General features: G+C 38.6%; 6 protein-coding genes across 6 annotated transcripts; 2 read left to right on the top strand and 4 right to left on the bottom strand.

Annotated features, from left to right (window-relative positions):
• Positions 1–23,239: 23,239 nt before the first annotated feature.
• anos1a (anosmin 1a) lies at positions 23,240–55,664 on the bottom strand. Its single transcript, XM_062414897.1, has 14 exons — positions 55,467–55,664; positions 49,780–49,827; positions 37,454–37,519; positions 37,032–37,254; positions 34,201–34,385; positions 32,498–32,627; positions 31,560–31,765; positions 31,122–31,248; positions 28,727–28,834; positions 27,686–27,774; positions 26,330–26,501; positions 25,536–25,759; positions 24,363–24,504; positions 23,240–23,292 (listed from the first exon to the last, which is right to left on the bottom strand). Exons 1-14 carry the CDS (start codon positions 55,662–55,664, stop codon positions 23,240–23,242), a joined length of 1,971 nt encoding a protein of 656 aa, XP_062270881.1.
• A 23,689-nt stretch (positions 55,665–79,353) lies between these two features.
• On the top strand, positions 79,354–92,790 carry dhrsx (dehydrogenase/reductase (SDR family) X-linked). Its single transcript, XM_062414786.1, has 7 exons — positions 79,354–79,472; positions 86,744–86,851; positions 87,659–87,727; positions 90,309–90,410; positions 90,503–90,710; positions 90,874–91,081; positions 92,569–92,790. Exons 1-7 carry the CDS (start codon positions 79,373–79,375, stop codon positions 92,740–92,742), a joined length of 969 nt encoding a protein of 322 aa, XP_062270770.1. The 5' UTR covers positions 79,354–79,372; the 3' UTR covers positions 92,743–92,790.
• On the top strand, positions 82,477–86,443 carry LOC133976564 (E3 SUMO-protein ligase ZBED1-like). The gene has a single exon (XM_062414785.1). The coding sequence runs from the start codon at positions 82,743–82,745 to the stop codon at positions 84,783–84,785; it is 2,043 nt and encodes a 680-aa protein (XP_062270769.1). The 5' UTR covers positions 82,477–82,742; the 3' UTR covers positions 84,786–86,443.
• Positions 92,791–99,847: 7,057 nt separating the features above from the next.
• LOC133976632 (ankyrin repeat domain-containing protein SOWAHC-like) lies at positions 99,848–101,696 on the bottom strand. The gene has a single exon (XM_062414896.1). It carries the CDS (start codon positions 101,694–101,696, stop codon positions 99,852–99,854), a length of 1,845 nt encoding a protein of 614 aa, XP_062270880.1. The 3' UTR covers positions 99,848–99,851.
• A 4,165-nt stretch (positions 101,697–105,861) lies between these two features.
• Positions 105,862–111,935, bottom strand: cep70 (centrosomal protein 70). The gene is made up of 12 exons (XM_062414627.1): positions 111,845–111,935; positions 110,621–110,801; positions 110,334–110,509; positions 109,731–109,790; positions 109,085–109,163; positions 108,934–109,001; positions 108,766–108,843; positions 107,828–107,894; positions 107,275–107,427; positions 106,957–107,109; positions 106,482–106,875; positions 105,862–105,899 (listed from the first exon to the last, which is right to left on the bottom strand). The coding sequence occupies exons 1-11, from the start codon at positions 111,910–111,912 to the stop codon at positions 106,657–106,659; spliced, it is 1,302 nt and encodes a 433-aa protein (XP_062270611.1). The 5' UTR covers positions 111,913–111,935; the 3' UTR covers positions 105,862–105,899; positions 106,482–106,656.
• Positions 111,936–124,907: 12,972 nt separating this feature from the next.
• LOC133976393 (double-stranded RNA-specific editase 1-like) lies at positions 124,908–141,886 on the bottom strand. The gene is made up of 9 exons (XM_062414594.1): positions 141,859–141,886; positions 135,213–136,147; positions 132,143–132,257; positions 130,655–130,823; positions 129,738–129,892; positions 128,934–129,102; positions 127,610–127,791; positions 126,254–126,432; positions 124,908–125,084 (listed from the first exon to the last, which is right to left on the bottom strand). Exons 1-9 carry the CDS (start codon positions 141,884–141,886, stop codon positions 124,908–124,910), a joined length of 2,109 nt encoding a protein of 702 aa, XP_062270578.1.
• Between the last annotated feature and the right edge of the window lie 2,293 nt (positions 141,887–144,179).

The raw sequence follows: 144,179 nt of genomic DNA, 5'->3' as shown, positions 1-144,179 counted from the left end.
TTCTGGTAATATCCAGCTATGTTTTTAGCAAGTTAGCATTTAACTTAGCAAGCATTGAATGTATAAACAGCTCAATGCTCTCTCTGATAATTTGCACTACTTTATGCCATCTTGCATTTACTTTTGTCACGGTCCTTGTAATCTAGAAGGGAAAGGTTTTATAAAAGTGGAACTCCTTGGTCAACCATTAGGCCACTTGTCAGTTTCACCGAATCATGTCTGCCCTAATTTGCATAAAGTTCGAATTTCTTTTTAACCTTTGACTGCTCACCTTTTTTGTGGCGCTGGTGTTCTAAAGACACTCTTTAAACTTTGTAAGGATAATTTCTGCTGTTTAAAAATGTCGTCCTGTAGCGTCCTGTACTGGAACTGGTACATTTACTATTTACTGGTAGTAAATATCTAATGTTTTTGATGTCAAATCTTCCATGAGTCATTGACTTGAACCGAGTTTGGTTTCAGTCCTTTTCTTCCCCATCACTGTCTCAACTAACCAAAGACACTAATCTAAGCTCGCCATGACCCCTTGGCTCGGGATTGAGGGCTCACCCTTACTCGTAGACTCACTTTTTCTTTTGAGCCGAGATGTTGAGGGTTTATGGGAAACATTGAGAGTTTATGGGAAACAATAAAAGGACCATCCTGCCATCCTCTAAACATTTGAAGTGAGACACACGAAATGTTGGAAAAGGCTGTTAACAAGGGTGAATTTTTTGTTATTGACGTGGTTAATAACAATAATAACTATGGGACTTTTAAATGATGTTTTCTTACCTCTGGAACCAAACCACAGAAGTTCCAGTCTCTCTTCAGCTCGGAGATCACATGATCTCAACTGATCAATCAAAACAGTCCAGCGGTTCCTCACCTTAAACTACCACAAGGTGGTGCAAATACAACAACCTTAAAAGCTACAGGAATAATGTCATGACGAATGAGATGCATGAATTTGTTGTTTTTTGCTCAGTAGTGAAGTTTGAACCACAGCAGATGGTGGATGGCTTTGATTTCCCTCACAGCTACATATATCAAACACTCTATAAAAGCCGAATGGAATTATGAGACAGCATTCCAGTTGAGATTGTGAAGTCGTATATCGCCGGGCGGGTCTGTGTGAAGTCATACTGATGTATATTTCATGAGAAGCTCTTGTTTTCAGGGTGATATCAGAGGCCCATTTGTGGTTTTCTAGCCCCTTCTCCACTGCTGAACTGAGAACACAACACTCTCGCTCACTCTCTCTCTCAAACACAAACACACAAACACACACACACACACACACAAACACACACACATACATTCTCCAGGTCAGATCCATGAAAGGCATCCGCAGCCTGCAACAGTTTGGGAGAGCTCTCGTGTACCAGGCTCTGACAGCAGAATTAGGGCAAACTGTGCATGTGACAGCAGGGAGATGCAGATGCATGTGCACTTAAGTCAATACAGCACTGCAGTAACACAAAAACAAAACAAAAAATACACCAGGCTTGATCAAAACTGCGAACCCTCTGGGTTTTCTGTCATGCAGAGAGAAACAGTTTGAATTCTGTCTACAAAGAAACTCCACTGAAAAGCAAAGATGTAATAAGACTGAAAATAGATTTTATTTTTACTCGGAAATAAAGTTGATCTTTCCAATAGTTTGTTATCTGTGATCCTGCCTGTGGTGTGATTATTTGCATTTAATTCTCTTTTGTATCTGTGTGTATTTGCCGATTGCCGAGCTCACGGGAGACAGCCGGCATTAGATAGATGTTCCACACTGGCATCCTTACTGGCTCCTCATGTTGATTTCATTTGGTTGTCGGAAGGATGGAGTTCAGCGGCTGCAGCCAATTTCCACAATCTAGCCTCCAGCTTTACAGTTAAAGTGGTAATCCTTTAACACATCACTTCCTCTGCAGCCAGGGGCCATTTTCAACTGTATGACATCAGCTGGTTCGAGGTCGACAAAGTGAAATTCTCGAGTGCTATCACAGATGTGTTATTTAGGAAGAAATGACATCATTATACTGAAGCCTGGCTGTTGTTATTCATATAAGATATCTGAAAATGACTAGTATTTTCAAAAGTACTGGTAGTAAATATCTAATGTATATCTAATGCATTTAATGTTCTTCACAGTCAAATCTTCCATGTGTCATTGACTTGGATAGAGTTTAGCCTTTTTCTACTCCATCACTATGTTTGGTGCTGATAATGTAAAGGGGCAGAAGGGTGCTAAATAATGGCGAAAAAAAAGAAAGTTGTAATCACTAGTCACAAGGTTACACATCTTGCCTCAACACAGAACAGTTATTGTGGTTATTACATGGATGCTGGAAAATATTTCCAGCATCGTAATAACCGTTTAGCAGCATCAACTGTTTGTTCAAACACAATGACCTCCCTGTCAAACGGACTCAAATAATGAACCGCTATGTTTTCTCTCAGAGGCAAACACAGCAGAAAATGATGTTCACATAGTACTGAATTGTACCAGCAAATATGTTATCCGAGAAATTGCTGATTGAATTATATTTTCTCTCAAAAATAATGAGAAAATGTTTTTAATTCACATATTTTGGCAAGGTGAAAAAGTTACAAAAATATTGCTACTGAATTTTTTTTCCCACCAGAATGTCTGACGTTGAGGAAAAATGTCTTTCTATGGTTTTGTCTAGGCAGAGGACAGCCCTTGGTTGAATGGAATATATTCTACGTATTTCCTGGTCTATATTTTTAATCTGGGGCAATATCTTTCCATCACTCACAATTTAAAAAAAAAAAAAATTTCGTAAATACTGACTCTTTATGCAGCCCCTCAGTTCAGCCTCTGTCTGAAACAGGCTGTTATAGCCCCTCTCTCTGTAAGACCCCCCTCCCCCACCTAATGAGCCCACTCTGTTCTGATTTGTCAGGTCTTGGACTTCCCACCAGGCTGAGGAGGCTATGTCATCTAACCATGTGACAGACTATAAATGAAGGATTTCGCTACTTTTTCTCGTTCTTTACTTGTTATGTCAACATCTTGAGTCATATTAGAGCTGGACTCTGGAGGTCAATAAAAAAACATTACTAGTAGTTAACATAAAATCACAAAAGCCTAATATGTATGTGTATACGCATATGTATATGTATATATGCCGCATTCCATTTACCTCGGAAGTTGGAAGTCGGAGCTGGGAATGACATCACAACCAAGTTTGTGTCATTCCAGTTAACAAAGTCAAAAAAACATTTCTAGCCAGGTTGGCTAATGATAGCAGTACCAGTTGAGACATTTCACTGTATTTTGCACATACAAATAGCATAGCAACATGTCCATAGATAGTAGTTGGACAGTGCTGTGTGTACAACTGATTTAATGAGACACAAATATGATAAAAGTGTTAATAAACAGAATATTACTACAACTTTCACACTGTTGATGCACAGGGCGGCCATCTTGGATTTTGAGGTCGGGTCTGGTGGGGTACGTCCAACTTTCCAAGTTGGAGATCCGACTTCAGGGGGCGTTCCATTTGAGATTTCTGACTCATGTATGTATGTATGTATGTATACATTTTTTTTATTTTTTTTTATTTTATTGACAGCTCTGCAAAAGTCTGAATTACATTTAATACCAACATTTTTCACATTCTTGTTTCCTATGATATGTGCACACGATATATGGTAAAAGATTTAGCTTGTGACTTTCTATATTTTTCTTATTGTCAATGAAATGTGCAGAGCCAAATGATGTGTGTATTCAAAGCATGGTTATATTGTTGCTCTGTGCTGTAACCATGTTTTGTTGTCCAAAAACTGTTAAAAACACAGAAAAGAGCCACACTGCTGCTGTGAGTGACATGTTCTATTATCCGTGAAGACAGTGGTTACTATAACTTGTTTAGAAATGACTCCAAAAAAGAAAAAAATAGCAATAAGATCCTTGGTTCCATTTCCAGAGCTGGACCAGCTTGTTGTGCTACATATCACAACTTCTACTTAAAATTCTCAAAGAACTTCAGTAATCAACATCAAACCATTTTTTTATTTCCTTTAAGATTCACAGTCCACACTCTCTGATTACTGGCTCTCCCACCTCAAAGCCCTTATCTGATGTACGATCAATCTCATGCCTGACTGATGTGTCATTTTTTTCAAATTGGCCTTAAAATCACTCAATCAAGACAGACCTGTCGATCTCAGCGTTCACTCCCCCACCAGCAGTACGCAGCAGTAACACACGTGGAAATGGATGCTGAGCGCAAGAATTCCTTCAGCTGTGCTCGGTGAGACACGCTGACTCTGTACCCTGAAGAAGAGCCCCCCCCCCCCTCTCTCAAAACGTGTGGGTTTGTGTGTTCATGTGTATGAGTAAAACACAGCCTGAGGAGGAGGTCAGAACATATTAACACCTAATGGTGGAAAAAACAACTTCATCATTTCACTTGAGCGGTGAGACTGTGCAGCTGCAGTATCGTAGCTTCACTTCACTCCATGTACACTGTAAATAATTCATGATGCACCCAAAACATGATTATGACACCATAAATGTAATCTTGTTAAAACCCCTTCTTTTCTTTTTTTCTAAGCATGGATGCCATTAAGCTTTCACCACCTCAGACAGCAGTGGCTTCAGGTCATTGGGCTCATACACAACAAATAGGAGGCTGTGAATGAATTTATGACACATCTGTTGTGCTTTAAAATGTAATGATATGAGGTATCTGCCCAAACACCTCTACCGTATACTGTGCACAGCCCTGACTCTGCTCATAAATGTACACACACACACACACACACACACACACTCAATCCCATGTTGTGATCTTGGAGACTGTTTAGTGAGTGCGGAGTGTTAAATCGGGAGGTTATGAGCTGAAATGTCCTTAAACATTAAAACTAAGACTGAAGTTGGTGTAGTTACTGAAGCAGTGTAGTTTTATGTCATTAACACCGCACCGAGAGCAGGAAAGCATCTAGCATCATCTTTGCTTACTACTCTTGAATTCACATATCATTTATTTCCCAGTAATTCTGGGGGGGGGAGAATAACATCTGGATAATACAGTGTTCATTTTACACTCGTACTTGATTAATTCTAACTAATTGCAAGAGTAACACCTGTATTTCATGCACAGCAGATCAGCTGGATATGCAAAAGGAATACAAAAAATTCAATAATATATGAAATCCTAGTTGGGATTCAATCATAGCCTGTATATAAAAAGGGTTAGGGTTAGTATTAGGGTTAGGGTTAGGGTTAGGGTTAGGGTTACTGTGCAACATGTTATGTGCATTAGAGAATGGCCATATCTGTGCTGTGGGAATGTAGGCCTGAGGGAACATAGGGCCAAATTTGGTGAAAAATCCTTGAGGGAACATATGGGTGAGATAACATAGGGCTGAGAGAACATGGGGCCTAATTTAATGGGAGGAATATTTTCTTAGAAATTAGCGAACGTAGCGCTGTGGGAACAATGACCCCCAGTCGTCAGGTGGCATTTATTAACAAAAATAAGTTGAACCTGGTAGGAGCATTTTTTGGTTTAGCAATATTAGAAGCTCACTGGAGGCCCAATATAGAGTGTGTCCGGACCCATACAGCCAAAGACATCCTACATTCCTCCACCCATCTGCTGCATTTGTTCGTCAGCTACCTCGCTGTATCGTTCACCGAAGGAAATGTCACAAAACAAGAGGAACTCATGGAGGTGTCTGGGTGAAGATCGGGAAAAAAGTGAACGCTTTCTTCTTTCATGCACAACATAAGGTGCAGAGATCTTCACCTTGCTCTGCCATCATGAGACCTGAGATACTCCTGTCATCTGTTCATTGTCTCTGACCATGATATGGTGCCAGATTACTCTGCTCCAGTGAGATTGATAGTAACAGCAACGGGTCATTTGCTTTAAGGTAAAAGACAATGCTGGTCTGTTTCTAATGAGACGTTTAAAATGACTTTTTCACCTCCTGTGATTTCGATTTTTCTATTTTTGAACAAAGACATGGATTGGTGTTAGTGAGTCAACTGTTTCTGGTGAGCTGTGTCCACCAAACTGGTTCTTTATTAGCATGCATGTTTTTCTAAACACATGCCACCTTATATAGTCCTGCCAAAACCCCTGATTACTATTTCCATTACATAAATTCTCTCACTGCAAATCAGTTTGCTGAGGCCTAACAAATAAATCCCACCAGAACCTCCATTTCTGCTGCTACTGAGCTTCTTTTTAGCCCACATGAATTCATTTCCCTTCATTCCTCCTGCTCAGCTTACTTGGACTCTGTACCCACCTGCTCAAACATAGACATCTATAACTTTAATCCCTTCCCAGCGGTTTGACAATTCAACCTGTTCTCTTAGGCAGGACCTGCTGGAAATCACTTCTCAGTTTTTTATTTGAAATATTTAAAAACTGGTTATTTTCCAAACAGCAGCCGGGGTTAAATATTTCTCTGAGAGTTCTGTCCACAATCCCCAGATCTCTCTCATAGTATGCTCTCTCAGAAGCATCCACGGATATCTATTAGAGGTTCTAGAAGTTTGTCAATGAAAAAGTTGAAACCCTTAAATCACTGAAAAGCGTCCACAGTACTGACACAGCTCTGTTAAAAGGTGACATTGATGTGTTACTCTGTAGACTCTGGGGAAAATGCCATCCTGGTTTTACTACATCTTAGTGCTGCCTTCATGACATCCTTTTATCATGGGTCAAACACTGGGTTGGTATTACAGGTATAGTACTAAACTGGTTTAAATCCTATCTTAAACCATCATCATAAACCGTCAATCTTTAATGACCCAGATGATTAAATCTGGGTCTTGGACCAGAGCACCCAGAACCAGGGGCAATATTTTTTGGGTTGTTCACATACATAGAATTGAATATAATTTATTTCCCTGTATGACTAATGAATCACAAGTAAGCATGTTATAGTAACTGAGTAGCTATTTTGGGCAACCTTAGAAGCCTAATTTATAACATCTCCCAATCAGTCCTCTAGTAACTCATCATTATATTCTTTATAATCCTCCAAAGTACTTCTTAAAGGCCATTCCTTATTTGTTCCTTTCTCATTCCTAACTACACACACTTATGGTCAATTATTACAAAAACTGAATTTCAATATCTCCTGGATGTTCATTAAATAGGTCAGAGCTGGTCAGACTTCATAGTGTAGTAGTCAGTAGCAGTCCAGATACCTGTATGTGGAATGAAGTGGAACAGTATGTGGTTAACAGGAGGAGGGCCCACATGCACACAGGGAAGACAGGTAATTGAAATATAATGGTTAAAAGTAAAAATCAACAGGGGTACAAATCCAAAGGGGCGCAGCAGAGGAATCATCAACAAGGAAACAGTTTCAGCATCAGTTGGCAGCATTGACAGTCTGGCAGAGAATGGATAACAGAGGATGGCTGTGTGAGCTACTGGGGCTCGTGATGTAATGAACAGCAGGTGAGGATAATTGGGGAGTGGCAGCAGGTGGGAATGGAAACCAGGCAGGAACATCCAGTGGTGGAAAGGCAGAGAATGGAAAACTAAGTGAGTGTATGGCTGAAGGCAGGGACAGAAGAAGAAGACTATGAAGAACATTCAGTTATAACAGACAAATATCTCTGTTTTTAGTTTAATTATGACACGGTAAACATTAAAAGAAAATATTACACATTACATTGAGTTAACTTCATTTCTATGTTTGATTTCTTCTCAATTATTCATTGTGGACGAACAGATTTCAGCCCATACTTATTGCTTATTCCCTATTAGTCAGTTTCTTCTTTTTTTCCCCCCGTTTTTTCTTCTTGTTCATTCAGTTGCATGTTTGAGCTTCATCGTGCAGAATGCTGCATGTTTTCACATTCATCTGCCAAAGGAGGAAAGTTAAATATCAGTTTCACTAACAAAGGCTACGCCAACTAAAATATGAGTTTAAAGATTTATTGCAACAATAGGAGGGGATGAGGGGATGGGGGGATGAGGGTTGAAGGGATGTGGGTGTAGGGTAAGGGATGAAGGAAGATCAGAATCAGGGTCCCGGTTGGATGGATGGAGGTGTGGGTTGCTGTAGCGATCTCGTGGTGGGTATAGGGAAGGAACTAGTGTGGGGTGAGATTATGGGTGGGGGGAGCCGTCTCTTCTTCGTGCCCTGGATGTGGTTTCTGAAGTCAAATAAAAGAGAGAGAATATGAGAAAGGGTTTGGGAAGGAGGGATGTGAAAACTGAGATAAAGGGGAGAGGAGCAGATAAGGTGTGACTTAAGTACTTACTGAGGTGAAATAAGGGAGGTATCAGGTGTAGTCTTTGTTACCCAACTAAATTATAAAACTTCATTTTTACCCAACTGTACATATGAGTTGGATTTGTGACATCACAATTGTGTACCGGGCCAATCATGGTTGACAATTTACACAATGAAAATGGACTTTACGTTGAAGTAGGTACCAAAAATATTAAGACTTTTCAATGTGAGCCTTTTCAAACATTTTTACTTGGTAATTTGTGGTGGAAGATGATAATTTCAGTAGTAGTATTTCTGTGGATCAATGAGGTTTTAATCAATTTTGAGAGAATATATTAGAGGGTTATGGCAGTAAATTCTCAATAAAACACCATATCAACTAGTTTGGCATGATCTTACATTATAACTTTTTATATTAAATAAAGGTAATGGAATACAATTGTTCTAAATATTACATTTACTCTGGGGAATCATGGAGATCAGGAACCATTTACATTTTTTAAATGAAGTAATTATTAGTATAAGACCACTTAAATACACTGTAGGTGATACAATATGTAATATGTATCATTCTTTTGTGGTTACACCATTTGACATTTTCAGGAGCATTCAGTCTTACTCTTGGTAAAAAATGGTGCAAATGTAATTTCAAATGATATAAAACCAACAAAAATACTAAATGTACATTTTAACAAACCTGATGCTGCTTTTAAAACCAGTTTTTAACATATTTTTGTATTGTTCATCTTGCCAACCCTTACTGTATTTGTCACTGACCCTTACCTGCATGCATTTGTATTTTGTAAACATACATTTTTTTACTCAATAAAACTAAAGGTTACATTCAGTCTTTTCAATTTTAAATAATTAGAATGGTTGATTTACTGTCATACTGTCGTATAGGATCGATAAACATTAAATTGCCCAACTGTGTAAATGAGACCATCAGTCCGATGCGTGGAGGTCAGTTAAGGTTTTTCCGATAACAACCACAGCTGATCATTAAGCACTGAGGACGTGTCATTCATATATCAATAAACACTATACCTGCCTGCACTGCTGACATATGCTGTTGGCAGCGTGTCACAAATATCAATAGCTCATAATCATCCTCCATCAGCTGCGTGCAGGAGAGCCGGTGAGCTTTTTAATCATTGACTAAGAGACAACAATAACATGGTTTGGCATATTTGGCTTTTTTTTTTTTTTAGATTTGATGGAAATGATATCAGTCATGATGAGAGCTGATGAAATGTGTACAGCGGTGATGCGAGCCAGCTCAGACTCTCTAATCCCACCAATGCGGCGCGGCTAAGGCTAAATGAAGCGGACAGTTTGTAATTCTCAGGCCTACAGGAAAACACAGCATTAGCATTTTTGGGAGAGGGAACTTGGGAAATGAGGGCGGCTGTTTCTTCCCTCCTGACAGCTCTGATGCATTTGATACTGTGTGTTTTGTCAGTGAGGAGACGTGTGTGCAAATAAGTGTAGATACAGGGAGTCAGCTCAGTGTGACAGCTTACTGATTTATCTACATGAGGCGAATTGATTTAGTAGAGTGTTAGCTTAATTATTCATTATGTTATAAAAGTGTGAAAGTCGCGTTCACCTATTTTTCACACATTACAGGCACACATAATTCAATCAAAGCATTTCAAAGCTTCGGTCGGTGTCAGTACATTTACTCAGCGCTGCACCCCATATTATAACCACACACAATAGGTTACATGCAAAACATATGGTGGAATAATTCATAAAATATGATCCACTGTCAGAGTTTAATGCTGCCAGTGTGCAGGGGAAGCAATGTCTGTAATCATTGTCATTTTAATTCAGGCTGTAATTCATCCATCTGTCCATTTTCTGGAGCCACTTATCCACTTTAGGGGTTGCAGGAGACTGGAGGTGAGCCCAGCATGCATTGAGCCAGAGAGACAGTGTGCACCCTGGACACTTTGCCCGGTGTGTCGGTGCAAAAATAAAGAGGAGAGAGAGAGAGAGAGAGAGAGAGGAATCCACAGGGTTAGGTTTCATCGGTTGGGCTAGAATGACTACTTTGTTGCAATAGATGTGAATTATTAACAGTGTCTCTCATTCATGCTTTATGGCCAAGTCCAAACCTTCATGAGTACATTCTCAGAGGTTTTACCAGGGGACATGCCCCGTCCCAACATTACTCAAATGCTGTTGCTTTTGTTTCCTTGATTGCGAGACGTCTCTGACTTACGAAGTGGAAACAGGAGTCCACTCCCACACATATCCAGTGGGTCAGTGAACTTATGAGGTTTATACACCTGGAGAAAATAAGATATACGCTGGGTGGCTCTGGAGATACATTTATAAAGCATGGCAGCCATTTCTGACATATATGAAAACATTAAAACTGTTTGTTCTGTCATAACTCAAATCAAATCATAATATATTTATGGACAGCTATGACTAGCACTTCATATATCTTACCATGTATTATATGTTTTAAATGTGTATGTATGTAACTATTAATTACTGCTTTGTCTGAAGTGTGTTTTTCTCTAGTTTCTTATTTATTTGCTTATTATAAAATTTGACATTTGCACTGTTCGTGTGTTTCTGATTCTCTGAGGTGTGAGTGGTGGGTGGATTAATATTTTATTTTTATTAAATTAAATTAAATTAAAATAAAAAAAACAGGAGAAAGAAGAGATGAAATAGATAAAAGAGGAGAGATTTTACACAATCTTACATAAGATAACTTTTAACTTTTTTTTTTTTTTTTTTTTAATTTTCCCAGTTTAGTATCTTTTATATATGCACTATTTTTTTGAGCCATTGCTACGAAATTTCGTTCAGATGTGCACTGTATAGTGTATAATCTGAATGACTAATAAAATCTATTTTATCTTATCATATATTGCATATTGCACATTGTTGAATATTGCACATATTCCTATGTAACCATGGACACGTTAAGGCAACCTTTAAAAATTCCTAAAACATGAGCAATAATAAATAATATATAGTAAGTGATAGATATTTGCTTCTCAAATAGAAGTATATAATGTCTGCAGATTGTTTAGGAGTGTTATGGATGAAGGGATGAATGAGAGTTTAAAACCATGACTTTAGTATCTGCTGGCTCTGAAGTGTTTTCCTGATGGTAACAGTTCATATTCATGATGGAGGATGTGTGTTACGTCATGGAGGATTCTGCATGCCTGATTTATTAATTTTGCATCGTAGATTAATTGAAGAGAGATTACTTTTACTTTGAACAAAGATACTTTAGGTTACACATCAGCAAAACAATGATGTGTTACAGTTCAGTACAATTCTTGCTCAGAAATTAATTCACTTTTTCCTCTGAGACACCTGCTAGGGTTTATAGAAACAATAGTAAATGTGCTGTAATGACTATATGAGATATGTATGTACAGTAATTACAATTTATGATAGGCATAAACTGCTGCTAGGGACCCAAAATGTGTTGCGTCCCCTGTGTTCATGATTAACCTGATCGTATGTGGAAGAAGAGGCCAGAAATAATTGTTGCATTTGGCAGCTTGAATCTGTACTTTTCCATTCCGTTTCCATCACCGTCGCTGCTGAAGTGAGCAGTTTTTTTTCAGTCTGGATTCAGTCGCTGTGTTTTACAAACAAGAACGCCGCCGCCGCCGCCGCTGTTGCTTCTCCCGTACGGCGCAGCACTTTGGAACATTTTCAAAGGTTCAGCAACTGCAGCTGAAATCAGCCCTGAGAAGGATCGATTTCAGCGTGAGTGTCCTATGTGAGGCCTCTTCCTTCTTTCTTAGTGCTGGATAGTGAATGTGTGGATCCCGGAGGACCGTGGAGCCGTGTTGGATCAGCCACAGAACACAAATCAGCATTAGGAAAACTGCCAGACAGCACTTCTTCAAAGACCCAATCGTTCTGATCTTGGGGGGATTACTGCACACAAGTGTGGTGTGCTGTTTTGATCTGTGTGTGTGTGTGTGTGTGTGTGTGTGTGTGTGTATGTGTGTGATTGCACTCCTCTTTGTATCTGCTCCACACCCCCCCCCCCCCCCCCCCCCCAACTATTTTTCACAGTCCATCTGCTTAACACTTCAGCCAGTGTGGAGGAAGCAGCTGATGAGGAGGATGGTAAATGAAGAATTGAGTGTCACAATTTATCTAACTTAGCGACTCATCGGAGCTTTGGATCCGTGTGTGCAACGATGGCGGGCTGGAGAGCCAACAAGGGCATGAAAAAAGAGAAAAAACCATGAATGTAATGCAACAAAATGTGTAATAAGCTTTTTAAGATTCTAGAATTTCTTTCAGTTGGAGGGTTAAAAAGGTTTATTATATAACCTGTAACCCTGCAGACACAAATGATGCCGTGGAATCAATAACCATCATCTAATGAATAGGCTGCAACAACACTAGGCTGCATTTCTTTGAGTAGGAATGCCCAGATCAATGGATCCAAGGTTGTTATCAGCGCTGTGGCTCACTCTGCTGGCCAAGGACTTACACAATGACCGACGGCTGCTTGGACCGAGGAATGCACAGCTCTCGGTCTTTGTTGTTCCAGCTCTTGAACAAAAGCCCCCCCCCCCCCCGGGATGACATGCAAATGAAGGATAGAGGTTCGTCTCTACACCTCCTGGGCTCTCTGGGTATTCCAGCGCACTGATGTATTGACGCAATGCACACTGACAGAGGTCGACATTCATTCGCAGTGTGTTACCTTGAATCCAAACAGTGCTGCTGCCAATGCCTCTGGTTTCTATTAAGCATCAGTGTATGCTTCATTATTAAGTCAGTGTATGCACTGTAAGAGGATGAGTCATTTCTGTATCTTAACTTCTGATCTCAGTCTCTTGTCGCCGCTGACGGCTAAGTTAATGAACTCAGACAGTGGGTTTCTAAACAACAGGAGGGACAAACTGGAAGTTGTCTTTTTTATTTTATTTATTTCTAGTTTGTAACTGGGAGTGGTTGATTATCTCTTTGTGCACAGGATTTAACAAAGGTTTAAAAAAAACAGCATCTCATAGAAGTGCACGCTAAGATCATTTGAAAGGGACATAATATGCTTTTTTGTGGTATTCTGTTATGTATGTACTGTTATGATGTTGGATATCTACAGTATGTTAAAAATATGTAGAAATGCTCTCTGCAGGTCAAACAGTCAGGGCTTCAACCTGCTCTGAACGCTTAGTTTGCAACATTTTTTTCTACCTTGCTGACCAGCTGACATCAGCTCCTTACACATGCCCATATATGGCCGTCCATTCTTTAGCCGCGGTTACTAAGATTATTATAGACGTTTTCCAGTTCGTTACTTTTTTTTCTCATATTTTGGATCAGATTCTAGATCTACAGGTGGATTTGAAAAGTTGACATTTCAAGTAAAGAATGAGAAAGTAGTCAAATCCTGCTACTGTAGTTTGTTTCATGGTTTTTGTCGATGTAACCTCCGGAGGAGCTGGAAGTCAGCTGATCGCAGCCTTAAAACACCATTGCAGATAATGCCAGTGACAGCTGGAAGATCACTTGGTTATTCAGTCAGATGCTTCAGTTTATTTAGAAATGACACCTTAGCTTGATAGTAAATGTCTTTCTTACCACCTAAACTGTATCTATTAATACTTATAAGCCAATACAACCAAACATCCTTTCTTTAGCATGCTTTAAACAACCAATGGAAGCATGGGGTCAAGTTGACACCTGACTGACTTAATCAACTGGACTGATTTTGTAAGAAACTACTACTAATATTATACATAGTCCAATCCATCTATGTTTTGTTCCAGTAGCCCATTTCTCATCAGGTTGCCATGGTTCCCCAACACTTGAAGCACACCTTGTTGACCCAGGCCACGTCCAAGCTGGTGTGACTCTTGAGTTTGGAGTTTCACTCATCCTGAAGTAGGCCAGCATCATTAAGAACCTTGCCTAAGGGTCCACACTGGATATGTGGTACCCCACGCTGATCAGGTATTGAACCCCCAATCTCCTGTGCCAATAGTCAGCTATTGAGCTGCTGCTTTTGTTTGTTTGGTTGTTTTTCAGATATAAGTAGTGAGATGTACTACTCACTACTTAGAGAAAAAAGGAACATTTCAGCAGGTGTCCAGTCTACACAATCCACACCACGCTGACTAAAATCACAAAATCACCATTTTTCAAGAAGGCTTCATCAGTACAGGAAGAAAACATTTCCTCACTTTATTGTTTCATTGGTGTTATTCTCTGTATAAGGTATGATGGTGTATCAGCAGAATTAAAGTATGCAATACAACTTGGCAGCTTTTTTGAAAATGACAGTAACCAGAACAATGGGCCAGTCTGGAGTATATCAACACTAATTAGGAAATGTGGGTTCACCCAACCCACGTGGTTCAGCACAGCAGCAACGAAAGTGTCTGTCTGTCATTCCTCCTCTCCATACTGATTGTGAAATGATCCCTTTTTACTGTGACATCAATGTAAGAGATGGCGGACAAAATCCAGAGCTCTCTTTCTGTGTAAAAACTACTGAGGTTTCAGTAGACTGTGTTAGACAAACCAATTTTCTGTCTTTGTCCTGGTAGACACATGGAGGTGTATTGCCGATGTTTTGTCCTGGCAGCAAATCCATAAATCCCTCCACCATGACCCAGGAGAGGAACAAAATCTGCCCCTCCGAAAAAGATTGAAACTTTGGAAAATATCAATTTAAATTGTCTATGATTACAACAACAAATAACTCTTTAAATAGATACATTTGGTATGTGTCTATTGGATTAAGACAGACTTAAAAATATCTAAACCTATCCATTATACCTACTTCATCTTCACAGCTGACAGACATGATATGTACATGCATTTGGACATATTATTGGTGATTAGTAACTGGGATCTTCGGGTGTTTCAACTTTAAGACCCTCTCGCCCAGGTGACCTGACCTGGTCCGTGTCCAGGAGGCATTTGTCCATGACTATTCCCCCTGCCTCTGAAGCTCTGCCTACGGCTGTTCTTTTCTGTGTTCCAGTGATGCCCGGGAGGCTGCAGAATTTGCACCTATCCTCAACTTCAATGGGCATGCACTCTGCACTCCCACTCCCCGCCTATGGCACTCTTCCACCAGTAACAAATATTTCCCTCTTTTCCTCTCACCGGCTTTCTCCATCTGCTCCTCCCAAGGCAAGTTAAGCTCCGGCGTGACCACCAGCTTAGATGTTTTGAAGATAGGCACGTTGTCTGGCCGACGAGAGGACCACCCTCATCGTCAGTCATGTGTTTCTTCAAGGAGGCCTGGGCTTTAATTTGGGGCTTTGGATGTTCTCCTACTCTCACAAAAGTATTTCTGCATCTCAGTGGCCAGAGACACTTCATCTGGTAGATGTTGCTGTAGATGGACTCAGCAATTACCTTTAGCACTTGGTCATGGTGTCAGCAATTGCGACCCTTCCCCCAAGTGGTTTAGGACAGCAGCTGAGGATTCGCTCAAGTGTTCCCTCTTCTTTGGCACAAGGGACATGTTGGTGTCTCCACAGAGGAGGTAAGCTGTGCTGTGCAGAACATCGCACACACACTGAATGAGAAATTTGATGCGGAAGGGTTCAGTCTGCCACAAGTCAGACCATGAAATTCCATTTTGTCCAAAGTCCCTGTTGCTGCCTCCCCATCATCTGGCAGACACATAACAGTTGTGTGTATTATTACTATCTGAACCAAGGAATGCCTGATGAACCAGAGGGACAAAAAAATACATACATTAAACAGGTTAAACTTGCTGATTTTGAGCTTATTGTAGAGTTCCCTTAAAACCACCAACACTTACAATCATTTTCCCATCTGTCCTGTAGAGCCATTTGGAGACAATAATACAGAATATAAAGGGATCTTAAAGGGTTTTAATGTAGAGTAAAAGAGATCTACATCTTTCTGAATAGTTCACCTAGCTGTTCACAAAGCACTGTAGTTATATTACGGAGCTTGTCCGATTGAGACAGTAAAAATATGGTTATTATGCCATAATGCTGCTTCTATAATCATACACTTCTTATGCGAGTCTCAATATGTAGGGTAAATCACAGGCTCGGCTGCACTGTTGTCTGGCAAACACACACACACACACACACACACAACAAATCATGTATATAGTCATTTATACAGTGTGTTTAAAGTATAGTGCAGGTCTTGCTGATTTTCCTGGTGTGTTACCTCAGTGTGTGCAGAGACAGAGGGACCGGCAGATAAACAGGATGGGAGAGAGGACTTCACAGGGCGGGGCGCATTCCATCAAATTAAATTGGAAACAACATTTCCATGCCAAGGTCTTCTTACTCATTAAGAGCCAAGAATTCATTATCAAATCTCTTTGTCCTCTATGTCCTTGTAAACTGTTCACACCACTACTAAGTAAGTAAACAGACACAGAACATTAGTAGCAAAAGCATCGCCTGCCTGTCATATAATCAATAAAATCATGATGTGTGGAGGGGCTAAAATAGTCCTCGGAGCATTACAAGTGCTAGAGCACCAGTTTGGATATTGTTATCATTAATTATGGTTGTCCACATGATCACAAAGCAGTAAATAAACGTCTGAGAGAGAAAAGGGAGAGATGCTTGCAGCGTGAGTGTCTCCAACAGATGTGTACGATCAGATTAAAGTGCAGAGTCATAATCAAAAGAATGCATTTCTAACAAACATATAGACATAAAACATTTCCCACTCGGCACCCATGCCGGCCCGGGCGCAGCGTGGTGCCAACTCATTCCAATTCCTTCAAATGCATGTTTCACACGGCTCATTTCAAGGAGAAAATAACACACTGCCCTTTGATGTTTAACACATCAAGACTGCAATTTTTTTTTCTTCCTGAATGAGTCCTCTCGTCCAAGGCCAAGTTCTCGGAGTGTTTAAGGAGGGGAGGGGGGGGGGGGGGGGGGGGGGGCACTTCTGAACACTGTGAGCTCACACCATACATGAGATTGTGTGCAATATCCCACACCCAGTGGGATCTGCTGCCTCTCTGGAGCAAAATCATGTAAGGTTGCAAGAAAATTAAATGCACATTTTCTCATGTAGGTGACCCGGAACGTTACAGCAAACAATTTGGAACACCCACAAATATCTCAGATGTTGTTGTGGAATTCATATCGAGCTGCCACATTCTTTGAGGTCAATAACATGCTGTTGTCCTTTAGGAATGACTTTAGAGAGGACTTAGTAACACTTGTTTTCGGTTAGGTTCTGGTATCTTTTTAGGGGTGTGTTATTCTACGTATCGTAATCTATAAATCCAGATATATGGATTTTTTTAATTAAAAATCGAAATACATTTTTTTTTTTTTTTCACAAGTATGTATGTCTGTATGCACCTGTATGTATGTCTTCAGCCAGCTTCACCCATCAAAAGCTTCCATTTAAGTTAAAGTTGATTGTTAGGGTTAGGGACTGTCAGAAAAGGGGTTGGGGGATGGGAGAGATTTATTTTTTTTATTTTTCTCTTTTCTCATTTTTTGGTTGTGGTGAATTTCACTGTCAAAATGCAAATTAGTGACTGTTATATTATCATATGCAAGAATTATGATAACCTCAGTAAGGATTTTTTTCTCCTAATTTTTTTCATTTCTCTATAGGCATGAAAAAAAAATTGAACTTCATTTTTTCTTTCACCAAGTGATATACTATTACATTATAATAACTTAAATTAACTGATTTACAACCAAAAACATTACTGCTGGTTTAGTGGTGATGACGTACTAGTGTCCACTGTGGTGGCTGAAGTATAACTTTGCCATCAAAATCCTTTCATATTGAAGTAATTGAAGTAACTTCCTTATGAAGTAATTTGCTGAAAATGATTCACTGTCAAAGTTCTAACAGCATTTTCAGGAAACTCTCAATCCTACATGTCCCAGAATGCAACTTCATTATCGGGCCAGAATACTGCATCAGAATTCCTTGTTGGACAGCTTTGGGAAACTCCCTCTCACTGCACCCTTGTGATGTCATATGAGTGGGGCTGTGTAGTGGCATTTCCAAACTTTCCACACCCACATCATGTTGTACATTCTTCACACAACTGTCTGCCAGTTTACATGTGAACAATCAAACAGTATGAATGCCTTGTAGGAGAAAGTGTCCGAGCCATTATTCAGCCTCATATTGAAATGTGTCCCTCTGAGCCATTCATAACTATAAATACTTGATTTCTGATATGATCATGTCATATGAACTAGTTCTGATTGAGTATATACCAGCATTTAACCCCTCCCTGCCTGATAAATGCCTTCCTCCCTCAAACCCCACAACTCCAGTATGTCACTCAGACTTTCAGTTTATTGGCATCTCAAACCCAAGCTGATGACATCATCAGGGTTATTTCCTCAGACTTGACAAAGCTCCTCCAGAGACACAGAGGACATTAAAAAACTGCCCTAACGGTCTGAGCAGTACTAAAAACATCATCTTTTACATGTTAACTGTGTTCTCACTGTAATCCACAGTATTTTTCCTGTTCTGCGGTCCTCTTCTCTCAGTCCCTCCTCCGCCTTGGTAAACATATTTAGAGTGGTCGGGTAAAAACCTTGAAATGGTCATAAATCCTCGGTAAAGATGTTTTTTTTACGCTTGAGGCTCAGCTATTCTTTATCTAAATGGACTCCTCGCAGAGTGTGTCTGCTTGCTACAGAACCTCCATTCTCTGTCATGTTGCAGGCAAGTGTTTCAGATGATAGTCCATCATGCAGATACACTACATCTGAGCTTCATTAACATATGCAGAGCATTAGGAGGCCCAAACATAGCTGCTCTTTGACAGGATGATATGTGGATCTGAGAACTTGAATTCTTCATGTGTATAGGAGTAACAGAAAGTGTTTCGTGTAGGAAGTGTGTTAACGTATTAACTACCTGTGCACTCACACACACACACACACACACACACTACACACACACACACACACACACACAAACACACACACACACACACACACATTTACATACAAATATTTACACACAAAACAATGGAAAAACAATCAGAATGTGTATGTACGTGGAAACGAGGCGTGATCATTGCTGAGCATTGACTTTCCCCAGCTGTGTGTGTGTGACTGTGTGTGTGTGTGTGTGTGTGTGTGTGTGTGTGTGTGTGTGTGTGTGTGTGTGTGTGTGTGTGTGACTGTGGGTGACTCTGTGTGTGTGTATGTGTATGTGTGTGTGTGTGTGTGTGTGTGTGTGTGTGTGTGTGTGTGTGTGTGTGTGTGTGTGTGTGTGTGTGTGTGTACATGCATGTGAGTGTTTCTGAATGTGTGCATTTGTGCATGTGTGCATGTGTGCATGTGTGCATGTGTGCATGTGTGCATGTGTGCATGTGTGTGTGTGTGTGTGTGTGTGTGACTCTGTGTGTGTGTGTGTGTGTGTGTGTGTGTGTGTGTGTGCACTGTACACATCCCTATTACCACACACTGTATCCCCCCCGGGGGTTCTTCAGACCTTTTGTTTGCACACCAACTCAAGTATAATGGAGGTAGAATTAAAGTGCAGATCTTTGTTTTCTCATGGCTTTACTTCTCCCCACAGGAATACAGCCTCTGTTACAACATCATTATAAATTCTCTGAATGGGCAAAGGTCACCGCTGCAAAAAAAAAACAAAAAAAAACGCTGATGAGGGAGAGGAAAGAAAAAAAGATCAGATAAAAAAGTGGATTAAAACTGGCACATGTGCAAAGTAGGCTGTACACATATTGACATGGAATTCATCTTTAGTTAAAAAAAACATCTTTGTACAGGGTCTCTAGTGGTTTACAAAAGGCTGAGTACACACACACACAGTACAGATGTTCTATGTTAACAGTCAACACTCATCCAGACACAAATATAGCACAACTAATAAATACAGACAAACATTATATACAGCATTTACAAAGTACTGAGGAACTACATGTCATTTACAACACAATACATCTTATCAGGGAATCAGTTGCAGGAAATAATATTCAGGTTTTTTACAATACACTCAAGGTACCACTCAATGACACTGACAACACTATGAACACTTGGGCATTTGCATGCAATGCTATGAAAAGGAGTTGGTAATGATACAGCAGGGGATGAGGGCTGGGTATTAAACCTGCATTTTGACAGCATAGTGAATGGTGTCAGCAGCAAGGGGGAACTGAAGAGGACTTAAAGTTTATTTGTTTGATCAGACTTTGGATACTTTCCAACATGCTGCTCTTCTGGCCAATCAGTGATCAAGAGTTGAATTACCAGCTGAACAAAGCAGCTGGTAATCAGACCCAGAGGCAGCTATCACGGCTTGAGGCTGAAGCCAAAGCAGAAGTACCATAAAGTGCCACTAGACAGCCACTAGATGCTCCACATGACTCCCATTCAAAAAGCCTCAACTTTTTTTCTAGCTGTCAACAATCAGCAAGTTGTTATGATCTTAATCTCTAAATTCAGGCCCCCTGATAACTGTGCTGGTGGTCATATGGGAAATTATTGCTCTATTAATAAGATTAAATGATTTTTATAGTAGCTTTGATGATTGCTGTGTGGGCGTTGATTGACAGCTGTGATTGACAGCTGCTGCTCTCCCTGGCTCTGTGGCTCGCACTGATTACTGTTGCAATATTTCATTAAGTTTAATGTGGCTTATGATACCAGCTCTGTTGTCACAATTTAGCTAAAGTATTAGCTAAAGTACTAGTGTTTTTGATATGAAAGGTCCTGGCTCCAAATGCAAAATATAGATGATTATTGATCATTTTAAGGACCTAAAGGCCAGGAGGAAAAAAAAGTCCAGTTTGAGCATCAGTTGTACAGTAATGTGTTTAAGCACCTTACTTTGAATTTAACTAAATGATGTCCTTTTTTATCAGCACGTTTCAATCCACATTGTTTCTGTGGTGTTGTATGTTAAATGACTGGCTGTTGGTGTGTTACTCCATTATCAAGGACAGATTATAAACCAGGGTGGGAGCACACTTGGGGGTTGTTCTTGCAATAGAACTTTGCATATTCATTATTATTTATGTGCTTTCATGGTGATCAAACATTCTATCGAAGAATTCTCTCAGGGATCAAGGATGTCCAAACTACTACATAAAGAACCATGTGGCAGCAGGTTTTCAATCCAACCAATCAGGAGCACACCAGGATTGACTCATATAATCAATTGATCTTAGTCTTCAGACAGCTGATTGGTCCAATCATGTGTGCTCTTGATTGGTTGGAACAAAAACCTGCAGGCACACAGCTCTTTATGCAACAGTTTGGATGTGCATGCTATTGATGAAGTTTCTATTGCTGGTACCTATCACTGTCATTCTATTGGCCAGGCCTTTTATACTACTTTTCAAAATCTTTTTTACTACTGGTCTGTTTTCACAGCAAGAACTTTTCCAGGGGCCACGAACCAAAAAATCTCTGTACTGAAGGTTGTACTCTCTAATAGCCTGAGATCTATCAGGGTGGAGTTTGCAGTGTTGAACGTCACTGATTACTAATTAGTCAAACGCAGACCTCAGGCTGCTGCAGAGAGCACAACTAAACACAGGGGTGAAAGGAAGCGATTAATCATAGTTCAACAGATGCTTTTAGTTCCTGTGGCTCTTTAACTTCTGGCACTACTTTTTAAAAAATGGAAACAAGGAGGTCACAATCTTCGCTCTATGGACATTTTGCAATTGGTTGTTCCAAAAGTAAGAACTGAATTGGGAAAGAAAGCTTTTAGGTTTTCAGCACCTGATGCTTAGAAGAATTTACAATCTGAACTTACACTTAAAAACCTCGTACCCTTGACTGAATTTAAAGCACTGGTGAAAACTCTGGAGTCCAGACTGTCTGTGTGCAAGTGTTTTTATATGAGGAAGTTTTAATGTAGATCATTTGTGTTGCTGCTGTCTTGGCCAGGTCTCAATGGGACTAACCTGATTAAACAAAGGCTAAATAGTTCAATAAAAAAAACTCAGAAAGGTTCATAGTCTTTTGGCCTTGCCTTGTAGTCTGTATTGTACTCACATGGTGCACATTCCTAAATTAAGAAATATTGAAGTCAAGTCTTAATCTTAATGGGAGTATTCATTGCAGCAAGCATTGGAGTCCTTTGTTGACTTTGTGGTGATTAAGCACAAAGGGTGAAGCAGGGGCCTAGTGGAGCCCAACAACATTAATCTGGCCATGTTGGTTCCTTCTTTCTATGTTTTCTTTCTGTAGTGGCTTTTGGAAAACACCTGCTCTGCTCCACAGGCTTAGGTACGGTCAGTAATGAAAGCTCCAACAGAAGTTTTTTAAAGTCAACTTAGAACCTATGTGGATATTGTCTTCATACCAGTATCCACATTTAGATTTTGTATTGACACCATTGATAAAAAAAAAAAAAACAATCTCAACAATACCCAGCCCTACAGTTAATGACATTGGTATAGCTACTGTATCTATATGCTATTATGATGCACACCCACATATTACAAACAAGTAATGAGATTAATCTCTCAGCTGGAAGGAAAGGGGGAAGTACCACTTCTTTAACACAACTTGCATGACACCATACTGCTGTTTCAGAGTGATTCTCTATGTTGTTGGTCTATCATATTTAAAACATCTGAAAAATTACTGTAAATCAATGAGACCATGATAGATGATTGGCAGCCTCTGTCTCACAGTATTGGTATTATTATTCACTGTTTTCCAGTTGACATTATAGATACCGCTGACTGTACCATGGCTGCTTTTACGAAAAAAAGGGTGGAAAAATGACATAAAGCCGTCCAGCAGTTACCGTGCCAACTCTATCCTGGTGGCTCACCATGTAAAAACAAATGTACAAGCCAGTAGAGGCTGCCAGTATTGTCAGTCATGTTCTCACCGATATTAAATTCTACAGCCTGTGTTGCATTAACAGTAACAGTCTGGCCCACTGTGGGGTGTTGCAGGGAGAGATTTAAATGGCTGCCAGTTGTGATGAAGAATTCGCCTTGATCATGAAGCTGGTGAGGCTTCATTGTCATCTTAAGTTGGGGATACTTGGCTCATGCAGGCTGATTGGCTGTCTGGGCTCAGTGCCTCTCAATGATGGGCTGTTCGTGGTGATACTTCCTCAGCTTGCTTCCTGAATTAGAGAAGACAAGACAATTATGAGCACAAACTTTCTATCTGTTTAAAACAAATTTATTCAGATCTTCCAACATGTTTCATTTTAAAAATCAAAGTACTTCTATTTGAAAGTAGGGAAGACATTTTGAAGGGAAGATGGACTTTTTTTTTTTCATCATTTCAGAGCCAGCTTTCACATCTTGTGTCTGCATGAAGATTAAAGGCTCTGACCAACCACACAGGTGTTTTCAATCATCCTGGCTGATTAGCTCTCAGCTCAGGGTGAAGCTGAAATAGGGTGCATCCCAATAGCTCCATTTGAAGTCTTGATCACTTGAGTGCACATTCACAATAGTAGGCAAGTGTGTCCCATGTCTGAAATATGCCAACACACACTTGATGCACATTTCTCCTAAAACCACTTTACAGAGGTATTCCAAGTCACAATTCACCAGAATACATAGTGCAACTCAAGTCCAGTTGTTAGCAGTATACCAATAGTTTGGTTTTGGAACCGAAAATGATCAATAGATGTTGAGGTTAATGACATGTTGGAATTGATGCATGATTATGCCATGTACAGTAGCCTATTTGCATGAGTGACAATATGACATTAGGGTCCGTGACACATAAGAGTTGGCAAGATGAGCAATTCAAACATATCTTAAAAAAAATTGTTTTAAAAGCAGCATCAGGTTTGTTAAAATGTACATTTTGTATATTTGTTGCTTTTATGTTATTTGAAATGACATTTGTACCATTTTTTTATTTTTTTTACCAAAAGTAAAACTGAATACTCCTGAAAATGTCAAATGGTGTAACCACTTGTCCAACCAATCTAAAGCACACGATTTGACCAATCAACTGTCTGAAGACTGAGATCAGTTGATTAAATGTGCTCCTTATTGGTTGGAATGAAAACCTGTAGCCACATGAAACTTTATGGAATAGTTTGGACATCCCTGCCTTAAGAGGGTGCAAATTTGTCCTGGGAATTTAGGTGAAAACATTGAGAATTGTTGTAATGCTTGAACAAGGCTGTGTGGTAATTTTGAAGGGGAAAAAATGTCAGGAGTCAGTGCTTACTGTGCTTCAGGCTACGTTGGTATCCAGGAGTCTGGAATGATCTGCTGGTTGCAGGACCTTCACCTTCTGCTGTGATGGCCTGGACCTCCAGCCTGTAGAGACTGGCAGGGTGCAGACCTGACACCACCAGAACATTACCATCCTGCAAGAGGGCAAAAACACAGTGAAGAAGAGGAGGAGGAGCAGGAGGAGGAGGAGGCACAAGACACTGTTTGAGATGCTCAAGGTGTGTGAAATTGTTGGGAGGCTTCAGATTAAACAGGTTCGGAAGGTGTTTGACAGCCCAGTGAACCCTGAGATTTGACTGCAGGGAAATTTCAAATCTGAATCTGCATTAAAACTCACAGAAACACTGCAGAAGAGAACTTTACCACAAACAGAATAAAAGATTATTTTTTAACTTTACTTCTATTTATTTAGTGTGGTAACTTAACCCTGTAATGCAGGTGAATCATATTAGATACATGAGTTTTAGAGACCTCTAAATCAGAGAGTGATCATATGTTTCCCCCTGAAAAACCTGATGTATATAATTAGATACATATAGTACACAGCTAAACCAATACAATGTTCAATCAATACATTTTTTGTAGCTTATTTTATGGTGAATTCCTGTTGAAAATGTGTGTATCAAATTAGATACAGCAGGTATAGAAGCTCATTCATCAGTAAATCTGTCAATTTTCATTTTATTGCATTTCATGCATTATGAAACATTTTGAAGGTAGTGATATGAGCTCCATGCAGAACCTTAAAAAATGTTGTATTCAATATGTTTTTGTGTGTTTTAAAAAATCATGCTATGAAAAGTAAATGGAAAAAAATTCCCAGTGTTTCAAATATGATACAAAACAAAACTAATTGATGCAAAGTCTTATTTATTAATTGTTTTGAATTACTTGTCAGAAGGCCCAATAAACTCCAATTTCAAAGAATTAGAATTTTCTGGCAATTATTTGATGGTTCAAACTTTACAGCTACAACTTGTACTTGTACTTATACTTGTAAATGACACAGTTCCTTCCTTCTTTTAAACTATTAGGAAGTGATACTGTAAACTCCCCAATGTGCTCAATGATAGCTGTAATCCCATTTCACTAGTGAAGTAATACCACCTCAGTAAAGGAAGCCAGAATGAACTGGTTTAAACTGTCTATTAGCTGCAGTACTGACCGGAGGTAAGATCTGGGACTGGGAGATGAGGCTGTGAGGCAGCTTGTTGTTGTTGTGGCGGGTGGTGGAGATGACCTCCGCCCAGGTCACCTGATAGCCGGTGAGCTGCTGGTACAGAGGGGACGAGGACAAATCCCAGCTAAAGATGGCTGTCACATTGCCTCCTCTGACCTCAAATGATGCTGTCAGGTTGGCTGCCTTCACCAGGACCTTCTGCTGGGTCACTTCTGGAAACACACAGGGAAAAACAGCCAGGGGGGGGTTAAATAAAGACAGGTGGTTGGATGTTTAACAAGGCCTATGACATCGTCCCAGTCTGCATGGAGGCTCATAACAGGCCTGAGGGATGAGCAAACTGCCAAAAGGAGAATGAAACAAGACTAAACATGCTGCTAGTTTCTCAAACACTTTTGAATATTTTCTGCTTTTTTTTCTCCCTTAAAATTTGGAAGTTTCAACCAAAGAAGGCCTGCTGTTAATTTCACTGTTTTTCACATTTTCATTTGCAATACATACATTTAACATATTATACAGCATTTGTGGTTGTTATCTAGTTTGTCTTGTATTCAGGTTTATTTTTTCAACTCATTCTAATATTTAAAGACATTAGTTATGATTCCCTAACATTTTTATAAGTGACCTGTTTTAAGACACATTCCTGATATCTCCAATTTGAAATCATCACCAGGAGGCTGACTTGTAACTTCTTCCAAGTTATGAACTCAGCGTTAAACCAGTCCAGGGGAAGCTGCAGTAAAATATGCTCATGTGCTTCATATTCACTCAAGTCTCACCACTTTCTCCAGTGCAGGTGATGGGTTTGGGACTCTTGGCCTGGATGGCAGCGCAGGACGGAGTGAAGAAGCTGGTGCTTTCTGCCAGAGGACGACTCTTCTTACTGACCGGCTGCAGAACGACTTTATACTTACAAGAGAAGAGCAAACCCTGCAGGCTGACGAAGCTCTCCTGCAATCACACAGAGAGGGACAGAGTGTGATCAAACTATTTCTTCTTTCCACATGCAACTTATTAAAGAATATGCCTTCAGCTAAAACAATAAAAAGAAACATTATTAAACACATTTTTGATTAGTCAGATATCACAGTGAACCTGGCATGTGCAGGTCCTCATATTCTTGAATAAAATATGTTTAGAAAAAAATCATTTCCTTTCATATTGCATCAATTTGTCAATTCCTCACCAAGTAAATACTAAGTTTGCCTCACAACCTAGATACAGTATTTCAATATGAAAAACAACATGGAAACACTGACTGATATTCCCTGTCTTAACCCTTCAACAATATTTACTCTGTCCAATCAGGATGTCTCTTCACTGTCCCTGTTATGTAAAAGTACTTCTTCCCAGCCAGCATGTCCATGTGGGCTCCATCTAAGTGGGATCAGAATGGACATTAGCTTGGGCCCATTTAGCCAGCCCAAATGGACTTCACATGTGGGGCCCATATAATTTGCCCTCTTTATGCCCATGCCCGCTAAACCCACTTACATCCCTTTTGGGGCTCATACAATCAGCCCATGTGGGCTTCACATGTGGGGCCCATGTTACTGAAACAATGTGGGACCAGCAAAATTTGCCCAGTTCAAGCCCATGCCCACTCAGTACCCACTCAGTACCCACGTAGCCCACATTTAACCCATGTTGGACCCACATGGGCATGCTGGCTGGGTTATAGAGAATTTGGCATTGTGCACTTATTATTTCTCTATTGGGCCATGACAAAAAATATACAAATCATTATATAGAATAAAAAGAACTGAGAAAATGAGGATTTTAATCGTGCAAACTTGTAAAGCAATAGTAGATAGTTATTTGGATTGTATTTGATGAACTAGAAGATATAAATGATATGACTGTTACACAATACCCAGTTTAATAAAAAATATTTTGCAGCTGCAGTGCTCCAGCTTTTACCAACATAGCCAGAATGCTGTGAAGAAATTCGCTATTTCCCCACAAATCTGGACAAAATCAACAGTCAGCGGGATCTGAGATATCACACATTGCACATGAAGACAGGAAAAATCTAACAAATGCATGTTATTCCAGTAAGAGTGCTGGAAGTAAATCCTTTTTTAGCTCATGTTAATGTGCAGCTTAAGAATGTTTGGTTTGCTTCAGCAGGCTACCTGTGTGATTGTCTTCTCTGCAGGTCTGGTCTGGTTGTGTCCACAGTACTCTGGTCCCCACTGGATTCTGTAGAATTCAACTGAAGGATCTGAAAATTTAAAAAAAAAAAAAAAAAAAGCAACTTTGCTCAATGTGCTGCAGAGGCAGTTCTACATACACTCATACATCATTGATTTACCTGAAGCCTTATGGGAAATACTCTCCTATCTAAACGCTGCAACATGTGCACAGAGGGTGTTCAGATACAATTATGTGACTTACATATGTACCTGCATTTTTTCTATGTTTTGAAAGTTCAACTCCTGTTGGAGCTGAACTTTGCTAAATGTTCAGGTCTACGTGTTGAAACTTGGAAGATGTGTGTCTACAGTACACCACAACAGTCCTCTTTAAGTAGGTTTGCAGAGACATTTATATGTATCTGTGGAGAAGCATATCCCCAGCTTTACCCAGAGTCAGATGAGAAGTTCTGTATTTACTACACCCAGACTGAGACAGTTTCAGGGCGTGTTGGTCCATCGAAAGAGCAACATCCTCCAGTAAAACTAAGCCGACTGTGTGTTTAGACAGAACACAAGGCACATTTTTAGCAGTGTGTACAAAGTCAATAAAAAGATATATGCACTGGACACACAGCGATAGCATCAGTCTTTTCTGGTACTGGGAAAGATTGCAAAAGTACACTTCCACACATTTCCCAAAATATTTAATGAGCTCAAGCATACAGTTGTTCTGTCTGAATTTAAATGTGCTGCTTTTGTCTTGGCCAGAAACTAAAAAAGAAGATGGATCATTTCCCTTTCTTTTTTGAACTTTAAGTAAACCTGTGTCCATTTTTATAAACTCATTTTATGCAGTCAAACACTTTCCGACCCACAGAAAGGTAAAAATCATGGATTCTTGGCTTCAAATATTCAGCCCAGTGTAAACATGACTCTGCTCAATGTTATGACATATTCTGTAATTCACTGAAAAGACAAACAACCACAGCATGTCAGACTGAGTGTCTAACTTCTTGGTTCTGTCAGTACTGTACATACCTGTGCTGCTCTGCCAGTAAACATGAACGTGAAGCTGTCCATCCTGGTAGAATGGCGTCCCCACATCCAGTATGTCACCTGAAGGGATTCGTGGTGCAGGACTGGAGGCTTTAAAAAAAAGACCATGTCTTAAAGTTAGAAAGGAAGTGGCCTAATAGTTTAAGGGAATATATTCAGCATATTTCTGGTCCTTTATACAGATTCTCATATGTCAGTTTCTCAAATACATATATCCAATCTAAAATATGAGATTGGACAACATGAGCAGCAACACATGGAAAAACCAACAGAAGCTTGTCAGCAAGGTAGAAAAAAACACATTGCAAACCAAGTGTTTAGAAGGAGGTTGAAGCCATGGATTTTGACTTGCAAAGCAACATTTCTACATGGCTCATGTCCATATTGGTGTAACCAGTATTTTTTCATAATGATCTGGTCATATTCAGGAAAATAAATGTGAACTATAATGTGGAATAAATGTAATCCACTTTTGCAATGCAACACTATGTTTTCGAACTAATTTTACATAATTTCTCACAACTTATTTAGAAAAAAATGTTGTTTTAAGATATATGCTGCTCATTATTTACAAAAGCTTTGAAACTTAAATGTAGAAAACACTCTTAAATATTTTTTTTCATTTGTTTTTTTTTTTGATGAAGTAATTATTTACACTTAAATACACTGTAGGTGGATAAAATATGTAATATGTATCATTCTTTTTTGGTTACACCATTTGACATTTTCAGGAGCATTCAGTCTCACTTTTGGTTAAATGGTGCAAATGTCTTTTCAAATGACATAAAACCAACAAAAATACTAAATGTACATTTTAACAAACCTGATGCTGCTTTTAAAACTATTTTTTACATATTTTTGAATTGCTCATTTTGCCAACCCTTATTTGTCACTGACCCATATATGTATACTCTGACCATGACATGTGACATCCTGACATGATATAAATAACAGAAAACCACAAAAAGCAGAATATGTCCCCTTTAAAGGAAATAGTATAGTCAGCAGTGATATGGAGTATTAAAAATAAGGTGTGGATATTTAAAATGAGAACATGATCAGCAGGAAAACAAGAAACTCAATCATCATCTCTCACTGAGTGTCTATTGAGGGTTTTTAGCTTCAATCTTTGCTGTGTAAAAATGCATGTACACTGTTAGGTCCTGTCTTTCTCTCTCAAAGCTCACGCTCCACTGGCCTCGGTCTGTCAGGCTGCTGACTTGTACATCACATTCACGTAACACAGTTAATTATGAGTTTCCAACTAGTAAATAGCATTCACGTCAACATCCTGGATGACTGGGAAACCAAATAAATATGGATGCTTCACATCAGCCAAAGACCGTCATTGGATGTAATTAAATCCAAATGTAATGGATATGATGTTAGAATTTTAAGTGCTTTCATCTTTACACGACCAACTCTGTAATCATACAACTGCTCGGATGACTTGAACGCTTGCAAGCGATATTTCTCTACCCTGACGTCCATGTCATATGACGTGAATGCTAAATTAACCTGCGATGGCCTTTGGGTTTATGAAAAGTGTTCATCTGGGCAGTGATGGAAAGTCACCTAATACAAAAGGCTATTTGGCCCCAGTAGAGGTACTATATGGAAGGTCACAGAGTACAATTTGCAATTTGAAGACAATGAACATCAACAGGAACCAGGCATATCTATACAAAGATTTTTAGCTCTGAACCAAAATGTTGGAAAACAAGAAAATAAGACAAATTGTCTTTTGGGTTTTTTGTTTTCTACCTTTTCCTCCAATATATAGATTTATACTGTGTGATTATATTCTATTGTACTGTATGTGAATGTAAATGTTGTATATGCCTATTTGCCAGAAAACATGTCACTATAACTTCCTCAACAGCTTTAATCTCAGTGAGAACTTAACAAGAAGAAAAGTGACCAACAACCAAACATAATGATGCTTTCACTTTAAGATTGAAGTATGTAATTGTTAAGAATGTGTTCTTCCTTTTTTCTTCTTCAGAATGTCAGCCTGTCACTCTTTTGAAAGGAACACCTTGGCATTTTGAATCAGAGATTTTTCTGCTCCGTCACACTGATATGTGTGTGAGTGTGGAATGTTAAGGTTGAGATATGGAGGATCAAATATGTAACATCCCAGCAGGGCAATATTTCAGATATTTAAGCCCCACAGGATAAAATAGCAATATAAAAGTACGGAATAGAATTCAAAGATCTTAAAACGCATTTCTGGAATCAAAAGAAACATTTAAAAACATTAACACACAATCTTTAAGACACAGAAACTGAGACAGAAGTGTTAAACCTTGCAACAGAACGAGGTCAGACGAGGCTATCAAGTTAAAATTGTAAATGTCAGAGTCTGTTAACGTACCACGCTGGGTGCTGAAGTGAAGGACTGCTCGCGGTCCTTTCAGCTGAGTTTGTCCCCAGTAGGAAACAGCCTGGACCTCCACACTGTAGTTCCTGTTAGACCTCATGCTGTCCAGTTCCACCTGGCTCTACAAACACACACACACACACACACGGGATTATTACACAACCAAATATTGGTAACCCTTTTTTCATTACTTAAAGGAGTATGAGTATGATCTGTCAGTGTGGTTTGAAATAGGTTGGTTGGTTGGTTGGTTGGTTGGTTGGTTGGTTGGTTGGTTGGTCGGTCAGTTAGTTAGAAATTGGTTGGTTGGTTGGTTGGTTGGTTGGTTGGTTGGTCGGTTAGTTAGAAATTGGTTGGTTGGTTGGTTGGTTGGTTGGTTGGTTGGTTGGTAGTAGGTTCTCCAACATGCTTGGAATGGGAGTCAGTCCTCACCTCTCTGACAGTCTTCCTCCTCTTGGTCAGGGATGAAGCAGAGGGCTGTCCCACTGCGGTCCAGCTCCAGCTGACCTTGTAGTGGTGGACAGGAACATCCAGGTCAGCGAGCATGCTCCACTGAAGCTGGGCCGACACCGTCCTGCCGGGGCCGAAGGTCATGTTGGTCACCCTCAGCTCAGTGGGAGCAGGGGGACTGGAGGGGTCTGAGGGTGGAGGGATAGTGCAAATATTCAGAATGGTATACTACAAACTGATAACAATTTTTATTTTTTAATGCAGGAAACCACGTCGAACAACGTTTCTTTCATTAAAAGACAATTCAGGCTTTAATGAAGTTATATCTGCCATTCTCATGTCTGATGATGGTTGGCATGATGATTGTTGTATAAGTAATGAAAACTCAATAAAAAGTCATTTTTAGAGATCTTTTCATCATTTGCCTGTTTTGTCTGTTGCGTTTGTGTTGGGCCCTCCGAGTCACCATAACTTTGCTATCTTGTTAAATTTGACCTCATTTCTCGTATCTAAACCACCGTGCTGCAGCACCAGGAGCGATTTTTTAAAAATCTGTCAAAAATAACAGGAGGTGATTAGAATTTCATACTTTCTGTCACTACAGAAAATGTTAATTAACCTGATTCCAGAGAGCTAGAATTAGGAATTGTTAACAATTTGACAACAACTTTCTTTTCTTGTTGAGTAGTAAAATGTACCTTATTAATAGTGTGGTTGTTTTAAACACTATGGTAATAAATATAACATGCCTGTAACACATAAGACCTAAAACAAACCTATTATTGACTAAGTCGTCACATTTTCTCAAATTCTTCATCTCACAGTTTGCATGTCTAAGGATTTTTGCTCCTCATTGTTGCAGTAACACAAGATCAGACATTCTCTTACACACAGAGAGAGAGTGTGTGTGTTTGTCTGACCTCTGCTGGAGTGGATGTGTCTGCTGGGTGTGGTGAAACCTCTGGTCCCGTGGGTGTTGACAGCTGACACTCTGAACTGGTACCAGCGGCCCGGTCGGATGTCAGTCAGCCTGGCTCCCTGCTCTGTGGTCTACCATGGATGAAAGAAAACAGGGAGTAAGACTCAACATAAGCTCTCTGCTTTCTAAACACTGTATCTATGTGTGAGGAGGATGTGCGCCCACAATAACTTTGTCAGGCTGTTTTTCTAATTATCTTTATCCACACTGAAACACCTGAAACACCTTTCATTCAGCTCGGTTTGAGATTTAATTGATGTTACTTACATGTTGTTGTCAAAAAACGGAACAAGTTTAAAATAGTGTTTGATCATGTCTCATTAAAACTGTCTGGTAACCAGATGAACAGTAAATCTTGCCCTGCTACATAGTGATAAAATCACTATTTTATGGTAGTGTGTAATCACCTTTTTGGGGTATTTATAATTAATGATCACAGAGGACTTGAAGCAATAGAAAGTTGTATGTTTAAGTTAACTGCCACAAGAACTCCCACCCAGACCTCCATCACTGTTTTCAGATTTATTCATTCTGGAGAGAGTTTTTGAAAAAGTAAACTCTTTGTGCATGAATCACCAGTTCAGTTTGGACAAATGGCCAAAACTACATAAAACCGCAGCCTCACACACTGGAAGGGTTTAAAACAATGGGTTGAACCTGACATCTGGCAGCAGTGTGAGTCACATAGCTTCATCATACTGAGATATTTAATGCATTTTTCAGATAATCCAAAGGATTTACTTATATTAGCTTCACCATGAGAATTTTCTCACTGCCTCAGTTGAAAATGCTGAAAAATTCAAAATCACCAAATTTAGAGTTGGGAACTAATGTATTCCAATACAGCAGCTCTGCCATAAATTCTGCATTTATAGAATATAATAGAATGCCTTTATTGTCATTGCATGTTAACATACAAAGAAATTGACATAACAGTATATCCAAGTTCACACATTAAAATAAACTCTGGGTCAAATGTGTAAATAACTATAACAATATAGTACAAAATAAAAATGCATGAAGCTTATATATTCAGTTTTTGTTGACATTGGACATGGTTATTATTATTTAGGTCATAGTGTTTGGTGTGGGTGGTGTACTGGAGTGTGTTATATTGGAAAGTGTTCCTAATATTTTGTCCACTGCATTATATACGTGAGCAGGGCAAAATATTAGCAAACTTTTTTAATGTCAACATAAATGAAAATTTATAAGCTTCATAAAAGTAATATTTTAAAATAAAGTATGTTTCCTGCTTTGACAAGTTGAAATGTCTGCTGGCTTAAAAAAAAGCCTATTATCAGTTCAAATGTTCCAATATTCAGCACTTGTATGCTTAATATTCAGTGATATTAAACTTCTAATAGCACACTTATCAGCCTCCTGCCATCAGCAGCCACTTTTCAACTGTTTTGAAGTCATTTAAACTATACATTTTCACATATTCAGCTCCTTTATACTGCTAAAAATCTCCCACACCAAAGACCTGTGGTAATAAATCAGACCTGACACGCCCATTACTTTTAGTTTGGTTAGAATTATAAATTATAGGTTCATTTAGAAACTACATCCCCAGATCTGAACAACCACCATACATCCCATCATACATGCCCACAGCAGTAGAATTCAGTGCATTAAACTAACCTGTGCAACCACCTGCCAGGAGGTGGCGGTATCCTCGCTGGGCTGGATGCCAAAGTTCCACCTCCTCTGCAGGACGTTGACCACGGGCTCGGCTGAGATGTTGAAGCGGGAGGACCAACGAACCTCCAGCTGACCAGAGGAGAGTTCTTCAAAGCCTAGCTCCTTCCTCGGCTTCAGAGGAGCACCTGAGAGACAAAAGACAAACATTGTGTTATCCAATCACTGAAGAATGTAGATACAAAGTGAGAACTACAATATCCTACTTTTGCCATGCATTTCTATTTTTGTCTATCTTCATTGTTATGGATCATGCATAAAATTGGGCTATTGTTGCTGTATGATTCATGCATGAAGCTTTTTCATCACTAATTCACTCAGTCTGCACATTACTCCACATTTCTCCAAACTGAACAAAGAAACTCATTTCTTTGTTCTGTAATCAGCATACAGATGTGTCAGATATGCCAAAAGAAAAAGAAAACAAGTAAGATTACTTGCAAATTTACCCCAAATTTCCCATCCTGATAAAAAAAAAAAAAAAAAGTGAGCTCCCCCTGAAAGCTGTGCTGTAATTCTCTACAAATACTGAGGACAGCTCGTCCCCTCAGGACTGGGATTTACAGCTTTACTCAGTGACAAGGTGTGAAAGGCAAAATGAGTTTCCCCATATCATTCCTCTCTCATCATGTGTGTAACCACCAGTGAGGCCTGAACCCATTGCTACAAGTTTCCAGGATGTGTTTTTTTTTTTTCCTCTGCTTTCTTTGATCCGTTCTCTGACAATGGAGGCGTAAGTAGGGCAAACTCCACCTGACTCACACTCACAGTAGCAAGAGATGTTCCACCTGGAATTACTTCATTTATCTGAGGAAAGACCCACAGGGGGGCTGGGATGACATCTTTTTTTTTTTTTTTTTTTTTTTTTTAGCTTGAAAGGAACTTTATAACAGTTCAATGTCACAGCACATAATGTTTAATAGTGATAACTTTATATTAACATTTCAGAGTTTATACCAGGAAATATTTTATTTACATAATAAGGATAATAATAATGTGTTTGCAGTACATTCAGGTCATTACATTAGTTCATCAGTCACAATCAGGCACTGATGGAGCTCAGGATTCATCTATGAGGGCTGCTTTATTACACGCAATGCAACCATGTAAACCTGAATCTGAGTGGAACAGCTGACCTGCAGATGTGCAGCAGAACACAGAATATTAACTACCGTCACATCCTGTTAATGAAGTTAAAGGAAAGTAAATAAAACTGTCAAATAAATGTAGTGGAGTAGAAAGTACTCACTGATGGTCTAAGTGCTGTTTTGCAGTGGTAGAAAAAGTATTCAGATCAAGTAAAGGTATAAAGTACAAACAAGTCATGCATTTAAAAAATGTTAATGTTAAAGTATTACAGTAAAAGTACTGCAGTATTATGAGTGATGTAGTATGCAGTATTACAGTAAAAGTACTGCAGTATTATGAGCGATGTAGTATGCAGTATTACAGTAAAAGTACTGCAGTATTATGAGCGATGTAGTATGCAGTATTATGAGTGATGTAGTATGCAGTATTATGAGTGATGTAGTATGCAGTATTACAGTAAAAGTACTGCAGTATTATGAGCGATGTAGTATGCAGTATTACAGTAAAAGTACTGCAGTATTACGAGCGATGTAGTATGCAGTATTACAGTAAAAGTACTGCAGTATTATGAGTGATGTAGTATGCAGTATTACAGTAAAAGTACTGCAGTATTATGAGCGATGTAGTATGCAGTATTACAGTAAAAGTACTGCAGTATTATGAGCGATGTAGTATGCAGTATTACAGTAAAAGTACTGCAGTATTATGAGCGATGTAGTATGCAGTATTACAGTAAAAGTACTGCAGTATTATGAGTGATGTAGTATGCAGTATTACAGTAAAAGTACTGCAGTATTATGACTGATGTAGTATGCAGTATTACAGTAAAAGTAGTGCAGTATTATGAGTGATGTAGTATGCAGTATTACAGTAAAAGTACTGCAGTATTATGAGTGATGTAGTATGCAGTATTACAGTAAAAGTAGTGCAGTATTATGAGTGATGTAGTATGCAGTATTACAGTAAAAGTACTACAGTATTATGAGTGATGTAGTATGCAGTATTACAGTAAAAGTAGTGGTTTGGTCCCTCTGACTGATATATTATTATTATGACATCATTAGATTATTAATAGTGAAGCATCAGTGTTAGAGCAGCATGTTACTGTTGTAGCTGCTGGAGGTGGAGCTAGTTTACACTACTTTATATACAGTTAGCTAGTTTAGTCCAGTGGTTCCCAACCTAGGGGTGGGGACCCTCCAAAGGGTCAGCAGATAAATGTGAGGGGTGGTGAGATGATTAAAGGGAGAGGAAAGAAGAAAAAACGAAGTTCTGATACACAAATGTGTTTTCAGATTTGTTGGTGAAATATTGGATCATTTGAACATTTATTGAAATGAAACCATGTGAGATGTTTAAAAGGAAAAATCACTATTTGGTGGAGCTGTTAACAACTCATAGACATCTGAAATGTGAGCCCGACTACACACTGCTTTTTGTAAGACGTCAAAATACACAATGTTTGTCGATGTGGAATAAATGTAGTGGAGTAGAAAATACAATATTTCCCTCTGAGATGTAGAAAGTAGCATCACATGGAAATACTACAGTAAAGTACAAGTACCTCAACATTATACTTAAGTACAGCAACTGAGTAAATGTACTTAAGTCACTTTCCACTTCTGCTCTCTCCTGACTGCTGGATAAATATATTGTTAGGCTTCGTCTTTCATGGCTCCACTCACCCTTGTAGAGGTCTTTCGGAGACTGACACGTGTGTCCGCAGCCGTTGGAGCAGCATTTCTTCTGAGCTGAACATTCTCGGTCGTGATCGCAGCTCTCCACGCAGGCGGCCGCGAAGCCGCTGGCTTTCTCTGGAGGTGGACAGCTGCCCTGCTTCACCGCCAACACTGACTGAAGGAACTCACAGCTGGTCACGCACTCCCAGTGCTTCTTGGGAAACACCCGCTGGATGGTGGACGGGGTGAGAAAGGGGAGATGTGATTGATAAGGTAACCCCTTGAAAATAAACAGTGGACTGTTTCTAATGACAATATTGACCGTCAGGGGGTTCCAACATTATGTATTTCAATGGAATGATTCTACAAAAAGGATGGAAAAGTTTTTTATTTGATTCTGGTCACATATGCAACGTGTCGCAGCGTACCTCACACAGCTCTCTGCAATTGCTTTTCTTCTTCATCACCCAGGAATCTTTGCAGGGCTCTAAGCACTGTGGAAAGCGAGAGAAAACGAGCGTAAGTGATGACAGATTATTGTGAAACACGAATAGAGAGATATTTGAGGTGAATCTAGTAGAAAAGTGTTTTTTTTGTTTCCTCCAAAATACAGGAGATATGTTAAAGGAGAGGATGAAGTGGTTAAACATCTGACATTTAAGGAAAAATATGTTTCCTCTTATCCAAAAATCTGATTAAAAAAAAGAGACAAAGGCAACGTATCCATAACAGAGTGTAAATGTAGCCCACATGTTATTTGACTTCCTATAGTTATACTACTGTTGGAGTGAATATGACATTAACTGCTACATTTACATAGCGGAGGAAATTGAAAGCGAGGGGCACGGCTAATGAATGTCGTCCTGCATTCTCAGGGTTGCTTCTGGACCATGTCACTAATTAACAGCGTCATCCTCTATATACTATAAAGTAGAAAAAACCCTGCATCGGTAAGCAGAGTCGAGCCCCGGGGAGCGAGGGGGTACGCTGATTGTAATTTCATGCTGCGGTGAGAACAGTGGGGAGGAGAGGAGAGCAATATGCAGCAAACATCACAAGGACAAGACAAGTCTGAAAGTTAAGAGAAAGCACTTTAAACTGTTCACCAGGATCTACAGAGGATGCATTAATGAATGCAGCTAGGGCCTCTCGCAACTTCTATTAATCTCTGCTTCAACTATGCTGGAGTGCATCTGTGATAAATTATTCTTAACACAAGATTTGCTTCCTTAGCTTTTTCCCCTAAGCTGACTGCCTTCCTCAGTAATCATTTTTCACAAATATCAATGTGGAGGAAAGTTTGGTTTCTGGACCCGTGAGTTCAGAATCAGCTTCTCTTCGTGTCTTTTATAATTAAATGTCGTAGTTTCATTCCTACAAATGGTCTTTTATTGGTTTTTCATGTCAGTGGGGAGGACTCCCTGTGCAGTCATGTCCAAAGCTGGTCTAATTACATCTCAAACCTAGTGTCTGCCTGTACTGGAGGACATGGAGATAGACACTCCAGCAGGAACCTGGACTCCAATATTGTATTCACAATAATGTATAAGACAATCTATCAAAATGACAAAGAAGAACCTCATACCAAAGCCTCACAAAAGTTATTAAAGGACAGGTTCACTATTTTTCAAGTGCGTCTTAAACCAGCAGTCAGGAACCCATATGAACATTAAAGCTGTTTTTGCTTCCTGTAATCAACAAAATCAAAATCCACAGTCCTCCCTCTGTGGAAAAATGTATTTAAAAGTTGATCTGAAGCTAATATGAAGCTTCAGTCGTCCAAATGAGTCAAATCAAGTCTTCTATGTTTCAACATTACAGTGTTTTTTTTAGAGCCAAAGTCTTTTTGTTACTATACTTCCACCATGTGTCAGATATCACTTGATATGACTAACTCACACTGATGAAGCTCAATAGAAGCTGATCATCTACTTTTAAATGACTGTGTGGAAACATTGTGGATACAGTCCTCCATCACTTCCATTGAAAGCACATTTAAAGGAGATCTTTTAATAGTCAGTATGAACAGGAGGAATGATTACAGTTCACTATTCATATGGACACCTGACTGCTGGTTTAAGACATAATTGTGAGCCTATCCTTTAAATTCCAGCAGTATAAAGGGAATTTTAAACAAGAGTCCGATTATAAACCATGTCTAGATTAGATGTTTTAACTTTTGAGAAAGGATATCCAGAGTAAAGGGAGTGTCCACTTTTCTCATCTTCGTGTTGAATGGACTGAACAACGAAGTGTGTTTAACAGCTGTTAAAGATTGTGAAGGCATGTGTGTGTACGTTGTGTGTGAGTGGGTTGTAATAGTTGTCGGAAACTATGAATAAATCGGGAGGGGGGGGAAAGAGGCCCACCTTTAAATCCAGCTGATGTTGCTCAGTTTACACACAAACTGCAGGAGGTCTCACTGAGTTGGCCTCGGGCTGTTCATTGCTGCAACCTTGCAAGTATAAAAGTTCTACTTCCATATTCCTTCATTACTCTTCATTCCCTAATGGGTGCACATTCTACTCACTCTAAGATTACAATTCATATAGTGAATCCAACATTTATGTTAAATAGCCATAAAAATATATGACGAGGCTCCATTAACTCTATAAGCCTGCACCATTAAGTAACATCCATAATATAATAAAAAAAATATTGGGTTTATAGAAAGTAATATTTTCCTTAATGGCACACTGACATCATCTTTAATCTTTAATATTTATAATCTGACAGTGATATGATGGATATGGACTCAAAGTTAATTTTCTTAAGTATAACTAGTTTGTTTTCTCCTGCAATAATGAAACTTGACCTGCCAACAATAAAAGCAGTCATATTCACTGGTACTCTATATTTTCTGCATGTATGATATGATACAACTTCTATTATTAGTTTACGCTGAAAATTATTTTGCTATGATATTTCCATTCAAGAAATATATACACAAATTAAACATAGAGTTACACATACAGATATATGTCACATCCTGCCTGAGCTTTCTGTTTTTCTATTTAGTTCCTGTTTTATTTTGAAATGTTTTATCCTTGTGTTTGTGTAATGGAGGGATTGTGTGTGTGTGTGTGTGTGTGTGTGTGTGTGTGTGTGTGTCTGTGTGTGTGTGTGTGTGTGTGTGTGTGTGTGTGTGTGTGTGTGTGTGTGTGTGTGTGTGTGTGTTTGTGTGTGCCTTAATGTCTGTAAAATGCCTATGGACATCTGTACAATGACTTTTGTTAACTCAGTTTTCTTGTCCTGCATCTAGTTTTTGTTTTGCCAGGTTCAGTCCTAGAATAAAGTACTTATTTAAGCCTCAATCAGCCTTCAGTCTCTTGCATCTGGGTCCACCTGCTCTACTATTAGTGAAAATGTATACACACACAAACACCATATCATATTCTCTGGATTCAGATTTCAGTGAGCAGCATAATGAAGTTGGTTAAGCAACAGGATAGACTGATGTACAAAAGAATTCTTAAGCTTTTGCATTTTAAACTGAGGTTCTTTAAATTGCTTATTAGGGTGTACTCACACCTAGCAATCCGAACTATGCCCAGGTATGTTTGACCCCTGAAGTCTGGTTCGTTTGACTAGTGTGATTATTAACAAGTCTCAAAAATTCTCTCAGATGTTCTAACTTCTAGTTTGACTTCCAAAATAACACTCAGTAGCTTCACATCGACTTTTAACTACATTTTTACACTGAAGGAGGACTGTGGATTTACAGTCCATTATGAAGGGATCTTCTAATGGTCGGTATAAACAGGAGGAATGATTACAGCAAGAAAAACACACTTAATGGTTATATGGGCTTCAGAGTGCTGGTTTAAGACACACTCGAAAAATAGTGAACCTTGTCCTTTAACAACTTGTAACCATGCGAGGCTTTGGTATGAGGTTATTCCTTGTTAAATAAGCAGTCATGGACTTAATTATATTTTATTGATTTTGCGTGTGTGTGTGTTTGTGTGTGTGTGTGTGTGTGAATATAAGATTCTAATACTTAGAAAGATTGTGAACCCATCTTCTAAGCGAGACTGTGTAACTTGTGCTTAACAACTGTCACCATGGCCATAACTTCCAATGACAGGATTATGGTACAAATCAAACCATAATGTAGCTCCAGCAGAGAAGAGTTATAGCGAGTTTTACTGTCCTGTGATCTTAGCAGACCTTTCCTGTGCCGTCTGAGACACTAATGTGCACCACTATAGGATTATGATGGCTACATCTCTCTCTTCCTATGCGATGAAGACTCCTTGAAGCATGTCTGATAGCCCTGTGCCAGCCCTGCCATCTTCCATCTCCCATCCTCGGTCTTCCACAGGAAGACTTGTCCAGTAATCCAGACTGACGTCCCCACTCTCGTGCCATTCCCATTGTACCTCAGCGTCAGTTAGTTTTCCGCCCCATTTCAAGCTCAAACCAAGCATTCCGACCCACTATACCGCAAATAAAGCTGACTGGAGGGATCTTTTGTGATGTGGTATAGAGAGATTTGAGAAAGCACCTACTGGTAGAGAAGACAACTGAGATATTTTTGTCTCCGCTGCAGAATTCAGCACCAAATAGGAATTTCTGTTCTTCTGAGGTCACAGAACATGACTTGTGTTTATTTGGCTGCAGTGTGAAGCTGTGTGTGTATGTGTGTGTGTGTTACTGTGTGTGTGTGTGTGTGTGTGCTTTGGCGGGAAGTGGTGCTCTCCTCCATGACCAACCAGAGATAATGGGGCGAACAACTTCTCTGCTGACCGTGCAAAATGCTGTTCTTTTGGTGCTCCACGCCGTTTGATTCGCTGCCCAGACGAACCCCTAGGAGGGGAAACAGGCCCTGTGTTTGTCTCTGGCTTCCTGTTTCAACAACTTGCATTGTCTTTGAAAGTGTTCCAGACCCTTTTTTAAACATCCACAGACATGACCTCGGCCTTTCCCAAGAATCAGACTGTAAGCAAATGATTTCACAAATACTTTCATACGTTTGAAAATGTGAGTTTGAGGGCGAGGAGGACCGAGAGAAAAGGATGTCTGGCTCTCTGTCAAACATCACAACAAGGCAGTGGGGAGTATTAAAGTCCACTAATGACTGCCAAGCGCTACTGAGAGAAGGTCGTTACACCATGCTCGATGCCAATTGTCTAGGTTGTGAGCTAAGACACAGGCGTCAGTGTATGGTGTCCCCTCCATGGCTCCGACGCTACAGTAGTGCCATCTTTAAGCTCTTTTTAAAAGGCTGAATTGAACTGGACTGTGTGGGAGTGTGTCTCTAATCAACTCTGGCACTTGTAAATGGCTGTCTGCCTGGAGGAGATAGTGACAGAAGGATTAACAAGCACTCATTACCACCAGGGCCCATGAGGACGACAGGGGGGCCAAATGATCACGAGCCAAAGTGATGGGCTGTCTCACAGCAACAAGCTTCAACAAGCTTCTCATCAGGCTTCTCTGAGCTGAAGAGCTGGATGGAGATGTATCGATACAGGGATTGATACATTAGCAGTTTAAAATAAGGCGTCAGCAATATTTCCTTAACTTATTTTAACAAAGTTACCTAAAGTAGAAGTTTGAGTTTTCCTTCGTTTCATCACTTGGTTTTTTCTACCTGCTGGTTTTATCTCTACAGAGGTTATGTCTCTTGTCTTATCTTGTCTTATTCTCAGACTTACTACAGACATAAATAAATAAATGTTTCATTTTTTATCACAAGTTCCAGTGTGAACTGCAACTCAGTCTCAACCATTTTTAAACAATGACATTTATTATGCTATCTGGGTTTATGGCTCAGTGACAAATAAGTGTTGGCAAGATGAGCAATTTTAAAAAATATGTATAAAATAGTTTTAAAAGCAGCATCAGGTTTGTTAAAATGTACATTTAGTATTTGTGTTGGTTTATGTCATTTGAAATGACATTTGCACCATTTTTTTACCAAAAGTAAGACTGAATGCTCAAATGTCAAATGGTGTAACCACAAAAGAATGATAAATATTACATATTTTATCCTCCTAATAAATACAATTACTTTATTTTTTAAATGTAGGTTCCTGATTGACATGATTCCCTTAATTAAATTTAATATTAAGAGCAATTGTATTCTATTACCTTTATTTAATATAAAAAGTTATAGCGAGTATGACTGAACATGCCAACCTACTTATTAAGGTGGACTTATGGTTCTAAAAAGGTATAACATATGCATCGAGGGGTGTTGTAGGTACATGTAGGCTAACAGAGGACAAGCTGTCACCATCATTTAAATCAGTGCCTTTGTCTGGTATTCACACCTTTGTGCTCATTTCACAGATAAACTACCCTGCTGTTGAGTGTAGGTGTTTCTAGGTAAATGAAATCAAGGGCTTTTGAAAGTGTTCAGTTTTTGTTACCTTCACAGCTTCATGACTTTTATTTCAATTAGCCGTGGAGCACATTTTTATGTAAATGCGGAATATGTACAGCATTAATGTTTGGTGTCGAGGCTCTGACCCTGATGCTCCTGACAAGGAAACACTGAGTTCTGCACAGCAGGGAGTGGGGAGTGAGAGGATAGACTCACAGCCTAAAGGTGGATGTTGGAGCTTTAGAAACGCTGTACGTCAGTGCATTTTGTCGGCATTGAAATCAGAAACATGCAGATATTTTCTTCTGACTCATTCACTCACATCTGCTGCTTGTGAACACCTTGCATCTACCTTTAAGCAAATATCTGGACAGTTGTTTTTAGAATTGACAGAGTTGATAGAACAAGAGAGACTTTCTTCTACAGTGTTTTTTATACAGTGGCCTAAATTAGATCATTTCTTCCACACAGTACCAGCTGCATATGTTACTGTTCATCATAGACTGTTTGTTTTATTATGTGTTCATAAAAATATGATATCAGAGCAGAAGATGTCTGAGTGATGCCGTTCAAGACATGCTAATACAATATTTTTTCATCCACTGCATATGGCCACAAAGTGGAGACTAATAAGGTTAGATCCGCTATTACATACAGTCCAGGTTCCTATGGCATGAGCTTTTATTGTATAACAAGCACATGATTCCACAGTGACAAAATGTAACTGATTTTGAGTTTTAGAGAGCTCTACATCATCAGTGTAAAAAAAACTGATGTACACAATCAGATACATGTAGTGCACAGATAAACCACCAGGGGTCCTTTTATTTGAGGCATCCAAGATGAACGTTATCAATCAGTGAGCCACAAATTTGAAGCCTGGACATTTTTGCCAGTTTAGAAAAAGTGAAGGCAAGAAAACCATTCAAATAGTTACTGTTAGTTCAATATGAATAGTTAGCGGATTGATGCAATGTTGAATTACGAAATATTTTGTAGCTTCTTTTATGGTAAAATCCATTTTATTGCATTTCATGTTGTTGCTGATATGAGCTCTATGCAGGACCTTTAAGGGGTTAAACATGCTATGTTCTGTATGTTATTGTTTGGTTGTATCAAATATGATACAAAACAAAACTCATTTATGCAAATTATTTGTCCAAAAGTTCCAAAAAATGCTCCAGTTTCAAATAATTAGAATTTTTTGAAAGTGGAATTTGACGGTTCAGATTTTACAGTGTTAAATTGAGTTATTTGCAATTTGAACAATGCAATTATACAAACCATGTGTCTGTAATGAGAAGATGCTGTTGGAAATTTAGCATTAGTGAAATGTACTCAGTTCCAGTGAATGACAACATTACATCATCTACAACAGCGTCATGCATGCTGTAAATAACAAAAACTCAAATTAAACCAAATCGTAGTAAGCCTTCAAGGGTCCTTTCACCAATTCACACATTTTTTTTTCATATTCCTAGTGTTGACCCTTTAAGGTTGTAAAAATAGTTCATGCTTCCACAGTGTGCAGCTTCTTATCACAATCCTAACCAGAATGATCAGCTATAAAGTCGACTAATGAACCAAAACAAACAGTGTGTCTGAACAAAGCCAACCACAGCAGTGATGGAGATGAGCTGCGGCTTCGCTGAATTAAATCTGGCCTTTTGATCAAGACGCTGCAGACGAGATGAAAACGCTGCAAGTTCAGTGGCAATACTTCAGAGAGCACCTGTCACCGCCGAGCAGCTCTGACAGCTTTAACCACATCTACATTTAAAGCTCTGCTACTGTACGTCGATGAATACTTAAGTGCACGGAGGATGAAGATGCTCTGGAGTAAATTGTACTTAGAGGAATGCATCGATTTCTCATTACGCTTTAAGAACCTTTCATTTCATAATTAACAACTATTAAACTCAAGTGTTCTCCAAACTAAAAGCCACTCGAGTCTCTATACACACAATATAAGTTGAGATAAAAAAAAATCAAAAAGTCATTCTAAGTATGCTGGATCACTTCTCACATTGGTGTTCCCGTTTCACAAACTCAACAGAGGAATCAGAGGTGAGGGTCCATGGAGATATTTGGAGCTCAGAGCCGGACAACAGACAGATACAGTATATAAGGAGATGTTGCCACATGGAAAAAAGACTTTCACAATCACTATTTTATGCTCCAGAGGAACATTTTATAGAATATGATGAATAAAACATGTTTGAATGCAGGGTCACATTAAGAAAAGTGCAGCTAAATGTTTATAGGGTGTTTTTACAGTTCTCAAGTGCAAAAAAAAAAATAGGGGGGTCAAATTTGACCCTGAACAGTATGGGAGGGTTAACAGGTTAATAGAGTACCAATCAGTGAAGGAGCTTCTACCAGCAATGGTGAGCTGATGTTATATATGTTCATATGTGTTTATCTTTAAGTTAAGCTTTGTCAGTTACCACCAAAAAGTCGGTCAGCCTACTGTATAGTATCAGTCAATATTGGCCTATCACAGATATATCCGTATTGGCCTATGTTGTCCGATATGTACCGATATATATTTTTCTTTTTTTGAACTTTCTGTAGGCAGTATTTTGTGTGTGCTTATCCTTTCTCTTAACTCTTAAAGTTATATACTTATATTCACATAAGTTAATATATATGTACAGATGTTTTTTGGTTGTTTTTTATTCATAGTTATTTATAAGTTAACTATTTCAGTGCACTGATGTCATTTTGTGTCTGTTTAACAGTAAAATATCATGGCATCTATTACATATCTTAATAACTGCATTAAAGGGAACATTACAAAAAAATGTGCGTTTATGTACATATTGTGTATATATAAGTTTATCGGCCAATATTTCCATCAAAAAAATGTTCTCCCTAATATAAAGTCAGCGACATGGTAGATGATATGACATCTTTGAATTGTGAACACTGTATCTCACACCAATCTAGTTGTATCTCCATGATTTCCATCTCCAAAAAAAAACACAGGATTCTTTGCATCATCTTATACCTGTGAGTACTGTTACAAACCTTCCAGTATGGTTCTACTGCAAAGGTGTTATTATCAGACTGACTATTATCGACTGTAAGCATGTTGTAGACTATACCTCATACCACAGTGAAAAAAAAGATCCAACAAAAGGGACATGTCTGTTTGAAGGGGAAGTATCAGTACTGTGAAGTCCTGGTTAGTGACACTGAACACAAATGCAACATACAGTCTATCACCAAGGACGTTCAAAACAAAGTATATTCTTTACAATTTTGAAACCTGTTACCATGACGGCAGACATGAACCAAACTTTGTCAGTGCCATCGCATTCCAAGGTAAAAAAAAAAAATTCAGATGTAAGAAATATGCCGACTACTCATTCATGCCTCCAGCTTTGACAGTTATCATGTCGGTCATTCTAATGTATGATCTGACATTCCTTTAGCTTTCTCCTTACGTGTTTAGCAAAGATGTAGAAAAAGGGATACCTAATGAGTTTTGCAGAGGAACCCTACCTCGACCCCTTTTATTACAGGTATGACACAATGACTGATACTGAAAGGGTTGCTTTCATGCAATGGTATAACACTGTCTGCCAGCAGGTGTTTGACTTCCAACAATAGCTTCGTCGCTATGGTGTCAATGATGTTGTGTTGAGGAAGGCATGCATGGTCTACCACGAAACAGCTCTCAAGTGCGCTAGCTTAGACCCCTTCAAATTCTTGCCTAGCGACATATTAGCTTTGACATATTGATGGTAGTTACATAGACCAACATAAAACATCTATAGAGTAGCTTGAGGTTCTAATACACAAGTACAACATTGAGATTTCGGTAAGCAGTCATGAGGTCCTTTCTTCACAAATGGCAATGAGCCAATATCAGAAGACTTTTAACCCTTACATACTGTTAACATTCAGGCATTTTACCATATTAACTCATAATTAGTGTCTATACATAATTTCAGAAGATGAATACTTACATTGTATATTGTTTATTGTATATAGTATTGGAGATTGTATTTGGATATTGTTTTAATGTATATTTTATTTTATTTTTTTTATCCCTTTTAAAGAATACTGTTGTGTCAATTTTTTGGATGTCCTCATAAGGGAATCAATACAGTCGCCCCTCCCAACCCTACCCTATTAATAATATAATGGTCCAATGTTACGTAACACTGGCGAACGTAAGGCTTGCGATAGGATGAAATGAACAGTATTTTTGGTGTTTTTTTTAAAAATTTTAGTCAAACACTGAAATATTTCCGTTTTTGTATAATCGGCATCACATGAGGATAACTCATCAAATTTGTGGCTTTTTTTTTTTTGGCTCAAATTTCACCCTGAACACGTATGAAAGTGTTAAGACTTCAGGCTGCAGCAGCATATCATAAAGATATTACTATTATTCTTCATATTCGCTGTGCCAAATACACCGATCAAAAGAACATTACTGTACCGTACTGATAAAACAGCATAGGATGAAGCAGCCCTCGTGAACTAATTCACGCTGGCATGAAAACATTTCCTCCCTGTGATCGTTCATTAAAGAGCCCGGAGATCTCACTTTAGAAGCTCTTAATAATGCAGCTGGGGAGATGTCTAATGCGCTAACATGTCATCACAATTACCCATCACTAGGATCGCATGGTAACCAAAGTGAGAGGCTGTTAAGGCATGTTAATATCTCTATTGCTAAACAAGAAGACAATATTCCTAGTGGGGGCTGTTAAATATCTAAACACACCAGGGCTAAGTAATCGCACAGTGGATGTAAAATAAAACTAGAATTTAAAAAAACTCTCCTTGCATAACATCATGAAAGTTACAAGGCAGAGTTTTATATGAACATAATATCATGGAGGGAGCTTTCCAGGTGTATATCGCATCTATTACTGTCTGCCTCTTTCATGAACATTGATGTATTATCGGGAAACTGCGGTGATGTATAGGATGTCGGAGAAAAAAGCGCAAGTTTGATGATGAATGGTGGAGCTCAGAAATGGGTAATAACCACCACAGTACCACCGGCATCCATCAATACATACATGCACACACGTGGAGTGCACGTACTGGTTTGCAGGTGGGGTGATTTATTGCAGCAGAAGGCACTAACAACATATAAAGATGCTCATGTGCCTGCAAACATATCGAGCAGCGCATACACAGTGTTCACACACTTGGAGGTAGAGTGATTTATTATACCAGCGGTCCCACATGACTCCCTATCTTTGGCCTGATCAGCTAAATGGATGCTTTAATGCAGATCATTACTTGATATCAACATAAAAAACCTGCTGCAGGCATGTGGATGTGTATATAAACTGCAGTGTACAGTATGTCAGTGGTTCCCTAATTGGGTGGTGCAGTAAAGAAGGAAGAAAGGTCTTGGACTTGTTTTTACTGTATATTTTTAATAGAGGCATAATTCAACATTTAAAGGTACTATATGTTCAAGTCAAAACTGTAAAGAATGAAGAAAAATGCCAAGTCACCATTTAAAAACCCCTTTTAAACATGCAATTATGGTGCAGCCAAGATTGACGATGACAGCTCATGGTTGCTAGTTGTCATGGTAACGCTACATTCGAGGTAAAAAGTTTGCGGTTAAAGACAATGTGCGTGTTGTCGATGGGACGCAAACTCCATGCTCCTTATGCTGCTTATCCATCCACCACTACCCACACCCTAACTTTCTCCCCCACCTCTCTACACGCTCCCATCTGCTCCCGCCAGCGCTAACAGTGACAGTGGAGCTGCAGGATAGACTGTTTTCACTGCAGACATTTTTGCCTTGTCATAGCAGGAAAAGCACATGTGGAACTGATAACGTCAACAATGGCTCGGTTCCATATCGAAGCTAAATGAGATTCAGACATCATTACTGTTATTAATTGCACCTGTGCTTTTCCTGGCAGGTCAAAATGTCTCCTGTGAAAAAGGTTGATCGTCCAATGTGAGAAGAATTCCCAGACAGGGTGCCAAGTAAAACTCAAGAGAGAGATAGCATTAGACAGAATAGGATATTTACTGAGAATAGTAGTTACAGAGCTACAGTATCATGGTCAGTCACTAGTCATGTTTACATCAGTGTATGGGGGGGGGGCTTGCAGAAGTTTTGATGCTCCCTTGAGGTGGTTTTTGCCTTTTTCAAAATAAGACTCAATGTGCTAAACCTCCATTAGGGCCTTAAAATTAAAAAAAACTATTTTCCAAATCTGCACCAAAACAGCTTATTTTTTTCTCTGAGTGATTCAATTTAGAAGTTAATATCCTCTCATACATTTTTTATATCTTTTATATATATTGCATAAATCAGGAGTGCCTCTTATGTTCATTTTAGCTGTAAAAAGTGCACATGTAAGAGAGAGAGAGAGAGTGTGTGTGTGTGTGTGTGTGTGTGTGTGTGTGTGTGTGTGTATTACGTACCTTTGCGCACTGTTTATGATTATGACACCAGCCCAAGGATCCATTATTCTGAGTAGGACAGTAAAAAGAAGGAGACAAAGTAAGAAAGCACAAATGAATACGCTGATCTAATTGAATTAAGTGCAGAGGAATACATTTTAATACCCTAATTATAGGTTTACAGTGCTGCCACAGCTCACAGGCAGGCAGCATAATTACAGTTTGTCAAGAGAATATAACGGAGCTCCAGAGTTCACACTTTACACAGAGCAACTATTTTTCAGCTTAAAGACAAATAGTTGGGGCTTTTTTCCAGTTTGTGGGACTTTGTATCCTTCGTGGCTCCCTGCTGTGAGCCTCAGGGTACCATGCTATAAAATAATGAGTCCAGGATCACTGGTCATGTGACACGAGTTGGAAGTACAGTAGATTTATTTTTCTAGTGTGACGAAAAAAGAAGACAAATTAGATAATAATAAAGGCTCAGTGATGTTCTAAAACAGCTGGTTTCTGTAGTTTTTAACAAACATTACTCAAACAATAGGAAACAGTGTATTTCTTAGGGACTATTTTTGGCGGCGGATTGATCCAGTGAGTAGACTCTGACCCCTATACAGTCTCTTTCCCCCTCATTACATTGTCAAACAAAGAGAACACTACCTCCTCTATTGGCAGTGGATGTAAAGCTTGTGCTACACATGAATCCAATATGACTGTAATTCCTATACTTAGTACAGTATATCAATTAAGTAGAAAAAGATGAGTTTATATCATATTGACAACACAATTAAACTTGAAGGGAATTAACATTTTAAAGTTTGTCACAATACAGACAATATTGAATATAGAACATGACTTGCTCCTTTATTATGTGGTGCTACTTATCATTAGGGCCTATCAATTATATGATATAAGGGTCAGTGTCAAATAAGAGTTGGCAAGATGATCAATTCAAAAATATGTTAAAAACTGTTTTAAAAGCAGCATCAGGTTTATTAAAATGTACATTTAGTATTTTTGTTGGTTTTATATCATTTGAAATGACATTTGCACCATTTTTTACCAAAAGTAAGACTGAATGCTCCTGAAAATGTCAAATGGTGTAACCACAAAAGAATGATACATATTACATATTTTATCACCTACAGTGTATTTAAGTGGACTTATACTAATAATTACTTCATTTAAAAAATGTAAATGTTTCCTGATCTCCATGGTTACCCAGATGAAATGTAATATTTAGAACAATTGTATTCCATTACCTTTATTTAATATAAAAAGTTATAATGTAAGATCATGCCAAACTAGTTGATATGGTGTTTTATTGAGAATTTACTGTTTTTAAACAAGTTGAATTATTTGGTACAAAGTTTTTATGGTTACACCACTTAGACATTTTTGCCATAATCCTCTAATATATTCTCTTTAAATGGATTAAAAGCAGAAATGTAATGCTGGGTTTTCATACGTTTATTTTCATCTTTTAACCCCTTTAAATTTGAATAAACCACATGGACTGACCCATAGAATTATGATCATATTACTCTGTTTGCATGTCAATCTTCTCAGTGTGTTGCATTAAATTTGCATTTAAAAATCAATGAAAATACTGTATGGACCACAATAATAATAATGATAATAAAAACATGAAGGTTGAATGAGTTGTGGGACTGCACGTGGTTGTGAGTGCTGCTGTACTCTGACTGTAGAGAGCATGTGGCCTTTCAAACGCTGACATTTCCTCTGTCAATAAATAAATAGAGCGTGATTGATGGCACGCTGAGTGAAACTCTCTCCTCTGGGGACGGAGATGAGTGAAGTGAAGGTTGCTCTGCTTCTTTTCTAAACTTCCTCCAGACTAACTGAGCTCCACTTCAGCAGATCATTACACTTTGCTTCAGTGGAGCTGCTCAGACAACGTAGTGGTTGAGCAGGCAGCTCCCTGCAGGAATAACAACATGTAGGGACGGTTTGATCGACTCGTCGCTGTGGGCCAAATATTCCTTATAAATGACTTGAGTGGAGTTGTAAATATCACCAAACATAGCAAATGAACCTAAATAAGGATGAGGTAAACAAGTAAATATCACTCAGTCGCTGCCCAATCCATCATTGCAGACACACACACACACACACACACACACACACACACACACACACACACACACACACATGCCTTAGGCCACACGCCAAGGTCTCCGTTCTCCCACTGCACCAATTAGTTTGTGGTAATTTGATTCACTGAGAATGTGTTTATTAATGGTTTGTGTGGAACAGTAAAGCACTGAAGCTCAATATAATATGACAGGAGAAGGAAATGAGTGAATAGTGTGTATTAATATCTTATTAGTAGAGGTATATATCACTGGCATGGTGCATGCTCTTATATACATCCATGTCAGCAGGTGAATTATTATTCCAGCTGAATTACTGGATAAACAAATAACCCGACAGAGTGCAGCACAGTACATGTGTGTTCTTGTGTTGTCCCTCAGACTGAACACACACACACACACACACACACACTGAAACTGACCATTAGAAGATCCCTTCATAATGCACTTACAATGGAAGTGATGGAGGATACAACTCACAGCCCTCCTTCTGTCTAAAAATATATTTAAAAGTCTATCATTCACTGATAATATGGACTACATGGCTGTGATTTTAACACTGACTTTAAAAATGGTGAACTTGTCCTTTAGGTTTTTATTGATTCAAAGACACACAGACAAACTTTCTGAGCATTCAACCATACCCCACCAGCTTTTTTACCGAAACAAATTTGCACAGGTGTCATCATGTGACCTACATACAGAACTTGAACTTACACGTAGGTCACATTATGATTGATAACACATTGTTATCATTTTTACATAGATTGAAGATGTTTAGTAATATAGTGTTGTACGGTCAGATGGATTGTCACCCTGAAGTTTTACCAGGTGCATGCAGGAGAATTTCAAAATAAGTGTTTCATGAATTGATATCTGTATGATGCATGCGATGAAGATCTGACCAACAACTGCTGCATGTAACAGAATCATATAGTTAAACACATAGTTTCTGCATGTAACTGAATATTACAATTATGGTATGATGTAATGGGTAACTTTTGATTTGAAAGATGCACTGCTGTGATCTTATTTATCTTATTTTTTGTTTTATTTTACTTTATCTTATTTTATTTTATTTCTATTTTCAATTAATTCTTTTTTTCTTCCTTTTTTTTGCCAGATTGGGGGATAATTCATTCATTTCATTTGTTCAAATGTTCATGTTTAAAGTTGAAAATCTCAATAAAAATATGTTTTTTGAAAGAGTCTCATATCAGACAATCCAATTCACTGATATCATTTATTAATCTGAAGGTTGTTCAACATTTTCAATTTATGTGTAACAGTCCAAAATCTAAAGATATTCAGTTTACTCATGTTTAATCCTGTATTTAAAAAAAGAAGAAGCTTCAAATAATCATAAAATGATTCTTTGATTATCAAACTTTGTTACAGATTAACTGGTGCAGCTCTACTTTAAAAAAAACCAGTAAATACAGAAAATTCTGTTTTTGTTAAACTTGATTTATTCAGGGAGGTTTCACTGAAACACTGCCTCACTTTTACAGGAAAGCTCTGACCACAAATCGGGAGTTTCTGGACACAATTCAACAAAAGCTCTGACACAATAAATATCTAGAATCTCTGTCATATTCATAGCTCAGGGCCCCCAGATCTCCTCCGCTGGTGCCTCTGCCTATACAGTTACTGATCTGCACTGAAATAGTTCCTTTTTTTTTCTATAGGGGGGCTAAAGCAATAAAATATAGCAACAACAGAAGCACATTGTTCCTGTGGATAGATGATCTATGACAGGAGGAGGGGGGGGGGGGGGGGTCTGACCAGACATCTCTGACCCTGTCCCATCATTCACAGAGCTGGACTGCATGATCTCAGTCCTGCCCTCAGGTCAATGTGAGTGTGCCTCACACTTCAGTAGTCAATGATTTGACATCAGTGTTGCACAAAACTATCATTGACTCACACGAACTGAATGATGCACGCTGTTACACCGAGAACGGAGAATGATGCAACGACTGGTGAATGTCTGAGGTGTTAGTTTTTTGAGGATGTGGAGCTGAGCTAAGATGCTTTTTAAAAGATCATGTTTTTTGGTTAGTGGTGGTGGTGTTGCAATGTAAAAAAAATGCCAGAACAGTAAAACAGAGGCGGTCATGATTTACTGATGTCTCTGTTTTTTTTTGTTCATAGACTGGAACATCATTGTGTGCAGTTATCATTGCTCTAAGTGGGACTACAGGAATGCTGTCTCCTTCAGTCTGAAGCCTGCAGCAAAGACAGGACTTGCTGTATTAACTGTGTGTATACGTGTGTGTGTGTGCGTGTGTGTGTGTGTCTGTGTGTGTGTCTGTGTGTGTGTGTGGGGGGGGGGATAGATCTCTTTGAATAATATAATCAGGATAACAAGCCTGATGTTCTGCTCTGTCTCCTGTCACTCCGTCACAGACTCTTTAGTAAGGTTAATGTGTACTCCTTAAGCGTGACTTACATTATGGATGAGTTAGTGAGTGAGTGACATTGGGAAAAATCTGAATAAAAATGGAAAGCTTCAAATGTTGATCCACACAGGTTTTAAGATACATAAAAAAGACTCTGTTTACAATGCTGGATGAATATTTCAAGGGGCCCCTGAGCACTGCCAAAGCTCATGCTGCAATTTTTGTTTTATTCCAATAGGATAACACTGTTGAAACTCCATATGATCACTTCGGACTTATTAGATTTCTGACAGCGACCATAATTATCAACATAAAGAGAAAGGGAAAAGCCCAACAATAAAAAAAGGGAACACGTTTTTTTTTTTTCTCTCATCAGTGAGGGCCCCTTTCTACTCAAGGGTGCCTGGGCATTTGCCCAGATTGCTCATATGGTAGATCCGGCCATGTCTGTTTATAATATTTATTTGTGTCTGATGTGTTTTTTTTCTACTAAGAACTTCAAATTCTTGATGACATCTACTCTTTGAGCCTCACTGGAAAATACACAATCTATAAATATCTATAAGATTTCAACTTCAGTTCAGTTCACTTAAATTACCGCACAACTATTCTTTTAGTATTATTATTATATTTTAAATCAAGCTTGGTTCCATCATCACTGCATGCACACAGTTCAAAATACAGACAGCAGAGCAGTTTGTAAAGAGTGGAAGGTGAAAAAGTTCAGACACCTCTACATGTTTGCTTCTATTGTTTTGCATATTGATTTTTTGCACAAAGATACATTATCATTGCCTGATGATGCCGAGCATGATGTCATTTACACAACAGTAAATGCAAACATGTTTTTCATTGTTCAAAGTTGATTTTCATACTTTGCATTAAAAAGTAGGCACGAATTGTTGAGTTAAATAAATCAACACTGAACTTTATCAGTGATATTTGTATGATATTGGTTTAAATATAGCTACTTTGCAACTTGTAGTCATACCCTTATTATACAGCCTCAAATAAATATATTAATTTGGTGTGTGAACGCGCGCCACCAGCCTCCATCACATCAGAGATGTGGATGAAAGCTCCTCTGATTATGTGATTTAAAAGCTCTGAAATAAGTTTACAAGTGATGATAAAAACGCTGAATCACTACGACTGACCAACTTTATGAGTGAGTTATTAACTGTGTGTTTACCTGCATCGGTGAGGAGAGCGCAGCTATACTGTGCAGACTGAGGCACCGAGACGCGCACCTCGCCCTGGAAACACTCTCCGACCAGGACTCATCATCATCAGTATCATCTCGTTGCTTCCTGGCGCAGACACCGGAGCCGAGGAGGAAAATAATCCACAGAGACAAGCTCTTCATCACACCGCTGCTCGTGGCCATCATCTTCGTCCCTTTGTGTCCTAGGAGTGTGTGGGACTGTGGTGTGTGTGGAACCAGGGTATGAAGTGGGGAGTAATCTGATGGAAGTCCAGCTGAGCGTACAATTATATAGCCAAGGGAGGAGCTAGAAGATCTAGGCGTACACAGTTAAGGTCAGGATGCTGAAGAGGTTTTGGCTTTAATCCCATTTGGCGGAGCTGTCAATTCACTTCAACCGAAGCCTGTGTCAGAGCACCTGGCGTCGTTTACTGCCAAAACTTCCCGATGTGTTGAGAGGAAAAGTCCGAAAGAGAGTCAGACTCGTGAGTTTGTGGAGATAAAGTGTGTAAAAGTTCTTTTCTGTGTATTTCTTTTTCAATTAGGCTCTATCTATTTTCTTTCTTATATCTTTTTTCCTTCCTTAATTCCACATGATTGGCTTTATATAGTAGAACCTGATAATGTAATAACATCTCGATAAAGTAATAACTCCCGTAATGTAGCCTAATACAAAAAAAACCTCATAACTCAATAATAAATGTAATAAAAACCTGATAATGTAATAACTTCCTGATAATGTAATAAAGTGCATTTCCTAATAATTTAACTATCTCTGTACCAATGATGTCATACATTATTACATTATTAGGTTACTGGATAATTTCCCAGTATTGTAATAACATTATTACATGTTTTATTGAGTTATGAGTTTTTTTTATTACATTATTGGGAAATTATAACATGATCGGGTTCTACAGGCGTTATTCAGCACATGTTATTTGTACCTTACAGCTACTGTATACGTTTCATTCTGTTTCCTCTGTCTTTATTTTCTGTGACTGCAACAGTAGAACCATACTGAAGAATCAGAGTGTGGCTTGTACGTTTACACATTAAAAGGAATGTGACTGGTTTTGATGGGTTCTAATGGCTCCCAGTGGATCTGCACACACACACACACAGTTCACAGCCAAAACAAGAACAAAGCTGAGCGAAGGGAGAGATGATGAACATGATCATTATATTTTCATAATGTATGAGAGAGCCAGCCTCTACAGGAGTGTCCTCACCACCACCAAAGACCATTGTTAACCCTCACATACTGTTCCTATTCTACACCCTCACAGTACTGTATATTCTGGGTAGGTTTTGACCCGATCTAAAAATCCCCTCATAAAAAGGGTCTTAACCAAATGTTGTTATTTTTTGTGCATTTTGGACCATTTATGTAAAAGTCATCAAATTTCAGAGTAAAAGACATTTGGGGTGTTTTTACAGCTGTACAATGTCAAAATGGGTCAACTTTGACCCAGACAGTATGTAAGGGTTAAACAAAGACAGGAGTTCTGACACGTCTTCATATACATACCAACATACCAACATATGACACTACAACTATTTTCACAATTAATCATTTTGAGTGCATTTTTTTTCTCAAATGTGAATAATTTCAGGTTTCTGTCATCTTCTAATAAACTCAGTATCAGTATCATATTATATCTGAGGATGTAAAGTTGATCATCACGTGTCACCATATTTTGACATCTTATGGACCACACAACTAATTCATGAATTAAGAAAATAATCATCATCATCAATCAATCTATTACAAAAAATAATAATGAGTTGCTGCTCTACATGACACACATAACATGTCATTGCTCTAAAATGGAAATGAGCACAAGTTTGATGTGTAATAGTGTGTTAATATCCTGAGATCTAACACCTAGCATAAAAAATAACACATTCATAATTATGAATGTGTTGGCACCAAATTAGAATCACTTACTGTATGTTAACCCTTACATACTGAGTCAAATTTGACCCATTTTTACATTTGAGAGCTGTAAAAACACCCTATACATATTTCTTATAGTCTGACTTTTCCAAATATGATCCAAAGTTTGCAAAAATGGAAATAAAATGCATCATTTTTCTATTTTTGTGCAGCTGATACACACTTTTATAGACGCAAATGTACAAATTGAACCTGTTTATTAAGAAGAAATTCCGAATTTAACATTCTAACATGTTGTATTCATCATGCCTTTTTTTCTATAAGATGAATCAAACATCTATTAACGACTGATGGTGAATTTATGAATGTGAATAGGTGTAGAGGCTAATTATGAGACAGCATATGAACAGTATGTGAGGATTAAAATAGCTCAGGAGCTTAATGGCGTCTGCCTCGTGCTTATACTCTATTAACCAGTCAGGCCAGATGTTGTAGAATAATGGAAAGCTTCTCACGCCTCTCTCTGCTCTGTTAATGTAAAGGAAACATTTACGTTGGTCGATCTCTACTTTTTAAAACACGCAGGTGGAACTTTTTTCCAGAGGAGTGTTTTTTGGCCATGTATTTTGCAGGGAATCCCAGCTGTAATGTTCACTGGTAGCTTCTAAACAACAACAACACTTTTATGGACTCCTCTATTAAAAGTAACCGCAAACATATCTCTCATAAGCAAGCAGGGCACCACTGGTTTCCTTGCCCAGGGAAAGGAGAAAAACATGACGTGTCGGAAACTCTGAAGAAATCCTCCACAGGTTGTCGGTTCTCTCATGCCTGGCACAAGGGGCCCCGTTTTTTCGCGCTGCTGGAGCATCCTGCGGTGTTAACGAGACGCCTATTTATTTTTTTTCCCAGCCGCTCTTTTTGCATTTACAAACACACACTCACACTGTGGCGATCCCTCACAGGTTTACTGTGTCTTTAGCCCAATGAGCCTTTTACAGCTGAGAGTTTTTACCTCTCTGATTCAGAGACAGAGTGAGGCTCATTAAACCTCTACTCTCTAACAATCTCACTAGAAGGCAATGAGGTGTTCTTAGAAGCCGGCACAGTCTCATATATTTGACCCAGATGACTGAATCCCTCTCGGTACTGCCACTGGAGGAACTTACACAGGGGCGTGTTTCTGTTTCCTTTTGCGTCTGCGAGGGCTTCTCCTAAAATAACGTGTTAATGAAGTGAGTTGTGTGTGTGTATCTGATGCTCTGGTGGTCCACACACACACACACACACACACACACACACACACATACCAGGAAGGAGAAAATCCCTGTCAGCTCCCTGCTGAGCGCCTGACTTACTGTTTCACAAATAAAAACAACACACTATGACGGTGTAATTGACTCATTGTGTGTGAGGCTATATTTGCCAGTTTGCTGAAGATAATGTAAAAAAAAAATAGTATCAATGAAGCTACTTCCTCTCCAAAGTTACTAAATATGGTGACAAATTAAGGTAGAAATTGAATAAATGAGTGGAGAAACATAATAAATGGAGGCACAAGCAATCCCTGGATGGTTGGAGGATAATGAAAATGATATTATACATCCTTCTCAGTTATTACATCTCAAAACAAGTGAACCTATGGGAGCAACCTGTTAGACAACACTCTCCTACAACCAATCAGCACACATTACCGCAACACATATTCCAACTCAACACATATTTTTGGAAACGATGATCAACAGACGTCATTCAAATGATATCATACCTCATTTTTTAGTTAAAAAAAAGCCGAAGTTATGAATTATTTTAACTACGTTTAAGATCAGAGGAAAATATGTAAATGGAATATCACAAACTGGTATATGTCACAAAGTTTAGTCAGGATACAGTTTTGAAATCATTCATTTCCTGGGTCAAAATTGACCCATTGTCTGGTTTGACTTTTTTTATAAAGCATACAGTACAAATTATCAACCAATTCTATAAAAGTAGTAATGGAAAGAATGCAGTATAGAACCATCATTGAGACTTTCAGGCAATTAGATGAAATAAACCCATATTTTTTATATTAAAACTTTTTTTTTTAAACGTTTCAAACTTGACCCAAAGACAACAGGAGGGTTAATACAGAATGCAGCAGCAAAGTTCATTACTAACACTCATAACAGAGAACATTTCACTTTTGTGTATGTTATTGTCCTATTATGGCATTGTGTGAAGCACCTTTTAACTCTTGTTATGAAAGGTTATAATCATTATCATTATTATTATTATTATCTAACAAAGCTTCTGCTCACGATCTCTGCTTTCTATCACAGTGCAGTGAATGAAAGAACATAAACAGCTGATGTGTGGAATATAATTAAAGCGTGATACAAGCAGTGTGTAGTGTTGTGGTGGATCTGTAAATGTGCTGAATAAGTTTCATTGAATATTGTGAATGTCTAACAGCTGGTGGTTTGTGGTAGCAAGTGTCTCAACATCTGTTAATAATATGACTGTTGTCAGTCAGTGCTCAAAGTGTTTGGTTTTCTGAAGGTTTGTGTGGTGTTTTTTTTGCTGAGGATATCAATTCATCACGGGTGAAAATGAGTTTGAGTCAGATGATGGAAACTTAGTACAGGTTTAAATGGTTCAATGTTGCTCCTCTCATTATAAACAGAAGAGGAATGAAAGCTCAACATGATCACAGCTGTCAAAGATTTTTTTTTAAATACACAATACCTATCTTCTCTGTGACATTATGAGCTTCCACTAGATCAGTTGCCAAGGTGGAATGAAGACCTTTCCAATTCTAAAAGTCCAAATGTCATGTCTGCAATTGTTAGAGTGCACAGCAAAGGGATAGCTATGGTCATTTTGTAAAAAAAAAAAAAAAAAAAAAACTTTCTTTATCAGCTGTCTCATTATTTCATTGTGGTGTGAGAGGATTTTTCTCAATAGTCTGTAAAAGCTGCAGTGAAGCACTGAGGAACTGAACTGGAACTGATTGTTCTCACTGATGGTCTAAGTGCTGTTTTACAGTGTTGGAAGTAATCAGTAATAAAGTCCTGCATTTAAAATCCTTTTTAAGTAAAAGTAAAGAACTATTATCAGCTTGATAGTTAAAGTTAAAGTTAAAGTTAAAGTTTATTATATATGACATCATTAGATTATTAATAGTGAAGCATCAGTGTTAGAGCAGCATGTTACTGTTGTAGCTGCTGGAGGTGGAGCTAGTTTACACTACTTTATATACAGTTAGCTAGTTTAGTCCAGTGGTTCCCAACCTAGGGGTGGGGCCCCTCCAAAGGGTCAGCAGATAAATGTGAGGGGTGGTGAGATGATTAATGGGAGAGTGAAGAAGAAAAAACAAAGTTCGAACATGGTGACATCTTTAAAGCTGGAGAAAAAATAAATGATAATAAATAACCTGCAACATTTCATTTGTTTTCATCTAAATAAAGCAGTTTATCATCAGGATAAACTCTTGGCTTGTTTCCAGCCATTGTAGCAATGCCACTGTGTCTCCATCTCAGTAATGAACTTGAATGAGTGGGTACAGTGTTATCATAACTGACAGAAATGATGGACGTGTTCCTTTAATGACACATGAATATCAGGCAGGAATTGTTTCATTCCACAGAAATATCTGTATCAGTATGAGCCAACCCACAGGAATCACCCTTTGGTGTGCATTTCCCATCACGTGTTTTCCATTGCATCTGTTTCTGCTTGTGTGTGTGTGTGTGTGCATGTCTTCCTCTCTGCATGTGTGCTGGTGGAATCCCAGTTACTGGTGTGGGGTCCTTCAGGCTCCACATGGACAACTGAATGGTATTTCCACACTGCTCCCAGGCACTTGTTACTGAAGGGAAGCCCCACTTAACGGAGTACACCTCATAAAAGAAGGAGGTCGGTCATCTCCCCGTGGTTTCCATTACAACACAACTGTAATGGAAGTTTGTTTGTATACTATGCAGTCACAGGATTAACTGTGAAGCTGCTTCCACATGAAGACACAGCTTAACATTCTTATTTAACACACACAGTATATGAGATCTATTTTTATCCCTGAATTAAGTTGTTTTGCTGGAAATGTGCGTTCACTGTAAAAAAAAATAATGGTGTATCAATGTATATAGCGTTTAAATTCTGTTGTCAAGCTTGAATTGTACGTTGTAATTGGAGCAATTTATAGGTATTAATATAGACTACTGTTGAGCTAACTCTAACTGTAGCTGACAAATAGATGTAGTAAAAAGTGCAATATTTTCCTCTGAATTGTGGAGGAGTAGAAGTACCCAAGAAGTCGTACTTCCACCAAGACATTTACATTTACAAAAGCAATTTTTTCCATATTGAAATGTAATTGTATGTGTAGAAAGAAATCAGAAATCAGTCAAGGAACAAGAGTAAAAACACCAATATAAACCTCAACATTCCCATTCACTGACCCAACATTCCCTGACTATAGTTAAATGACCCATATGAGTTAGTAAAGATGAAGAACCCATAGATGGTTTTTTTAGCTGAGGTTAATGCAGCAATACAGTATAACAGTTGTGGTCCTAACACATGGAACTGATCTGATTGAGGCAGCCATTGGTTCTCTTGCCAAATCTTCTTAGCAGGGCCTATAAATGATTGTCTACCTTAGTAATGTCATATATTACAATTAAGAAAGCATTAATGTTCTCACATTCATATATCAATGGTCTGTAATTATTTATAAGAAAATAATCTTATAATTGATAAATAAAAGGAAATTTGATGGACAAGGTTGTCCAACCATACCTCCATCACTATGTCTCTGGTCACAGTGGCAGCCAACAAAGCATCAGAGCCCAGATGTGCGTCCCCCGCAGTCACATCCTGCAGCTGCTCCTGGTGAATCCTGAGGCACTTCCAGGCCAGATGGGATTTGTTCTCCCTCCAGCTCTGCCCCGAGGTCTTCTCCCCACTAGAAATGCCTTGAATAGCTGCACAAAGACTTGTCTAGTGGCTGGTTCCACAGATATTTTAGAGTGGTAAATGGACTGCATTTGTATGACGCCTTTCTAGTTTTCTGACCTCTCAAAGCGGTTTTATACTACAAATCACATTCCCCCATTCACACACACATTCATACACTGATGGCTGGGTCGTCCGGAGTAATTTGGGATTAAGTATCTTGCCCAAGGACACTTCAACACTGGAGGAGCTGGGAATCGAACCACAGATCTTCCGATTAGCTCTACTTCCTGAGCCACAGCTGCCCCCAAGTAGTCTGTAGTGTAAAGTCTTAATTTAAGGTCAGCCTAATGGAAATGACTCACTTTTGACTGACTCATTTTAGCCTAAAAAGTTAGTCATCCAATGCACGGACAAAAAAGAGAAAAACATGGTTCGTAATTAGTGTTTTTTTGATGATTTATTGGATATGGACAGATACAGTGTACATAGACAAACTGAGAGCAGCCATCTGATTCAAGTATTACGTGTTTATAGCAGATGCTGATTTGCAACAGCTGTCCCTTGAAGGGGTTTTTGTGAAAACAAGAGATTAAAACAGTGAGGTAAAAAGAAGGTAAACTTGAGAACACGATGATACAATAAAACACATATTTGGTAGTAACATAGCTACAGAAAAGACAGAAGAGTACAGGTTTGGTGCTTAATTAACCAGGATTTGGTAGCTCTCTTAAAAGTGGGGACGTTTGCAGCAGATATTAAGTGATCAGGTTGAGAATATCATTGATTTAGGAACAGCAAGACACAGTCAAATGTCAAGCAAATTTATTATCATCTTGAAACAGCTAATGTTAGCCTTAATCTTTTTACAAATCTTTTTTAGCATCCATCCATTTTTCTGCTGCTTATCCAGGTTGCTATGTCATTAGGCTGAGCAATGAAGCTCAGACACCATTCTCTCCAGCAACGCCCTTCAGTTCCTCCTGCAGGATCCTAAGGCATTCCCAGTCCAGGAGAGATATGTAATCCCTCCAGCATGTTCTTGGTCTGCCTTGGGGGTCTCCTCCCAGTTGGACGTGCCAGGAACTGCGACTCTACTCCTTGTCTCCTGAAGATGTCTGAACTTCTGACCCTATCTTATTAGCATGACTTTTAAAATGTAACTAAGAATATAAATACTTCACCTCTGTTACTTGTTCAATGACGTCACCTTTAATTCTAACATTTAAGGATTCTGTCATAGGTAGCATTTTAACGGAAAAAGAGATAGACTTTGATTCTTAGTGTTTAGTAACAAAAAGAAAGCATTGTATCATCAGCATACGTCTGAAGGCCTGTAACAGGGCATATTTCTGCAAAGTTAATGATAAACAAACTGAAAAGGAAGGGACCCCAGACAGTTTCTTGGAGGATTCCTGTTCCAATTTTGCAAAACAACAGACTTGATATTATCCATGACAACACACTGTTCACAACCCTGTAAATATGAGTCTAACCACAATAGTGACTGTTTTGACTCATTGAGCATTGGATTTTTAAATCCAGGAACAGAATGCCTATTACATTTCCTTCATCAAGTTGCTTTCTCGTGTTTTCTAATAGTCGATGAGTTGCTGATTCTGTGGAACTGTTATGCCTGAAACCGAACTGTAGGGGGAGAAAATGTTGTGGAGAGATAAAAAAGGAAAGGAGAGAGTTTTTAGAGAGTGCAGTATCCTTTTGAAACAAATACAGCAGTGATTTTTGTCTGCTGAAGGAAACTATTGTGAGCCTGGTTGATGAGTTAACAGAAGCTCGGAGCCCTGCTACATTAAAAAGCTACAGCAGCTCTGCTCGGAGTCGACTGCTCTGGATTGAGATTTTAATGCTACTGTTCTTTTGTATTGTTACACTGATGAATTTTCACAGTCCTTGTAACTTAAATTTATTCAGAAGGTTTTTGCTGGAGCGAAGGGAGCTGTTGTTCTGATATTTTTTAGTTTGGAAAAAGTCTTTATTAACAGCAAATGTGTCCTACTTAGAATACTTAAGAACTACACAGCTTTGCTCCAGACATCTAACTGAAATCCGACAATTAGATTTTTAGCCGTAGTCACAATTATCTTTGTGAAAACAGCTGCACAGAAGGAGCCATTCATTTTGAGCCACTTGTACTTGCAGTCTTATTGTGACTTCTCAAAGCTCAGAATCACACATGAGGAGAAGCAGCCCTCCATCACCATGACCAGCCCTGCCTCTTAAAAATGATATCTCTAAACTAAAGGAAATACTTTGTGAGAGAAGCCGTCTGCATCTAAAAGTACATGCATGTATTTAAAGGTTTATCTAAAGCTAATATGAAGCTTTAGCTATCTCTTCCATTTAAAGGACATTTGAAGGAAATCTTTTTACGGTCAGTATATACAGGATTAATGATTACAGCAAGAGAAACCTCTTTCACTGTTCATATGGACACCCGACTGCTGTTTTATGACACTTGTGAACCTGTCCTTTGAGCAAAAGAAGAACACCATTCCACTGAGACGTTAAGGTCAGTGAAAGATAGTGTTGTTCTCAGTCTTTGATGGTGGTGCTACTGTCCTGTAATTTGAACACCCACCACCTGCCCCGACATCCTTCCTGAGACAGAATATAGTTCTTTTTGGACAATAATAACATTGATAGAGAGCCTATTCCTAGCAGCAATCACTTTTCCTCCAAAACATATTTGGAAAAAACACTTATAAACATAATTTTTTAAAGAACAGCACAATCTGGTAAAACACATGCTTGAATGCTGTCACCGCACCAATCAATCTCTTCCTCCAGCTACTCCTACATGGAGACAAGAGTCATTTCTTGTAGACTTGTGGATTGCAAGGTTTGTGAGGTCAAAGTAAAGCTAGTGGATCTATATGGTATATATAGTAGTATATTCTTCAGATAGGTGTCTCCAATGGACTTTGACCCCCTACAAGATCGTTTTTATTGTCTAAGGAGGTTTTTACAGTATGAACATGTTCATGTCTCACAAAAAAACACAAACACACATTATGTATACCCTATCATATAAGAGCTATCACCATCTTCACTTGGATTGTTTTGATTGGTTTATAACCATCCTATGTAATTATCCTCATATATCCAATTAACCAGTTTGGTTTCCATTTATTACCATGTGCTTATTAAACGTAATACTGTCTAAATACACAATATGATCACTGATTTGATTTTTCCCTCACTGATGCTCGCAGCAGAAAGTTATTCACACATTAACTGAGGCTATAGCACCATATCTGCTGCACAGACTGATTAATGTACTATAGCCTTTGGATCCTTAATTACTCCTGCAAGTGACAAGCCCGAGCCATCAGCTCATAGGGCATGCAGCAGAGAGCTGCAGCCTACACAAAAGAGAACGCATCTATCTCTATTTCCGTTGATCTTTGCTCGACTAAAAAAATGTATCACATTTCCATATGTTCAGCTCAGTAGATGATCCATTATTAAACCCCAGGTGAAATAACGTTGCTTTAATAAATGATAAGCTTTGCCATGTGTCATTCAAATTCTTCACAGGGAGAAGACAGACATCAGAGAGCAGATATCAAAATGTCAAACAAGTTCATTATTTATCTTTTATTGATGCTTTTTTGAAACATACAGATCAGCAGTAGCCACATTAGATGCTCATTGAATTTCACAGTGCTCTACTGCCATCCTGTGTCAGTAAGTGGTAATGACGCACTAATCTAAATTAAAACCTGACACAAAAAGGCACAATATGATTATAGCTCTATACAAAATGATTAATTGCATGGAATTGCTTTAATTTGTGTGGCAGCAGCAGAGCAGAAGCATAGAGTATTGACTCATCAGTTGCAGAGGTCAGTGCTGCAGCATGAGGCAGACACACCAGGTGTTTTGATGTAGCCCTGACACACAACCATGTTCATGCACTGACGGAAGGAGTTTTCTGGAATAATAAAACAAAAAGGATCAAATTTAATTGTGCATGTTGTCAAATTTTAGCAGTAAATGTTGAAATGATCCAATATTTCAGCAAAAATCAAAAATTACAGAAAAAGTCCAAAAACTGAAAACAAGTTTGTGTATCAGAACTTAGTTTTTTCTTCTTTCCTCTCCCATTAATCATCTCACCACCCCTCACATTTATCTGCTGACCCTTTGGAGGGGCCCCACCCCTAGGTTGGGAACCACTGGACTAAACTAGCTAACTGTATATAAAGTAGTGTAAACTAGCTCCACCTCCAGCAGCTATAACAGTAACATGCTGCTCTAACACTGATGCTTCACTATTAATAATCTAATGATGTCATATATAATAATATATCAGTCAGAGGAACCAAACCCCTACTTTTACTGTAATACTGCATACTACATCACTCATAATACTGCAGTACTTTTACTGTAATACTGCATACTACATCGCTCATAATACTGTAGTACTTTTACTGTAATACTGCATACTACATCGCTCATAATACTGCAGTACTTTTACTGTAATACTGCATACTACATCACTCATCACTGGACTTACGCAGAGCTCCTGTGAGTATGACGGAACCACAGGCATCAGCTGATCCTGAACAGGTCTGGACGCTGGTCGGGGTGCAGAGGTCAGCTCCCTTTGAGAAACAGTAGTTACACTTCAGTGCCTCTCCTGGGAACCACAGACACACACACACACATACACACACACAGGAAATGAGCATTTGCAAAAGAAAAAAAGCATGAATACAACATGTTTAAGATAAATAAAAAATAAATAGAATTGTTTCCCCATTTCCCCCGAATCTATGAGGAAGTTGCAGAGTGACTCATATTGCCACAATTACCACCTTTATGTGAAACACAGCAGGTTGAAATAAACCAGTGTTATTCTTTAAGTAATGTATTAGCCATTAAGGACCTTAGTACTTGTTATTGATAATATCTTTATTCAGATAAAGTACTGGGTTAATATTGCACGCAGTTTGGGTCAATATAAAACACTAAGGGTTCATTTTACCCAGAAAGCCAGTCAATGGAGAGTTTATCAAAGCATCTATGGTGTTCCAATGAGAAACATTGAATATTCATCATGTATTTGGTATTTTAGACATGAAAACAGTCACATTAACAACACTGTAAATGATTGAATCTGAACTACCATAAATTCTCATATAAAAGTTAAAAAAAATATCTGCATTCAAATAATGGCCTGGTGTCAAATAAAATTAGGGAGTCAACAAAACACTTCCTGAAAGTTTTTCACATTAAAGCTTAAAACTCTAATGGAAGTGTGAAGATTGGTTCATGTTAATGTGGAATTAGTTGTGTGGAAGTGGACATTATACTCAGTTTATCAAGACAATAGGTCAACATGGAGGAAGTGTTGAGTTTATTTGTTTATTTTTTGTTGTTTGTATTTTATTATTATTTTACTGAGAAACAGGAAGTTACAAATAGAGGCCCTGGTCCTTCTGTACCACTGAAGTAAATAAAGATCACTTTTTGAGAATTGATGGTATATGAAAAACATAAAACCACACTTACCTTGACAAAGGATGAGCAACAGAAGAATGGCACTCACTGCAGATTTCATTTTTCAGTCTAGAAATCAAAGAATACATTTAAAGTCATTGAAAACAATCACGTGACAACAATGACAATCCAACTCATCCTTGTGTGCCTATTAGATCATCAGCTGTCTAAGCCAACGAGATGTTAAAGGACAAGTTCACATTTTTCAAACAACAGGTGTCCATATGAAAAATCATTTTTGCTTAATGGTCTGTAGTCCAGTCTTTAAAATGTTAAGATATATTAAAACATGGTCCAATAAGAAGAAGATTCCATGGAAACATTACTGAATGTTCAGTTTTAAAGAAATATGCTATACTGAGGTGCAAAGGTGTGGTTATGGCAGTGAGTGGGTTTATTTACACGCTGAGAGACAGGTCAGTAGAGTTTATACTATAACAAATAGAACTGGCTGTAATGTGAAAGAGAACAAGGCTTTCAAATCAGTTATAATTACATGTAAGTCTAGGGTTGATTCATTGAAAATGGCTTCAACTCCACCACCTTGGTCAGTGTCTCCAGGAATGTAACTATCAGATAAACTTTACATTATAAGTGCATTATGATGAATCTTCTAACAGTCAGTATGAACAAAAGGAATGATTACAGCAAGAAAAACAGGTTTCAGTGTTAATTTGGGCTCCTGACTGATGCTTTAAGACAGACTTGAAAAATTGTGAACTTGTCCTTTAAATCAATCACATAACAGTAGACCACTATAATAAGCAAAACATGGTAACCACCCAAGTGATGACAGAAAGCAATTTACACAGATTACAAAAATGTGTGTGTGTGTGTGTGTGTGTGTGTGTGTGTGTGTGTGTGTGTGTGTGTGTGTGTGTGTGTGTGTGTGTGTGTGTGTGTGTGTGTGTGTGTGTGTGTGTGTGTGCCTATTCAGCTGCATAACTGGTTCATACTAGACATGAGTGAACCTAACAAACCGATTCACCGATACAAAATACTAAATACTAAATACTAAATACTAAATAAGAAGAAAAACTAAATACTAAATACTAAATACTGAAAACTAAAATACTAAAATAAGAACAACAAGGTCTGAGGATGAGGCTGTGTGATAAAATAAAAGTAAAAATAAAAATAAAGCTAAAAATATAGTGCAATATACAATTTAAAGTGAATTTAGTGAATATGCTTTTTACAATTTAAATGTACAATTGTAAAAAGTATATTCACTAAATAGTGTTGCCATCATTCAACAAAGAAGTATAGTGTCGCCACAAAAACATCATCATCGCAAAAGCTTAAAAGCTCAAGTTGAACTACTAAAAGAGTATTTAAATATAAAAAAGACTGTAACCAAATGGCATTAACATCACTAAGCATGCTGCTGAAGCATAAGCTACATAGAAAGTACAGGGGTGGGCTTACCTTGTTCAGATGCTCAGTCTGAAATGTTCGGCTCTACGCTCTGCTCTGTCCTTTAATATAGTTCCTGAACCTCAGTGTCAAGTCTGACTGTAACACAATACAGCAGTGCTGCAATAGGGGAATGTACCTTACTAGGAAGTTACCTCCTCAATCACTGACAGACTGGTCACCTGACAGAGCCAACATTTACATTGCTGATTCAGGTGATTTATCGCAGCTTTTGAATGCACTCCTTATGTTGTAACGGAGAGCACACTCACTGTGTGTTAATACAAACACTACAAAGCTAACAGAGAGAGTGACTGTTGCATTGTTTTCCCCTGTGGAACATTCATCTGTCGGTTTCAATACCATCAGATGGTATTATGGAACGGTCCAAATCTTCAGATTCATTGGGGTGACCACTATGGCCAGAAAATGCTCCTCCTAAGAGTTGTGTAATCCTCTAACCCATTCAACCAAATGTCACCAAATTGGATCTTTATTGACATTGTCCCTCCTAACAGCCACAGGCTTCTTTCTCTTCCCAGAGGACCTTTTATTAATGAAATTGTCCAGTTATTGCTATTCTCCACCCATCTACCTACATCTATGCCATCAGACTCACACCTGCTCCACATTCACACATTCAGCTACATCTGTCCCTCATCAACCGGACTCCTGCCAAATTTAACCCAAATTAAGGAAATGAGGCTGAATGGCAATAAAGACAAAATGAATTAGACTCTCATTTACAACCAAAGCAGTTTAAAAGGTGGAAAAGTTGAGACACGAGTTAGGGTTACATCAACTGTTCCATATTTCCTAAACCAGTTCCTAAACCACAAAAAAAAACATCTATTCATGTTCCTGTTTTTTGCTTCCTCTTTTTCCACAGATTTTTTTTTTTTACCTGTGGTTCCTTTTTCGGTCGTGTTTTCATGTTGTTCAAACACGTCACAGTAGAAGAGATATATGTCGGATTTATAAGTACACGATAGTCAAAATCAGAGATATAGGAGCCCCCTGGTGGTTGAGTGGTTAGGGTGCATGCCATGTCATCGCAGCGTCCCTGGTGTGTCACCCATTGATACAACATAACATTTAATACATATAGCTATCAATTAAAGTAAATGGTAAATGGACTGTACTTATATAGCATTTTGTAGTCTTTATGACCACTCAAAGTGCTGTCAAAAAGAAAAGAAAATAATTTAATAAATGGGTTTTTCTTTAATTCAACTTTGATTTCATTTGATATTTAAAATCTGCTTGTTATATGCCATGGGTCCCACCTTCCTCAAGAGCAGCAAGCATCAAAGAAATGTTCGAAATTAAAGAAAGAGAAGAAAAATGAATTAATTGATTTCTGTAGAGAAACACATTTTGTTTCTCTTTTGCTAAAGAGCAAAACAATAGTACAATCTACACTTGTGCCTTTGTTTAATTATGGTGATATTGATTAATTCTGTGTATCACAGTGCACTTTGCTTTACAACAGAGGATATATTAGTCCCTCACTAAGGGGGCTGCATTGTATGTTGTCTATCTACAAAGCCTTATTGAAAAAACTGCCTGGTTATCTTTGTTGGTTAATTACATTCAAATACAATACCTATAATGTCTGCTCTCAGGATATATGAACATTATCTGTACCTTTTGTACACACTGAACTTGGTAAGTGTGTAAATGTATGTCTGTGAATTATTTATGTGTGTTTCCTCTCTATTGAAAAAGAGATTCATATCTCAATGAGACTACCTGTTAATGGAGGATAAGTAAAGGCTTAAATAAACATCCTGTTTTCAGTTGATTCAATATCCTAATGTTAGCAGGGTGCGTGCATGCGTGCGTGTGTGTGAGTGTAGCATGAAAAATATCAATTCAAATTCAAATGAAAATTCAGAAAATCAAGAAGTAGTCTACCAGTATCTAAAATTCTAGATTTCTATCAAATAGAGAACTAGTGTGTACTCATTGTATGCAGATATAAATCACTTCACCTTTCCTATGTTTGAAGGAAGGCTGAGCTTAATAAACATTTTTATCTCAAGGACAGAAGAAAACATTTGAAAAACACTGATGTGAGATAAAGCCCAGAGTCTATATATCTAGACAGTTTGTTTAGATTTGTTCCAAAAGTGCTGGAAAATGAACATAGACTGTGAACATTATCACAGCTGGATTAGCAGCTGGGCAAAGAAGATTGGGTGTATAAGGTGAGGTTAATGAAGGGTTTAAGCAATGCTGTTTCAGCTGACAGGCAGTTATTGGTCAGGACTGGTTGCAACATAACAGACTGTTCAGCATTATTTACTGATCAGTGCCTGACCTTCCTGCTGACTCACGTCTCCATTCTGTTTTTAATGGACAAACAAAAGCAGTGCTGGAATGTAATGAAATACATTTATGTCAATGCTGCACTTAAGTACACAAGTCCACACACAAATAATAACTATGATAATGATACTGTATGTCTATGACAGAAAGAAAGAAAGAAAGAAAGAAAGAAAGAAAGAAAGAAAGAAAGAAAGAAAGAAAGAAAGAAAGAAAGAAAGAAAGAAAGAAAGAAAGAAAGAAAGAAAGAAAGAAAGAAAGAAAGAAAGAAAGAAAGAAAAAGAAAGAAACAGGAAGAGAAAGACAGGGAAAAGAAAACAACAAACTAAAGACAAAGATAGAAGGAAAGAAAAGAGAAAGACATCCAGCAGTACATAGCATTAGAAGAGACGTGTGTGTGTGTGTGTGTGTGTGTGTGTGTGTGTGTGTGTGTGTGTGTGTGTGTGTGTGTGTGTGTGTGTGTGTGTGTGTGAGTGTGTGTGTGTGTGTGTGTGTGTGAGTGTGTGTGTGTGTGTGTGTGTGTGTACGTGTGTGTGTGTGTATGTGTGTGTGTGTGTGTGTGTGTGTGTGTTTGTTTGTGTGTGTGTGTGTGCATGTGTATATAATAACACTGCACTGACAGCATCAGGACATCAGGGTGTGTGTGTGTGTGTGTGTGTTTGTGTGTGTGTGTGTGTGTGCATGTGTATATAATAACACTGCACTGACAGCATCAGGACATCAGGGTGTGTGTGTGTGTTTGTGTGTGTGTGTGTTTGTGTGTGTGTGTGTGTGTGTGTGTGTGTGTGTGTGTGTGTGTGTGTGTGTGTGTGTGTGTGTGTGTGTGTGTGTGTGTGTGTATGTGTGTGTGTGTGTGTGTGTGTGTGTGTGTGTGTGTGTGTGTGTGTGTGTGTGTGTGTGTGTGTGTGTGTCTAGAGCTTCACCATCATGGGCAGAGCGCGTGCAGACGGAGGATCCCCTCAGCTGAGATATGCAGTCTCTCATCTCTCCCGTTTCCAAGGCGATCCTGGTGGCTCTCTTCATCTTCGCCATCCTGCTCATCCTCTATGTGATCCTGTGGTACATCTGCCGGGACGTGGACTGTGAGCACGGCATGTGATGGAGGAGGAGGAGGAGGAGGAGGAGGAGGAGAGCCAGACCTCCAGGTGACCAGTCTTCTCTTTATTTACTTACAGTCAGTTGGTGGCAGCAGGGGTCATTGTGTGCTCTGTTTTCTGTTTTCATGGTTAAATACCTTCACAAACTCACTGAAATGTGCAAGATGGTGATAGAATAGATGGAGGTGTTGATTTATTCTCTGGTTTAACTTTAACACTGTGTTTAGTTTTACAGTGCAGTTGGGGATTAGAACAGACAGACATTCACTTTTAATGTTTACTTCTTATTAAGTGGTGTAAAAATGTGTCTCGAACTCCTGACTTGTATAAACTTAATCTATTACCAGCAGCACTAATGGCCAAGACTATAAAAAATGATGGGTTTTTTTTGTTTCAGACTTTATCTTTTTGTCACAGTTTGAGATATTGCTTATATACAAGAATTTTGTGACTCAGGGGAACTTTTAACAGTCTCAAGAAGCCTCTGATATCTCTATGTGACCTACATAAGCAAAACCAGACCACCAGCGAGAAGACTGGCTGTTTCTATAAAATTATTCTAGATGCTTATCACTGGGTCCGATTCCCCATGAAAATAGATGAAATGATTTATGGCATGCAGACTGGAAGACCTTACCTTTACATTACATGTGGTATTGTAGCATGAGGGAGGACAAATACAGAACTAGGATAGGGGGAGGACATACCCCTTCATTTCATCAGCTTTCCAACTCATTTTGTCCACAGGGTGCGCTTCAATCAAGGAGAAATTACATTTCCTTGTAGTAACTTTAACCTTCCCAAGGATGCCAGCGTCTTTGGTCAACATTATCGTCTTTCAGAGGCTACAGCAGGCTCACTTTTAAAGCTAGAATGAGGATTTTGGTGAAACTAGAAGCCAACCATGTCATGATAGCTTGTCAGGAAGGGGGGTAATTAACCAAAATTGTGGTAAGGGGAAAAAAAGAAGTCCCTTTACCTCTCCTGTCAAGATATCTGGATGAAAATGGGTTCTATGGGTACCCACGAGTCTCCCCTTTATATACATGCCCACTTTATGATAATCCCATGCAGTGTGCATGCAATATAAATGTGTTATTAATGCCTATTGTAAACATTTGAATTTGAGTATTTCTGCACACTGGGGTCCCTAAACAGTTTGGTTTGACTGGAAAGCTGAGACTATTGTGGATTGAAGGAGTCCAATTATATACAGTACCAGTCAAAAGTTTGGACACACTTTCTCATTCAAGTCAATGTGAAGGAGTGTCTGAACTTTTGACTGGTACTTTACATGTGTGATGATATTACTCCACATAGTATCAATGCCATTGAGTGAGACCCTTTTTTAAAACTTGACCTCACTGCAAAAAAATGCCTTAATTGTGACCTCTAGGATAGAGACAGCCTCGTGAAACTTTACAACCACAAACTACAGACCTCAGGCATTCAGAGAATGCATGGCTTTTCTAGGAATATTTACAATAAGGGGGTTTATGAGCAATGTTCAGTGGAGAAGTGCTCATGACTCTGATTCTGATTCGTCATCCAATTGCTGAAAAATGCCTTTCATTCAGAAATCTTCTAATGTCAAAAGTTATTGATACTTGGCGCACGGGTGGTTGAGTGGTTAGGGCACATGCCACATACGCAGCGGACCCAGGTTCAAATCCCAGCCGGGGGACCTTTTCTGTATGTCAACCCCCCCTCCCCCTCACCCAAGATTTCCTGTCTCTCTATTGCTAATGAAGGTGTCTATGCCAGAAAAAATAAATTAAATTTTTCTTTTTTTAAAGTTATTGATACTAAATCACAGTTTAAATTCGTCTACAGTGTTCCTCAATGTCTTGATGACTTAATGAGGTATTTTGGAGGGTTTTTGATCATTTTTATAAATTCTCAAGCGGTGAAAAATGATTAAAGTTTGCACCAAATCTGTGTAACAAATGTAACAACCCAAAGCTCATGAGACATGATTATGGGATCATGGGAACTGCTATTATATACTTCCATCATAATGTTCTAAGCCCTTACACACTAACATTTGAATAGGTGCCTAACCAAAACACAATGATTATCATAGAGGTATGACTAGAAAACACTGAGCCTGTTATCTCCCTCTAAAGATCCCATGTCTCCCACAAAAGTGGGTCTATGGTAGAAGGAGGGGGAGGGAGTGGAAGTGATTAAATAGCCTGCATTGTTGTCAAGATCATAAGGGACTAACCCATTTATTTCACTGTCTACAGACAGTCTGTGTGATGCATTACTGTGTTCTGATTCTACTGTCACATGCTTTAACTTAAATTGTCCATTTTGGTGTACTTAAAGACGATACTTATGTAACACTTCCAATGTGACAATGAGAGAGCTGTTTGCCTCTTGACATTTAGCAGCACCTGTTCCCTATGCTGTTTTATCCAGAAGATTTCATGCTGTTCTCACGGTTGGTAATTTCTAGATTTTTTAAGCCACCCTTAGGAAAATCCTGACATTCAGCTACCAATAACCTTTTTATGCGCATTAATCATGAGATGGGACTCCTTTGGCAGTTTGGCAGTTGAAGGTGTAGAAAATAAACATGTGACAGTCTATTCTTACTGCTGGGGTCATTCAACTCATGTCACAGTTACAAAATCAAATGTATTTTAGTGTTCATTTGGGCTCCTGACTGTTGTTTTCAATTATTGTTTAACTTGCTTGTCACTATGTTGAAATCTTCCATAAACAGATCTTCTCTCATCCTTCTTTAATTCAGTCTGATGTCTTGTTCGTGTGGATTTTAATGTTGATATATCTGTACAGTTAGTCTACCCACAATAACCTGTATAGCTGCCTCCATCTCATCTACTCTCGTTGCCATTTTTGAAGGAATGAAGGCTAATAGCCCCGTTTCCACTGCAGGAACTTCGGGGTAATTTTACATGGCCGGGGTCATTGGCGTGTGTCTCCATAGCAGGAACCTCCCCCGAAGGACAATCTCCCGGAACTTTTACGGGGACTAACCTGCATCGGGGTAGGTACTCCGAATGGCCCCGAAAAACTCCTGGGTGGGGGCTTGAGGTTTACTCAGTGCTGATTGAGTAAACTCAAAGCGGGACGTGACGTCACCAGAAAAGGTAAAATAAGCTGCATTTTTAAAACCCAGCAGAAGAAGAACACTAGTAGAAGACGAACACACAAAGCAGAAACACGGCAACCAGCTCAGCTCCTTCCATGTTTACCTCCTCGTTGTCGTTTTCTTTGTTATGCTATCGGTGCGTCGCCTCCGTGACGTCACAGTCAGAGTCCGGTGGGTCCTATCTGGGTCCTACTCTGCTATGGAGACACAACGGCCTAGAGGACCGAGTGAAAGGGCGTTCCTATAAAGGTCCCGCCTCCTACATTTTACGAGGAACTTCCTTAGTGGAAACAGGGCTATTGAGGCTAGCTGTATGTAGGATTATATTATAATTATAAATCTTGTCTGCAAAGCTTACATTGGTTCAGTTCCTTTTTTTTTTAAAACGCCATAATAATGCTGCTTTAAACTTAAAGCGAGAATGAGCTAAACTGGCCATTTATGCTGTCTGTTTGTTTTTTAATATCTCTACTTTCAGCTGTCTGTATGATTTATTCCTTTTTCCAATTGATGAAAAGCTTTGTGTTTTAAATGACATCAAGTGTCACCACTCTCCTCATGGGAAGTCACCACCGTTAAATTTGGGCTGTCAATATGGGTGCCAAGAGGGTTTGTCCACTATTTCCATAGTGGCCCCACCTTTATTTGCCCATATGGGCTTCAAGTGGATTCTGACTGGGTTTCAGGTGGGGCCCAACTGGGTGAGACCCATGTTGGCCCCATATGTTTGTCCATATGGGGTCTAAGTGGGATCATAATGGACCTTAAATGGGGCCCATTTAGCCAGCCCAAATGGGCTTCACATCTCAAACAATATGGGGCCCATACAATTTGCCCTGTTTATGCCCATACCCGCTGAGCCCACTTACATTCCTTATGGGGCTCATACAGTCAGTCGACGTGGGCTTCACATATGGGACCCATGTTACTGAAACCATGTGGGACCCACAAGATTTGCCCAATTTAAGCCTGCGCCCACTCAGTACCCATGCAGCCCGCACTTAACCCATGTGGGGCCCACATGGACATACTGGCTGGGTAACTGTGGTAGCTGAATACATGAACATGACCAAAACAAGAAGACAACAACAAAGGAAAAAAAGGATGTTGGAAATCAGCTCATAGGAGCTTCTTTATCAACAATAAAAGCTTATATCTAGTATATATGCATAATGACATATGATAAGTTATATAAATGCAAACATGAGTTCAAATACCTTGTTTACTATAATTCAACTACAGTAAAACAAGGAGGAGGAAGTTTTTACTGTAATACTAATTACAATTAGTGTTAATTAGATAATTGATTAGATATTGCTGTAACACTTCATCCACTGCTGTGAGGTTTGAGGTAAACAGATAAGCAGCGTCATGACAACCACTTATTTAGCACTTATAGAAATTAAATGGTCATTTTTATGCCTCCTGCCTCCTCTGCCTACTTGTTGAGTTACAGGCTGGCCCAAGCCAATCACAGCTCCAGACTGCTGCTGTTTATCTTGTCATATACAAGATGCCTCTCAAGAGTGAAGTTAGATGTTTATAGGGTTTAATGAGATGATTATAATTCGCTGTCTAGCCCCACATAAAAAATTTAGACCTGGTAATGTGGGCATACTGGTTGGGGGGTAAAATTGTAAGGTCTCTCCAGAAGGGGCTGATAAAGAAAAGGTCACTTAGTCAATCATTAAAAACTAAAAAAACTAAAAACTCTATCACCTTGAGAGCAACTAACTCAACTCAGGCCTCTATCATGAACCATCAACCAGTGGAGAGGTGCTAGTTCAGTTGTTATGAGGATCCTGACTACAGTCTCCGCCAGCATGTCCATGTGGGCCTCAAATGGGTTAAATGCGTGATTACAAAATGTGTCACATGTGTCAATCGCTGTAAAAGAGTTCAAAAAGGAAACGATTTATGCTCTGAGATGAAGAGGATATGCTCATTTTTGTAATGTCATGGCATTTTATTCAGTAGATTTCAACGTTGATGTGATAAGGAAAGGATATGAGGTCACTGTGATCATGAGGGTCAGCCTGTGGGGACCGGGAACATCCATACCACATTTAATAGTCTTCTTGTGTGTAGTTGGCTGACAGAACAATAAAGTGGAAATTCCGTCCTCTTTAAATATTAGCCAATGAGAGTCCAAATCTGAAATCTCCCTCTCATGCTGCCGGCAACAACGCAAGAGAGTCTCACGTATCAACCACCGCAGAAAAAATATCCAAAAAATCAAATATACCCTGAAGACAGAATTATTCCGCTCCATCGTAGAACCTCTTCCCACTTTCCAAAATGAGTTAATGTGTATCTTTGTACCGGAATATGGAGTTTTTGTCCACGCTCTTGAATAAAGATAGGAAAAAAAACTATCCATACAGAACAGCATGCAAGATATATTGGTTCATCCATACCAACAGTGAGAATGGGCTTTTCAGTAAAGGACACATCATGTGTTCAACAGAGTAACCTTTAAAATTGATTATTCTTGCATAATTATAGATTTTGGACTTTTCAGTGACAGGGTCGATGTAATGCTAAGGGTTAGGGTTAGGAAGAGGACAGTCATGGCCTACATAAAAGAAATGCTCTATACTGTCTAAATTTCAAGATTTTCATCTTTTGAGGTAAAGACACGAGGCTGCATCTCATAAAATTGTCTAAAAGTTTATGTAAAAGTAACTGAGTTTATGTGGATTCACCTGCAGCAGTCCAAACTACTGTTTTATAGGAATTACACACAGCTTTAGCCTGCAATGAAAATAAACACATTCAGAAATATATTAGAATAAAAACTTAAAAGTAAAAAAGCAACCTACAAGTATGAAGAACAAGAAAAAAAGAGAAAAGGAATTAAACAGGGAATAATCTTATGACAAAAAAATTAAATAGATAATAACAATAATAATAATAATAAATTAACATTAACCAAAAAGTGGCCCAATTTAGCTGACTTCACCCTACCAGTCAAAAGTTTGGACACACTTTCCCATTCACTTCAATGAGAAAGTGTGTCCAAACTTTTGAATGGTACTGTAGGAGGTCGGGATTTTAAAAAGGGGGTACAGATTAATAAGGTAACATTAGTCAATAATATTATCTGGGGTTTTTTTTAAATTGGGGACTTTGTTGCTTTTTTATTTATTTTTAAGCTTGACCTTCACAATTGTAATAGAGCTCAAATCAATTAGAAATAAGATAAAGGTTGGTTTTCTATTGGTCCATTTAATGTCTATGGAATTTGCCAGAAACATTCTTGTCAATTGAGTTATTTTCAAAACAAATTAAAATGTCAGTAACATAAAGTATAAAGTATGACATTTCGACCAGTTTTTTCTAGATAACGTTTTTCATATTTTGGAATACATACATTGACAAAAATGAGTGAAAAATAGTGTCTTTGTTTGGTCCACAGAAATTACACGAATAATGAATGTTCAGTTCGGGTGCAGTCTGTGGCGTCTCGTGACGCAATTTTTTGAGGGCGGAACCACAGGCAGGTCTATCACCTCCAGCCTCTGACCCGGACCAGTTAGTGTGAAGCACAGCTCAACTCGGAAGCAGAAGGATGTGGCTGATGGCAGTGTTAGTTCCTCTTTTGAAACTGTATCTATGCGGAATCAAAGTTCTTATCTATCAGATATTCAACAGATCTTTTACGCTACCAGGTCAGGTATATTTCTCTTTCATTTATGTTCATTTGTTTCTTTGAAGTTATAATGTACCGCTGTGTTCCGCTCAATGCCAGACTCCGTTAGAAAAATGACAATTTCTGATAATGTGTCGTTAATAAATAGGGAAAGAATAGAAAGAATGGAACTTGGCTTCAAACATTTTAATAATAGCATCTTCTGCTCAGTTCGGCATATATCTTATACACACAGCATGTACAGTTTTAAGGCATTCACTCTTGTTCATTGTAACTTTAAACCAAAATAAGTGCATGTGAACCAGATCTAGTAACAGTAGTAATTCTATAAATAAATGTGAGCAAAAACCATCACATATATGTGCAACTCACTACAGGAGCTGCTGTTGAAAGAGGTAAAGCTGTTTTTTCTTGTAGTTAAATGTAACGTAACTGATTGGTCAAGGCAGCCTTAAATATGGAATATTATTAAAGGAGTTTGGTGTCACTGGCTGTTTGAGTGCACAACCTGTCTTGGCTGTATTTTGACACCTATGTTGACAGTTAATACTTTTAACTAGCCATAGTCATAGTCATAGCCCAGTGACTTCCAGTGATGTCTAATATTATGTCTGCCACGTAATGTAAATAAATATAATAATGTTTATTAATCAAATTTAATGTCCTTACATGTATGTTTTAACAGCAGTTTCCTTGTTAAACAGTGAACTAGAAGCCTGTGACCTTTACACTACATATGTCCTCACTCCACATCATGTGACTTGAAATCCAAACTTTGGGGGAAAAAATAATACTGGATGTGGTTGTGTTGAAATCAGTTAATTTATCATGGTTACTTCTTATCACTGCATATCTGTTAGTACAAATGAATAGCGGATCCCCTCAGGCTTCAGCTGTACGATGTAAATGTCTGGAAAATCTGAATCTAAACTGTGAGCTTTCTAGTGAAACACTGTTTGGTTCATTCTAGGAAAGATTACATGTAAGTTCAGTCGTTTAAATTAAAACTGATATATTGAGAAAAAAAATACTAAGGTCACAGATACCTTGTCTAAATGCAGTTCTGTTACTTATTCAAGCAGCAGGGTGTGCATCAGTTAATGTGTTCAAATGAACTACAGAAATTGAACATCTTTATGTGCTTGTGACATCATTTAACTTTTCTTTTTTTTAATTTTTTTTTTATTTCACCTTTCTCTTAAAAATGTAACATATTCATAATGAGGAGCACTAGTTCAAAAATGAGTAACTTTCTCTTTATTGTTGTTGTAATGTACAGCACCCGTCAAACTTACTCATTCAAGAGTCTTTCTTGACTATTTTCTATATTGTAGAACAATACTGAAGACATTTAAACTATAAAATAACTTTAATTCTTTAAAGCAGCCGCAGTTTGTGTCAATGACAGCTTTGACTGGTGCTGTATTTGGCATGGTAATACAAGCTATTAGTCAATTCATTAATCATTAATTGACATAAATTACTCAAAATAATTTTTGATCATTTTATTTCATCAAAAAAGAAAAAACAACAAAGTTTTTACCTGTGTACCTGTTTTTAGTTTCTCCAGTGTGACTATTTGATGTCTTTCTAAGTTTTATATCATATTATATTTTATGGTGGTCGCACAAAACAATTCATTCTACCTGTGTTGATAGTGAGTAATCAATAATATGATGAAAATGATCAATGGTAGCTGTAATATTGTAAAACTCAGCCCTTAACAGATTCTATATTATTGTGAGTTGAGTTAAATGATCACAGCATCATAGAATATAGAGTACTCTGTATTCTCTTGGTACTGTAAATTGAGAAGAACAGTAAGAATATAGTGTCACGCATGTTTATTTTCTACACCTTAGCCAAACTGCCAAAAGAGTCCCATAACATTAAGAGGTTATTGATTAATGAATGTCAGGATCTTTCTAAGGGTGGCAGCTGGCTTAAATATTCTAGTAAATGACAAGTCATCATAGGGAACTGTCTCCTTATTCTCTTAATGTACCGTCACATTTTACATCTTGTGTTAAAGTGTTTCATGTATTACTATTCTGTGCATCTCAAGTTTCAATTCATATATCAAAACAGAAAGTTTGTGTTTTAGCATGTGAGAGTAGAGTGAGACTAATGCATTAGACTGTCACACAATGAGGGGACTGTCTGCAGACAGTGGAATGGGTTAGTTCTGGGGTATTACACTCCTATAATCGTGCTAAGAATGCAGGCTATTTAACCAGATGTAAGGGGATTTTGTAAATTCTTATTTACAAGTAATATCCTAAACCATGACAAAAAGATAAAGAGTGACTGGCTCATTATTCATAAAGCAAAACATTCCTCCTTTTTATAACCAGGCTTTTGTTTTTATTGTTTTGGCCGTTAGTGTTGCTGGTAGTGAATGAAACTCTAACAACCTTCAGAACAGATTGTATCTTCTTTTGTTTTCACCTTCAAAGTATCTAAAGGTTTAAAAAAGTGGACGTATTTAACACTGTATAACACACACCGTTATAATGTGGTGTTTATCATTGTCGTTGTTGCATGCTTGAATAATATCTCTTGCTACATAATTTTAAAAAAATAGTTAAATAAATATACATCAATACCAAGGTTTTGTTAGTCTCCATCAAAGGATTAGGGTTATTTTCTTGTACCAGGGTATGTTGAACACTTTAGCTTAAAATATGGTAGGTAGTTCTGTAATATACTGGGTACATGACTAAATTATAGGCAATGAACAAAAAACGCTTTAATGCAGTTATGTATTTTCACATCATTGTAGCTTCAATGTTGATGTATCTTGATCACGTACCTTGATGTGACTGGTTTTAAAATACTACATTAGTCAAAAATATACTCTGACCAGCAAATATTTTATCCATAAATAGTCTTTCAATTGATTTTTAATCAGGAAATTGACTTTATCATGATACATGCTGATATCAAATAAATGGATACCATGATAGAGGTTTTTATAAAGTTTGCCCACTTATTATAGGGTATTGGATAAATGATAATCAGGTTATCCAATTGTCTTCATTAACCTGATTTCTAACTGTAAAGTGACTTCTTGTTTGAATGTAAATGTTGTCAATGAATGAGATATTTCACCTGGTTGGATTCAGCTGAACTCTAAATGATACATTTCAGAATCATATAGTTTTGTAGGTTCACAAATAAGTGTGATGTTTTCCACAACCTGCAGACATCCTCAAATGTTTATTTCACTATTCTTGTTAGGTGCTCAATAAGTGAAGGCATCCAAGTGGATTGCTTACGAAAGGAACCAATGGAGGGTAAAAGTTCAGGACCTTCATGCTCTGGACTCAATCTGGTCGCACACCCACGAGCAAAAAGCAAAGTCTGGAAGTACTTTGGCTTTGACACAGATGCAGATGGGTGCATATTACACTGGAAGCGGATATACTGTCGTGTATGTATGAGCCAAATTGCTTACTCTGGAAACACCTCCAATCTGTCGTACCACCTAGAAAAGAACCATCCGGCAGAGTTCAGTGAGTTTGTGAAGTGCAACACGGATCAGATGCGTGAGGCATTCGCTACAGCATTCTCCAGGATAAAGACAGAGCCTTCAGGTCAACATTTTCAGCAATCCCAGGACACAATCTTAAAGCACGGCTTAAACAATGAAAACAGACGACACAATGATCTTACGTTAGCCATCATCAATTTCATCTGCGAGGGGCTGTATCCTGTCTCTGTAGTTGAGGAGCCTACTTTCAAGACCTTAATGAGTACAGTTGATCCTGGATACTCTCCACCAAGCAAAAGTGACCTGGCTGTTAAAATGCTTCCTCAGATGTATTGCCGTACGCGGGATATGGTCTTCAGTGATCTTGGTGGGGTTGTGAACTGTGGCGTTACTACAGACCTTTGGCAAAGCCAAACCCAGAACAGAACATATATTTCACTCTCTATGCATTCAGTTAACTACAATAGTACAACTGGGTTCTCTATGACCAACAAGTGCCTTAAAACGTTTGAAGTACAAGAGGATAACACAGCCGAGAATATTACCAGAGCTATGTATGAAGCCTTTGTTGAGTGGGGGATAACTCATAAAGTCAGTGGTGCCACAACAAATGGTTCAGTAGATATTGTGAAAGCGTGCTCACTCTTGGAACTGTCTGTGGAAATGCCTTGCCTCGGACACACTGTCAATCGCGCAATGGACGAAGCCTTCCAGCTGCCGCACGTCGACAGCTTTTTGGGATGTTGCCGCAAACTTGTTGATCATTTCAGAGAACCGGCAATGTATCTGCTTAGAGAAAAACAGAAGCAACATGGCCTTCCACAGTCTGCACTCATCACAGACAGGGGTAGGCCTTGGTTGGCCACGTTGGCAATGTTACAAAGATTGAGAGAGCAGCAGGTTGCTATAACTGCAACACTCATAGAGAGTTCCAGTAGCCATCATTTCAGCTTTGATGGTCCTGACTGGGCCTTGTTGGAGGGCTTGATTGAAATCCTCCAACCTTTTAAAGTTGTAGCAAACATGATCACTCTTTGCAGGTACCCAATAATCAGCATGGTAAGGCCTGTGCTTCATATGCTTTTGAACACCACCCTTAAAGTTAAAGAAGGGGACCTTAAAGAGATCAGCATGACCAAAGAGGTTGTCTCCAAGGTCCTATCAAGCACCTACTCCCAGAATTCACAACTATCGCAAGAGATCTCAACATTCCTCAACATTGCTACATTTCTAGATCCCCGGTACAAGAAGTTGCCTTTCCTGTCCACACAGGAACGCTCCAAAGTTGAGAGTAACATTATTGAGGAGGCAAAAGCAATCCTTGAGAAGCAGATTGCGGAGCGACCATGTCTTGATGATTTTTCAGTGGTGTCCGATGAGCCTCCTAGCAAAAAACAGACACCTATGCGAGAATCTTCAACCAGCAGCATAACCCAAGACAACCCTCTGGCTGCCATATTTTGCCAGTCTGATGCAGACCAGAGTCAGGAGGAGCTGCATGCTCAGGTGGTAGAGGAGCTGAGTAACTACAAATCACAGAGAGTCCTAGGTCTGAATGAAGACCCTTTACTTTGGTGGACAAGTCATGCAGCTTTGTTCCCCACCCTTCCCAAGGTGCTCCAGAAGTACTGGTGTATTCCTGCCACGAGTGTCCCTTGTCACAGGCTGTTCAGCTCCTCTGGGACTGTTCTGTGTGGCAAGAGGAACTGTATAACTCCAGCATTAGTAGATCAACAAGTCTTCTTGTATGAAAACTCACGGAGCTACTACAAGCCTGAACCCTGTGTGGATGATTTGGACAATGTCTGGGAAGGCAACTATAGTCAACCGCTTGAGTGACTGTGTGCCTAAAATCACAAAATGTCAAAGAATTTCTACAACTTTATTTCCTGTGTACTTGGCAGGCTACCTATTCGACCAGCTGAAACATTAAAACGTGTAAGGTGTGGTGTGAAAATGTAATGGACATGTTGTTATAATAACTTTACTTGTTCGGTTGAGTTCTGGCCTGTAATCAGTATGTAAAGAATAGTTTAATGTCTGGGGGAAACTGCATTCTTTCTAGGACTGAGATGAGAAGATTGGTATCAATCCTTTCTGTGCTAGGGAGATAAAGTCAGAACATAAACCTCGATTACATAAAGACTAGAAGCAGGAGAAACGGCAAGTCTGCCTCTGTCAAAACTTAATAACTATATTCTCCCACCACCTCATAAACTCAGTAATTAAATATAATATTTTTAATCTGTACGTAAACAGAAACGTAAAAAACAACTGTTAAGCTGTTGTTGCTCAATGCTCCAACTTGTAATTCCACCTCAAAACCACAAACCAGCCAGCTTAGCTATGTGGCAATATCTGTCAGTCAGTCGGTCATCTACTTTGGTTCAAACCAAACAACAACTGAATGACTACTAGATAAATGACCACTACATTTCCTCACATATATCCAACTGTCTCCACAATGATGAAACCTGATGACTTTGATGATCAGTCTTGTAGCGCCACCACCAGGTTAACGTTTTAGTTTTTTACTGAAATGTCTCGACAATAATGTGATGGTAAATGTAAGCATGCCAACACCCTAAAGTAAGTTGATGAACATATTAACATTGCAACTGCTAACATCTGCGTGTTAGCATAGTCAGTGTGAGCAAGTTAGCATGCTGATGCTACTATTTAATTCAAATGATCAGCCTCACAGACAGAGATTTTTAGTCTTTCTGTTCATGTCCGGGTTAAAAAAGCCACGCATTTTGTTAATTAGGGAGCTTTAGAGGTGTTTGATTCATCATAACAGTTTGTATTTTCTTTTATATATACAATCTGCAAAGACAATGCAGTTAATTTAAGTCAGGATTTAAAAGTCTGACAGTGTGTGAAAACTTCAGATGTGGTGGATCTGCTGTGGCTCAGGAGTTAAAGGGTTTTGTCCACTAATTGGAAGATGGGCGGTTCAATTCCTGCCTCCTCTAGTCCACATGTCAAAGTGTCCTTGGGCAAGATACTGAACCCCAAATTGCCGGTTACCACCTTGCATAGCAGCCCTTGTTATCAGCTTATAGGTGTATATGGCTTGTAGTGTAAAAGCCCTTTTAAAGTGACTGGACAACTAGAAAGGTACTGTATAAAACCAGCTATCATCTCCTCATATTAAATCAAACTGAAACAAAGATAATTGATCATTTTATAGAAAAGTAATGTTTTGTTTTCCTTCACTAGGTGTGTGTCTAACTATACAACCACTTTGTGTAATTATCTTAATAACTGATCTGTTACATTATCAAATTTATTTTTGTAAGTAATTTTACTTTTTACTTTTTAAAAAAAAGTTTTGCTCAAGATGTAATCTGTAAAAATCTGTCTGTATATTGCTAAGATTAACAATGGATGAGATTTTAAAATGTCATGTTCTGCAAAACACTAATATATAAAGATGTTGTAAAAGAACTTCAGCATTTGTCTGATTGGTTGATGTCCAAACTTGTATTGCAATATTAACACAATATTCTAATGTAATTGTAATTGTTCATCTTTGACAGGGCAACAGATTTTTGGATCTTAATAACAGGGTAGACCCTTCTTTCCAACTGTCAGTCTACGCTGTTCACCTCTCTGTTTTGGTCCATGTAACACAGTTTGCAAAGTCATATTTAATTGCAGACTTGCAGACTCTGACCTGGATTGTCTGGACTTCCAATACCTACAAAATCACATATTGATCCTGATTCCAAAACAGTCTGAATCAGAAAGTTTGCATGATGACCTCACGTGGTACCCTCTCTCCTCCCACACAGTCTTACCCAAGCAAAATGGAAGGGTTGCCATTGTGACTGGGGGTACCCGAGGAATGGGTTTTGAGACAGCGAGACACCTGGCAAGCCTGGGCATGCATGTTATCCTAGGTAGGCTACCATCCAGTCATATGCCTTCACTCAGTCAGAACTGGCTGTTTGAACCATCTGATTATAAATACCCTGTTTCTCCTTCTTAATACAGGTTCATTAAAATATCTGAGTTTTTAGTCAATGTTATTTTTCACTATTAATAAATAGATGTCTGTTCTGTGCCATAACTGTATAATATAGGTTTAATTTAAATTTTAAAAAAAAGTTTTAGCAAAGTCTTTACTGTAAAGACTGTAGCTGAAGCATCTTGCCTCAGTTTGAATGTTGAACCAAATCTTTTAAATCATATTGAATGGGTTCAATAGCATTTTTATCAGATCCAGATCCAGTATTGATTTAACTTATAGAAACTTATGGATCCTTATCAAGTTTACCAAAGGTTAAGATGACTACAATTTTGATATCTAATCATCTTTAGTTGGCTGAGAAGAGGAATCACAGTTTTTAGAGTCAGCTTAATTACTGTTGACGGTACAAACTGATGTGTCTTTGAACACAGACTTCTCATTTTAGCCACTATGAAATTAATTTTCATTAGCTGCAGTTGATTTAATGTGCTGCAGGGGATGTCTGTTTGTTATTGTGACCAAAGACCATGATACTTTAAAAACGGTATGTTTTCTTTGCTAATAAAATGAGCATATTGGAACCGGCTGTTCACTATTTAAAGTAATTAAAAGATAAATTGTAGATTCACGTTCATTTTTAGTTAAATGAATGATTAGTACAGTTGTAAACCAGTCTTGTTGAAGTGGATATGTGCTGGAAATCTGCCCACCAAGCCTTTCTGATCTCCATCATCAGCTGGGAACGAGAGAGAAGAGGGCAGAGCAGCCGTCAGGAAGATTGAAGAAGAAGGCGGCAATGGGAAAGGTAATAATCTGTCTGTCTTTGACCACATTACTAATTTTAGCAAGTTTTTCTGCATGTGTGTCTTCCAAATGGTTTTAACTTGTTAGGTCTGGCACTGGGCATCCTCCAGCTGCCACTCTGGCACAGACACCACCGCAGGACACTCCCTCTACTTGGTTGAACAATTTTAGGAGAGGCTGACTAGCTGTTTTACTTAAAGGTGCAGTGTGTAGAGTTTAGTGGCATCTAATGGAACTCACTTGGCAGAAATGGAATATGATATTCATAAGTATTTTTTAATTTAGCGTACAATCATCTAAATATAAGGGTTATTCAGTTGGTTGCAATCTGCAACCTCACCACTAGATGCTATTAAATTCTACACACTGCTCCTTTAAATGACAAGTTCACACAAAAGCAGGTTTCATTATATCTTCCTTTTGCTCAGCTCATTTTGCAAGGTGAGTGATGCCATTAAGATTAGAGTAAAAAACAACTTTTCCAATGGAATGACAGTTTGCTAATTGTTTCAAAGAAAGGAGCTCATAATGTCATCGCCTGTAAATTCATAGAAAGGCTTTCATTTGGAAGTTACAGCAGTTACTGTGTTACTCCATTTATTGATTTTAAATGAGTTGTTAGTATTTAAACATGAGGTTCATGTGACTTGGTTAATTTGTGTCAGATGTACTCTACTAAAACTTGAATTTCACTGTATTGTAAACTTTTAATTAGAGTGAGTGAAGAGGGATTTACAGTGTTGAGTTCGCCCAGTTATCATCACATGACAAGAGCTGACTTTCATCCCGAACCCTGGGAAATGATTATTAATTTTTAAAGTGAGTGTGAGTTATTACTTGCTTTTGTGACACTAACTTACCTCAGTAAGATGAATATGTGGTTTATTATGAACAAACATATAATGTAAGATATCTCCAGGAATCTTCTTTTCATGTGTTCTGACCCAAAAAGATGCTTTTTTGCTTTTGTGCTTATGACCGAAGTCAGCCAGTGCCTGTAGAGAGCTAACCTATTTATCTTCATTCTGGAAACCAGTTCTAAAATACAGAACAGTCCAATGATCTGCGCCCGAGGGTCTGAACAGTGCTGATGAAAGCAGCTTTAAATGGAAGCTCATGGAGCAGGCCAGCTGTTCATAAACTGACTGAAGTGATGGTCAAATGTGTGTCCTAAAAAGTGCAAATCTTCCATTAAGTGTATTTCCTCTTTAAAATAGCAGAGTGTGTTACATAAACAGGCCAGCAGTCATAGAATCCTCACACAAAGAGCTCTTTGTTTCAGTCTGGCTGTGAGTAAGAAACATTACTAATTAGACTGTTCACTTGCTGAATTCTAAGTATGCTTCCATTCTTTACATTGATATTATAGCATGATGTTACATGAAAAACACCTCTTTCTCTCTTGTGAGGCATCTCTATTACTGTAATGCAGAATATTGCTGCAACGTGGGAGTTTAATTGATTTAATTAGGTGCTTGAGCAGTCAGCTCAGAAAAGCCACAAGCAGTGGCAAGTGTCTCATTAATAACACGCCTGCGGTTCCTGAGAAGTGTGACTGTACCAAAGTTCAGAGGGAAATTATCCAGGATTCAAAGCTGTGCAGAGATTTTATGCTCAAGGCCATGTTCAGTGCAGACTCACAACTCTACTAACAACTGTTTCACGCCGGGAACACACCGAAAAGCGGCCTGCGGCAAGTTTGCCTTGCATTCTCTATGTAAACTCGCGGCGGCCGAACTTCGCCACCACAGCCGCCGCTCTTCGGTGTGTGTTCCCGGCGTCAGGCCTAGTAACTGTGAAGCTGCACTGAACAGTAGTTTCATTTTACCCATGTGTAATGTGAAAGATGTTGCTTGTAGTGATGAGGCTACAGAGAGTTATCACCAACTCCGCACTTCCACTCAGATCTGCAGGGCTTCTTAGACTTAGCCCCTTTTAGCTCATTGTTTTAGATTAATTGTTGGACTTACTTTCAGCAGATGGACATGGACACATTTTCAGCTTGTTCTGCTGCCCCCAAGTGGCCAAAAGTCATAAATTCAAGCTTTTAAAGGAGACCTGCACATTTCCTGGTTTTTATTTTTAACCTGGGGCTCTTCTGGAATATCTATGCATGATTTACAGTTTTAATAATTCCTTAGTTAATTCAAACTCACACATTGAACAACCCATCAGTTCAGCCTCTGTTTGAAACAGTTCATTTTAGCTCCTGCCTCTTTAAGGCCCCCCATCTCGATGAGCCCCACTCAGTCAGTTCTGATTGGTTAGCTTCAGGAAGCTGTGTCACAACCATCTTCCAGCCACCCATTGTTGCTGAATTAATCTAAAATTGACCCAAAATTCAAAAAGTGAATTGATTTTAAAGCTCCAGAATTCAAAGACTGTTGATTGTATATTTTTTTACAGAATTACACCTTGGGAGTCATCTTATACCCTTTGGCTAATTAACCAATTCGCTGCTGAGTTTATTGATTTATTATTTACTTATTTGAATTGATATGCTTGTATGTCTACAAATCATATTGATCTTGGTTAATTAACAGGATCATTTTGTCAAAGCTAATTCATTTTCCCTTCCACAGCTGAGTTTGTCTTCGTGGATCTGACCTCGCTGAAATCTGTGCGACACTTTGTCCAAATATTCAAAGCCCGAGGTCTCCCTCTCCATGTTCTGGTTAACAACGGTAGGCTGCCATGAAAGGTCGTACCATTGTCATGTTGTCATCGCTGTGAGTGAGTGATCTCATGCTCTTCTGCTCTCCGGTCTCTCGTGTAGCGGGGACCATGCTGGTTCCTGAGAGACAGACAGAGGACGGCTTTGAGTTCCACTTTTGTCTCAACTACCTCGGCCACTTCCTGCTGACCAACCTGCTGCTGGACACGCTGAAGAAGTCAGGACGACATGGCTGCTGCTCCCGCATCGTCAACATGTCCTCTGCAACGCACTACGCTGGAGTTATACAAATGGATGACTTAAACAGGAGGTGAGAGGACAGCTGTTACACATAGTCATAAGATACATGCCAGCTCTTCTGAGGGTAATTAGTAATAAACAAAACATAGAGCTGAGGCTATTTATGTAGTTTTTTTGTTGCAGGACTTTAGAGTCCACCTTCACACTCTCCCTTCCACCCCTACTGTCTCCAGGAACTGCTACAGTTCCCACGGTGCCTACTCCCAAAGCAAGCTGGCTCTGGTCCTCTTTACCTACCACCTGCAGGAGCAGCTGACAGCCGGCGGCTTCCCGGTGATCGTCAACGCTGTGGACCCCGGAATGGTGGACACTGCGCTGTACGACAACCTGTGGACCCTTGCTCAGCTGCTCAAGAAGCCCGTGGCCAAAATAATATTCAGGGTACGTATTTACTAATACAAGGTGTGTTTATTCTATCATTTGATCTGTAAGATAATCTACGCACTAAGTGAGATGTACACAAAAGCATGGATTGATTCCTCAGCATGTTAAATGGTAGATAAACTGTACTTTTCTAGTCATTATGACCACTCAAAGTGCTTTTACACTACATGTCACATTCACACACATTCATACACTGATGACACGGTGACAACCTGCTCATCAGGAGGAAACTAACATTCACATTGACACACCTGATTCTAATAATCAACTCGTTATCAAGCCTTTTGACGAGCCTCAGCTGCTTGATAACGAGTTAGAGTGAGGAGATACCTAAAACATGCAGGGCAGTAGCTCTCCAGGAGCAGGGTTGGAGACCACTGCTCTAGACAATAAAAACAGCAACGGCAGACAGATCATCAGGTAAATATTCCTGTGGATCACATGACTGTGTCAAAACTGAGAAATAACCAGAGTCAGCATGCATAAGAATATCTTTTTTCAGTTTAAAATCTGGCATTAGAAAAAAAAACGACGTGCAACGTGAGTCATTTTGTGATCACATCTCACTTCCTCACTTTATATATTCTCTGATTCTAGTTTTTTTCTGATTCTGAGCTTCATGCAAGGTCACATCAAATGTACCCTAATAAGACCCTAGTCTGTGGATAATGAAGATGTGAGGGAAAAGGTATCACATCTCGATACTACATCTAAGCGTCATGTCTCTCTTTTATTTGAGGTTTGCATCAATATAGAGAGAAGTGGCGATATAGCCATTTGATAGTGCCCAAAGTTTTGGGATTCAGCTGTAGGGGTGTGACGAGATATTTCTCGTCTACGTGAATTTTGTCTCGCGAAGCTATAATTAAGGGGCGCACCTTTTCTATCGCCCATTCGCACGTCATGTCTTCTTTTTATAATGTCACGTGTGGGCCATTAACCTTGTTTCAGCTTCTACCTGCTGAGAAGATCTCAGTCAATAGTAGGAGATGAGGAGAGGAGCAGTAGGTTGACCTCAGGTCTCTACACTGAGAGCCTGAAGTAGGAGGAGCAGGGAATCTAGCAGCTATGGAAGCCTAATGATGCAAAACACTACCAAATTATAACACAATTTATATGTTGTTCTACTTGTGTATTTATGTGATACAGGATTTGTGCATTGTGGATTAGTGGAAAATAATTTGCATGGGGAAGAAAAAGCCCTTTATGACTGCACAGCAAGTCAAATATCCACTCCAGGATGTAGGTAGAAATGTGTCCTTATTCAAATCCCTGGTAAACCATACAGACAGAGAGGTCTGGTTTCAGTTGACAAAAACATTCCTTAAAGTATTGGACTGATGAAACATAAACCTATTCAACCTCTTTGCTGCTTTCATGTAGAATATAAATACATTATTTCAAATTGAGTGTTTTGAAGCACAGAGTCTGAAGAACAAAAAATATTTAACTACCCAAATACTGTTTTCACTGTATGTCCTCAGACTCCAGCAGAGGGAGCCTCCATATCTGTCTACGCTGCAGCTGCCTCTGAGATGGAGGGGGTGGGTGGCTGTTACCTGTACAACGGCGAGAAGACAAAGTCCTCCGATAGCTCCTACGACTCTGAGCTACAAGCTGAGATGTGGAAAAAGAGCTGTAAACTTGCAGGTATTTAGAGAGCCTGACCCTCACAGGTGGAATAGTTCCATACCTCCACACCTTTTCAGTTTAAAAGGTCACGAAAGCAATTTTGTATTGCACTTCCATGAAGTTGGACAGCTTGCAGGTGAGAGATTTTAAAAAAATAATGATCAAAATCAACGCAGCAGATGATGAGATATCCTAACTTTTAGTCCCTCTTATAGGTCGAACTCCAGAAACACTGGGTCCACATTGTAACTCAGGCTTTCTTTTAGAAATGTGAAGTCTCCAGCCAATCAGAAATTACTCTTATAAGTAGTACTAATCATGTTAAGCCTTTTAAGAAAAACATTAAATATTTTAGACATTGTAACGTCTGAGAAAGATGCCAAAATCTCCCATGCTAACAGTTAAGCTAACGTTGTTTGTGTCATTATGTTGAAGTGAAAGGAAGCTCCAATCATCTGTCCAAGCATTAATATATATATATATATTTATTAAAAATACATTGTTGTATTTTCAATATCAAAATTCAGTATCAACACTTTGACTTTCAGTTTCTAATCTCTTTTTCGAATGACGAAAACATATGACCTCCATTAGGTTACTAAAACAGCTAAAGTGAAGGTTTGTTAAGACTGAAGACAAAGTGAAGCTTACAGGTTGCACTGGGAGTATTTTTGTTGGTGTTCTCATTTAATTTGTATTTATACATTTCCCAAAATGTCCAATTATTCCCTTGAGTTAATTTCATGTTTTCTTATATTTAAAATGACCGTCAGCGTAGTATCACTCACTGCAGTGGATGACTTTGGTGCCTTTTATTTAATCAGTTAACATATCAGACTGAGTTTTCTGATGTGTTATGGTTAGTATTAAATAATCACAGACAATCTGAGCACATGAGGAACCTTAATGCCTTAGCAGTGCCGGGTTAAGCCTACAAAAGACTGCATTGATTTGTTATATTATAATATTCCAGCACTGTCTCTATGTACTGTACGTTTCCATGGTTGTGATTGTGTGTGATAATATGTACTGTGTATAATACTGTAATCATGGACATTCAGTTGAAGATTAACAAATTGTATATAGGGGTTTTTAAATCACTTTCAATCAAATATCATACTTTTGAAATGAGGAATACATTTTTAGTGACAAAATGAAATGATCCTGTGTGGACCAGATCGTATAAGATCAGTACTTACTTCTCTAATCTTTTGAACATTTATTTTACATTCATATTATTAATTTAATTTAAGTAATTTTATGCAAAGTCCTTCCAATCCATCCCAAAATGTTGTGCCACCTCTCATTTACTGTGAAATTCTAATATTTTATCACAACATGTGAAGTCATGTATGTAGAGAAATATCTTTTAGATAGTTACTCATAAGAGCTGATTAATTTTGAATGTGAATTATACAAGCAATAAGTTTAATATATGTTCATCGTAATGTTGTGTGGCTTAATGGTTGCTGAAATTTAAGAAAAATCATTTTTCTTGTTTATAGATGGAATTATCAGGACCTGCTTAACTTTTCATGTAGTGTTGCTAAATTACTGCAAGCTGACGCAGTGTGATTGGTCCTTATATTCAAAGGGGCAGTGCCTCCATGCAGGAGAACAGATTGTCTTTTTATTGCATGCGTTCCCCTTTGTCAAAACCTGGCGCCTACATTATCCAACAGTGCAACTCTGCCACGTTATGTTGTGCTAATGTAGCTTTAAGTTCCTCTGGAGGTTTTATACTACTTTTTCGCATCTGCAGTTGGTATTCACCAACACCTGTAAACCAGAAAGTACAAAAATTAGTGAGGTTCTCTTTATAATTATTAGTACTATATGCCAAAATGATCAAAAGACTGCTGTCAATGTCGAATGTGGCTTAATTCATCCAGCACTTGTAAGTGTGATCCAGGATGAAGGTGTCTTACTTTATATTTGTTTAAAATTATATATGTATACTATATTCTGTTGTTCTTTCAGCTCTATGTTGTGCAATATATCGTATACATTTCAGCTAGAAGCTATTCTGAGCAAATGTCCAATTTATCAATGATCTTGCACCAATGATTTACTTATTTAATGGTAGTATTTATTGATTTGAAATGCTGTTTTAATGTGTGTTTTAATTTACTCATGTGAAGTCAGTCTCTTAAAGTGTATTTATATTAACAGATTGAGAAAGATGACCTGCTTGTGGCAAGGACTTGTTAATCACTTATAAATAAACTGCCTTTGAGAGACTGAGCCACCTGTTGTTTTATCACTGACTCCAGACTGTAACTAGTTCTTTTTATTTTTACATTTAAAAGTTTTCTTAGGACCTTAGGATAACAAACCTCTACATATTAAATACATAACATTGTAATTGAAAATTTCTTAACCATCAAAATACATTACCCTAAATCATGGCGGCCCTAGGCTTCCATACATAAGTGTGCATACTTGAGTAGGATGAGTGTGTTAGATTGTAGTGATTAGTCTCCATCACTTAAACAGGCAGCGTTAGGTCCTCTTCCTGTCCTCTGTGATGAGAAGAGCTCTGATTAGATGAGTGATCATGTAATCGGAACAGATCGTGAGATGTTCTTTCTAACAAGGATGGAAGGAACAGGATGGCGACTTGTGGTAATTATGTCTTGTAAAATCATATTTCAAGTAGACACATGATGGCTCATCACAGCAAATAGCACAATGACAAAATATAAATGTTGTAGAGTATGTGTAGATTTAGATGTGAACATGGAATTGAAATATAGCTTTGATCAGGCCTCTTTGAGCTTCTATAGAAGGTTACATAGAAGGTTTCTAGGTTTTACACGGTTTTACTTGTAAAGATTAGAGGGAAAAAGATCACAAAAAACATATTCGCTCTTAGTTCCAAGGCTGAATTATGAGCGACCCTCTCATTACTTAGCCCTCAATGCAGCTGCTGTATTTTTAACAAATCTTGAGGTCTTGTTTTATAAAAGGGAAGCTCTAGTAGAGGCCTCTGTCTAGTTTTAATACCTTTAATACAATTATGTTGATACTATGCTTACATGATACATATTCTCAGATATTAAATTAATCTATTAATAGGTGCTCAGGGCTATTTTTTGTCCTCGGTGCTTTAGTGGGTTAATCAGGTAATGCTTAGCCCTGTTGGTGTGCAGCCATGGAGAGAAAATTTGAACTTCCTCACTGATAATTCTTTCACCATTACAGTTACAATGCAGGTGAACATTAGATCGGTGTGTAAAACAACAACATCCTGGGAAATAGCCCTAACAAATCTGTGTGTTTCTCTCTAAATCAAGCATGGCCCAATGAATGTTTTCTAGTCAGCCTCTTTAGATGGGAGAATAGGATGTGGTGTAAGGCGATACATCTTGTGTGACAGAGACATTTGAAACGACACACACATCCTTTGTGTGTTTGTGCAGACTAAAAAAGACACACTAGGTTTCTCTTCTCTTTAAGACAGACACCTCTGTTGCTTTTTAATGTGAGAAATTACTGCTGACCTTTAGAAGAAACATTCAGCTGTAATAATGTGTAATATTATTCAGACTTCACTTCACCCAGACATAATGTTTTTGATCATGTGCCCCTCTGAAAATGTACTTCCCCCGAGAGAAATTTGGACAGTGAAAAGCATTCAGTCAACACAAACATGATGTGCAGAAGACAGATTATCCTCCTCTCTCTGTGGAGAATGCAGCCTGTGTGAGCCACAGTCAGTCCTTTAATACAGTGCCATCTAGTGGCTTCTTGAGAGTACCACATCAAATTTCATCTTAAGTTTCTAAGTATCTACTAAGACACTTAATAGCTTCAGTTTTCACCACTATTATCAAACATTGGTGCTTTTCTTGAGCTTAGAAGTTTATTGTAGCCTTTTCTAGATCTTTCTATTGCATGTCACTATTTTCACCTACCAAGAGCAAAGAAAGACACAATCCTTTACACATATGCATAATGTATTATTTATTGAATCATAGTAAAAAAAAGAAAAAAAAAGACATCATTAAAATGATCCCCATAATCAGATACAGGCCCAAGGTACATATTTACTATCATTCTAGCCCTTTAAAAGATGTTAAGTACCAAATTATTATGTGCAAATACAAATCCAAGAGCTGTTTCTGTTAAAATGTGCAAAATATGTAAAGAGTGGTAAGTAAAGGTTTTTGCTAGATTTAAAAGAAGACATCTCAATGCTAAATAAGTCTACATATATAAAAGTGGCAATAAGAGCCTACAGTAAAATATTTTTAAAATACCATGTCACACTGTATTTCATTCTACAGTTTAAATACAATCAGAGCAGTCAGAACTTTCTGGTGGACGTATAACTGTTGGTCTTTAAGCATCACGTAATAGCTTCAGGTACGGAAGCCCAACATGTAAAACTGAATAATAGGCTAATAAAAAGTTAGGAATGATTAATATATACATTCTCCACAGTTTATGTTGTAATTAGAAAGTAATATTCCAAACTTTTCATCTAACCATTTAAACACTGGCAGGGCTTTCATACACTACACTGAGGCCTGTTTAAAAACACAAATGATCAGAACAATTCAATGTGACAGACTGACTCATCCTGGATCTTTGAGGCTAATACAGATAAAAACATTTGAGTTAAAAAAAAATCTAAAAAGAATAGTAACCAATAGAATATAGAATATAGTGTAAAAATAAACTTGTCAGTGCCCTCTGGTGGACAGACGGTGGGATGGAGAAAGTTTCTAAATGACCTTAAAGACTGTGTAACGTGAATTCAGACATTTTCTTCTAAACACATTAAATAGGTTATAAATGTATTTCTAAAAAAGGTGTTAAAAGCATTTCAACCATTTAGATTTGAATTGTGGAACTAGGCTTCACAAACTGTTTCAAGATTTCTGTGTCTGGATTTAATGTGCGGGTCTGAAAATCTCCGCCGGGATTACGTAACCGGTGACCAATAGCACGGTTTGCAGGTTTAAGCATCTAAAATATAATGATATTTACTATTTTCATACTTTTTCAGTATCTTTAGATATTTCATAGACAAAACAATTTGTTGAGAAAATATCGAGAGATTAATAATGATAAGCTAAAATTGGCCAATTATCAATCAAGCTCTCCTGAACACGGACAACAAACTGTTTTAAGTGTGCAGTCCAAAGCAAAGGAAATCATATAAAAATAGTGTATGAGTCAATGAAGAGTGGAGAGTGCACAGTGCACAGTGAAATGGATGAGTGTTTAAACTTGTGGTTGGACAGCAGTGCACTGTAATGACAGAGACAGTCTGGGGTTCTTTATATGGAAACACTGAACTGCTTCAAAAAAGCCAGATGAAACTTCCACTCTGAGCTTCACAGACCAACCAGCCTTTCCTCACAGTCATCACTGAATTTATATACACATCATTGATTAAATGTTCAAAGAAAACAAGAACTCTAGTCAAGAACCTGAACACAGCTTGTCCTCACCATAAGAAGCATGTACAGTTATGTGTGTAAAGTCAAGTTCTGACAAGAAGCAGCATGCTGTGGATTTAATGAATGTTTTTGTGCGTCATGCATGATTCAGAACTCTGCTGTAACAGACTTACTAATGTTAGATTTCATGCTGCTTTCAATCCATCAGTCCATGTAATACATTATGAAACATAAAACTTATAAAGTGAACCACTCTCAGGAAGGCAGCAGTATCAAGGGGAGATCTGTCAGAAGTCATTTGAGGCTAAAGTGGACGAGTTGAGGTGGGAAAAAAAGGAAGTAATTACTGTAGAAACTGTTACAGGCAAACCTTGAAGATTGTTTCCTCTGCTTTGACAAATTGAATTCTATTCCTGTAAAGGATGAACAGTTTCTAAGAAAAATTCTCTGTCTGAATTTACCATAAAAAAAACAGTTTTAAAAGTTCACGACTCCATAAAATACTTTTGTAGAACTTCAGTCCAGTGGGAGCCCTCATACTGTACTCAGTGTGATACTAAAACCTTGTGACATGAAATCTGCCTGCAGTGATCCAGATTACAGACTGAAGGTCGAGAGGCTTTAAGTATGAGCTGTGGACGGATAAAGAGAAACAGGCTGACCTGCAGTCACATTACAACAAATGTCACAATGCCTGTTTCTACATCTAATCTAAGTTATCTGTTCAGATGCATTACACCACCGACATGATGCATATTTGACATAGCAAAGGCTTCAGTCAGCATTATTATCACTGGAAGGTTCTTGTGAATATAATTGAGAAGGAAAAACTCCAAAACTTGAGAAATCTGAACCCAAAATGTCTCATTACACTCAGCTGCTTTTAATTTTATGTCAGTTTTTATGGCTGTAGGATAGGATAAAGGTCATATTCTATGTTTTCATAATCTAATGTGCAGACCCTCCCTCCACTGTTGTCCAAACACTATTTAAAACACATCCATGAGCCTTTTTTAATGAAACTACCAATGAGTTTGGAGCTTGGAGCCACACACTGATTAGTGAGGTCAGAAAGTATGGACGGACTAACACAATGCTGCTTTTAAGGTCTTTTCATAGGATTTCTTTAAAGTAGAAATCATATAAAATAATATCAGTCATATCCTTTAGATTAGAACTATTTCCTGTATAATGCTGTGAATGGAGATATTAGATTGTCGAGTCCTTTGCACTTAAAAAAACATTCATAAGTGGCCTTGAAACATCCTTTTTGCTGCTTGTGTTGTACCAGCAGATAATGTAGATGTAGATCAACATCTATCATAAACAGTGAAACACCTACCTGACTAGTTATAGATTGTATATCAGCTGTGTTCCTGAGTCTCAAACTGCCTGAGTATCTCTGCCACAGTTACACTGATATGTTACTGTAAGAGTCACTGAGTAGACTGTGTTATGCATATAAATCTAACATATTATTATCAAATATAAACCCTGTGATACATGGTAAAGCATACCATATGATCATTTTCCTCCTTCTCCTTGACACATGAAGTTATGTGTATTATTCTGATTAAATAGATTTCAGAATAAAACTAAAATTAAGAAGATCATTACATTTGAAGCTCCCTGCTTTCACCCCTGTCTTTAAACTTTAATGTATTTTTCCACAATGCTGCAAACATTACTGTCATCACTTCTGTATCACCTTACTGTCCTTAGTCTCACCCAAAGAAATGTGTCTTGGGTCTGGACTTGAAGGAACCTCTTGTAGAACCTTCCCGCTCCTCTGACCCGCGGAACGATGTGCTGTGGACGATCTGTGACGTCCTCATGCGGAGCTTCTGCAGTTTGGGCTTCATCCTGCTGAAAGAGGACTTCCTCCTGAGGAGCTTCTCTTTGGGTTCAGCCTCCCCATCCACAGAGTCGCCCTCGTCTGGGTTGAGGGGCCAGATGGGCTGGAGGACCTTGGAGAACCTCCAGCGGCCTCCGTCCCTGCGGTCTGAGTCCTCTGCGTCAGAATGCTCATACGCTCCTATAATGTCTCGTATGTCCACACTCACGTTATCAGTGAGGTACTGGCAGGCCTTCTTCCCGCTGTAGTCCCTTATCTCCACGTCTGCACTGTAGGCCCCCACCAGCAGCTTCACCACTTCCATGTGGTTGTGCATGGCGGCGATGTGCAGCGGTGTGTAGCCCGTGTTGGAGCGGACATCCACGCTGATGGGAATGTTGTGCTGCTTTGCAAAGTTAATAATGAGGGCGATGAGCTCAGGTCTACCGTGCTTGGCGGCCCAGTGCAGGCAGGTGAAACCAGTCACAAAATCCTTCCTCAGGACCAGGCTGGGCTCGGTGGTGAGGAGGCGGAACAAGCTGCCCCACTCCCCATCTGAAGCACACATCATCCACTCATGCTCCAGGGGGTCCAGGGCCACAGAGGTCCTCTCATCATCCAGGTTGCATGACACCAAGGAGGCCGAGTCGCTGTCGCTCCTGGAGGACAGGTGGATGGAGTTGCGAAACACCAAGCTGCGCCTCAACTGGGGGGAACTGTTCATCATGACCTGGATGAAGTGTTTACGACTGTCTTTGGGGGTGTTGTCCCCATCACTACTTGACAGGCTGTATGCATCCAGCTGCCCCTCATCCTCTCTGTCACCTGAGACAAACCTGCGCTGGGATCCTCTGGAGTTCCGCCGCCTGGTCACCATCAGAACCTGGTCTGGTTCCTTCTGATCCTCTTGTGACTTAGACTCAGTTTCAGCCTGTATGTCTGTAGGATTGAGTCCAGCTCTAGATCCATGTACCTGTCCTGTTATACCAGTTTTTGCAGGCCCAGGCAGGGTGAACATAGATCCCTCAGCAGGGAGAGGCGAAGCTTCAATCACTGCAATCTCAGGTATGTCTGGAGCGTTTCTTCCTCTCTCCTTCTTACTGTCTCTTTTCTCTCTGCGTGTGCTTTCTCTGTTCCCCATCTCACCTGAGCTGCTGTCCACTGGCTCCACTATGCAAACAAACTCATGACATTTACTCCTGTCGTCTTTTTTGTCGGGGAAAGTGGTTACAGGTCTGAAACCATGCGGAACTTTCACCTGGCTGTCACTTCCGTAACCTGAGCCAGGTGGAGTGTGTTGTTGCACCTCACACTGCGGGGCTGGCTCCTCCTCCGCGCTGCCTGCACCAACCTGGCCGCTATCCGCACCAACCTGACCGCTATCCGCACCAACCTGACCGCTGTCTGCTGGCTGTGAACCGGGGACATAACGGTGAGTCACTTTCTCATCATGTAAAATGTGTAAATGTTTCGGCTCTGTTCCCTTCGCTTCTTCTTTCTTCCTCACCGAACCACGAAACTTCTTCTTGAGGCAGACATATTTAACTCCACTCTCTGTTTTAACGTAAGCGATGTTATCAACGTAGCTTTTAAATCTCTGTCGGACAGCCGCCTTCTTCTCCGGCTCCTCTGGGAAAACGGCCTTAAAATGCTCAATTAAATCCGTGTTTTTCACTCTGTCGCCGTTCTCCTTCAGAAAGTCCAGAAGTGCATCTTGAGAGCACTCGGCAGCCATTATTAACAACATAAATACGTCTCTTTAATAAGCTGGTTTAAACTATAACAGTGAAATAACGGTTAAAAAGGAAAAAAACAACATGTAAACATGCTGTCCTGTCTACTGTCCCATACTGAACTATCCACACAGTTATCTTCGGTACAGAAGTGTGTGAAGTAGAAGTGTTCACTATGCTGCTCACGGAGCAGACTGACACAGAGTCACTCTCTTCTAGCCTTTTTTTCTAGCGTCTCCGCCTCCTAGCAACAGAGTGGCACTTGCGGACTGTACCATTTAAAAAGGGGGGTTGAGGGGTTACAAACAGTCGTTTTTTAAGTCGTCATAAATTATTAAATGCTAAACTAAAGCATGTATTTTTTTTTATTAAATAATATTCATTTGTAAAGGTTATTTTTGTTTTAAAATATTGCTTATCATAACAACCCAACACCGTTTTTCTTTTTGGTTTCGCCAAAGCCATTCTAGCACTGTCACCTGTTAGAGCTACATAAACAAATCTGTTCAGTGATGAAGAAATACTCAAATCCTTTACTAAGGCTTATGTAGTTAAAGTATTACAGTAAAAGTACATAAGTATTATGAGTGATGTAGTTAAAGGGTTAGGGAAGAAAAAACAAAGTTCAGTTTTTTGACTTTTTCTTTATTCTTTGATTTTAGCTGAAATATTGGATCATTTGAACATTTATTGAAATGAAACCATGTGAGAAGTTTTGAGGGAAAAATCACTATTTGGTGGAGCTGTTAACAACTCAGACATCTGAAATGTGAGCCTGATTACACACACTGCTTTTTGTAAGACGTCAAAAGACAAAAAGGTTGGTATTATTAATTATTGGTGAATCATGTGTGTACAAGCGTGTGTTATTAGAAAACAGGGACTGGTTGCTGTGTTGCATAATCAGGGCTGAACAAGTCTGGCATTGCAGTGCTGTGAGTCAGTCAGGTACCTCACCTCTACACTGCAGGTGATGTTTCATTTCACTTCCAGAATAAGGATGTGTTGGGTCATGTGCAGAATTCAGTAACTCACATTTATTATGAATCAATGTTTTTTATGGGTTATCTTAATGACTGTTTTATTACTGTGAATCGCCTTGAGTTAGTGGTGGTGGGCAAATAGTGGCCCGTGGACCAAATCTGGCCCTGCAGCAGTGATATTTGGCGAGGGGCACTGACAGGAATATTAACCCTCACAGGCATGTATTTGACAGTGAAATGAAGGTGAGAAACCATTCATTATGCAGAATATAATATAACAGTCCAATAATAATAATAATAAAAGTATAGTACATTTAATCACATATAATTCAGGGTATGTTTATCAAATCATTGAAGTGCTTATTCATTCAGTAAGTGCAGAATCACATACACCTCTTCTTTCATCATAATGCCCTCAGTTTTGATTATCTTTAGCAAATAACAATCAATAATCAAGTACCCTTTAAGCAGATACAACATTGTTCATTGTTAGTATTTAACTTTAAACTTTAACTTTAGAGAAGTCCTCTCCCCATCTACAATAATTTAGTCACAAACTATTTATTTTTGCTTTATTTAAAGCTTAACCTGATTAAATGTGCCAATTTAAATGAACTTTAAATTTTTTACTTTACTCAATGTACAAGAGAAATCAATTTTAAATAACATATTTATAAATATTCTGTCAATCCTGTTAGGTTAGATGCTTCTAAGTTCTACATACTGCACCTTTAATGCTAGGTGTTAGGCTGTGTTAGGCTGAGCATAGATCGATTGCTTCACTTAGCTTTGAATTTCATGAGCATCAAATCTCCAATCTCCTTCAGGAGATCTCCACTGATTCTTAAGAGAAAGTGAAAATAAACAAGTAGACATGTAGATAACTGTGATGGATAACATCACTCAAGTGTCAAGCCTCTGCATGTTCACTCAGACTGAACTGCCTACGGATAAACACACTTTCAAATGGTTGTCAGTAATGTGTGAAATAGTGCTGTAATGATCAAACCCAGTCACTAAATCTGGGAGGGTGGGGGGGAAGAAAAAGAGAGAGAGAGAGAGAGACTTATTGTAAATGTCCAGTCTTCTATGTTTCAATGTTAGTGTTTTTAGTGCCAAAGTTCCTCTTTTTCTTACTATACTTCCACCACAGCTCAATAACCTAAACTTCTTCCCCGGAGTTGTCTGTGCTTTCTCGTCTCACAGGTAATCTGGGCCTGTAGACGTCCGGATGACAGATTCCAATTTATGTAAGTTGCTGAACTTTGTGTGTGCGTGTTCAAGAAGTTGAAGTATGAATTGTGCTATAATGATGGTAATAGTTCCAACCCTTACAACCCCACCAACAATATGACTGAGCTTTGTACAAGTTTATTAATATAAATAGATCACACACAGTGCTTTTTACATTTTCTATAAATATATAATATATTTTTCTATAAATGTGATTCAGCAAATGATCTCTCATCTACAGCGCTCGTTTTTCAGCTAGTTTTATTACAACATATCAAGTACAAGTCTATGGTTATTATTTACAATTAAAATATTCAGTGTGAATCATGATCATTTGAAAGAAGAAATAACAATCCACAGTCATGACATATAAAGTTTCACCCACAGCAAAGTTCATTTAGAGCAGCTGATCACTGCGCTGTTTGTTTCAAACACTTCAGAACTGGAAGGATGTCATCCAGACGACTGACTCCTGAAACACACACACACACACACACACACACACATTAATCACTGCGTCAGCATTCTTAACCACATGATGAGAGAGAAACACACAACACAGGATTGAAAACCAGAACCTGCTCACTGTGAGGTGACACGATCTGTTGCTGTCTACTGACCCAAAAGTACAAATGAGAGGGATTTAGACCACAGTACATAATACTGCTCTCTATTAGCAGTCAGGAATGTATCACTCTCTTCCTCTTATTAGGAACATTATTGTAACATTTCTCTCAGTGTCAGAAGTTTTATTTAAAGCTGAATTATAAGAATCATTTCTGAACATTTTTAGAAACACAGTTTTTGTACATTAGCTTTATTTAAACTGTAGTGCATTTAAACACATGTTATCTGGAATACTGTGCAAGTACTTGAATGTTTGAGTCTGAGATGAAGCTAAGCATGAAAACTACACTGATCATTATCAGTCTAGTCTGGAGGGATCTGTATCTTCTATGAAACACCGTGTTCTGAAAATAAACCCACTTACTGAAGTCAAGCTGGTTTTAATGGGTAGTCAGGTTAGTTTTCATGCTGAGCTTCATTTAACATTAAGCAGTGTTACAATCAAAATGTCTGTTTTCTCCTAAGTTCCACTCTGAGGGTTTACTGCTGCACTGTGAACATGAGTCAGTTTACAGTTCAAATGAGCTGTACTTTTCACATAAGTGCTTTAAATCTGATGGTGTTAAAGCAGATCTATTATAATCATTTTGAGTTCTATATTTATATTCTAGAATCAAAACACTCCTTATTTATTTTAAACTTTTTACACAGCCCCTCAGTTCAGCCTCTGTCTGGAACATGCAGTTTTAGCTTGTGTCTTTTTAAGCTTAATATCTGGAAATACAAAGGTGGCATGGCAGGGGTTAAACATCATGATGGGTACAGCCCCCAAACCTGCAGAGATTGACTGCTTGACCTCACTTTCTTTGCAGAGCAGCTTAACAGCTTCTTCAGCTGGTTTAATAGCTGCAGCACTGGACCACACCAACACGCTCTCCCTGTAGATGAACAGTTGGTGACCTCCATACTGATCAGAGTCAATCCACATAAAGCCTGTGTCTCTGCCAGGCTCAGAGGCAGGGTGCTCACACACTGCTCCGCTCAGTTAAATGGGGTCTTCACCAAGCTGGTTCAGTGCCTCCTGGATTCTGGCTGTGTTCCAACACATGGAAGGAAGCCACTATAATCCAAATCCTTTAAAAGACACATGCTAAGGAGCTAACAGGCCAGCTGCTCTGACCTCAGTGACATCAGTGCTGTGTTAATGCATGGAGAGAGTAACGTGTGACACCTCTGAGTGGCAGAGAGACTGAATCCATTCTAGTTAGCCTATAAGGTAAAACACAGGGTAGAGGGTTCAACTCTCACAGTGTAATCATGGTGTTTGTCGTGTGATATTTACCTAAAGTGTGTAAAATGTCCTGAATGAGAGAGTAAAAGGCGGGAAAGAACTCCTCATGCTGCTTCACTTTGACAATGATACTGAAACACAAAAGAAAAGGATGAAAAACAAACGTCAAATTTGGATTATTTTGCACTTTTGAAGTAAGAATATTTTGAAGAGATATTAAAGTTAGTCTTTAGATCTTGAGTAGAAATCAGTGTCCAAACCAGGAGTCACATGTATAAAGGATGTGTACGCACAAAAAATACTCATACTGGCATTTCCCCACACATAAACTAGTATTTATAACAGAATGCATGGTTTAGAGTAGCATAAATGTTTTTCCAGCTGCAAGTGAAAAAATGGCAGGAGACAGAATCTAGATATTTATTTTCTCATCTATTTTTGGCTAGAGCTGCAACTAATTATTATTTTCACTTTTGATTTATGTGATGATTATTTTCTCCATTAATATTGGTTCATGTATTTACTGTAGTGTTTAAAATATCATAAAATTGTAATAAAAGTCTTGATTTCTCCAATCCGACAACTTTTAATGTCTTGTTTTATCTGACAAATAGTTCCAAAATGATACATTACTACATTAAAGAAGCTAATTGGAGTTTTAGTGCAACCAAATGGCTCATTTATTGTGTATCAAACATATTGTATGTAAGAACCTGTCAATGTCCGCGTCTCCCAGCAGATTCTGGATCCCAGTTGAGTCTTCAGAGGAGGACACCAGTCTGGCCACCGTGTTCACCACTTCACCAGGAGGAGCCCTGCTGTCTGACAGACCAGCACACACATGAACATCGCTATTGGTCCATTCTATTATTTCATTCCTGCCTAATTCTACAGAAACTGAATAAACAGGCGAATTTTGGATTGTGTCTGCAGGGTACCGAGATCTAGAACGTCTCTGAGGTTCCTCATGGTGTTGGTCATCACTCCCAGCCTGGTGTAGACCTCGTTCATACGTGGGTAGACCCCGCTGAGGGAGGTCACATCAAACAGCTTCTGGAAGTGGGACACCATGGAGCTCAGGGTGAAGCGGGTGGGGCTTCTGAGCACCTGGAATACACATGATATGTTACTATATCTGCTTTTGTCAACACACTCATAAAAATGAGCTGAAACTTCTCCTACACCAACCTTCTCATCATCAGTGGAGGTGTTTTCCAGCATGGTGTCCACTAGTAACATCATGTCCTCCACCTTCACAGCTTCTACAGAGTCACGTCCACCATCCCACTGTTGCCACGGCATCAGTCTGACACCCAGTTTGTTTAAAGTGTGCTGCAGGTCCTAAAAAACATACACACATAACAACTCCAGTCATTATGTGTCATAACATACTCAGATGTGACTCAGGATAAATGATTAAGACTGGACTGAAAAAGATGAGTGAGATACTATGTTTTTCTTTCCAGTGGTTAGTGAGACAGAAGCCTGCAGACAGGTGGTGTTTACCTTCAGTAGGTGGAGCTGCTGGGACCAGGATTCCAGTGTAGGGAGGAGAGTCTGGAACTCAGCTGAGTCCAGAGTAACAGATGAGGGTTTCTGTCTGTGAAGTCGTAGCGGAGCGTTGGGATTGGTCAGAATGGAGTTGATCTCATTCAACAGCTGGAATAGAGGTGAGGACAAAGGACAAGAGCTATCACAACTAGTTTGGGGCCAATCATGGTCCAGTATGCAACTATAAGAGATTCTGCATTTTTCAATAGGGGAAAATGGTAGATTGAAGGATTTTAACAATGTAAATAAACTTCTTCTTTTTTTTAAGGAAAATGACATATTGGTCAAAAATGATTGATGATGCATATATTCACATCTTAAAATACATCTGGAGGGGAATTTTAAGACCTTTTTTTCTCAAGCAGTCTGTTTGAAAAACATATTACATTACTGACAAGGCATAATAAAAGAGAGCATATTATCAAGCTCTTATGATCTAGGATCAACATGAAGTCATTTCCAGCTGACAGGATCTACTGGATGTTACAGAGTCAAACATTATGCTTACATGATGATAGTGTGAACACATGATGGCCTCTTTGGCTTGGTCACTGATGTTTCCATCTTCCGGCAATCTGTAAAGATGATTGATATATTGATGTACTTTTAACAAGGTCAGTACAAATATCACTTACCCAGCATGACACTATGATTGACAGCTGTGTATGATGTGTTTGGTAATACTTTAGAATACAGTATCAAGTCCAAACATGAAACATTATAGTGGTATGTTCAGATCTGTTACTGGCTGATAATGTAATGTACTGATAATAAACTGACATTAAAGGGTTATGAATCTGTTTTGTTTTTTTCTTTTATTCATTTAATGTGTATATGTGTAAATACTCATTATGCCTGGTGCTGAAATGGTTTTAACTTTTCAAAAACTATGAATCATTGAGGGTTTGTTTTTTTACATTTCTACAGCATGACAAAGGGGAACAAAATAAATATTAAAGGGGAACTGCACATTATCTGTACTGCACGCATATTCACACAGGTTCTTGTTGTTATATGACATTCTATGTAAAAACTGCTTCCTCTGCACAAAATGAGCTTCTATGTGTCTGCTTTAGATTTGAAACTGTCTCAAAGATCCATGAATGTGTTTCTATTGCCTGTCAAAGCTCCAGCAGACTGTGTCTTTCCAGCACACAGACTCTGACAGAAGCTGATCATGATAGTTAGCTGAGCACTAACTTCCAGCTCTGCATTACACGCCTCCTACAGTCATTGCCCCCCCCCCCCCCCCCCACCCCACACACACACACACACACACACACTCCTCTGTTGCATTTTTAGATATGCTGTGAAGCAGGGCGCTAGAAGAAAGTTCTATGAGCTCAAACATCAGCATAAAGACTGAATTCACTGGGGAGTGAAGGATAAAAGGACTTAAAAGACACAAACACAAACTGTATTTTAGTGTGTTCCAAGTGTTCTTACCTTGCATTATTGTGTTTGTTTAATCCCTCCAAACGACGGAGTTTGTGTTTGTAGAGCTTCACTTCTTTAAGTGTTGGCCTTTAAAGAAGAACACCATCACTATGATTACTGATGTGACAGCACAGGCTCATCCACTGATGCTGACTAAATGAATACATTTACACAAACCTTGTGTCCAGCTCCTGCTTTAGCTCTTCTATTTGAGCTTTGCTTTCCTTCTGATGTTCCTGATAGGCCTGGGATGAAATGTAAACGTATTAGCTGCATGGTTACTACAGTGAAACACAACTCTGAAAATGAAGATAAGTTTGCAGCTCACCTTTAGAATGGTTTTGAAAGCTGGAGTAACATTGCTGGATGTTTTACTTCTAGTTTGATCTGATTCTCCTTTGACAGATCTGTGGTGAAGGCACAGAAGTCTCAGAGTGAGCATTCAGTGATTTTGATCCTGTATTTTTCTTTAATCAAAGGTTTGTTCAGTTTTTAAAAATCTGTCTTTGAACTTTGAAAACTTGGAGGAACCATATTCCAGGGAATCATAAAGAATGAATTTCGTATTAATTACACTAAAAAGTGAATGAATTTTTGCACAGAATAAGGTCTTTAGATATTGCCCTTCATCTTTTAAAGTGTAGTCTCAATCAGTGGAATATCTTCAGGGCCAGTATGGAAAGAAGGATTTGTTACAGTGGCCACATACATATGGACGTGTCAGTATTTTATTAAGACACACTTAAAAAAAGTGAATCTAACCTTTAAATTAAAAGCAGCCACTTTTAAAAGCTCTTTATCCACTAACCACTAACATATTTTAAAGGCAGGATTTCTGCTCTTATCACACACTGCCAGGTTCTGCTGAGGCAGCGATGCAGTCAGCCTCTTCTTCTATCATATCCTTCATGAGAATCTTGATTAGACGTTTCATTAGTGGAACAACACTGAACATGAAGTCATGCAGATCTTACCTGAGCTCGTCTAGAAGCTGAGTCATTTTAGTCTCGTAGAAGTCGATCACATCCAGCACCCTGGTGATAGGAGAACAGTGCTGATGTTCAACTGCATCACAATTATCTCTCCTTTTATATTTATATATTGCTTTATAATGGTTAATGCTGCTTTCATGTCATATGGGATGGATGAGATTTCAGTATTATTAAAAGTGTATTGAAAACAGTTCTGGTTGATTTGGCAACACCTGTGGTCACATGTGGTAACTGCAAGCGGCTACATTGTCACAAATGTAACAGAGGAGCAGCTGGTGTATCTGTTTACACTGCAGCCAAACACACTCACAAGGTAGTGAGGTGTAACTAGGCAGTCTGAATCCAGCAGACTCCACCATTAACAAAGAAATATACTGTATTGAAAGACAATTCAAATGTAAATAACTGAAAGACAACTGCTGAATATCCCAACAAACAGAACCAAAACATGGTTTCATTAATTGTAATTGTTAAGGATTATTAACTTTAAACATGAAGTCAAATATATTGTAATTATGACCTGGATGTTAAGGTTAGATTTAATTTTATTTAGTAAGAAAATAAATGTCAGAGTGATGTTCTTACTGCTGGTCTGCTGCAGAGTTCTGCTGGCTGACTTTCTTACAGATGTGCTGGTATGTCTGACTGTGTCGAGCCAACCGTCGCTCTTCTTCTTTGATGGTGAAGTAGAGTTTCCTCTGAAGCTGAGCTGCTTCCTCCCTCTGCTTAGACAGCTTCTGCTCTAACGCCTGATTCCTTCTCTGGAAAGATGAAAGAAGAAAAAAAAAAGCAAATATCAAAATTAAAACTTTGAGAAATCATTCAGACTGAGGTGTCCATGAATGTGGTCAGACTGTAGTAGAAGATGCTACCTGTGCATCCTGTTTCTCCTGCTGGATCTGTTGCGTCTGGCTGTGCTGCTGGACCGCCTTGCCAAGGTAGCGGTCCTCCAGGTCCTGGACTCTGGTCTTCACTTGGTCCAGCAGCCCCTCGAGCTCAGAGGCCCTCTGAGACTGGTGAGCCGCTTGACTCATGTGCTCCTGGACCTCCTCTCTGAACACACACAGAAAAGATTCATTCTTAAAAGTTCATTCCTGCTTCATCCTCCTCAGGGTGGAGCTGTAACATTCTAGCATTCCTTCACTCCATAATCCTAACCCTAACCCTAACCCTAACCCATACCAAAGTAAACTGCAAACTTTCGGTATTGAGTACTTAACAGTAGGACTACAGTCTAATCATTGATATAACGTAACAACAGCTTTATAACTACTGTATTACTTTTAATAAGCTGTCATTAGAGAGGTGATGATTTACACTTCATACCTGCACTGAGCTATATGGTTCAGGAGGTGTAGGTGTATGTATCCCTGTGATACTCATCTGATGCTGATGAGATTAGATGACAGCAGGACAGGTGGTCTGCTCAGCACTGCATATACATTATTGAACAGATAGGGATGCAAAACAGCCATAGTAATACTGCACATACTGCAGGCATGTGTAAAATGAGCTGTAGAAAAATTGTGCCAAGCAACAAAAGCCTGAAAGATCTTATTCCTCTGTGGTATGTTGTCTAAAAACTATTAAAAACATATTAATGAGTCATCTGTTACACTGGGTCACATGTTCCTCTATTATCATGAACACACACTGCAGTTTAATTTGACTCAATCCCACACACACCATCCTGCTGGAATAAATACTCACTAAGGCAATAAATGTGGATTAATCCGCCACTGAAAATAGTTCCCAACTGTTTCCTCCTGTTTGAGTCACGTTTAAAACTAGAGTGAGCAGCTGTTACAGGAAATTACTGAGACTTTTCTTTTTTTTTTTTTTAAAGTGAAACTATACAGAACCAATCAAAAGGGAATGGGAAGATCTGTCCAGACTTTTGACTGGTTCTGTATTTGCGAGTCTTTCTTTTTTAAAGATTTACATCCTTAGCAGGAACCAAATGGGTGTGGAGCTAAGAGGAACCACAACCAGAAGTCCAATAAAGAAGCTGATTGGAATAAGAAATGGCTGAATCTTAATATCACCTATATCTTCTGTGATGAGGGAATTATTGGCTGGTGCTTTGTTTGACTTACTTGAGTTGGTTGTTGGACTTGATGAGCTCCTGGATCAGGGCTTGTCTCCTCTCAGAGTCTGTGAGCATTATCCTCAGAGTCGTCCTGATCTCACCAGCTGACTTCTTGTCCAGCAAAACCAAATCTACGGACACACGGACTAAGATCTAACAGAGGCAACTCCAAAAAACAAAGCATCTGCAAGTTCCTCAAAGTAACGTGTAAGCATGTAGAATATTTTTCAATTTACACCTGGAATTGGAAGTCCAAATTACAAGAAAAACAGATTTAAAAAAAAAAAAAACTATTTTCATGTCATGTCATAAATGTAAAATTTACCACTGATGCTTACCTGAAAGATTCTTATTCTCAACAGGATCAGCAAAATACAAAGGTTTAAATCCATAATGCTGCAGAAGTTTATTCACATCATCCCATTCTACCTGCTCCTGCTACAACACACACACACACACACCAAAAAAAAATATTAGAAAAATGTAGTCAAACAAACATTACAGTGCAGAAGTTTTCACTTAAAATGTTATTCTGAGGTTTTAGTTCTACCTGAAACTGCCTGTAGGTCCACAGATAAACATAGGTCTTATTTTCTGACTGTGAAAAATGAGCTGTCCTGCTATCCATGTTCTGTCCTGAAAGTCCCTCAACTAGATCTAATCATGGCAGGACTTGAATGATGACTGTCAACTACTGACTACTGATCAGGTTTCTGCAGAGAGGAGCTGCAACTACAGCAGCACAGCAGTGAATGAAAGATGATCCACTGTCTCTCTCTCTCTCTGTCTCCCCAGCGTCTGTGCTGCACATCATATTTTATTATAGTATTTACACTAACTTACCTGTTCCATCGTTTCACTCCGACTGCAAGAAATAAAACAATATGCATGTCGTTAGTTCATAGATTTGCATTAATGCCCTGAACTCCATTTATAAAACTCTCCATTTAAAGCTACTGGACTGTTTTTAACAATATGCGAGAAAAAGTCTTAAAAACAAGACTATTTTCCAAATCTATAAGTTATTCTGGTCAATTCGGCATACAAGTGAACAACAAACCAGAGTACGTATATGATTAAAATGACATTAAACTGTCAAATGTTGAATAGGGAGCTCGGTTAGCTCCTGTTGCTAACCACATTAGCGTTACGGTTAAGTATAGTGTTTTTTTACGTTTAGCGGACTTTGCATTTGAATAGAAGTGCAACACACGACATTAATTATTAAATGTGTTAATTGTTGTCGGTCTTACTTGCCAAACTTTGCGATAGCTCAACACACAGCAGTCACTTTCACTGTTTAGTTTACTATCTACTCACGGTACGCCCCTTCCGTCATTCAAACTAGTGCGCGGTCACGTCACTGGCGTCGACCAATAAAATGAGGCTGTTGTTTGACCTATCAGCGTTGTCTAAAAAAAAAAAAAAAAAAAGACCATATACCAATAATTGGATCTCCGTGAACTACTCTGAGAACAATGCATATTGATTATAATATAGATATTTACTTGTAAATTTAATGACAATGAATGTTTCCTTACAGGAGCAGATCCTGGTCTAACTGTTATTGTACTAAATATTAGTTACCACAAGATGGCAGATGTGTTTCAGCACTTCCTCACAATGTAACATTGTCTCCTGTAACAAATACAGAACATCACACCACTCAATGTCAAACTGTTCCAATTCAGTTATAAATGAATAACCACTAAAAAGAATGAATTAAGCATGCTACTTGGTACATGCAGGACATTTATTTTATTTGAATCAACAGCAGAGTTTATAAAGTCAGCTGTTTATTAAAATGTAAATCCAGCAGCTGTCTCTGTGATTGCAGGACTGGATACATAGATGATATCAGATGGCACCCAACAGTCAGCTCAGGGCTCACATACCAATTAGACCCCCCGTATCTAAAACCAAAGAGACTGGAACTGCCTTTTGTCACACATATTCTGTTAAACAAAGCGTGCTAATTACTTTGTGAGCTGGGTGATGCACTCATTAGCACACATTTGTGCTTGTTTTCCTGTTTATATTAACGCTTACTGCACTTTTAGTCACTGCATACAAACAATTTTATGAAACTAATTTTTCCTCATTAATGTTCAAATTACACGAGGAGCCTGGAATGGAAGATGAAGTGTATATCATTTATGAATTATGTTCATTTCACTTTGACATGTATCATATTAATCTCACATATCAGCTCCAGCACAGTTTCCCTTGATACTGTACATATTCTAATATTGTTCCACTCTTTCATGGTTGTCTACTGTTGTAATGTCACTGAGATTACACATGGATGTCACTGCTGTATCTTGAACAACAAGCGGAGCCGTCTCTACCACGAGCAGACAAGCAGACTGTGTGGAAAGGTCAAACATTCACATTGTCATGCAAATGCAAATATTGCCTGTTATTCTTTTTAATATCATATCTGACTAAAAAAAAAGGATAAATCATTACTTTTTCGACCATATACATTTCAGGTATTCACAGAGTGTAGAAATGAAGTTAATTGATTTTTAATGTTTGTTAACTGAACATCATTTTTAATAAATGAATGTAATATACATCAGAAAACATATGAAGCTCCAAGAAAGTGCAGTTAAACCCAGCTTTTGTGTTCCTTACATATTACCTAAACACCACTAGGGGTCACTATATCTGAAGTTTAATAACTTCAACTTGCTGCACCTGCTGGTTTATGATCAGACAGTGTGGTATAAAGCTAGATTTCTACAACTTAGATCAGTTTATTCATTTTTATAAGTGTGGATGATTTATGGACTACAAGCTTATAATGGTCATATATTCCAATAAATAAAATATTATTGCATTTTAAAAGGTATCACATGTGATATATGATATGATATGTACTTTTATTAAAAGTAGAGAATTACTACATAAATGTCTGAACCAATTTTTGGGAGGAAAAGTCAAAGGATCACCAGAGTCAGAAGGATTCATCTTCTGAGGACCATGAATGTATATACTGAAGTTCATAGCAACCTGTCCAATAACTTGGTGAGATCATTCAGTCTGAACCAAAGTGGTGGATCAACCAACCAACTACCAGCCAATCCTAGAGCCGGGTTACTAGTGTGGCCAAAACAGTGACAGAAATCAGCAATATTTCTTTAAACATTCAGATAAAAGCTTTTGTGTCAACTGAAAAAGACTTAAGGGTTATTCAATATGACACCACTTGCTACGGACTGATTAGGGCAAAATAACTGTCAGAGGAGAAATCAGCTAACATCAACACATCTGTCTGAATATTGAAATGAAATGGAATAACAGTTCAGTATAATTAGGAGGCTACAGCAATGCAAGCTCTGGATGTTAAAGAAAAAACATTTCAGCATGAAACATCATTTCAACCAAACAGCCAATTAAAAGATTTTTTTTTTTTTTGCTCATAGCTACAGTACAATAATACCATAATATAACTGATAAAAGAGTTCAGGTAAGTTGACTTTCACAGCAAACTGAAGTAAACTGAAACCAGTCCTTGCCTGGAAGATAAGAGTTAACAACTTTATTCAACATAACCTTTATTTAGAGATCTTTTCTCCTTGAAATTCTACAGCCAGTTCAACACAGGAAATTTACATCCAGCATCACAATGTCAGCCACTGCTACAGCATCTGAAATGGAATAGAAACCTGACATTTGTCCACACTGCACAGGAAATGTCTTGTCTCAGTGTAGTACACACACTTACCTGTCTCCTCATGTGAAAGAGTCTAGTTTTCATAGATCCACTGAGGAAAGGTCATCGTCATTTAATAATGGATGGAAGGGAGTGAAGAGCCTTGGCTAGTCACTGTGTCCCTGCATACATCAACTCCACTGAGCAGAAAATTAAAATGGAAATGTAGGCCTTGAACAGAGTCGAGGGTCCCATTGACCTGCGCTGTATGATTTATGGCAGCTGATTACATCACCTTGATGGTAGCTGGTCTCCTGATGCTCCGACTCATAACCATCAATTTCAGAACAGTGTTTAGAATATTGTTTAGATCCTGTTTAATGGATTATTAGTCATTGACCGAGTGTAAAACTCATTATAGAACTATTAGTGACACATTAGACACGCATAGGCCACTCATTAAAAGTTATATATGGATTATTGTGTCATGTATTTCTATATGATGTTTGTTTGCATATTGATACATATAATTGTTACCAGTTGAGAATGGGAATATGAATAGAATCTGCTCTGCATCCACACACACAATATGCATGAATATTATTTTAGTATTATGCATTTCACTGGCAAGTCAGTGGAAACAATTTGTATTGTAATTTTATGAATATTATAATTACTGATTTAGAACTTTGGAACATATAAACAATGTGTGTTCATAATTTAAAGATAGTATTAAAAGAAAAAAATTCAGAAAAAAAGAAAAATTCAATTCCGGTAACTTTAGGAACATAAATGGTGGGTGACATATCTGATATATGATGTATTAAAGATGGACTAAGCTGATTTCACATGTGACTTAACATTGGTATAACATCTTCTGTGTTGCATCCTTGAATTTAAAATGTATTTATAGTGAAGCTAAGATACATTCCCCATTATTCTCATCAGCCATTGGTCAGTTTTTCACTTAGGTGCTACCAAAATAAATCTGGAGAGAAAAGTGTGTTTTTCATGAAAAGGTCACAGCAAGTGTGAAAGCAATCCATCCTACAGCTGGAAAATATGAGGTTTCAGGGCACCAGTTCTCTCTGCTCTATTATTATTATGAAGTGCTTTATGGCAGCATTTTTAAAGTCCTCATCTACTCAAAATGATGTTTTTCTTCTTGTTCCTTCAGTTGAATGTCTGAGCTTCACTGGGCAGAATGATGAATGTGCAGAGTTTCTACATTCATCTGATGAAAGTGGAAAGTTTCTCTGAGCTCACTCAAAAAACTGATTTTAAAAGGCAGGTCTAGGAGCGTGATTTGTGACATCACAATTAGATTGGAAGCCAATCCTGGTCCAATATTCAACTTACACAAATGTGATGTGGAAACGAAGCCTCCAGTGCACAAAACACTGAGAATTGACTTTACAGTGAAGTATCAAGCAGTTAAGCGTATGAAGTGAAATATATTTGCATATTCATAGATTTTGGAATTTTTAATGAGGCAGAAAGTACATGCCATTTAAAGGATTTTAAAGTGGTAATTATACTTTTGTTTTGTGGAAATACCATATTAAACACACATGATCATTCTCATCCAATCTGAGTATTTTCATATGTGTAAATACAGATCAGGAGGGGAGCTTTAAGTGTTTTTCAGCCTTAACATATGATGTACTGGTCAGCAATATAAAATAATAATGAACACAATGAGCTCATCCCTCAAGCACAGCATTAGACACGTGACTCATTATCTTGTGTTGTTGTGGATATGCAGGTAGTGCAGCAGCAGTGAGTGTGCAGTCAGGTGAAACTGGTGCTCAGCGTCAGGAGAATTGTGGCACAAAATCAGCTAAAGACAGACCTGTTTGTTTTTCATGTTTACAAGCCCAGGCAGCAAAACATGACGCTGTCAGTGCAGACATATTAGCCCATAACGATAATGTCATTCATACAGTAAACTTTGTTCCATGTGGCATATGAGAGTAAAATATCAACTGTGCTGGAACCACATTGGAAGGAATTAAAAAAGATCAATTTTTTTGAAAAAATCACCTCCTGAGGGAAAGTGAAGGATTGGTTACAGGGCAGTGACTCAAAGCAAACAGATCACTGGCTGCGGCTCAGCCAAGGCCAACAGCAATGAGGCGTCACTCAGTGTTAATGAGGCTAACCGTCTCTGTGCCACATCACATTCCAAAGATTTCTCATTGCCACCACAGCAGGTTTTATGCTTTAATTGTCACCGACTGAGCTCAGACTTCACTATCTGTTCATGTAGTCCACACTTCTGTAATCACGGTAATTTATTGGATTGATCTGATTTTAAAAAGGGGGGCAGGTAATGGGAAGGACAGCTCAGCATGTGAATATAGTTGTATATTTAGTGTGGATGTGTAGGTTATGTTTCATAGATCACACTTATAGTTTAAGTAATGCTTTTGAGAGTACATTAGTATAGTTACGTTCTTTTCTCATTTTGTGTAAAATCCCAGCCAGCATGTCCATGTGGGCCCATAAGGGTTAAATTTGGGCTGCAAATATGGGTCCCAAGTGGGTTTGTCTGCAGTTTCCATGGTGACCCCACCTGTGTTTGCCCATATGGGCCTTCAAGTGGTTTCTGACTGGGTTTCAGGTGTCCCAACTGGGTGAGACTCATGTATGCCCCATATGTTTGCTCATATGGGGTCTAAGTGGGATCAGAATGAACCTTAAATGGGGCCAATTTAGCCAGCCCACATCGGCTTCACTTGTGGGGCCCATGTTTCTGAAACAATATGGGGCCCACACAGTTTGCCCGGTTTATGCCCATGCCCACTCAGTACCCATGTAGCCCGCATTTAACCCATGTGGGGCCCACATGGACATGCTGGATGGGATAAAGGCTACATTTATAAGTCAAATAATGTGCATTCTAAATGAAAGTGGATCGATTATATTGGGCTCTTAGTTCATTACTACATTCTATGCCTTCAGTTTACATTTGAGTGGGTATGTTTGCTCCACAGATTTGTCTGTAGTGACGTTTCACAACCACTACAGTCTCAGGGCATAGGAGATAAACTGGTTTTGACGTTTTTCACTTATGCCGTAGTACTTCCCAACACCTGGAAACACACACTGCAATCGAACTGGACAAGAGACTGAATGAAAACCAGAAACAGACACATGGGTTATTGAACAGAGTCTGTGGTTACATTCATCTGTCACATACAACAACCTGTTATTATGCCACGCGATGACAAATGAGCCAACTCCACATACATTCAAAACAGAAAGTCTGGAAAAAGCTAGTAAGTGAACCTTGAATTAAGAATACTTCACATTAAGTTGTGACAGTCCCTGATGATGCCATAGTGATGTCATCAAGGTCACGTCAGGCTTGGCTGTGGCTTTTGAGATCGAATGATATGGGCGTTTTCTAGTTGGGGAGGGTCTAATGAAAAGTGCCATTGAGTTGCATCATTGGAAATGTAGAATTCTCCATTGTGTCATGTCTTATTTCCAAGTGAATCATACTGAGGACTAAAAGTCAGGATTTTTTGGATGCTGCTGCTGATTTTGACCACTGTTAAAGAGAAAAATACATGTGTGAAATATTGATGTTGACATGTGTCGATAAAGGGTAGAATATATCTAAGTTGTCATTGGTTGATGTATTTTAACAGCATATTTTACATCTCAGAGAAAAAGAAAAACTGTGATTTGCTGACCATCTGCTGAGTGCTGCCGTACTGTACGTACACTGAGTTCATGCAAAGGCCCATTAAGTGTCTAATGGGGTTTGATTGCCGGGGAAACGAGCTGTGACAAATGAGAAGATGTCCTAATGGATGGACAACTTCAGCCGCCGAGCCAGAGAGTTTGATGGAGGGAGAGGAGGAGGGGGGGGTGGGGGGGTTTCAGGCTCAGCTCCAAAACTGCTTCTTCAGCTGGAATGTTCTGTTTACAAAGAAAAGGAATTATTCATCTCACTGCACCGTCAATTTTGTTCTCAAATCAAGACAATTGATCAAATGTAAGAGTTGTAGACCAAACTCAACGTATAATGTGTTGCTGCTAAATTAAAATCACCTCTCGGTTTTTAAATATCTTTTTTATTGGCTCTTTTAGGCTGAAGCATCACCTCAGAGCACAGACAGGAGTTGTGGCCTTGAAAAAAAAGGAGAAAATTGCTGGATTTCATGACTAGGAAATGACTCTCCAACTATAATAAAGTGGTTGAAGGGAAGACTTTGTCAAGAACAAGGTCTGTTTCATGTCGCCCCTGTCAGAGACTTAGCCCAGGAACATAATTTGCAGATAAATTGGGGAAGGTGGAGAAGTATGAAGAGCTGTTTTCACTAATCCCACTTCACCTTGAAGCTTTTTTTCTCTCATTTTTCGCAAAGACTATCAGCTGAAATCCCTCAGCCTGAAAATCAACTTCGAAATTTTCTTCTTGTTCGTGGACGAGTGGGGGGAGAGAGAATGGAGCCGGTGATTCTTTGGGAACATAAGAAAAAAATAAATAAACTGTCAGTATAGAAAAAAGGTCTGTCTTTTTTGTTGGAGTTGTGGATGTTCCCCCGGTGATGCACAGAGGACAGGTAATCCACAGTGAGATTATCTGGCTCTCTCATGTTGCACAGGTGCCAGTCACTGATATGACACAAAGTAATAGGTCTCTAACAGCCCATGTGGAGATGGTGTCAGGAAAGCTTTAGATAGCAGCAGATAAACAGCAGCAGCCTGCCATGATGTCAACAGCAACAAAAGCAGGCCAACATCTCCTAGATTTGACTCACGACCATTTTGACATCACAACCTCACCGTCATAAATGATGACAAATGGAGCAGCATTAACACTGTTAAATGACACCCATGTCTATAATGTATTATGTTCTAATCTGCTTATAGCACTGTATAATTATAGTTATAAGTTATACTTTAGAACAGTAAACATCACACAACATCATCACATTATAAAGCATTTTATAATTATTTATAAGGTCAAGTATCAAAGTACTTCATACTTGTTGGCAAGGCTGCAGGGGCCCCTGGGCACTGAAGCTCATGTCGCCCAATCCACTGTTATTTTATTCTGATTGGACAATGCTGCCTTAAGGTGGAATCTTGTAACTCCATGATATGTTTTGGACATACTAGGTTTCTGACAGTGACTATAATTATCAACATCAAGAAAAAAAAGAAAGAAAAAAAGCAAAACCTTTTTTTTCTTCCATCATTGAGGGCCTCTTCCTGCTTAAGGGCCCCCCGTATGTTAGATGCGGCCATGCTTGCTGGTCACTCATCATCCATCGTCCATGGTTCAGTTCTGGTTTGGGATACCTTGTAATCTTTTGTTTCCTGTCTGTTATCAGCTCTCCATAAAAAGGTTAAAAAAAATGCCCCAAAACTATTCCTTTAAAAAGCAAACACAAGCAAACAAAATGACTGTAATAGCATTTTATTTAATCTCTAGCTTAGTGACTTGACTCAGTTTCTACATATATTTATATGTTTTCATGCTTTACAGGTAGAGCTCATGCATTAGGCCCCACCAACTTGCTATATTAATGTAGGCAAATCAATAACAAAGTGCATGAACCCAGCCACCAACGTATGTGCAGACAGCTCTGACATACAGTGGACAATCTTTTCCTTTTCATTCAATTCATTTTTGCTTTCCAAAGTCAATGGAGAAAAAAAAGCAATCGGCTCCCTTTTTCTTTTCTTTTTTTAAAAGTGCACATCCTGTGAAAACTTAGCTGGCCAGTAGCCCAAAAAACCCTGAGGGCCCGAGCCTGGAGCCAGGTATGCTGAGACAGGAACCAGCTTGCACATGCTCAAACATATTTTCATAAAATTAACTTAGAAACAGAAAGATGAATATTCAAAATATATAAAGAAAACATGTCAATTTACATTAAAAGTAAATAAGTTAAATATGCCCTGTGTGAGTTTGAGGCTGGAGATTTAAATCAGGAGGACTGTTACGGCAAAATAAAGAATCTAGAAAAATTATAAACATATTTGAGTTAGAATTTACAGAAAATGCTGTTACAATAAAGATATTTTTTAAAAATTATGTTAAATACAAGTGAGATCAGGTCATGAAATACAGATGATGTGTGTGCTGTAGAGGAAGAGAGAGGTGATTTGGGATTCTTGTTTGGTTTGAAAGAGTAGGACACATATAAAACACCAATTCACACATCATCACAAACATACATTAGAATGGTTAAGAAACTAGGTTTGTAGAGGCAGATTACCATGTGAACAGAACATGTGTATGTCTGGAAAAAAACACACAGAAAATAAAGGATTTGAAAGGTTTGACAGATGCTGACATCATCTTTGGTGAGCTTTTTTTTTAAACTGGTGGTTACAATGTCTTTACACCTACAACAACACTAGCAGTGTCTGGATTCTAGGATTGGGGTTTACTGTAGTTACTGCATATGGACAATCACTGCAGGAGAAATTCACAGACTGAAACATTTGTTGAGTTTCATTGCATATAGGGTTGCAACCCTAATCTAGTGCAACACGGCTCATATTAGGATAACGTGGTTTTAACGGTATATTCAACCTCTAGAGTGTTTTTCTCCTTTTGGTTCAGTTTGTTTGGTCGTGTGTGAACAAGGATTAAAGGGCATAAAGAAGATAGATTCAGACATCTGACAGCCAGCAACCACAACAGAATGAAATATCAATCTGGAACAACCACCATGGCTGAGTGTGTACGTCAAGCTGCAGTTCATCAAATGGCCACTAGATTCGGGAGCGTGGGAGTGTTATAAGAATGCATTTTTAACACTAAATCATCAAGTTGAATGAAGTACATTGAATTATCCCTTTCACTGATTGAATTAGTATTTTCAGCTTTAGTGGAACTCCATTCACTGGTGACTGAAATAGTCTTTGTTAGCTCACCTGTAAGTCAGCCTACTTCCTGGTATAAAGCTTATTGAAAACATGCAGAAGCTAATAGACCTAATAATGTAGATAAGTGTTTGCTGAGCTTTTAACCTAATAAATAGTCACTCAGCTGTGATAAATAGTTCAAACAGACTGAAAACTGTCAAAAACTGCACTGTAACATGCTGTTATGAACCATCTGGCGCTAACTTAGCTTAGCATAGAAAAAGAAAACAAACTGCATAGTCAGGGGCTACGAAACTTCTGAATTTCCACTTTTACCTGCCTCAAAGGTGTAGTTAAATGTAGCTATTACAGTCTTTTGTTTAGCTCTCAGTTGCTAACTTCTCTTCACTGAGAATCATTGTTAGCACTTTAAAGTGAGTCTTTGTAACTTTTGAGAGAACAAATAATACATTCTTCCTCTTACAAATGAAAAGAGGAATTCTAAGCAATACGATAAGACATTGGTTAATTCAAACACACCCAGGGTTTTGCCAGCTAACTCCTTTTGATTTGAATAGAAAGCTTATGGTGGCTAATTTTAGCTAATCAGAGCTACATTTTAGCTTTTTCGCATTATCTGTAATTGCCACTTGTGGCAACAGATACATCAGGTCTTTGCCAATACAGAGTGCACCAAGTCTGCTCTCATTTTTGGGAATTTGAACTTAAACCTACAGAAATCCATAATTGTAATCAAGGTAACAGGAGAGAACAGGAGCATAATTTGGTACCCGGTAAAAACCTCATGAACCACAAACACTTAAGTAATCCTAACCATGAAAAGCTGATTGCTATGTAAGAGTGGTTGTTTAACAATGAAAGCAACTACTCCCATGATCCCATGCTACTTCACAACGTCTTTAAACTCAGAATTTTGTTATCATTTTGACTGCCTAGTGGCAGAAATTACATACTGTGCCTTTAAAATCAGGACAACAGGGTTCTTGCCGACATCAACACTTAAACACAGCTGTACACCAGAGCATTAACGTTTGTGACACTGTACACCATAGGTATATAAAAGCAGATTTTCATGTATATATATTCAATGTTAACTATACAATATGAAATATTAAACTTAACTTTACCTTCAGCCAAACCAATTTGGCAGAAAATATATCTTTGAGATTAAAGTGTATCTTCCAAAACTAAGTATATTCTTTGTTTAAAATGCTTTGGAGACATCAGAGCCAGTGACAAATGACCAAAAAGCTTCTGAGATCTGACAGTTCTCAGGGATGACAATGGATTTTGACTGGCTGGTTTTGCTCAGCTGGTCTTCACATAGGCATTGTATTCAAACATGTATGTGAAGTCTTAATGGTCAATATCTTCCACCAAACACCCACTTGAAATTAAATTTGGTATCACAACAGTTGTGAGTTTGGCTGTTCTCTGCCATATCTGCTGGTTGATATGAAATGCATGCTGGGATACTTTGCTGGGATACCCCAACTCCTGAAGCATCCTGGATAAAATGAACAAAGTAAGAACACTTCATGGTGTTTCACAAGAATGCAGATCGAGAAACGTTTTTGCTTTAACAAAACAGTTTTGGTTGTATTTCACTGATTGACAGGTGTGTAAGCCTATCACAGTCAGCCGTGGTGGTTATCACATGCGCTTCTCATCAGCTCCACCCAGCCTTTGACCAAATTTCAATTGTCTGGCAGCATAGCTTTAAGATTTCCCTCCATAAAGCTGTATGTGATGCCACAGACACTCAATATTTTACAGTCTGGACTGATACATTTACAGTATATAAGCAATTTTGAACAAGAACAGCGCAGGCAAGTCCACCATACTTAGCAAGACTGGAATCCCCATACCTAATTTGGTGGGGTCCATTAAATTTTGCTCATACCACATACAAAAAATACAATAGAGCAAACTGGAGGGTGGAGCTGGGAAGCCTTCTCTCTAAAAGTCACTGTAGACATCTGAGTGTGCGTATTCTCAGCTTAAAATAAAGACTATATCCTGGTGACCTCAACTTTGCAGGAAAACCTGCAGCAGACCAGATAAAACACTGTGTTATAAACTGCAGGGGGACATTCTCAAGCTATCACAACACTGATAATTTGAGATCACAATACTGAACATATTAACAAACCTTGTACTGCAGACTTCCTACGAATTTGGTATAATCATACATGCAAAATGAGTATATCACTATTCTTATAAAAACAAGTGCCATTTTAACTACAAGTTTCCATTCCCAAAGTCTTCTTTGTTACATTTGTCCTGTGTATAAAGTTGCATAACTGACTGAATAATAATCTTTTTTTTCCAAATGTGTACTGCTGGCTGAGAGGGATAGCATGAAACTATAAAAATCAAGGTGGAATGTAAAATCCATGGATTCTGACATCTGGATTTGGTGCCTCTTTCTTCCCAGTAACACACAGTCCAGTCCCAAATCCAACTCCATGACAATTCTGAAGGAAATATAAAATTCCACCAGTGAATCTGTTTCACAAAGTAAAGCCAGCAGTTGGACGTGTCAAACACTAACTCAGGTGGTGAGTGCAAACTGGTCCTGCTCTATAGGTTTCTTCACCCAGGCACCCAGTCCAGCTTTGTGGAAGGCTCTGAAGAGCGACTGCTTGGCAGAGTGATAATCCAACGCCTCCTGCTTGGCGTCGTGGTAGCTGCTGGGCCTCACTGTTCTGATCCTCAGGGTGCAGGACAGCTGCAGGACATGGAGAGAGAGGGAAGGGTCAGTCACAAGACAGACAGCAAAGTAGGGTGCATATCTTTGACTAATAATTCCTTTTTCACCAAAACTTCCTTTTTGTATCACCTTGACTATGGACTCACCAGCCTGAAAAACTTAGACTTGCAAAATCAGTAATTTCTTTAAGTCGCTCTTAATCCTACAGGGATTAATTTAATGGATTTTAATGAGAGTAATGTATAAACTCATATTTACTACTCACGTAAATGATATGACCTCTAAGGGGAATATAGGGCCATTAACAGCAGCAGCAGCATATATATTTTATACCGACAGTGTAAGAGGTTTTACACTGATTTTTAGATATTTATATAGTTTTGTATACAGTAGGTGTTTATTGCCTATTCCACAGTTCTTAAAGCACATAATACCATTAACCCTTAAAATAAAAGTTAGTTACTGTCTGATTAAAGTTTACCTTTTTAACATTAGTGGCTGTATGCAGCATTGTTTTGATGCTAATAAGACTATTCTGCTGATGGTTTCACACTAATTTTCTATTAAATCGATAGAAGGTGGTGGAAATCTGTCATGATATGTAACCACGTATCAGCAAAAGTAACAAACAATAGAAAAACTCAGGTAGTAGGTAGGTGGTAAGTACAAGATTCTCAAAATTGTTCACAAGTCACTACGTACATAAGTAAAAGTACATAGTTACTTGTCGCCAATGAGTATCCTCTACCCTCTAATGCTCTTCCTACATTACAGTACAGTATATTACAGTACAGTGCAGTATGTCACAGTACAGTATATTAAAGTACAGTGCAGTATGTTAAAGTACAGGACAGTATATAAAAGTATAGCACATTATATTACAGTACAGTACAGTATATTACAGTACAGTACAGTATATTACAGTACAGTGCAGTATGTCACAGTACAGTATATTAAAGTACAGTGCAGTATATTAGAGTACAGCAGTATATTACAGTACAGTGCAGTATGTTAAAGTACAGTGCAGTATGTTAAAGTACAGGACAGTATATTAAAGTATAGCACATTATATTACAGTACAGTACAGTATATTACAGTACAGTACAGTATATTACAGTACAGTACAGTATATTACAGTACAATGCAGTATCATCAGTAGAGTGTGCTGAGTGTCAGCAGTCTGTTACCTTGCAGTGCAGGCGTATCCAGCGGCTGTACAGAGCATGTTTGCAGAGCCTGGACGGTCGACCCAGATCATCTTTCCCTGTGGTGGCATTGATCACCTCCAGGCCTTGATCCCCCACTGTCCAGTTCACACTGAAGTTGGGTGCTTTCCCTGGCTGACGAGCTTCAGCGTTACTTATTCCTACAGATCACAGACACATGTCAGAGTTTGACTTGCTTCTACCTGATATGCACATGTAGAAAAAATGTTGAGTTTGAATGATTCATATATTCCAAAAGATTTCAAAGGATCATCACGCTGTCTGTCTTGAAACATACAGTACACCAAATTTGGACTTGTGCACTAGAGAGATGGAATTTGGCAAGTTCAACTCAGGAGTCCAAACTGGAGAAGAAGGGAGGATGCAGTAGGATCATTTGCAATCAGAACAGCAGTGTTTAGTTGTTGTTGAAAGAAGCAACTCAGATCAGCTCTGGTGATTACATTTGAACACATCTGTGACTGACTCTACTGACATCATCCCAACTCAAAGCTCCCCTAACAGACTTTTAGAAAAATAACCTAGTTGACAGTGAGATGCGGTTAATTATGTTATCCAATCTGTTATGTATATTAAACATCCAATTGATAAAGTATATTAAAAGGGAACATAATATTATGCTTTTTGTGGTTTGGGGTTATTAATATACTGGCATGATGCTGGATATATATGCTAAACATGGTCAAAGTTCCAAAACTTGAGGTTCATGTATGAAATGCTGCCTGCAAGTCAAAATGCAGGGCTTCACCTGCTTTTTAAGGCTTTGTTTGTACCTTTATTTCTATCTTGCTGACATTTTGAGTAAAGAATGATTATTTAAACATGGTTTGTTGACGTAGCGTTCAAAAGTTGGCCATGATGCAGCTTCCAGAAGCTGACCAATTAGAACAGAGCAGGCTCATCAGGATGTGGTCCTTAAAGAGACAGGGGCTAAAACGCCTATTTCAGACAGAGGCTGAACTGAGGTACAAGATAACAGTATAAAATAAGATAACAGTTCTTTTTTTAACAGGAAATCGTGCAAAGATATTTCAGTAAAGCCCCAGATTAAAAATATACACCTGAGAAATGTGCAGAATATGTCCCTTTAAAAAATTAAAACAAAATTGAATATAGAATTTTTTCATCATTTTTCTCTCTTGGTTTATTAATGAGACGAAATGGAAAATGTACTTTCCTACAAGCTTTCTTAGCCTGAAATACACTTTCCCCAGCTTGCCTAACACTCCATTAAATTCATGACCTGTGAGATTCCTGCTTTTTGCTCTTCAAAATGTTACATGGGTACTGTCAGGAGTGCAGGGCGTCGATTCTCACCGCTGAGCAGTGGTTTGTTCAAGCTGAAAGACTGTGGCAGGTCCTCGATCTCAGTAATCCTCTGGTACATGGCTCTGGAGAGGTGGTCGGCATGGTACAGGCTGCCCAGGATGATGCTGGAGAAGTAGATGGGCTCAGTGAAGTAGCTCATCAGAGAGCCTTGAAATCCAACAACGTTCCATCTGCAGGGGACGGAGCAAAAAACCATCAGGCAGCATATATATTTATTAGATCATCACCAGGACAACAAGATAAAGGAGGTCAAACCTGAGGGAGCCCCAGCAAACCTTCAAAACACAAACCCTGCAAAAATCATCATTATTGTTCCGACTCATTCTCCTAAATACACACATGTGACTCCAGCTCAGAGGAGTCCTGAGCTGTTAGCAGCTTCCTGGCGATTCATCAAGAAGCCTAATCAAAGCTCCAGTGGCCTAATGACACCTGAGGAGTGCAGCTGACAACACAGGCAGAACTGGAGTGATTGCGACGTGACACCGAGATAATTCAGCCTCTTTATACATGCACATAATCATCACTCCGTGGACTCCAGCTGCTCTGCTGAAAAACACCCATCAACAGCTCAAGTGGAACTCCTTTCAATACTGTGAAAGAGGGAAGTAGAGTAGATTAATGGTAATGTCAATGCACTTACTCATACTGTATGTGCTCCTACTGTAAGCTTTTATTTACAGACATGATGTCTTTTATATTTCTCTCTTTATATATCGGTATTGGCGTATATGTTGTCCAATATGTGTCGATTTTATTTTGTTTAATTTAAAGTTATATAAGTTATATATTTGACTCTTTTTAATTCAAGTTTGATACATACATGTTTTGGTATATATTGTATATATTCTATAAGTTTAGGTGTTTTTATAGCTCCTTGCTCCTCTATTTTGTTATTTCAGCAATGAACAGATACTAAACCTGATCATTAATCTCTCTTGTTTCTATCAGTAACATTGTGTGATGACCAGACACTGCTATAAATCTATAATCAGTATTGGAACAGGAGTTATCAATCACCTGGATTACTGAATCTATTAATGAGGCAGCTCTGACATTATAATGAGTGTCTTTTTAATGATTTCCAAGCAGATTTATCCTCAGTGGACATCAGAGATAAAGCTATTAGCTATGAGTCCAGCTGATTATTGTAGTTTGTGTGGTGACAGGTCAGCTAGTATCTGTTTAAATCCTCATCATGCGTCTGTGTTTGGTTACAATACAATGTGTGCATGTTCAGTCAGTGTTAACATCTAAGAGCTTAAACCAATGAAAAGTCAGAGAATTATGAGGTCATAGAAATAATACAAACCTGGCGATTTTGTCGCTGCAGGACATGGTGAGCAGCCTCTCGCCCTGAAGCACCCCGTCCCACGTCTGAATGGTGTTACTGGAGCGCACTGGGATGGTTCCTTCACCAGACTCGATTTTAGTTCGGAGCTGCCCGCGGGCCTTTCTGTTAGGATGTCTGTCCCCCTGGTCTGATACACACAACACACAAGTACACAAACATTTTACCTTACTGTCGTCCTCACGGGTCAAATTGACCCCGTCTGTTTTGACTGTTTCTTCTTTCCTCCCTAACTTCCTTCCGTCTGTCCTTCCTTCCTCCCTCCTACTCTCTTTCTTTCCTTCCTCTCTCTTTCCTCCCCTCCTTCTTTCCTTCCTCCATCCCCTTTTCTTCGCTCCTTCATTCCTTCCTTCTTTCCTTTCCTTCCTCCTTTCCTCCCTCCCTACTACTCTCTTTCTTTCCTGCCCCCTACCTTCCCCCCTTCCGTCTTTCCTCTGTCCTTCTTTCCTTCCTTTCATTCCTCCCTTCCTCTTTTCCTTTCTCCCTCCCTCCCTCCCTCCTTCCTTCTTTCCTCTGTCCTTCTTTCCTTCCTCCCTTCCTCTTTTCCTTTCTCCCTCCCTCCCTCCCTCCTTCCTTATTTCGTCCCTCCCTCTTACCTTCCCTCTCTTTCCTTCCTCCTTTCCTCCCTTCCTTCCTCCCTCCTTTCCTTCTTTCCTTCCTTCCTTCCTTCCTTCCTTGACTCGAGGACAACAGGAGGGTTAACAAGTGTTAATCAGAGCCACACAGATCATGCACAGCCTGTTATTTCTCTCTCGATGCGCTCACCCTCCATTCCAGCTTCATGAGGTGAGAAGATGCGAGCGTCTCCACAGGGGGAAGTGCTGATGTACAGGTGGAACTGGACGTTTTCCTTCAGCCTGAAGCCCTGCCTGTTGTCACACCTGGTGAAGATGGATGTGTGGTGCTCCTCCTCGATGTTACTGGAGGGAAATAAAAAGTGTGACATTTATTATTAACTGAGAGCAACTCTGTCTAGTAACTGTCTATACTTTTATTATTGTCAGCAAATCCAATGAAATATACATCTTCTTCCTCTGTGTCATAGAGCTCCATTGTCGCCAAAAACTATTAAAAACACATCAATGAGTCACACTGTTGCTCTGGGTGACATGTTGCTTCATTACTACGAACACACACACTGTAGTTTATCTTAACTGAATCCCACACACACTGTCCTGCTGTCAGAAAAACTCACTAGAGAACCTAATGTGGATTCTTCCACCGCTGAAAATAGTCCCCAACAAATACACTATTTCCTCCGGTTTTGTAACATTTGTTAAAAACTACAGTGAGCAGCTGTTTTAGGACATTTTTAATAATTCTATAAAAAATGAAACTATACATATACATTTTACACCACTGACAGGGACAGAAACTGACTTATTGACTATAACAGAAATATTGATTGACACTTTTTGAAAAAGTAACTTTGTGGTGTTGGATACAGCTATGGACTCAGTGCCATTAACCCATTGTGTATTTCAACTCTTTTTTATTGTATTTGCATATTTGCTTATCTCAAATTTACCAAGCTTTAATCGGGTGTATATTGGAACATATTAATATGCTCATATATTCCATTTTTGATGCTCTCATATTTTGTTTTACCAGTATATTGTATACTGCTCTCCAGCTCTTAAGAGACAGTATCCATGTTTAAGGCAGATGACACGATGACTCACCTGAGGAAATGCTCCAGCTGGGAGTACAGGTACCTGATGAGCGACCGACGAGCCACAATCTCAGCGTGGCAGTCATTGAGGGCCAGACCTCTGTCACTCATGTATTCACCGTTGATGCATTTGGTCCCAGTGGACACACAGATGACCTGAGCCTCCTTCACATCTGTACCTGAACACAGAAACACGACATCATCATCAGCTCAGTTCAAACATTGCTTGCGGATTGATGGATTTATTTATGGGTTTCTCACTGTTATGTATTTTGGTTCCATCGTTATTGGTCCATTAACTGATAAAATGAGGTGATATTTCTCTTTTTACCTCTTATCTTGTTCATGAATTGAGTCAAATGGGCGACTTAGTTTTTGTTGAGTTGTCCAACTAAGTCCATTTTTATTTGTTTAGCCCAAAATCACAAATTTGCCTCAGTGGTTTACAACATCCTTTATCCTTCAACACTGGATTTGAATGAGGAAAAACTGCCTAAAAAATGGAAGAAACCTCAAGAAGAGCAAAAGATCTGTCTCAGTGCTCAGCCATGTAAAAAAAGAGAGATTTCTGAGACATCTTTTAGAGTGTGAAAGCTTTTTTATTTCCCTTCCAGAGCCCACCTGAGCTAGATTTTGACACAGGATCAAAATATGAGGAAATAAACAGCCTTATAACTCCAGTTGATGTGTCATTTAGTGATGCATATTCCCATATAACCTAAAAAAAAAACCATACAGCCACAATCCAGCTGTGGCCATGTGGTATAGTTTTATGATGAGTCGTGATTGATTGTGTGTGATGCTGAACATGTATGTACAGTAGTAGTATGTTTAAATACCACTGTGATGGGCACTAGCACTGTATTATGAATACAGTGACAATAAAAGCATCTTATCTTATCTTATCTGACACAAATGACTCAGCGCTATGTGGCACTGCTGATGTATGCAGCACTTTTTCTAGTGAGAGCTGGAGCTACACAGCAATGCAGCACAGTATCACGTTTTAGCTTTTCAGAAAGAAGCTCTAACTTTTTTTGGATGAGGAAAATGTGAACTTTTGGAGCATCTTTCTGTTGTGACTTAATGTGACTATAAACCCTGAGGTTTAAAATTCACAGAATGAAAGAATAGCGGTGGGGGTCATAGCTGGGTTATAGTTTGAATATGTTACATAAAAATACAAAGAATATGATAATGCAGCTGAATCAGGTCCCCGCTGATGGAATATTCAAAGGGTATGGAAATATTTTGTGGAAAACATTCACAGCAAACATCTTTTTAATCACTTGACTCTATGTAAATGCACAGCTGCAGTGTTCCAGCATCCAATCCCCTTGACATTTTCTGCATTCAGTGACACACTTAGAGCCTCTAAATGCTTCTTGGGGTAAGGGTTTGAATATATTCTACCGCAACTGTTTGACTCGAGGTCTGTCGGGAGTAAGAAGGACAAAAAAAAAAAAAAAAAGAAAAAAAAAAAAAGAAGAAGTAATACCTGTTGTCATGACGACACCCGCCAAGACTTTCCTTCGAGCGTGCGGAGATGTGAAGTTGTCCGTCAGTTCGCTGAATTTGTCGACGACCAGACGAGACACGGCGTCCGCCAGAACCTGAGATGGCAAAAAATGTGAATATGAATTACACACGAAGCAAAAATAGTGGATTCACATGAAACAAACAATACTTAATGCTGCTGAAACTATTAATGAATATTTCAATTAGGCAGCGCTGCACTGGTGTGAATGACAGGCAGGGATCTTAGCAGCTTAAAACAGTCAAATCCTCTGCTTACTGACGGCTCTGTAACTAAAGCAGGCTGACTTGGAAAGTGTGGGATAATGAACAGCAGTGTTTGAATAGCACTCAGAAGGGTGATGGTAATTAAGATAGCAGCTTTGTTATCGCCATGCGGGGATTAGAGGCAGGGATTAGTTTATGTGTAAATAGATTGTCGGTGTATTGAACTCCTCCATATCTTCAATCAGACTTTGTCAGGTCGGTCACGAGCGATGACATCCGTAGACCGGATCTGACAAGGTGTTCGTAGCACGCTATCAAACAAGACGCTGCCTCTTTCACACAGAGATTTTCTCCATATTTGACGACATTAATGCGTTTATCGTGTCGTTTAGTTACGGCTCCGTTTTTGTTTTTTTGTCTCTTGAAGACAATCAGGACTTCATTTGGAATCTTGATACTTTTTCTGATATGATACCAAAGTCTCCTTTCTGATCTCACAGTGATAAATCCTTATAAGAAGCAGCTGAAAGCTCTGAGCACCAGCAAGCTGAAATTACACATGATTTTGTACATTTACTTAAGTACTATACTTAGGTACAGTTTGAGTTACTTGTATTTTACTTGAGTATTTCCATGTGATGCTACTTTATACTTCCACTCCACTTCATTTAAGAGGGAAATATTGTACTTTTTACTTTACTGCATTTATTTTACAGCTCTAGTCATTTTTTCCGATTGTATTTTTTTACATAGCATAACAGAATTATAAATCTATAAATTATACTTCATTATTAACCCATACATTACATACTCTTTGGGTCAAATTTGACCCGTTTTGACATGTGACAGTTGTAAAAACACTTTTGCAGCTTTTCCCCAAAATGTACAAAAATGAAAATATTTTAAATGTTATACTTTTGTATAGGTGTTACAAATGTTTGTCCATTGAAGCTGTTTTGGGTCAAATTATCTCCGTATCTATTGCCATGTGTTTTAGTGAAATGAATAGTTAATAGTTTTAATAAGATAGTAGTTATGAGGATTTCTTTTTATGATGTAGCAGTGAAGACTGATGGCTCTAATGGTTATACAATAAACCCCACAGTACCTTAAAGTTCTTGTTATTTTCACTTTACATAAAATACATTTACATCATTATTGCTACTATTGATGCTTTCTAAACACATCTGTGGTTGCTCAACCTGCATGATTCAGGTGCATTTGCATCAGAATAGGTCTTGCAGGTCAAGCAGATACTGTCTGACCGCTGGCTCACAGAAGTGTAACAACATCAACTGGTTGAAACAATGTTAAATAGAGGCTGATCAGTTCAGATCAGTTCATGCAGAAATGGCAAAGTGAGTGTAGCATTTAAACAAGAGCTTAAACTGGAAAAGTCTCTATTGTACAGAAAAGCTATTTGTAACTTTAGGGGGTGATATACACACTGGAAGATAGAAAGGACTTGATAGAAACCAGCGGATCTGTAGCATGTCATGGGAGACACATATCATATTAAACCTTCCATCTATATTTAACCCTTACATATTGTTCAGGGTCAAATTTGACCCATATTTTACATTGTAGAGCTGTAAAAACACATCCTATACACATTCATTTTAGCTGGACTCATCCTAATATGACCCACAGTTTACATAAATAGTTATGTAATATTATTTGTATATTAGATAATTAAGTAACACTTTTTCTATTGTTTTATTAATGTATGTTCTGTTTGTGCTCCGTACCATGTGATCATGGTCTTGAGTCAAAATAAATGACAATGAAAAAATGGAGAGAAATCAGCTGATTTTTATGTCACCTCAGAATATCATACTATTAACAAATGAAGTGCTGCTCTTGAATAATAACGCTGGATTGTCCACAGCATGAATCATCTACTTCATATTTTATTATATATATTATTATAATACACTGAGCTGATGGAATGACTTTGCAGATTTAAGTGCAACACACACACGGATAATTTTTTAACTGGATGCAGACAGTATGTTTAGATGGATGCTAATGAATTGCCATAAAAACCTGGGCACATGATCAATATATTTAAATCCTTCAATTAACATATCTTTCAGAACTTTATGGGCCCTGAAGAGAAACAATCTGTATTTTCCTGTGCTGTTCCTTCTTATAAATTCAACTATATTTGTGGACAATTTGAATGGAAACATACTTTATGTCTGATTTCTACTTCTATGTCTCCTGAACCCAAGTCAGCCAGTGGAAGGCCAGTAAAACCATCATAGTATTTCTTGTGTTTTTACAAGGAAAGCAATATAATTCATCAGTATTGTATAATGATGCAACCAATACAGTTCATACAATATCAGTTATTTATCTTTTTTGGTTAATCACCAAACATCTGGTTGAGTGACAAAGTTGGCAACTTGAAGCAAACAACAAAACCACTTCCTTGGCGTCAATCCTTCACCTTTTTTTTCTCTTTGCTTTTGTAAAGTTGTGTGTTTGTTTCACAGTAGTAACATTCATAAGCCCCAATTAGTCATTATATGCTTTGGAAAACAGGAACAGAACTTAAAGAGTTCTCTGGGAAACGTATAAAAGGTTTACTTCCTCATGAGCCCTGTTATTTTTTTAATGACTGACACAAACATAATAAGCTTGGTACTGTATATTTGCTTATAGCACCCAGGAGATGCAAAACAGAGGCATTGTAAGCAGCCATATGACAACTGAAAGCCTTCAGTAATCCTTCTGCAGTGCTTCCATTAACTGCATCCTTACATTTAGCATACGACACAGTAATCAACAAAATAATGAAATGTTTCAGTAGTCATGCTTACCTGTGGCAGGTGAAGCTGCAGTCCCTCTCTAGGTATTGGCTGTCGTGATGGTGCCTGATCCAGCTGCATGTTAAACAGAGCAGACAGAGCAGCCTGGGCGGCCCGAGCCTTGGCCAGCTTCTTATTCCGCCCAGAACCCTGGAAGTTCTGAGCGTCTACCTTCACGGACATGACAAAGTTCTTGGCGTGGCTCTCCCCGCTCTCTGACACAAAGTCATACTTGAGACCCGGTCGCAGCTCGTTGAGGATCATGACAGGATTCTTGCCGCTTGTCGGGGAGATGAAGGTGGAGGGGGCTGGAGGTAAAGGGGCCTGGACCAGGTTGGGGACGGGGGAAGGTAGCAATGGGTACTCTATTCCTAATGAGCTGAAGGAACCGTTACTGTTGGAAGCGAGGTAAAACGGGTCGTCTACTGGGGCGGATGTCTCGAAGGCGTTAAAGAGCATGTCCGGAAAGTCAGCCTGGTCTGAGGTGAAGTCTGTGTGGACAGACAGAGTCCGCCCCATGGCCATGTGGGCTTCAGATGCATTGGGGAACTGGACGAAAGAGCGCAGGGCCTTCTCCGCTGCATTCAGCTTGGCCTTCTTCTTGGTAGGACCTGAACCCTCGAAGAGCTGCCCGTTGACCTCCACAGTCATCACGAAGACAGGCGCGTGGACAGGCCCGGTCTGAGAGAGCAGTTTGTACTGCAGCCCTGGCTTGATCTCATTCAGCTGCATAAGGGCATTCTTAGGCAGAATGGGCCCAGGGACTTTCTTACGCTTCTTGGGCCTGTACTTGGAATGTGCATGCCCATTATTGCCCTCCTCTAAGGGACGTTTTCTCCCACCCCCAGCACTCCCATTGAGGAGCTGAGCAGACTCAGCTGCAACCCCCTCTTTGGAGAAGAGGTTGTCCAAGTTCCGATTTTCCTTAACATCTGTGCTGCATGAACCTGCGGTGCCCAGAAAGAGTAACTTACAATGCCTTCGTTGCAGGATCTTGTAAATGTAAAATTTAGAGATTCCTTTACCTCTCTTTGCAACTGAACAAGTGATGTGTGTTCCTATCAATACTTTTTATGTTGATATTAGAATAAAAAAAACAGTGACAGCAAATTATGTTGGTACAGATGTATTCTGAACAGATTAACATTAACTTATGACAACCATAACATTAGCTAACACACAAGAAAAGCTAATAGGTAAGGTACATACAACACTAGGAGAATATTTAGAGTTAAGTTCAACATTTCATACTTCCTTTACCAAAGTAACTAAGTCACTAAGTTTTAATATACACGATATTTGTTGCAGTGTCATCCTCCAAATATCCAATATCCAAAACTGCTTTTTTTTCTAAATGTATTCTTTCTTAAATATCTCTCTCAGGAAGATCTTCTGTGTCTTGGGAACACATATCACCAGGCCCTGTTAACAAAGCCGATGGAACTTAATGTAAATTTCCATTTATAACATCCTCCAGCAAAAGCTCGATAGGTTACTCCTTTCGGTGCTCAGGACAGAAAAGAATCCTATAAAATGCAGGTTTAGAGGGGATGTGGGGGAAGATGGGGGGGCTGCAAACAAGGGTGTCAACTTTTCCCAAAAATAATTCTGCATTTCAATTGAGCCTGAAGGAAAATACCAGAGAAGTTACATGAACTCTTAGCATGTGATTGGTTACATATTGCTACTTCAGACAGAAAAACCAACAGCTACTGTACATTACAATCAATTTTAGGTATGAATGCTGTCAGAAATTAGAAACCAACCAGAAAAATCAACCACATTTTAGACACTACAGTAGTGCTTTCACTCTACGGAATATAACTTGACAGAATTGTGTGATAACTGTCAGACAAATAAGGCTGTATGCATGCCAATATAAATATAGAATCTCTACGTTCTGAACCAAATGCACAGAGTTGAGTTGGACGTTCAGTCACAGCACAGTCGACTATGCAAAGTAAATAACAAGCATGCGAGAGGGGGGGGGGGGCGAAACTCAAACATGAAAAACACAATAGCAGATAATGCCCTGAGCAACAAGAGAGGGAGGGTGATTATAGGTCTGCTGGGGAAGAGGGAACATACAGTTATTGTTAGTCCACTGGAGCAGCCGGTGCTGCAGCTCAGCAAGCAAAGATATTCACTTAAAGCAGAAACAGAAATAGTCCTCAGAGTCCAACTGTAAGGTTAGGGTCTAAATGTGTCTTAGAGTTGATTTGTCCCATTAGAAATGATCGACTGCCACTGTCTTAGTTCGTAACTTCGCCACATAGACTTTGACAACATTCACGACATGATTATAAGCAGCCGACTGTCACTTCTAAATGTGTACCTGGCATCTTATATTTGATTTCTTCTATTACTTGTTGTTTAGAATTTTAGCAAAAAAGTCCTTGAACAACCTTCACTACTCTCATCATCAGCCTGCAACCAATCTTCCATACGCTGCCAGACATAATCCACATGTTCTCCCGACTGGTTTCACTTTGGCTCACGCCAAACAGGGACAGGATTACTGCTGTCCGAACACAAATAATGAAGTGTGTAAAGAGGCCCCATCAGTTAGCGTTGGGGTAAAGCGGAGTCGGTCCACATCACGATGCCAAATCGGCTATCTGGCTCATGTCTTCAAGCTTTCTTTCCATCCTGACAATGAGCCAGAGCCACTCACTCTTGAAAATGGAATGCCATGGCAGCCTGATGCCTGATCGTATCATTTTTGCAAATAAACAGCCAACTTATCGAGCCAAGCATCCTTTCCCTGTGAATAAACCATCAGCCTTGAAAAAAGCAAGCACTGACACATGAATGGCGTCAAAAGCTTGATTTTGTTTGCTTTCCCTGCATGTTAACTTCACTTAGAACTTCGCTATATCCATCGTTTCCTTAAAGTCCTATCGAGGCTTATCCTGGATCAGGTGGTTTTAGGCTGAAATAGACCTACGCTCCAAATCTAGAGGTGGCTCTCGGGGGGCTTTAGGGAGCTTTTTTTGTTGAGAGCAAGAGGACAAGCTTAGAATCTGCCATCAAAATGGACTGAAATCTCATAGTGGATACACCCTGACCCCCGGATTAAGCTCTGATCCTGCCTCCCGAGCTGCCCAAAAGGAATTGGATGGTACATTTTCAAGGACAGTCCTAGAGGAATACAGTGCTGTATAAGAGATAGATATTCCCTTTCCCATACAGTACACACAGATAATATAACACCTGATTATGACCTGGATCCCATGTCATTCTCTGGTAGAGAAAAAAGTAATTAAAAGTCTAATTATATTGGAGGATGAAAAATACACTGTAAAAGGTAAAAAAACAAAACCACTCAGATATGAAGAACCTTTTTAGACTTGAAATGGAAATATGGACTCACTCATGCTTTCAACTTCGCCGCCCTCAATAGTGAGAAGCCTCTGTTGGTTTCGAGGTGTACGGGCTCCGACTCGACCTGGAGGAAACACAAATTGAATCAAGTTTGATAAGAGACACGGAAAGAAAACAGCTGTTCAAAGCAAATGGTTAGGTTTGGTGGATCTCAAAGAATCCAAGCATCGACGAAGAATCCTCCCTCAAAAACATACATGAACAATAACCTCGGGTAAATCTTACACGCACACTAATATTCCACTATTACAGGATATACAGATCATGTAAACAACATGTAAACCCTCTGCAAGTATCAGGAATATTAGAGGAATATTCATTTTCATTAGCTATGTTAACAGCTTAGTAGGAATACTGTTTTTTTCAGGCAGGGGCGAAAGCCAGAATATTTAGTGTATGTAAATGTAGTCACTGATAATAGCAGATGAGGAGGAGGTTGGGACGATGGAGGGAGCTGCTGTGACAAACTGCTTTGGTATGAAATATCAGCAGGGTGATAGTGAGCAAGGTCAGGTTTAATGGCCACGCTGTGAACTTACATGAATGTGATTAGACCTTACTAGTCAGCTGTTGTAGAATACATCAAGTGAACCCCAAAATCTCACGATAATCCCAAACAGCAAAAAAGCAAAGTAGCTTTAAATGGAAGCAGAGGAACTTCAGAATTTCAGTTTGGCAGAATATTTATTGCCTCTAGGGAACGTGAATGGACACTGTTAATACCTGTTAACCCTAACCCAGCTCAATTCTTAGATTCTATAACCCTTTATCAAAAGAATGCTTGTTCTTCTGTTTGAATAATGAGAAATGTATTATTTCTTTAATAAATTTAGTCTAGAAATTGTTACAAAAAAGAGAAAAATGTCTTTCAGAACCTAAGTTGGCATTTTCAAATGTCTTGTTGTTCTGACCAACAATCCAAAACCCCAACATATTAAGACTGAACTGATATTTACAGAGAAAATCTTTGGCATTTTTGATTGATAAAGGGAATAAATTACTAATTGTTATTTAGAAAGTTTTGCATTTTTTCTTAAATTAGAAAAGATGGTGCTGGTAATAGATTTATAAAGTCCTGGAACCCATTTTTGTTTTATGTAAATATGACAATATATGTAAATAGATACTGCCTGTAACACTGTCCTGGATTGAACTGTTGTCTCAACTGTTTTAGATGTATTTATTTATTTTATTTATTTATTTACATTAATGTTTCCTATTGCTATTCATTTGCTCATTGACCTCATTTCAACATTGTGCTTTGGTATGTGCAGGGTGGTTTGGGGGCTGGAGGGTAGGGGATCTGTTCTTTCATAAATAATTATCTTGAATTCTTGTAACTGACATTGTATGAAAATAAAAACCAATAAAAAAGTTTTAAAAAAAGACTAATTATTAATTTATCAACACATTGTTTCTGTACTAAGTTCCTAACTCTCAATATCAACATATTTCATGTTTCTTTTTAAACCGCTTTTGCTGTGTAAATCACTACAAGGCTTTGGTTTGAAGAAATAAATTCTATTATTGTTGACATAAACACATGGCAGCAGACAGACAAATGCTAATGCAGGCAAATGTGCTCGCTGCAAACCGGCTTGGCAGAGAGAACAAACACTAACTGGCAGGTGAAACATTACCATTCAGCAGACAGCACCCAGAGAAGCCTGAGCAGTCTTTTGGGACTGACACGTTTGACTAACCCTCATATTCCAACAGCTTTTTTTATTCGTTCCAATAACATGCTGGAAACATTTGGAAATGAAAATAACTTTTCTGGAGCATTTTTGGTTTTATTTGATTTAGTTCAGGAAAAAAAGAAGCATAAAGCAGTTACAGTCAAGTTGGTGGTCTTAATTGGAAAGTTACCAACAACAGAGAAAAGTGTGCTAGACAAGAGTGTATCAATTCATTTAGTAGCTCATTCAACCAATTCCACTTCTGTGCCCATTGAAATAACAACTTAAAAAATGGTTATTAATTCATGGGATCAGCATGAGTTTACTTACTATCTATCACTATATTTGGAAATGTACACTTTAGTCATTTCTCTGTCATCAGTATTGTATTCATACCTCATAGTTATGATTATATTACTCCTAATTGATCCAATATCAACGTACATTCTGTGGTAGCTACTAAATGGTGGGTTTAGGATACATTAATCTTATTAGGACTAGAGATTTCCACATAACCAGAGAAAGTAGGACTATTCATAAAAGAGCTGCATAAGGATTATTGGCCTCCACTTAACCGCCATGGCACAATAGAGTATATTTATGATTTTTTAAATTGTATTTTATTAGGTGATTTGTCTGGAACAGTGCATATTAATACACATTTCTGTAAATATGCCAGAATGATCCCAAAGACTAGTGTCCATCTGTTATCCCTGGCCAGGTGTGAGTTGGCATGAATAAAATAGAAAGTAACAAAAATGTAGCAAATCCCCATTTGGCACTTTTTTTTGGAAAATGACTCAACCTTGTTGCCGGCCTGACTTACAAAGCAAAGGAAGGAGACGTATTCTGCACATTTCTAGGTCCATATTTTTAATCTGGGGTTCTACTGGAATATATTTGCATGATTTACCATTAAAAATTATTTAACTCATACTGACCCTTTATACAGCCCCTCAGTTCAGCCTATGTCTGTAACAGGCCGTTTCATTGACCCAAACTTGTTTCTGGTTCATTTTCTGTCCATGTACACTAATGTACAGACTGTTACTACTGTTGGATATATTTTAATTGTCTAATTGTTTCACAGTTTGTTTTAATATATGTACACAGGACTGCCTGAAAAGCAGAATTGATACTTGGATTATCCTGCAAAAAGAAGATGAATTGAATTGATTCATCTTAAATCTCTTGTTTCAACTCTACACATCTTGTATTATATATCTGATTATAATATATTTAATCAGCTTTATTTCTAACTATGAGCATGTTCTGCAGGAACTCATTATTTAAGCAAAGAGATGTATATTAAAGCTTTGCTCATAAAAAGACTAAAATGACTGTAGATAACGCTGCTTGGATGTTTCTCTGCTATCAAAGCTTTCATGTGGATTCATTTGATAGCAAAGTTACATGAAACAAACTCTTTAACCACGTTGATCATAAGAGATTGAAAGAAACTTTTATGATTTTTGATGTTTGCTAAGAGTGAATGCTATCAAAGCAGGTTGAAAAAAGATGTGTGATTAAAAATAAAAAGTGGCTTGTTGCTGGTGAATATTTCTTTTCAAACCTTTTCTTATAATAAATCTAACTGATATTTTCCTGTTCTTCCAGCTTCATTCCCTCTACACCTCCTTTACTCATATGTCACAACTCATCACCAAAGCTTATTCTCCCCCCTTCAGCTAGCCTCCTCCTCCTCCTCCTCCTCCTCCTCTACCTCCACCCTGCCCAGAGCTACTCCTGTCAGACACAGGTACTCGCCTCTCAGGCCGATAAGAGACACTGAGCTGCCATTATTTCCTCCGGCCTAATCAGGAAGCTGTCACTCAACGTGCCAACCCTGGACATAAATAAACAAACGGAGGCCGGCGGAAATTGTGAGATAATTATGGAGTCTGTGTAGAGAGGAGGACGGTGGGGTTTCACTCCTCTGTCCGGCTGTGCTGCTCAAAGATTATGTGGGATTTTTGGACACACTGTGGCTTCTTATGTTGGATGAGCTAATTGATCACTAAATATGCATCACTGACGATCAGACTGACCTTTCCTCTTCAATCTCTGATATGAGAGCATGAGCTTGAAAAGGCTGAAGCTATAGGAATGCCACAATTGCTTAAATCTAAGACTGTGAAGAGTGATCCAGCAGTAGGAATAGCTCTTTAAATATCTTTCCAAAACTGATTCAGATCCCATGTGAGACGTTTTATTTTAAAGAACTCCTCATCGTCACTGACTTGTACATTGTGAGGAAATTGATGTCAATTAAATACAACAGCTCCTAAAACCACAATAATTGCAGGAATGTCATTATTTGCTGTTTTGGATCAAGTAAACATTTCAGGCTAAAGCTGCAACTATTGAACATTAACTGGCTATCACTATTTGGATAATCAATTCATAGTTTCAGTCACTTTTCAAGCAAAAATGCCAAACTATTGATGGTTTCAGGTCATCAAATGTCAGAATTTGCTGCTTTTTCTCACAGCATATTGAACATATTTAGGGTTTGTTGGTGGGACAAAAATAACCTTTTGACATTTGATGGTATCACCTTGGGCTCTAGGTAATTTTGATGGACATTTTTAACTGCTCTCAGGTATTTTATAGATTATAGATTATTTATTGATTAATTGGGGAAATAATCAGTAGATTAAGTGGCTCTCTTTCAATCGTTGTTGATGATCTGCCAAATGATGGAAAGCACCGAAAAATAAGTGTTTTTGGACTGTCCATTGATATAGAGGAGTATCTGAATTTGTTTCATGTCTGATGAGTGGATCAAAAAAAATAATGTGCACATATATTTTCTTTAATTTAAAAAAAATCATAACCTCACTAAACATGGGAAAGAGCAACAGCTCTGACAAAGAAGTCAAATAAGCTTCAGCATACAATTTCAGCACCATGGACAGCACCCTTCTGAGTGAAGGGAAAATCAAAGGAGCAAACATAGAGGTATCCTGACTTTCAGTGCCCAGAATGGGTCAAGATGAAAAAACACACAATGCAACCTTAATGACATCTCTTATCAGATCCTCTAAGCCTGGTTAACATTCATGTTTTTCAAATTCTGTGTCTGCTGTTTGTATATCAGGCTGCAAGTCCTGATCGTTTACAGCCTCCCACCACTCAAAAATGTGTTTTTCTGATTTTCTCATTGTTACTTCACTGAGATATTTGAGCTTTATTGTGCAAAATGATGTTTTTACTTTCATCTGCTGAAGCAGGAAATGTGCCCTATGTGATGTAGTGTAGCTCATGTGACAAGAAAGGTGGTAGGCAGGCAGACTCAGGCTGTCGTTTGAATGAGTAAAAACTGATTTATTCAGTCCATCATAACAACAAAAAGAATGCGTGTCCAAAAATGGAAATAATACAAAGACTCAAAATGAACTGGCCTAACTCAAGATACTCAACTAAGGCATGAACAAGTGCACACAGCTACACCCTCATCCTCTGACCTCTCTAAACCTACATCTCTCCCCTTAAATAGGCCCTCCTCTCAATTAGGCAGAACCATTACTACAGGGGTGTTTCCTCACTCTAACTAACTGGCAGTCAACACTGTTTACCACCCATCATTCCCAACATTTCCATAAGCCAAAACAAGAATAAATCAAAGACATGAAATCAGCCCTTTAACTGAGTAAAATAAATCCCCCATGCTTAGTCCAACCCACTGACATCACCAGTGTATAAATACACCCACTTTGTCACACCCTGTTTCTCATCTTCAGTCTCAGTTAAACATATGTACCCACAGAGCATGATTTCTTAATCAACTGATTGATTGGTATAGAAAATAGGAGAAATGCCTACAATAACTTTTTTTTCACATGAATATAATCTCAGGTACTTCTGCATATTGAACATTTATATATTACAGATTTATTTACACAAAGATCCAGTT

This window comes from Scomber scombrus, chromosome 24 (assembly GCF_963691925.1).
Source record: "Scomber scombrus chromosome 24, fScoSco1.1, whole genome shotgun sequence".
Taxonomy (NCBI): Eukaryota; Metazoa; Chordata; class Actinopteri; order Scombriformes; family Scombridae; genus Scomber; species Scomber scombrus.
This window is presented reverse-complemented; position numbering and strand designations above follow the sequence as displayed.

Coding starts and splice junctions, on each gene's coding strand:
- anos1a (XM_062414897.1), bottom strand. CDS start 55,664: ATGATGGCCACGAGCAGCGGTGTGATGAAGAGCTTGTCTCTGTGGATT. Junction 34,386..37,031: donor TCCGAAAGACCTCTACAAGG/GTGAGTGGAGCC, acceptor TTTGTCTCTCAG/GTGCTCCTCTGAAGCCGAGG. Junction 28,835..31,121: donor TCACTTCAGCACCCAGCGTG/GTACGTTAACAG, acceptor TTTTTTTTAAAG/CCTCCAGTCCTGCACCACGA.
- dhrsx (XM_062414786.1), top strand. CDS start 79,373: ATGTGGCTGATGGCAGTGTTAGTTCCTCTTTTGAAACTGTATCTATGC. Junction 79,473..86,743: donor CAGATCTTTTACGCTACCAG/GTCAGGTATATT, acceptor CCTCCCACACAG/TCTTACCCAAGCAAAATGGA. Junction 90,711..90,873: donor ATGGATGACTTAAACAGGAG/GTGAGAGGACAG, acceptor TACTGTCTCCAG/GAACTGCTACAGTTCCCACG.
- LOC133976564 (XM_062414785.1), top strand. CDS start 82,743: ATGGAGGGTAAAAGTTCAGGACCTTCATGCTCTGGACTCAATCTGGTC.
- LOC133976632 (XM_062414896.1), bottom strand. CDS start 101,696: ATGGCTGCCGAGTGCTCTCAAGATGCACTTCTGGACTTTCTGAAGGAG.
- cep70 (XM_062414627.1), bottom strand. CDS start 111,912: ATGCTCACAGACTCTGAGAGGAGACAAGCCCTGATCCAGGAGCTCATC. Junction 110,802..111,844: donor AAGTCCAACAACCAACTCAA/GTAAGTCAAACA, acceptor GTGTGTGTTCAG/AGAGGAGGTCCAGGAGCACA. Junction 110,510..110,620: donor AGGAGAAACAGGATGCACAG/GTAGCATCTTCT, acceptor TCATCTTTCCAG/AGAAGGAATCAGGCGTTAGA.
- LOC133976393 (XM_062414594.1), bottom strand. CDS start 141,886: ATGAAGCTGGAAGAACAGGAAAATATCA. Junction 132,258..135,212: donor TGCAGCTTCACCTGCCACAG/GTAAGCATGACT, acceptor TTGCCATCTCAG/GTTCTGGCGGACGCCGTGTC. Junction 127,792..128,933: donor TGCAGCGACAAAATCGCCAG/GTTTGTATTATT, acceptor CGTCCCCTGCAG/ATGGAACGTTGTTGGATTTC.